This window comes from Hippoglossus stenolepis, chromosome 4 (genome assembly GCF_022539355.2).
Source record: "Hippoglossus stenolepis isolate QCI-W04-F060 chromosome 4, HSTE1.2, whole genome shotgun sequence".
NCBI classification, from domain to species: Eukaryota; Metazoa; Chordata; class Actinopteri; order Pleuronectiformes; family Pleuronectidae; genus Hippoglossus; species Hippoglossus stenolepis.
In genome coordinates, this window is record NC_061486.1 from 9,029,285 (window position 1) to 9,144,485 (window position 115,201).

A 115,201-nucleotide genomic window follows, 5' to 3' on the forward strand; every position below is an offset into this window, starting at 1 on the left:
ATTAAAAATGTCCTCACGGTGACAAGCTGATATTGTGCGGGAGGGACGTGTAGCTGAACCACAGTCAGGCCTGTGTGTAACCTCAGAGTCTGAGTGTGTGTGTGTGTGTGTGTGTGTGTGTGTGTGTGTGTGTGTGTGTGTGTGTGTGTGTGTGTGTGTGTGTGTGTGTGTGTGTGTGTGTGTGTGTGTGTGTGCGTGGGGCTGCCACATGTTTGATGATATGAGTCCTCTGTCGTTTATCGCTTTTCACCATCATTACAGAGATTAGATTTGGACGCGCTCGTGGGATATGAGAATGACCTCGTGTGAGACTGAGATGTGCATCAAAGATTTATTTATTTCAGGAAGAGATAATAGTTTGTGATTCTGCTTCTGTGCAGCACAATAACACATAATCATATCCACTCCCTATGAGTGTAAATATGAACTTTTACATTATGAAATTTTGTAGTGGAAAGTAAATTTCAGTCCTCACACGCTGCTGTGAGTCTGTCCCCTCCTCATTCTGTGTCCCTCCCAACGCTTCAAACTGCTGTGATTCTGGTTATAATCTTAATTGCCAATTTGCTTCACACTAGCATTGCATCTGTTTTACGCTCTCTCCCCGTGACACTGTACATGACAACGGCTTTTGTAGCTCAGCACGACAGAGAGCCTGAAACAAAAACACAACTGTTTTTACTGTCTCCAAAAAAACTGTGTAGGAGCTACAATGTTTTTCCTGTGCAGAAAGATGAGCTGGATTAGGATTCACAGATGAAGAGGAGCATAAGAAGATGTTTAAAATAAATGAGAATTCACTGCTCACTGACATCTCTCTCTGTGTAGTGATATCAGCCTGGAGAGGGAGCTCTGACTCCCCCTCTCATGATGAATTTCTTTTAAAACAAGGTGACGACCAACTGAGACAGACAGAGTGAGAGATAATGGGAACAAATTTTATCTTCACACTTATTAATAGAAATACATGAGATATCTGTCACCTGTAGATGGAGGAAACACTGAACAACATGTGGCCAAATAATAATAAGTCCTGAAAAAGTGTCATGTAGGCATTTCCATTATTGATTATTGATTAATTAAATGAAAAGGTCTAATTGTTGCTTAATTCAGCCATTGGGTGGTAAATCACTTGGTCCTAGAATGTCACAATATAATGAGAAATATCCTGGTTGTTGGTGGTGGAATGTAACAAAGTACATTTTGTCCAATTTGAGGTACTTGTACTTTCCTGGAATACTGTCTTTTCATGTCACTTTATACTTCTAGTCCACCACATATTGTGTTGCAGGTTTAACTGCAGTACCAAACATTATAAACAGGCAGAGCTGTATATTATCTTTGTGAAATATCAAAACCCAGATCTTCCTATTTTCATGCATGGCTGCACATTTTCATTGAATGAAAGATATGCTCAATGTGTTGTGCATCATTTTATGCATATTTCTCTGAAGCCTTTGAGATTTGCTATCTTTAGGAAATCTTGGAAAAAGTATTTTTAGAATAAATTGCAGTGGATTTTGAGTTAAGTTCCGCTTCACAGCAGGAGGTTATTCTGACTAAACGGCTCAGCAATAAGAGAAATGTCAGAGAAATATATAAATCAAGATACAAATTTAAATTAAGCTCAATAGAAGTAAGCTCAAATACTCAAATACAAATCGGTACAATACAAAATGCGCAAGTGTGAAGCATGCCAGTGGAAAACCACAGTGACGATTTAAACTGAATTTAAAACCTGTATCAGTGCTGCTGACACTTGGAGAAATGTGCAGTTATAAGTTCAGACCAGCAGAGATCGCTCCTGAGCCTTTGCTGGAATCAGCTGCTGCTCCTGTGTTCAGTTGGTCTCACTCGATCCATGTGATTCACTCTCATGTCTGAAGCATTGTTGGGGGAGATCAATGCAAACGTCCACATGCTATATTGTTGGGTTTGCTCTGTAACAAGCATTGAAGGGGATAATCATTGAAAATATCTGAAGCTCTGCTTCAGTTGTAGTTTCAGCAGCTGCTGAACATGTTTGATATTTTCATCACAGACTCGTGGAGCAGAGGCACAACTCGAGGGCTGTGATGTAATGTTGTAGAATAGATAAATGGGCTCTCGAGCACAAGTGGCAATTACATGAGAGATCTATTTGTACAGAGCAACCAATGGATGAAGATGTGGAAACTGAAAAATCACTTTTTTTCCTCTTTCATTTCTGCAGAGAGCAGAATCACTGCATGTGTCATGGTCGAGAGGAGCTCATCTTGTCGAAATTCTGTGTGAATGTGAATTTGCTGTCACATAAAATGCAAATTTCCAGTACAACTCACCAAACAAAACCTACTCTGCAAAAACAGCAACCACATTATCATTTTACAGGCACATCAGGCAGCTGACATGTTGACAGATCACCACCACTTGGCGTAAAATGAGTGGATGAGGATATATTCAACCATTTAAAGTTGTAAACATGTGTGCATACGTAAAGAAAATCTGGATTTAATGTGTTTCATATCACCACATGGGCTTAATGCAAGACAAGCATTTAAAAAAAATGTTGGATTATTTTCATAAACCCAATTTCTGCATGAAAATATGTACGTAAAAAAATATATGAGCACTTTTTATCTGGACAGAATCATGAGCTAGAAATTAAATAATGAGAGAGAAGTCATTATATAGCCTAAATGTTTTCAAATCTGAACTTTTACTTACTATCTCATCATGTTTCATATTATCATGACTTATCTTATTTATTTTATTTGTTATAAAGTAGCTCCTATACATTAAACTAGAACAAACAAGGAAATCAAAAGAGAATCCAAACTTTTTGGCTGAAAATAAAAAAACGTTTTACTTCATAATATTGACTATGATGTGATCTCAGTTAATATATGAACACATCTCACATTTATAAGGTATTTATGATATTTTATCTCACACGTATAACTTACTGAGTCACAAGTTGGACATAGCAAATCAAAATTCATACTTCCTATCTCATGATTTTGACTTTCCGTGAGTGCCTCTGTTTCTATCCTGTCAAAAACACTGCTTCCCATATTTAACAAATGTAGAACACAATACACTACAAAAACTCTCTCTTCCGCACTAGTAGACTGTCTTGGGAGCGTGCACCATCATTTGGGAGAGGAGTGCATGTCAAATGTGCAGAGAGGGACTGTGATATTTACTGTAATCCGCCTCACACAGGCTCATTATATCAGTTTATCAGATGCAGCAGGAGTCTGGGCTCCTCCAGGGCTCTTCCAGCTCCGTGCACTGCTCAATACAAACAACTCTTAGACAATGTGACACCACCATTTAAGAGCGTGACAAAAGAGGAGCCGCCATGCTCCCTCTGCTGGCAAAGGTCCCAGACAAAAAAAAAAGAAAAAGAACTGAACCAAATGTTGCAGCAATAGTAGCTGCTTACCTTTGCATTCTGGTGCATTGGGTGTGAGTGACTCGCTGCTATTGGCCCTGTGCTGCTGTGACACTCAGCCTATAAATAAACTCTGGAGTCCTCCTGGCTATCTAAAGGTCCTTTGCACTTGCATACACACACACATGCACACCGTCTCCACAGGGAAACAAAGCCCTGCTCCTGTGACTAATGAAATCTGCTGACAAAGTATCTCAGTGGGTCAACAGCCAAGACCCATGACCGAGTAAAGAGAGATAACAGGAGCTCAATTAGGGACGGCAGACAAATCCTGAGAGGTATTTCAGCTTTTATCAGTGCCACGGGTGCCCTCCATTTTTTTTTTTCTTTTACATTTTTCTTCAGTAATTGTTGCAGCTAAATTGTGAGAACAAAGCAATATGGACTTTGTCATAATGAGATGGAGCCAGACGGTGATCAGAGACACATAAGGTCAGAGCCAGGGGGGCGAGAGGCCAACAGCTGAATTCACATTCTTCACCGCAGTCAGACAGACTGCCACATCCCACCATCTGTACCTCCCTGTTCTGTCAGGGCACACACACACACACACACACACACACACACACACACACACACACACACACACACACACACACACACACACACACACACACACACACACACACACACACACACACACACACACACACACACACACACACACACACACACACTATCTGCAGCAAGTGTCACCTTAGACCATGTTACATCCTAACAATCAGATCACACATGCAAAAAAAGTGCAAAACAAATTTAGGAATAATTTAGCTGCACTTTATTTATTTATAAGAACGAGTTAAATATATTTTGAATTTGATTTTCATTTGAATATAGTTTATAAATCCTGCCTCCTCCATGTTAGTGGATGGGAAATGGCTTGAAAGAAAACCACACGTCAAATAAACTTTTCTCAAAGATGGCTTCTGTCATTACAAAGATAGTGTGAAACAAACACATCAGATCTGTGGAGAGTTGAGGATACTGTAACGTTTCTCAAATCAAAACATGAAATAACACAAATACCATGTTTCCTTCAATTTGTCTACATGCCATCCCACAGTTGGAGGTTTAACTGGCACCTTCCTCTGTGTTCTTAATGGTTTTATGGTTCCCAACTGAGAATTAGCGCCACTCGCTGCTTATCTCAATGAACAGAATTGGCATAATGGTGGCGGATGCAAACGCACGTTAATTCTTACTTTCTGTTTGGTTCAATTTGTGCTAAATTTGGATGGAAACGTCGCTAATGTCAAACTATTCCTTTTAATTTGTTAATCTAATCCCATTAAACCAAAGAGTAGGTCTTTCTCTGCATAATTAGAGACGATACTAGACTCTGATTGACTGACAACATCTGCTCCGGTTAATTGAAATGTTGTGAACCTGCTGAGTTTTCCAGCGGGGACGATGTCTGTCCAAATGAGACAAAGCCGCATGGCTGGAAGGACTTGATTGAATGTTTAATGGCACCGTGTCCACACTGGAGAAAAAGCTGGAGAAAACAGGCAGTCTGATGAAAGATATGAGTTTTATTAGAGGAGGAAAAACCGCACAAAATTGCATCCAACAACTGCAAGAGTAAAAAAGTGTTTGTGTGCAACAGGGACACAAAGAGGGCAACTGAGGCCTGACTCCACCTGGGTACTCAGGCTCCTCTGAGGGTTTTATCTTGAAATACGACCGCCATCCCCATCTTACACCTCACTCTGCTGTTGAGATGCCTCTTTTTTATGCCTGTTTAGCCTTTGTGGCCCACAACAATGTCCACACTTCCACTGGAGCTGAGATTGGAGTCATTGTGGACCCTCTTTGTGTCACGCCTTTGCTACAGACATCTGGACTCCTCTTCTGTTGCCCAATTTCCAGTCCCATTCAAGAAGGACAAAGGAGAGCAGGCGCCCGACCGTCCAAAAGTTGCCCTCCATCACGTCGGACTCTCACAGCCTGACATGGAGACAATGAGGTGGAGGGTGTAGAAGCAACAGCGCCCAGGAACCGGTCTGCTCTGTGTTGGAGGAGGGGAAGGAATGAGCAAGTGAAACCGAGCTCGTACCCCCCAGGGAGCTATGTGTGTCCACAACTCCCCGAGAGAGAGACCCCGGCTGGGCACCAGAGGCTCCAGAGGGGCCTCGGATTGTGGACGAGTGGGAGTGGAACAACAGCTGCTCAATAAATCAGCACAGAATCAGACAGCGGATGATAGACAGCAGGACTGCAACGATCTTTAGTGGCGAGGATGCAGGGTGACCGCTAACATGTTCAGTCAAACGCCCTCCACCCTCATCGGCAGCAGCAGCAGAGGGGATGGCGACAATGATAATGAAACTGAGAGAGAGAGCAATGATTGTGTTCACGTGTTAGTGTTGCTGTGCAGTGAGGTTATTAATAAACAACTGTCATCGTCAGAATTAGAGCGTCAAGTTCATTTGCGCTGCAGAAAATCACACGTTTGTCTCAGAGGGCGTCACATTACATCTCAGAGAAGACGTTATGAAATACTTGAGACATGTGTTGTGCTAAAATCTAAAAAGCTAAACAGAAAAAAGAACCAAGGCAGCGGCTGAGAAGTCATTGGGCAGAAATCGTCGAAGAAGCAGCTGCATGAAAAGGCTCAGAAGTGCTCTGAGAATTCAAAAAGTGTGAGTTATATAAAAAATGATAGAAGTGGTTTGTCTGTAAACCCCCATCACAAGTTGGTAAAACCACTTTATATCCACGTTTGAAAGGAAGAAAAGATATTTCATGTTGGTGTGATTATGTAGTTTCCTTCACTGACACTATTTGTAATTTGCTGACAATCCAAGTTGTCAAACTAACCGTAAATCCCACACAGGTCTAGTTTCAACATCTTACCTCAATAATAGATCCAAAGCATCATTTAAAAAATACAGCACAGATTCAACAGATTAGCGATAATACAATAAATGATAGTGGAATCATTGAAGTTGTGTCTCAATAGATCAAACCAGTCGTCAAAATTGATGAAGTTGTTTTCTACTTGCATGTGTTTTCTTAATTTGCAGTGCGTCGATCTCTCACGTCCACCATTCATATATAAAAGAAGAAGGTAAATACTTAAGATAAAAATAAGTTATGGAAAAGTTATTCCTATAAACTAGAGAACTCTCGTTTTTCTTCAAGAGGCTCCCATCTGCATAACGTCGTATCTTTACTTCAATAATGGTCTTTACCAAATTTGAACTCAACCCTAAACCTTGAAATGAAATATTCCCACTACCGAAAGGCATGAACTTGACTAAAACACTTTATTTATATATAAAAATGCATATAGACATGAAGACGTACAATGATCATAAAGACAGAAATTAAGTGGAATGAAGACCTCTATAAAACCTCTATAATAAACCTGTCTAATTTGAACCCTGCAGCGGAGTCAAAGATCAGCATGTAATATGTGCTGCTTTAAGTTTCCTGGCTGCTCTCGGACACTGAGGACGCTCAGGGCGCAGATGTCGTGCGTGTCTCTTTAAAACACTGACTCCTGGAGGCGGCCGAGCATTTTCCTGCGGATCGCGGGGACGAGGAGTGTGCAGCTCGGCGGAGCCTCGTTCGAACCGACGCTTCATCCTGACACCGTCCGGAGGAGAGGGGTCGTTTTATTTAATAAGAAGCGGATGAATATAGTTCAACCTTGTTTTGTTTTTTTTATCAAGCATCTGAGGAAGAACTGTGTGTGTGTGTGTGTGTGTGTGTGATGAACCATGCGCGGACGGAGAAGTGATGCTGCCGAGTTTTGCTGAAGGTTCCTCCGGGGCGGCGCTGCCTCTCATCCCGCTGCTGGCACGTCTTTTTCTGGGAGTGACATCAAAGTTTCCCCGGGGTGATTTTATTCTCCAGGTTCGGTTCCCGTGTCTTCCAGTCACATCTCGGCTGTGTTGAGCGACTGGAGGTTTCACTCTATAATCTGACACTGAGCGGACACTGCAGACTCTCAGAGGAGCTGACACCAGGACACAGAGGAGATGAACTTTGGACATTTACTACTTGTGACTGTGTCATTCATCCACATCGCTTCAGGTAAAGAAGAGAAATACTCAAGCAGAAATGTCTTTTAAATCTAAATTTAAATCTCTGTCTCTCTCTCTGTCTCTCTCTCTGTCTCTCTCTCTCTCACACACACACACACACACACACACACACACACACACACACACACACACACACACACACACACACACACACACACACACACACACACACACACACACACACAGTCGTGTCTCCATGGCTTCATTGAGGACATTACATTGGTTTCCAGACTTACTCTAACCTTAACCATATTTACTACTGGCCAAACCCTAACCTAACCTTAATCATAACATAAACCTAACCTAACCATAACTTTATCCTAAACCTGACCCTAAAACATGTCTTCATCTTAAAATCTAATACACATCATGAGGACTTGCTTTTTGTCCCCATAAGGACGACAAGTCCCCATAATGTGACTGTGTAAACAGATTTAGGTCCATGAGTAATACCTGGACCACACACACACACACACACACACGCGCACACACACACACACACATGCTGGTTTGGGCAGCTAACCTTGTTGGGACATTGCATTGACTTCCATTCATTAAGGACAGTCTGACCAAAACCTTATTTCTAACCATAACCATGACCAATTCATGACTAACACTAACCTTAATTTAACCACAACTCACATCTTAACCAGGACCTCAGATATTATGTTTTGCCTCAGCACCACCAGGCTTTTGTCCCCATAAGGTCCATGGTCCTGACAATGTGTGTTTATACTGGTCCTAAAGAGGTTACAAAAACGAGTATACACACACGTGCACACATACAAACACACACTCACACTCACACACTTGCACACACACACACACACACACACTGCCCATATGGCGTGACTGTCTCACTGTGCACCCTATTTGACTCGTCTTATCGTGTGTTCCGTAACTCCAGGGGGACGTGAACGGTGTGTTTAGCTGAATTTCAAACACATTTTCCTGACAGCTGTGGCAACTGAACACATCAAATATATATATTTATGTGAGTGTGTGTAAAAGGAAATGCCACACATGCATAAATCTGTAATATTAAAATACCACCGGTGAATGCCAAGAAGATGCACCTTTCCTCTGTGACCTCCTCTCCCTCGGCTCAGAGGTGGTCTCACGTGGAGGCCATTAGGCAGCAGAAGAGGTCAAAGGAGAATCCACTCGAGCAAAGAGTGAAAACATTTGACTCTCACTTTCAGCTCACATATTCTCAGTGACAGGGTTATAGTCCTGAAAGCCACAGGCTCCTGCAAAAGTGTTCATGGGGGTTCACATGTGTGTGTTATTGAAAAATGCTTTCAAAGGCTCATTTTTTGATTACCTCTGAGAAAGGGATTATATATTTTAACCATTGGTCTAATAACAGTTTAAATTTCCAAGCCTTAATCCAAAGCCCACATAAAAGCAGGGCTCAGAAAAAAACAATTCATGAGAGTGCAGATGTGCATTTTTTATGTCTCAGATTAATTGATGCAACTTTTAACACGAAAAAACAGACAATATATATTATTCCTTTGATGCATGCATCGTGATATCTGGTGTGTTTCGGTTTGGAATAATAAATTGAACTAAAATCAGTGGATATGAAATTAAATCAAACCAAGAAATATGCTGTGCACTATCAAAAATAACAATTACAGTCATTATTAGTTTGATAAATTCAGAATTGTACTGATACGAACATTTGAAAACAATATAATAGCTCACATGAATTTATTTACACAAACACATACAAGAAAATACACAATATTTTGTATATGATCCGTTAACGGTTCCCTGAAGGGTCAATGTTTTTGTTTGTAGCATAAATGTGTACGATTATGTCGCAGTGTAATTTACGTCCCTCTAGTGGTTCTATTTATAATTTACCACTGATTGAAAGTTGGTGGCATCAACACGCCACCAGAGGCAGTAAAGAGAAGGACTGTTGGCAAGTAAACATGAAAACAAAAGTCACAATATATTTCTTTAAAAATAGACTTTAAAATGTCCGACAAGAAAGGAATGCAAACATTTTTAGTATACTAGCCTAACCACGTATCTAGCCAAATACATTATCAACACTAGAAGGGCACCTGTAGAACGTATTCCTCCACCAAGGCTAAAGTCCCATCTCATTGCATAAAATAAAATAATAATCCTGGATCTGCTTGTATATCTGGATTCATTCCAAAATGGGTTCTTCCTTGAGTCATGCCCCACCCCAGCACAAAATTTCATGGAAAGCGGATCAGTAGTTTGTGAGTAATTTTGCTGACACACAGGCAATGAAAACATAACCGTGGTTAAATATTTGTCTCTTAAGCTGCTAATTGCTTTGCTGTGTTCACAAACCCGTCACTGCTCTGTCTGGCTGCTAATTTGTGCTGGGAAAGTTGCATGCGGTGGGTTTTTAGGGGACAATAAGAGTCAACTAAACACGTTGAATCTGCCGGCTGGAAAACCAAAACAATGAGCTGAAAGATGTTAAAACGCCTGTTACAGATTAGCTGTTCTGTGGATGGGATGCTCTGTAAGATCGCCAGACTTCTTTCACATAGTAGTGGAAACAGTAATTCACTGTTAATATAAAACATATTGATTATAGCAGCTTTAAAAAGTCGTGACCAGATGCACTGAGCAGAATCTTTTGCGGTTAAAAAATAAACCTATCTCACGTTTGACTCTTCTGAACTGCAATTTCCCGTCAGTCTATTAACTCACACACTGACACCAGTATATCTACAGTAAACTAATAGCAGCTGACACGTGGGTCCAGCAGTTGTTGGTCGAGCTCTATTTTACATCTTCAATGATAAACTATAATTTCACAATAAATCCTGAGCTTTGTGGCGGCCGTGACACCTCTCACCGATCGTTCTGTTTCATTATTATATACTAGTGCCACCTCTCCACGTTAAAGACACTTTTCAACACCCACACCATCTGCCTACTTCTCTTTAGCTGGAGTGAGCATTTCCACTTATTCCCACGTCGATTTTTACTGCGCTTTTCCCGCAGGATGATTTGCATTTTCATAAAAATGCTTGAGAGAAGAGGATTCAAAAAGGCTTCATGACCTCTGTGGGAGTTGTGATAAGACATATGCCCCACTTGTAGATTTTATTCAGTTGTTTATTCATACAAATATGAAGATAAATAAGAAATGTTTTTAGTGTTATAGTGAGATATGTATTTTCCTGTTGTTGTGTATCGCCAATAAGCTCCTCTCTGTTGGTGCTAAGATGTGTGGTGGGAGTTTAAGTCTCTGTTTTCTCAAACCTCTGCGTGATTGTATAGAGGAAAACAACAACAGTCACCTTCACTCTCACACTCACACTCACACACACACACACACACACACAAACAAGGATTCTTAATTAATATGCCATCAGTGTAGAGTCTAATATTCAATGTCTCATTGAAATTTCAGTTATCTTGAGCTGCATTCAGACTCAGCTGTGGAACTAATTGATGCTAAACAACCTTTAGCTGGTGATTCGTGTCCATTCTGTCCTCCTGCTCATTATTTAGTGACAAATACGGCTGAGGGCTGACTAAAGCCTCTCATGATGAAATGACCGGGGATGATGAAGCCACTGCATGGACCTGGTTAGTCGTCTTAATGTGCCATGGGCTTGAGTCATGTCGCCGGATGTTGATGATGTCCCACTTCTGGCACAGTCGCCGATGACATCATTCTGGAGATTAGATGACGGCTGAGGAGGACAGTTGCCAAACAAAGGCACTAAACGCCCAGACCACTGCCAGAAGAAAAATCTAACCTGACGTGTCTTGAGATTCAGTTTGCTGTGGCACGTTATCGTCCTCCCGCAGAGATTACTTGGGAATGTCAGAGGGACTCCTCAAATGTTTTTGGCCTTTTTAAGTATGTAAATGAATTGAAATTGTAAAAGACGCAAGTAAATCTCTGCAGACGAGCTGCCAACCTTCTGCTGCTGACTCACTTGTAGCGTGAGAGCATATGAAAGTTAGTCTCTGAGTTTTCTGTCTGTCAGGTAGTTAGTCACTGAGTTTCACATCAAGCTGTGAGCTCCGACAGGTCCAGGTTCCTGCACGAGTCTGAGAGGCACAGAGATCTGAAGCAAAACAAGACGTCCCTCTGTGGCATTGTTGTTTTCACACATTAGCGTGACAGCGGTACACTTCTGCCCCTGGGGAGAACGCGGGGCTAATATTTGTAAATACTAATTAATGAACGCGACCACTGTTACGTAAGGCAACAGCTACGAGCCAAGAAATGCCAAATATAGCCTGAATCAACAGGGTTTTTAAAGACGGGATTCTGATCATCCCCTCAGCTCCTACCCTGCCCACTCTGTGTGCTCGATGAGGCAGAAATGCTGGAGATGCCACGAGCAAACATGTGGGTGTGTGTCAGGGTTTGCAATTAGGACCGATGCGATAACTTGTCTATCAGAGCCGTGTGCAGCACTAATGGGCTTTCATTTGACTTTGGTCGCTTGCGTTTCTCTGGATGTTCTTTTTTAAAAAAAATGATTTGCTTTGTGAACAAATGGAGAAATTGTCACAGATCAGAAGCAGCCATGACAATTATCACACCAAATCAACCATGCACACGATCAAATCATAATGAGTCCGCTGCTCTAATGCTATTAATACCCCTGGAAAGGAAACTTAGAGTCCCACGCACTCATCACTGACTTTATTGATGGCGTTTCGAGATGAGGTTCTTATAGACATCCAGTCAAAAAGACACAGGCTACACTTCTACGTTTGCATACAAATTACTGCTATAATCAATATTTTATAACAGCGATGCACCAAACAAAATGAAAACAATGTGGCAACATGTCAATTAGAGCTTCAGCTGTCGTGACCACAACTTTACTGTCCTGGTTCACTCACTGCTGTCCTGAGATCTGTCTCAATTGAGGGGGCTGCTTACTGGGATAAGTTAGCCTGAGAAGGATCCAATGCTCAGGAATGGAAGGATGCATTTTTTTCCGCCATGTTTGAAGGAACCTTCGAAATGGGACAGCCTCTGCTTGCCACAGTCTTCAAATGCAGCCTCCAAAGGATGCAGCCCCTGAACTGGGACACAGCTGCAGCATCTCTGGCAGTACACTACGTGCTCAGCACCCCACAGCAGACACACACAGTTAGAGGCTAGCTGGTGAACATAGTGGAGCATTTAGCAGCTTGAGAGTCATATTCAGTGTTTCCCTCAGAAGATGGTGGAAACCAAACTCAGAGCTAAAAGAAAATGAATTCTGGACTTACATTCATCAGGAGGACACATTAATGATGATCATACCTGCTCCTTAACTGGTGGATGTGCAAATAATCAACTTTAAATGTGATATTATGTCAGTGTTTTTTTAAATAGCATAATACTGAGCTTGTTCAATTGTGAACAAAGCTAGAAAATATAAAAATTTTGAAAAGTTCAAATAAGAAAAATAATTCAAGATCATCGAAATACTACAGGAAGACAAATGATAATACATTTTGCACAAAGACTTATGAGGCAGGCTATTGAGGCCGTGTAACGGAAGGATCCATCAAAATTAGAAGGGACTGCGTGAAAAAGAGAAATAAATAAATGTTAACGAGAATAAAATACCCTCCTCTATTCGAAGGGTCAACGTGTATCAAATCTGTCGAGCTTTTAAATCAAATCGACTGTACTTTTCTGAAAAGCACAGCTGCCTCTCACCCTCACACTCAGGAGAGCCTTGAGAGTAAACCACAGAGCGACAACCTTGCATGGAGCGAGCAAACTCATTCACAAAGTCCCCTCCAGATTGTTGAGTCGAGCTGAAGGTCTGTGTGGCTGGTACAAGTTCAGACACATTTATAATGGTTTGAATGATTAGTCTGCTCTGAAATGTCTCCACGACCGGGGTTCAACAGAGATTTGTTTTGTGCTGTAACATTCAATATAACTCTGTTCAATTAATACATGTGTTGAACAGAACAGTTTTTTCTGTTTTAACATCTATGGAAGCTGTGAATTATCTCAGGCAGTAGTTTGTGAAGCATCTCTTTCGATTACTGCTTTTTTTCCCTTGGATTTTCCAAAGGGGTGGTGTAAATGTCAGAGTCGGTTTCTCTGTAAATATTCCAGAACTTTTCCTAGCAGCCCCCCCGAGTAAAATGTCTAGAAAATGTCCAAGTGAGCCCATGTGAGCATAAAAGTGTCCAGAGATTTCACAGTGAGAGAGTGGGCGTGTCGATGGTTTTTAACACAAGACAGACGTGGAACTGGAAGAAAACAATAGCTCAAGGAGGAAAAAGAGTTGACTAACACGTAGAAGATGTGGACAAAATGTCAACTAGGAAAGACGATGAGATTTGAGAGCTTTTGGCGATAAGGGCAAACACTGAAGTTGATGCTTTCTGCAGTGGAGTTTATATGTCATCCCCTGCTTCAGCTCTACCCAGACGCCAAACCCTCGCCCGCACGTTACAATGAACATTTTCCTGTTGTCGTGAACACGTCTGACTCTGACAATCTTCTGCTGGGTTCTTCATATGTAAAAGGCAAAGTCCAAAGACCTAATCTTCCCGGACTTCATGTCTGAAAACGATTTATGTTTATGTAAACTCTTCTACACGAGGAGTCCTCCTCTACTTGTCCATGCCTTGTAAATGTGAAACTCATTTCACAGCAGAATGCCCCAGATTAATACTTTTCACACTCAACATTTCCACATGCACCCTGATATCTCTGAGGAGCCACCGTGGACTGTAATAGGTTGCGTTTATGATCCGACAAAAAAATACATTCACTGAGGCCTGTGATGTTTACTTTTCCACGTCAATAACGCTAAGAGTTTCGTTTTTTTGCGCTGAAAGGTGCTTTCAGTCACTGCACCACAATCTTCCTGTCATGAAGCAAACATTACCTTGAAAATATTCCTTCTCACAAAGACAACGTGTCGCTGTCGTGCTCAAGGTGGTGTAGACTTTTTTTTTTATTGATTGCACACTTGTCACAGGAGCAGATTGCTGCTTGTCACTTCGACCACCTGAAGCTGTTTGCTATTCCTTCTTTTTTTCTCACGTGAATATTTTCCCTGCAATGCATCAGCACGGCTCCGCATTGATTCTGCTGCGTGATCACTGCGGCTGTAATGAGCGCCCAATCAATCTCATTAATAATCCCCAGGGATAAAGAAAAAAAAAATGCTTCTGTTACACTTTTAATCCTCTGCTGTGTCTGCATTGGAATCATTAGATATTATCACTCTTAGTATTTCCCAAGGGGTCAAATCAATCCGCACGTGTTTGTTCGTCGTATGGTGACGGTTAAGCTATTCAAACCAACTCAAAGACACCTTGACAACACAATACATGGGGAAACACACAAGGACAGCTGGACAAGGACAGCTCGATTGCATAAACACTGGAAAGAAAGTGTTACAAAACAGTATTTATATAATACGTAGATTAAAATGACATCTTAATGGTTTTAAATGTTGATGGTGTTACTGGGTGAGAGGTAACCACTGATTTGTTGGTATCAAAAGGAGTTTGGAGACAATAAAAAGGAGCCGATCAGAATAATCTACAACTATAAGAGATAAATGACTATTTTCAACAATACAGGTAGTTTAAATGCAGCTATTTTAATGTATCAGTGATTTTTCAATAATTCTTGAAGAAAGAAATCCTACCACAGATCTATAAATGGTTATATAGTTAGTCAAACTTTCTTTATTCAGGACATTTTATTGAGATTAGGATATTTTTTTCAAGAGAGACCAGGACCTGAATTCATCTAAGTTATCAACTTAAGTGAAATATAAAAACAAAAATCCTTCACTTTTAATCACACATGATTTTTTTCCATTAAAAAAGAATATATCTTTATAAATTCACCAAGGTCTATATTTTCTTTGACACGTCTCATCTTCCAACAGCAGAATTACGTTTCCATTTCAGCCAATATCCAATGATTTCATCCTGATCTTTTTCTTAGAAGATGGTGGAGACCAAAAACAGAGGAAGAGTGAAATAAAGCATTGTCTGGAGAGTATTACAAAGTACAAAGTTATATTTCTTTGTTACATGATCAGAATGTTGACCTGTCATAATGTCACCTTACTTCCTCTTTTCCTCCCGTCATAATCACTACTGCCATTAGAGGGCGATATCACTTGAACTTTAACATTGAGGTAATTTGCTGAAAAGATTGATGCTTTCTACTTTATTCCAGATATTAGCTGATGACAAAACATCACGATTGGTCATAATTGGCTGTTTGCACCAGGACAGTCTTGGATTTTCTGATGTTCAATGTGGTTCTTTATATTAGAGAGCTGCCTCCAAAAAACACACATCTCACATCACATCACATCTCACATCAGCTAAAGAAGATCCAAAAGTTGTTAATCCTTCATCTTTTCTTGGGTTTTATCACCTAGAAGTCAGGATATTTTGGCCTCTGCAGCATCGATTTTGACCATTTCATTTTTTTCATGTACGTCTCACAATTTTCCCACTGCAGTTCTGCTTTCAAGAGCTCGACTCTCTCTCTCAGTATTTGTTTTTGGGATAAAACTCCCGTTACGACTGAAGTGGAAGGGAGCTCAGTGTGTGATGTAACTGTATTACACGGCTTGGGACTTTAAACTGCCAGCGGATCCTTTGCGTGCTTAAAAACCACAGTTCACCATCAGGACATGGACGTCTGCAGAGATACTTCTTCCAAATTAAAACGATTCAGATGTGTCAATATGTAATCTTCACAGATGCCATACAGCTCTGATGAAATATAATCCGAAAGGAAAGCACTTTATAATATCTTAGAGGATCAGCTTATGGGCACATAGCATGAAATGTTTCACCCTATACTTGTTCTTCTTCCTGTAAACAAAGTGTGGTTTTACATCAACTGGAAGTGCTACGGCACATTTTTACCGCCCGATTAGTATTCATCCAGATCCTGCATTAGCGTTTGGTGAGCTGTCCTGGTTCGTGACCCCGGGGTGTTAGCTGAGAGCGCTCGCATCGCTCTTTGGATGTTTACCTCAGGTCTGAGTCGTGATGGCAACTCCGGGCCCGCGGGGATCAAATCAGTTCATGAAAAGACATAAATCTGCTTACGGCGTAAAAGTGAGGGTTTATCCTGATGCCTCAGATTTAAGTATAATGTAACAGCAAGCGTGTGCAACGACATGTGTGTCATTGGGTTAGTCCCGGCTGCTCCTCTCCGCTCATAAAGGAGGACGTTCAAGCAGTCGAGATTATGTGCTGAAAATAATGCCTCAGACAGAGCCGCATTGTAATCAGTCGCACAGTGACCATTTCATTTCCCTGTCTTTCTTTCTTTTTTTTTTAACAGTGAGTGAGAGACCATCTGTTCCTCAGAACCAAACTAAAAGCAGCAGCATTTTTGAATTATTCATTTTTCCAACTGTAACACATTGTTAGAGACATTTGGTCTTGCTCTAAAAGCTTACCTTCGGTCTTGAAGCAGTGGGCCTTTCCCTCACAGCCAAGAGAAAATGGATCCCCAGAGAGAGGGATATGGGAGTTATCTATATCTTGCTGACTTATTCTCACATCCTGGGTCCCTCTCCCCTTTATACGCACACGTCTGCCTGTGTTATTCCCACTTTTCCTCCGACTTCATCATCTCAGCCTCTGCAACGGTTCAGATTGACACACAGATTGGCCATTATCATATCACATGTGTGAATTCATCCTTGGCACATGCGGCGTCTATTTGAAGATACTGTATGCACACTTTACTAGAAAGCAACAGAAACCACTGCTGAAAAATGCATATTAAAAGTTGTTATTGGAATGTGTCCTCCCTGAAATCACAGTAACCTTCAAAGAGTTATTACCCATGATTATGATAATAATAACTTTATTTATATAGCAATATTTAAACAAAGTTACAAAGTGCTTCACAAAATACAGGGTAATGTATTGATATTGTAACGATTCACCGCTATCATCCAAAAGACAATCCACGTCTTTGTCCGGCGTCTCCAACGAAAGATGCTCATGTCCTTCAAACGGTGTCATTGCTTTCTATTTCGGTGTTTTCTATCATGGTGGGTGCTCAGCCTCGTAAGTGACATCTGTCCTCAATCTCCACGTTACAGGGTCCCGGGCACGGTTTGAGGACAGCGGTCCCCGCATAGTGGAGGACCCCTCGGATTTGATTGTCTCCAAGGGGGAGCCCGCCACCCTCAACTGCAAGGCAGAGGGCCGACCCCCTCCCAGCATCGAGTGGTACAAAGATGGCGAGCGGGTGGAGACTGACAAAGACGACCCGCGGTCCCACCGCATGCTCCTGCCCAGTGGCTCCCTCTTCTTCCTGCGCATCGTACACGGACGACGGAGCAAACCAGACGAAGGCATCTACACCTGTGTGGCCCGCAACCCCCTGGGAGATGCCATCAGTCGCAATGCTTCGCTGGAAGTTGCCAGTAAGGCTCTGTTTTATTTGTTATTGTCCTTAAAGTGTGTGTGTGTGTGTTCCTTTGCACAACAGGTTGTGTGTGTGTGTGCAGTATGAAGATGCTTCGCAGTTTGTCACAGATCTCGCTGCAGTCGCCTGGCAGCTTAATGGAGGTCCACTGGACAGTTGGCTGTGCTTGAAAATGATGACATGAAACAACCGAGCTGCAGGAGGCGACCCCGAAAGAGACGGTGCTAGAGATAAATTCAGTAACAAGTGCTGGCCTGTGGATGTGATCCTAATTTTAGGTTATTGTGGCAGGAAATATATTTTCTCCATAGTTGTTTTCTTGTTATTAGCTCTTTAATTGTGGCTTTAAAAGAGTCAACGCTGTGACCATAAACAACATTTGTAGGAACCATGAAGGTAAAAACAAAGTGATAATAACATATTCTTTCTGAAGGAGTCATTTGAAATAGGACACTACTGTGACTTTGCTGTTTTACCTTCGTTAAATCTCTCTACCTAATTTCACATAAGGGCAAAATGATCCCCAAATATTAAACTTTAACTTTGGGTTTCTCTCTTTTTATCACTGTCCAAAATGTTATGTTTCTTTGACTAGTAATATTCTGTGTTTAGCACCATAACATGTCAGACTGTCGGCTTTTATAAAAAAATAATTAGATTAATGTTAATTCATTGAAATAGACTGAAATAGACTGGTATTAGATCAGTTTATACTGGTTATGATATAATGGCCTGAAATTGATGTGAAGGAATCAGGATCAGTAGAGATAACGTTTGTTGCATCTCTAATTGCCTTCACCACTTCTTATGCAGTGATTTCAGAAAAACAGACTTTGACGAGGTGTGAAGGTAAAAGAGTGCGTTCCTCTGACAACTTTTCACAACACTTCAGTCAAAAAGAAAACTCAACAGCTTGTCTTTGTGTCACAGTGGATCTATTGTGCTGCAAACATTTCATTGAGACTGCTTGCTTTTCGGTCAGACTCAATGACAAGTGCTTGAGATGATTTCTGTTTAACTCAAGTGTTTTTAAAAGATGTAGGAGGGTTGTGCTTCTCGGCCTCATCACTGTCTTTAACGTCATTGTTTCAAAAATCTGTCAAATGTTATTTTTTAAACGATGGAGAAATCTATAAAAAACAACCCGGGCTAGTAACGTCTACCTGCTTGACCCTCATGTCTTCATCAGTAATGATGGTTTTCTCTTGTTGATAAGATTTTACACTGAAAACAAAGAAACATCTCAAAGCCAAATTCAATTTTCGTTCATGTCTGGATTAACTATACATGATATAGTGATTCATAGAGCATGCTATAATTCAGTTACACAGTCTTAGTAAATTATATTAGGCCTGCAGCTGTCAATGATTTAATTTCTCCAAGTTGTTGCTCACAAATATATTATTTTGTCCAAAACCCTTAAATAATGTAGTTAATATTCATTTTGTGGTAAATAACAACAGCAAATCTTCCCTTTTGTGAGATTTTGGCTTTTTCTCTCATAAATCTTGGCTTGAATGTTGATACAGAAAACTCAAGGGCCACTTAATAGAGCACACACCTCTGCCAAGGCCCAACAGACCCATTCAAATCACAGTCAAAGAGACAACTTCCCCTAAATACGCCTGATTTGTTTTAAGATCCATGAATTATTACTGTTTATCTCACAATGTTAAATAAAGTACAAGAAAATTCCTGCCACTTTGTCCAGACCATCGTCTGTATGTGAAGATGGACGACATGACAGCTCCCCAGAAGTGAAGCCAAAGCATCTCAATGGCCATCTGCAGGATCAGTCATTAATCCTGCCTCCTCCATGTTAGCAGATGGGACATGCACCAAAATCAAAAGTTAAAATACACGTTTCTGTCATTTTAGGTCGTTCTTATTGCTAATTATTTAATGTTATAAAATAGAGTGAAATGTCATGATTGACAGCTGAGAGTCTGTGATTGGCTCCGTCCCCTGGCTGCTACTGCCAAGACTCTGGCTCCAAACGCACAAGATGGCACTGTTCTCCTCCAGGATATTTCAGCTTAATGTTTGGATAGTGGGAGCGGAGCCCATCGTCCATCTTTATTTACAGTCTACGGTCCAGATCCACCAAGTTCCAAGAAAATTGTTGCACTAGTTTTTGCATAATCCTGCTAACAGACAAACAGACACATAACTTTGGTGAAGGTAAATATTGTTGTTTTACCTTGTTTATTTAACATCATCAGTTACTAGTAACCAAACAGACTGAGACCTCCTCTATGACAGCCAGGTAATCATCACATCAACTGAGAGTCACCGCTTAGCCAAGCCGTGTTTTCTTTGTACAGACATGTGGCAGAGGAATACAGCGGGGGAGCGTGAGCGTCCTCAAATCTTGGCGCGTGCACTGAAGTAAAAAGCTCCCAATAGGAATGAGCCGTGTCTATTATTTTTCCCTCCTCGGTCTGGGACACGTGCCATTGTCTTCCTCCTCTCCTAATTGTGCCAGTGTGTGTATCGGCCTTGGGCTGAACGGCAGCTCTCTTTGACACGAGGAAATGGATTAGTCAGTGGGTTGATTGGGGGAAGGAGCATAACAGATTACCAAGGTCGAACCGTCCTCGTTAAAAAAACAAAACAACACAAAACAGCAATTTGAGCTGGGTCTTATCTGCCACCATACTGAGGCTTCCTCGCTGACAGTGAGTGTAAGTGCTCACGGCTGGCTGACCTCATCTGCAGCTCGCGTTCAAAAATAGGGATGGTCTCCTCAGATATAGCGCATAGTGGGAACCATACGAAGCTGCGGCTCATGCAAATACACCGAGCCGGGTGAAGATATAACGCATATGAAGTCACATCGCCTCTTTTGCATTGTTGATAATGAAATTGAGCTTTTTTTTTTTTTTGCGGAGCTGCAGATAACAGCGCAGTCATATCTGTAAAGGGATGATTCACCTGCAGGCGCAGAGTGACTAACAGTATTAGTAAGTGGCTGTTTTGTTCTAATCTCACTGCCTCTGGCTAGCGAGGGCATATGCTGAAACAGTATGGTGGTGGTCTCAGACTCCCCCCCCCACTCTGTGTGAGGTTGTGCTGACTGTGGGGTAAATCGTGACCCAATTAGCTCTGGCAGGGAGGTGGTGGGGGGGGGAGTGTGCCGTGTTAATGAGGGGGCCAGTTTTAAGCTGGTGGTCTGCGTGCGTGCGTGTGTGTGTGTGTGTGTGTGTGTGTGTGTGTGTGTGTGTGTGTGTGTGTGTGTGTGTGTGTGTGAGGGACAACAGGTGGGAGGAGGAAGAGCTTTTTTATCTCCCACTGAGGAGTAATTAATACCAATGGATCTGTTGGATTGTTAATGCAGCTCTGTGTATGGCGCAGACTCTAACCTGGTTTTAAGCACATTAATTACACATTAATTGTCAGTGAATGATGCATAATGTATTGTGTTGTGCTGCGTGACTAAGGCTTCTCTCTGCAGTGAGCTAACAGGCTGGCGCCGCTCACTCGAGCTGGAATTGCGTCTGCGGAGAAAACAGAGATACACATCTAACCTATGTTGGTTCCATGCATCACATCGCTCTGGCGGCTCTGCACAGTCGAGAGTGATACCAGAGCTGAGACAGGCTGAGTGAATGTCAGACGCTCATTTGAACAGTTGCTGACTGTTTTTCACAAGTATGGGATATTGTTTTGTTCTTCAGCGATGGGTTAACATGCGAGGAAAGGATGTGTGTATGTTCTGCATTCACAGGCTAATATAAAGCTATTTTCTGATACGAGAATTGTGTCCTGACATTTTCTGGAGTTTCCGTTTAACATACGAGGAACGCAGCAGGAGATTATCAGACGTGTTCACAACAACAGGAAAATGTCCAGAACATTCAGGGGGGGGGCGTCTGGGTAGAAAATGCAGGGATGTGACGTTTAAGTTATGCTGCGGAAAGAACAGTGTTTTTGTTTCCAGCACCTCGACACCAACGTTGGCTGTTATCTCCCAAAGATCTTAAATCTTGACAGTTGACATTTTCATCGCCGGTGTGTTTGACACCTCTTTGTCCTCCTGAGATGTTTGTATTCTTTTTGTTTGTTTCAGTTTTGCATCTGTTTTGTGTTGGAAACATCATCAACGTCATCACTTTCCTGCTGCAATCTCACATGGGTTCACAATATTCTGCACATTTTACTTGTGGCGGTGGGGGGGCTGGCAGAAGAGGTCCCCGGAACGTGTCTGGAGCAACCAACTCAGACATTTGAGTTCACACTGTTGCTTGGGGCACAATTTCCTGTCTCTACCTGACTGAGCCGGGGGATCTTCTGAACCAGACTTGAACCCGACACTCTGTTCAAACCCAACCTGAACCTGATGTTTCTCAGATTGCAGACAAAATGAGGACCCAGCCTATGTGTCATTCCGGGAGATTAATACAATTTTTAAAAAACAGTTTATTAACTGTAACAGTAAAATGTTAATGTCTAACCAAACATTTTTGAATGCTCAAAAGCTTTTTCTTTCTGTATCTGCTGTTGCTTCCCTCTGCAGTAACCGATATTCAGGAGCTCGGTTGCCAGCAACAGTTTTTATTCTGTCTTTTCGCTTCTCTTTTTTTTTTTACTTTTAGCTGCCAGTGATCAGCTGACCTGCCAGGCTATTGAAAAACCAGAATAATGAGACAGTGGAAATATAATGAAATTCATTCCTCGCTCCTTCCAAACACAGACTTTTTTTAGGCTTGAAAAAGAAACAAGAGTTGAAGTTGGGGGGGAACAGCAGTAGTGTCTATTTCAAAATCGTGAATGTCTGCCCGTCTCAGTGAGGAGACAGTCACATGGTGGCAGGATTAGAATAAAGTAGGACAAATAAAAAATAAAACTTGCTTAAAAGGCTTTAGAGCCAGATGTTCCTCTTACTCCTGATGAGGGATTATGAAGGAATCAAAGTTCTGGCTGCAGCTTGTTTCTTGGCTGCGATTGCTCTATACGACAGAGAATCTGCAGATATATACGTATCATCCCTGATAAGTACAGTTTATACGTGTAGCTTAGAATATCTGCTGCTGGGTGCATTAAAGTTGTCAGCTCGAATTTCCCTCTGCAGTTCAGCAGAGCTGCGGTTTATAGGAGCCCTGTGAGACGTACTAATAAAGCAGAATGTGTCGTGCAATGTCTGTGTGTAATTGAAACATCATTACATTTCTGTAAAATGGAGAGATTCATGGGCGAGAGCTTCTGAAACAGACCGTTTTCCCTGTTGTCCCTTCTCATCCTCCATCAACATAATCAGACAATGGATTAACGCTGGCTTCTCGGTAGGCAAAGCCTCCATTAGCCATGACAGGGCAGTATCATGGCAATGGGATTAGACCACCTCTAACGGGTTTAGTGCTCTCTGAAATAAAAGAACAATAGGAGCCAGGCACAGGGTCGTCTCAGGCTCTTAAAAAAAACATGCACTGACGCCGTCCTTTCACCTCTGCTCTGTCTGTCCCACAATCACTGTCAACACATGTTTAGTACTAAAACTTTTCTTTTCCTGCTCCGTCTGTCACTCACCCACCAAGTGTCAGTCAACTTTATGGATTTGTGAATGGTCAGCAAACTGTTTAGTTCGTTTTGCTGCAGGCTTTGATTTGCAGTCACTAGAGTTTATACATCCGGCAAGGAAACCAGATTTAAATGAATCTTTATAAACAGATTCTACATGTGAATATACAGAATCTGTAGGCGAGGGTTTGGGGAGATTTGGGGGATTTCCAGTTTGACCAATCACGTTTGAGCAGGCTCATCGACCATAATCCATCGACTTTAATTTACCTTCATTCATATGCAGATAACTGTTGATAGAGATAAGCCCAAATGTTGTCTGGACCTAAAACACCAATACAAAAAGTATCCCTGTTTGTGTTTTGTGTGGAGAAATGTATAACTTGTGTAATAAAAGAAACTAGTCGAACAATAAAAGCATTATTTGCTTGGATTTCCATTTCTGATACACCAGAAATTACTGGCTGTTTCCCACAGAAGGCGATTCGTCATTTATAGCCAATGGGCTACGAGATTGTATATAAATTCCCTGGATCCGGATTTTTGGATCTGCACAAAATTTCAGTATGAAGTATGTTCATCACGGTCCATAAATTATTCACTGAGAAAATCAAAGAAAAAACAAAAACACCCTTTCCTGGATCCGTTCCCTTATCCAGATCCCCACCAAAATGTAGAGGGTTCTTCTCTGACCCACACGCATCCTTCCACCAAGTCTCATAACAACCTGTTTAGTTGTTTATGTGCAATCCTGCTAACTAACAGACAACCAAACAAAAGCAGAAGAAAATATAAGCTCCATAGGTGAAAATGAATAATTAACAATAAACGCGCCGTCAGCAATATACAGGAATCAGCCCTGCACGTGCAATACAAAGCGTGAATGCAGCACATACCATTTCTTGGTGATTAATCTCTATCCTGCCTCTGTTCATTTTTTACAAAAACATTAACAGATGGCCTCTCTGCAGATTCTCTCTACTAAACTCTGTACCATAGAGATAAATGTCACTTAAAACTCAAGTGATGAATATTCTCAAAGAGATTAAATCTCCTAATCTGTGTATCCCTGAAATATTAAAGTTAGGAAAATGAATGTGCGCTCTCGAAATAGTGCCCAGAGAAGTAATGATGAAACCGCTGAAATCATTTAGCCCTGCTTTGCCATTATTTAAGCTCACATGAAGAAGTGCCCTGGGGAGTCGGAGGACTTGTCTCTTGCTCGCCGCCTGAGCCCAGTGTGGATGGAAGCGAGAGCACAGGGCCCAGTTTAGGAGGTTATTAAGATCTAGTCATGTAATGTCCGAGGAGCTAAATTATGGACACTAGCCCCTCGGGAGCAGGTGGGGGGTGGGGAATGTTGGTGGTTGTCCCTGATTCTGTGGCACGATCTTCACCACACACTTTAAAGTCGGAGCAAGGCAGGATCACATTAACTCAAATTCAGCTTCAAAGAAATTTTTGGATCTGGCGTTTGAGGGTAGTGATGTGTTTCAACCCTCAAATGTCCCACTTTCCATGTCCGTGCCGGGGGACTCCGGGTTTAAAGAGCTAAAGGTGTGTGTGTGTGTGTGTGTGTGTGTCTATGTGTGTTTGTATCGGCGGTGTCGGTGATTAGCTCTGTGCCCGTTACGTCTTCACTTCATGGCAGTAAAACAAAGGTCTCTGCGTGGCCGTCCAACCAGGCCTTACAGACGGAGGTCTAAAAATAATGCCGTGCTTTCAATTAGCCCTTCAGCTCTGCAAAACATTTGAAACAACAGCCAAGTGAACAGGGTCGGGGTTATTTGGTGGACAGACCGTTGGGAGCAGTGTGAGTGCCTGTACTGGGTTTTGCTACAGCTCCTGCAAACACACATTTTGTGAGGATACTCGGGGTGTTTTACTTTTCTGCGAGAGATGTCCGAGCTTCATCCAAACCTCTGCTCAGCCCCTGTGATCTGACTTGATCACCTGCTCCGGGATGTATTCCAATGTTTGAATGTGAATAATCCACCGAAATATTACTGTGGGGTAATGAGAAATTGAATAATGTCAAAGAGGTTAGAAGTTCTGAATGAGTCATCACTCTGCAGAGACTTCTCACGTCTCCTCAGCGTAAATGTCAAAGCGTTAAATGATAGGAAAAGACAATTTTCTCCCACGTGGTAAAAAGTGACTTTCACTTAATTTCAATACAGTTCAGAGTTAAGATGGCAGGTAGCGTGATTGATGAAGTCATACCACGGAGCGAGTTAAAGAAAAGGGCGAATTTACAGGTTGACTAATGTCCAATTCAGACCTGAGGGAGAACTGTCTGCCACCTCGCTAAGTTTTGGAATATTCATTGCCCGTTTTACCCAAGACAATTATGGCAGTCAAATGAGGGAGAGGAATGACTCCCCCGTCTTTGAATAGCTGCGATAAAGTCACTTCAAAAGACATTTCATTCAAGCCCAGTGGCTGTGAATATTGATGTTGTACTGAAGACCGGGGCTGCCATGTTGACACAGTCCTGTCAGACGAACTGGTGGATAATTAATGTGACACTTATGTACTCAGATTAATTCGAGCTAAGTGCATATGGAGCTCAACGGCACAAGTAAAAATCCCATTAATTTTCTGAATAGAGATTTTGATTATCAGCCATAATGTTGTAACCATCCAAGGTAGATTTACCACGAACTACGAGGCAGTGAAACAATATTATGTTCTCCAGTAGAAGCCACAAGTCTGATATCTACTGTTTTAAAAAAAAACTTCTATGTTTACCACAACTGCGAAAATCCTGTCATGTGCTACGATCGCCTACGATCCGATCTTTCAGTGTTGAGTGAGTATATTTAGTTATGTAATCAGAGTAAATTTCAGGAAAATGTTTGGACTTCAGTGCATGTCTGAAAGTAGCTTGTGCTAGTTAGCTGTGCATGCTAATGTCTGCACATTTTATCGGTTTTTTTGATAAATGCACAGTTTGAGTATGTTTTGTTTTTTGGAAACAGGCTTAAAAAAATAAAAAACTACCCTCCAAACTTTGGACGTGACAGACATGCCACGGACTTGTGTTTTAGTGATCGTTTAATTGATGATTGAGAGGGATCGATGTTTACCATGGATTTTAGTTTCACAGTCATCTCTCATCTTCGTATCTGTTAAAGAATGATAAAATATTCATGAAAGTGTAAAAGTAGATTGCATTGATTATGCCGCCATAGTTCACTTTGGTTGAGAAATAAAGAGCCTGCAGGCTGTAGCTACAGGATGTGGTCCAACATGACAACTGAAGCGGTCTGTGTGCGAGGCTGTCAGCATCCGACGATGACTCTCCATTGTGCACGAGAAGCCTCCGGTTCACAGTTCACTCGGAGACTTTGTCAATCACAGCAAAAAAAAGATTAGAAGATATCAAAGGTCGCCGTGTCAAACTCCTCATCCTGCCGTCATCCACGGGGGCTGATGGGAGAGCAAACCCCCGGGTTGATGTGAGGATAGGCTCTGGTTGTTCAGTGTTGATTTCATCGTAAGTCAGAGCTGTGTGGATTCTCTTTCAAGCGAGCGTGTGGAAACAGAGGAACAATCCTTTCATTAACACGGGGGCCATTTTTTTCCTCCCTCCCATATGAGCTAAATTATGAATGCGCCGTTATTTGTTCACTCCATGTTGGACTGAGTGATGTGTATTATTCATCTGCTCTGACAGGAGAGACAGCAGAGTAGGACACAGGCCCAGGAAAACATTAAATCAAGAGCCCAGTCTAACAAGGACATTGCCAGGGACTTGAGCGCTCATGCACATGCAAACACAACAATCGACTTTCCCTCAATACGCTTGTTTTCAACTTTCAGCAGGAAGATGCTTCACTCAAGAAAACACATCTGAATGTTTTTCAAGACAAATCTGTGTTTCTTTTGATTATAGCGGTTGCATGTCTGTGCTGCTGCTGCTGCTGCTGCTGCTCGTCGATCCTGTGCGTCTGATTTCCAGACAGACGGGGCTTCTGAAGCTAATTAGATTTCTTTGTGTTTTCATCCTAGTCCTGAGAGATGATTTCCGGCAGGCGCCGAGTGATGTGGTGGTGGCTGCTGGCGAGCCTGCCGTGTTAGAGTGTGTGCCTCCACGTGGTCACCCCGAACCCAGCGTGTCCTGGAAACGCAACAACGCCCGAGTCAGCGCCAAGGATGACCGCATCGCTGTGAGTTAAACAAAAACACTGATCAAGGACTCTCCAGTTTCCATTTTAAAATACTGAGCAAACACAAAGCTATTAAACTGGAAGGGCACTCAGTAGAATGCAAATTCCCGCCAAGGCCCAACAGCCCCTCTATGAAACCACATTTAAATTCACTATACAGCCAGATTTGTTTTGGAACTGCACCAATGAAATCAACTAAAATGCCTTTCACAATGTTGAATCAAGTAAAAAATGATTCCTCCATCCGCCCACTGATCTGGATGCCTACCAAAATGTTAGGGGTTCTTCTCTGATCCACACTGCAGCCCTCCACCACGTCTGATGCTAATCTGTCCAGAAACCCTCCAAACAAACGGGCAGGGGTCAAAACATAACCTCCTTGGCCGAGGCAGTGATGCTGGACCCTCAAGTTTGGCTCAGATTTACAAACTCATGTTGTTTGATTTATGTTAAACTCATGATAACTCACAGTATTTGTGTACAGGCTAGTTCTGGGTAAATCTTTAAATTTTGAGCCATTGCAGCTTTAAGTCAGTGTAAGGATCATTTTGGGATTTGGAAAAATATATTTTATTACAGTAAAGTAGAATTTATGTAGAATTAAAGCAGCAGGTCTGGTTATATTTGTCCTTCTTAATAAATACGATGAAAAGATGAAAGCCTACAATGAAACTGAAATCACGAGTAGATATTGTCTGTGTGTAGCCAAAGCCTGACTTAGCTTATTTTTCTGTGCCGCAGACCTCCATTAAATATACATTAGAGAGCTGCACTGTTAAAGTGGGTGACATGTTCCTTTTTTTAACACGAACACAACCACAGTGGTTTATTTTGAGCTGATCTCACATATCTAGGCTACTGTCCTGCTGCTGTAAATACTCTATAGCATGAATCCTCAGCTGGAAATAGACTCATTTAAGTCGCCTGTTTCTCTGGTGCCCGGCTGTTATTTAGCCTGTTAAAAAAAAAAACGTATTTGTTATCATTAAAAAAAAAACTGTTTTTATATTTCTCTCACTGAGCTCTTTAGACGTGACGGAAAAGCTTTGAGAGACGGAATAAAGCAAGTGTTGTTTTTCTTCTTTTCTTATCTTTTAATTGGGGAATCAGGAGTGTGAGAGGTTGGCCTCTAATTTTGGGTCCATACTTTATTGTTCTGTTCTTCATTATTTCGGGTCTACATGGCTAAACACTTGCTTAAAATTAATAGATTTTTCAGAATATCACTCCAGGACTTCTTTATAAACCCCTCAGCTTGTCTTCTGCAGCGCTGAAAAAAATGGCAGAGATTCAGATTTACAACGACAATGTCTGACTATCTTTCAACAGCTCATAATTAAATGTGGATCTGTTTTTCTATGGAGTGGAAAATATCTCTGTGTCACTTTTGTTCTCTCCTCTCATGTGTAAAATCAGGTCTCTAATGGTTTTTCACAGGCATCTTTTGAAACGTAGGAAACATCTGGTTTTATCATAGCGAATGAGCAGAAGATTCCAATATTGAAGTAAATTACAAGTACACTGATACTGCTATAAATGTATGTATAGTAGTTGTGTTCCAGCACTTTACAAAAGAACACATCAATGACTCATACGGTGCTTTGAAAGATGAAGGATTAATGATTTATAACAGTGCTAGAGGATCCAAATGTGGATACTTTTCTCCTGAAAGGGAACAGGATGATCAAATTGAGTCGTATCTGGCGTCTTCATCTGAAGTCTTATCTCTCGTGCTGTCACTTTGCTGCTTTTCAGATGCGCGGCGGCAAACTGATGATCTCTCACACCAGGAAGAGCGATGCCGGCATGTACGTCTGTGTGGGCACGAATATGGTCGGTGAGAGGGACAGCGATCCTGCGGAGCTGGTGGTGTACGGTGAGTTCCTGATGAATGTCGTGCAGTGAATGTTTTGTGCAGCGGTGTCTTTAAATGAGCATCAGCCTGGACAAACTTTCTCTCCTGCTGCAGAGCGGCCCGTGTTGGTACGAAGGCCGGTGAACCAGGTGGTGATGGAGGACGAGACGGTGGACTTCCTGTGCGAGGTCCACGGAGACCCCCCTCCCACCGTGCGATGGCGCAGAGAGGAGGGAGAGCTGCCCCGCGGGAGGTGAGCGCGTCGGACATGAGCTCAGACAAACAGACCGTAGGACTGGTGATGCACATACAGCAACTCATGAGGCTGCATGAGAAAAATACAGTTTTACCAGAGACAAGTCGTGAGTTGGATAATTCCAACATGTGACCCAGAAAACATATGTGGAGTAGCTGTTCATTAATTCATGTTCTGCTAATATGGATTCATAAATGGAAGAGACCAAAGAGGATTCATTAGTCGGCACAATCCTCCTGTGACCACTTTCATCCTATTTTCCATCTAAACTCAATATAATGTATATTTAGCTCAGCCTATTAAATAATTACATTTTTGTTCTCCAACATTATTCAACTATAAAACTTTACATTGTAAACTCAAATAGAACTAATCACTCATACATTACAGCCAAGAATTTATATAATTAATGTGGTTTACATTTGAAAATAGACAGAAGTTTATTTGAAAGTATAAGTTCACATAAAATTCACATATGAACTTTTAATGACTTAATAATTATTTTATGTTTTGCACAGCTGAGCATTACTCACAACAAATAATCTTCTGTGACTCAAGATATTTAGAAAACAACTCCTGGCATTTGGGTATTTCTCAATACTTTCCATACTTTTGCTGTTAACACCATCACACAGGGATTATGTTAAGCAGCTAACGTTTAGTTGTGACATTTTTGTTTGCAATGAACTTTTCTTGTCTTGTTATCTTTTATTTCTTTTGTCTTGTTTTCTTCTGTAGTGTATGAGTCCATTAAACCAATTTCATTATTGCATAGAAAAAGATTTTGTACCATACACTATGCACTGTGGTTATACTTGGTAATTCAAATGTATATTTTTTTAACAATAGTCTTTCCTAAATCCAGGGAGAAATCTGCCAATAGGCTAAAGTAATTTCAACTGTTTTGAGTAACAGTGGCAGTATCCGGCAGCGAGGACACAGTGTTCTACTCGTTTCAAGATAATGTCACCTGATTGAAAAAGAAAATAATCCTCGCAACAGGCTGATTGACGTGGAGAGAAATGATATTATCTTGAACCACTGGCAGATTTTCCCGACTTTGTGTAGATCAGTGTGGCCATTTATTTTCCTGCTATGCTTCTCTGTTAGATCTTTCATTATCTCCTTTTTTCTCATTCCCCAGGTTTGAAATCCACAACGGCAACAGCCTCCGTTTGTTCCACGTGAAGGAGCAGGACGAGGGCACCTACACCTGCACGTCTGAGAACAGCGTGGGCAAGACGGAGGCCTCGGCCATGCTGCAGGTCCACGGTAGGGAAACAAATCAATGCATATGGAAAACAAGCGTGCACGCACACATGACGACGCTGTCGTTCAAAAGGCCGGTGTTATTTCCTGTCCAGTGCTCTGTGTTTTTATATCAGTGCGTCTTTGTGAGTCGCCGCCCTGCGATGCTGCCAGGAGCTTATACTAACCCGTATGGATTATGCCATTTGACAGATGTTTGGTAGATGTGTGCTTTAACTCACTGCCAGAGAGCAGTCCCTGCATTAATAAGACATGACTCTCTCTCTCTCTCTCTCTCTCTTTCTGTCTCTTTATCTCCCTCCTCTCTCCACCTCGCTCTCTCTGCCCTTTTTTCGTTTCACTACACAACATGTGTGTGCATGTGTGTGTGTGTGTGTCTTGGTTTAAATTGTCTCAGATGACTTCATCCACTAATGCTTTTATCAGTGCAAATGAAATCCAAACTGAGCCGTTATCCATTCACTCTGTTTCTCCTTCTTCCCCTTTTTCTCCTTTCCTCGCTATTACCGGTTTTGTTTTGTAGCTCAGCGTTTCATCCATCTCATTAATTTTCCATCTCTCTCCATCATGTTTCAAACCCTATCATCATTCCAGTTGGCCCGTTCCGTAAGTTCACTCTCCATCTAATTCTCTGTTATTTATATCCTTTTTCTTCCCTGTATGGTATTCATTATGATTTTTGAAACAACGATCACTACCTAATGGTGTAAATAAGTTCCTCCATTAGTGTATATTAGTGTGTCGACATGCCTGTTGCTGCAGTCAAGGCATTAAGTAAGCCTCAGACATTGTGACTTAATGCACACCGGATTAAGGAACTCCTATCACACACACATGACACATCTGCCGAGTGTGTGAGGATGGTGTGACAACATGTAAATCCCTTTCTCGTGTGCAGCTGCAATCATTTAAAATGACTTTTAGTCACGATTCAGTAAAAGTCTTTGTCTTCACTTCTGCATGAGGACGTGGTTTGACCTCAGGTTACATCAGTGACCATTTAAACATTAAACCGGTATTGTGTTATTACACTGGTATTATTGTTATTTCTATTATTTCTACTATTAACCACTTTGATGGATATGTGATATTACATGCTGAGCTATTATATAGTGTTATTGTTAAAGGAGCACTCCGTCAATTCAGTATGCTCTCATTTCCCATAATGCAACTCCATACAGTTTTCTCTCCACTCACGTTAAACAACCACAACTTTCTTCCCTACATCTCACAGCTCCAGAGCTAAAGGAGACATTATGTTGAGAGGGCAGATTGCTATAAGTTATAGCTGTACTATCATTCATGTTTAAAATGAGTGGAGTGCCCCTTTAACTAACAGTACAACTACTCGTAATAATAGTAGTAGTAGTAGTGGTAGTAATGGTAGTAGTGGCAGTAGTGGTAGTAGTAGTAGTAGTTGCTGCTGCATCTCTTGCATTAACTGTACTGTAATAATACCATAACAGTATTTTTGCATCATTGGATATTTTGGGATTTTTATTTAAACAGGAACTTAAACTATGCTAGTTTCAGATCATTGTGTATTTGCCAAATCAGCTGTTGACAGCAGTAAGTTACTGTTCCACCATTATGTGCAGCATATGGTGACATTCTCTTCCTGCTCCTCAAACCAATCCTCGTAGGAGGAGAAAACTCATTTAGTTTACGGAAGGTGACTCAAATGAGACGTCAGGAAGTTTTATGCTCAGAGTGAACTCAAGCAGATGTTAAATTTGCAACACAGGAGCTAAACTAATCGAACACACCGACAGAAACTCCCTGACAGAAAAGAGAGTGAAGAGAAAATGAGCCTGGAATTAGAAGTTAAGACATTTTTTTGGGGGTATATTTGATTTATACATGAATTGTGCCTTTAGTTTTCTGAAGTTGTGTTAAGCTAGTTCAGTGTTGTTAGAAACTAATTTACCTTAATGCAGCAAATTCAAAAAAAGTTATCTTTTATCATGAAACACAGTAATTAAGTTCGCTGTATAATGTTCTCAAATCTCAGTGGACGTGTAACTACAGTGAGTTAAGACGAGAGGATGAAATATGGAGAAAATTTAGAACGTGCAGTTTTCTTAATTGTGTCATAAAACCATTAAAACAACCACAGATTCATGGGATTAGTCACGGACTGACTCTGAACTGGGGGTTCACTACTGCTGCATATAAACGGCAGCCCAGATTTATTTTCTGTTAAATATAAAACAAGTGATAACATCTACAATAACAGTGACTTAGACAAAGACTCCGACACGGAGACTGCAGCTCCCTTCACATTAGAGTGTTGAACAATCTGCTCTGATAGTAATCTGATCAAAAACAGCAGATAACCAGTAGCTCAGACACGAAGTCCACAGAGAATAATAATCCTTCACACTTCAGACAGGTTTTTTATCACATTGTCTCCAGTTGGGAGAGACATTTTAAAACATGGAGCTGGTTATGTTGATATTAAATGATCAGCTGTCAACACAGAAAATATCACATCATTAAAATTATAATACAAATGATACAAGGATAAGTAAAGTATCCAATAGGAGCCACGTGCAAGACACAGGCTCAATCTAGTGCTGAAACACAAGTGTGTGAGAATAACACAACACACAGCACAAACAGATTTGTTTAAAGACATTGCATCATTATGAAGTAAACAAAATTCGCAGAAACATCATCAAAACACTCTGATGTTGATGATAGTGTGAGACATCTTCAGTGTTTGGGAACACGCTCGCAGTGAGAACATTAAGACCGGACACAGATGACTCAGTTCTCTTGTGCATCGAGCCAAATGCGTGTTTGCATGCTCGTGTGAGTGTGTGTCTGTGAGTGTGTGTGTGTGTGTGTGGTGTGAGTGAGTATGAATCCAGGCTGAGGTAGGTCCTCATCTGACGGGAAGCGTGAGCCAATTATTGAGACGGGAGGTAGAAGGCAGTGGTCAATGTAAATCTGCCGAGGATGTGACCTGACCTGAGCTGGAGAGTGCCGGCTCTGCTCAGACCTTTTCCCCAAATAACAGAGTAAAAGTCATTAGAGCGGCGTTGCCTTCTGCCGCCATGATTTGTTTTTACAGAGGAGACAGAGACGATTTGGCTCATTAAAGATGAAAGGTGCGATGAGAGGGTAGAGATAGATCAAAACGCTCCGAAGGTTAAAGAGACGGCCCTTCAATCTCACTTGTTAGGAGCTGACGAACGCTTTATCTATTCAGACCAAGGTCAAAAACAAGTGCTGGATAGTAACTAAAGAAAGTATTGTACTTTAAGTTATAATATGTAATAATTCTTCAATAAAATGTCTAAAAAGCACTTGATCATGTTATATTTTGTTGACTTGTGAACTTACATCATCCAAAATATTTCCAACAATGTTCAAGACATTCTTACGTAGAGAAATCACCAAATTTTATCACGGTAACCGGACTTTTCATTTTAGTCATCAATTCGTCATATCGTAACCCCCAGGGCAAACAGCTAGCCAGCTATTTATTGGTCACTCGTAATGGATCACGATGATTCATTGTCGTTTGCTGCGTAACCTGATTAAAACTTTTATCCATTATCTCATCCGTGAACACAATTTGCACGAAGGCCGGTGAACCAGGTGGAGTCACGAGTCCCACAAGTTTTTTTCCTCTTTGAACATCTCTCATGGTTTAATGTAAGTAACTGTTCAAAGGCCTGAGATTAATCAATTAATTATTTGATAAGTAAAAGATATTATTTGATCTTTGAAAGTTATCATCTCAAGACCCCTTGAGGTTCACCGTGTGGTCTTTTGGAGGGATCCAACCCCCATGTTGGGAACCACTTGGCCATCACTAACACCAGTGCATCAATAATCTATGAGCAGTCTATGTGGCCTATATTTTTCACCGAGAGTCCCTTTTACTTTTGAAATTTGAAGGACATTTTGCTCATTGCACTTGAGTAGGATTTTCAATGCAGGACTTATACTTGTGATGGAGTATGTTGTACATAGTTATACTGGTAATTTCACTTAAGTAAAGGAAATTCCTTCCAAACCCTAAAGGTGTTGATCACACGTTTGAAAGAGTTTTCGTTCTTTGACTTGGTGGTGAGTGACACTTCTTATCCTCTTCCAGTTCCACCTCAGATTGCCTCGAAGCCCCGGGACCAGATTACCACCCAGGGGATGAGCGTCACCTTTCAATGCGGCACCACAGGAAACCCTCCACCTGCCATCTTCTGGCAGAAAGAGGGCAGCCAGGTAAGCGCCTGTAGAGGAGAACAATACATTCTCTAACGGAGAATACTGCAGCAGCAGAGACTTCCATTTCTCTTCAGGAAACACAGCACGAGTCCATATGAATAAATCTGCTTCCTAACAAGCCGTAGATGGGTTTTTTTTATCTGAGCTTACAGGGATTTAAAAAGAACCAAATACTGTATTTTTATCTTATCAATAAGCAGAGTTTTCACACCCTCTTCATTTTAAAAGGTGAGAATGATTCACAGCAACATGAGCAGTTTTTTCTGATTTTATCGTAACGTTTTTTTCCAAGTGGCCCACACTCTTCAACACACATATTTTTACAAGTTAAAATGGACGAGAGATGAACAAGAGAGTGCAGCACATTTGCATTTGGCTCAGCGATATGAGTAGATACAAATTGTTGGAAGGCGTTGCGTTAATGCGTTGGCGAGAAATGTTTCTCCAGCTTGTGCCCGGAGTGTAAGAGAACGGCAGAAGTAGAGGGGGGGTGGCAGGAAGTACACCAGGTGTAGAAACTGCGTCTTTAGGGCAAATCTGCAGACAAAGGGCCTCTTCCATATTGTACCCAACTATAAATACCCTGTTGCGCAACAGCAGCTGGGATCACTGAGTCGGAGGAGCGGCTTCAGATGTTTTTAGGAGCATGCCTGAAAGAAAACAGGAAGTTCAGCCGCAGATTTTGTGAATAAGCCTCGGTCTGCAGGATGGCGGAAGCATTCCTTGGCTGTTTGCGGAGCTTTTTGCTGTATTTGGCGGATTATCTGCAGCCCTATAACCTTGGTCCCTCCACCGACGTCTAAGCCTCTTAGAGGAATGAAATGGATGGCTGAATGGATTGATGTGCATCCCTTCCCCCCAAGTTCACATCCATCTCGCTTACAGAAAAACAGAATGGGAAAGCTGTGTGAGAGTGGGCATCATCCCAAAAAACACCAAAACAACACGTCTCTTCCAGTTTTGACCTGAGTTGTTGCTGTAAGAGCAGAGTGGGTCTGTCAGTCTACGCAGGTCCCAGGTCTGAAACCTCTCAACAACCACTGAGTGAACTGTCACTTTTTTTGTAGAGACAGTAATAGTTGGTGGGAAGGTTGATATTTTCTAGTTTTGAGTGAAATGTCTTGACAACAGCTGGATTGGTCATGAAACTTGGTTCACATTTACGTTTCAGTTGTCCAATACATTTGCAGGTGTAGTTTTTTAGCCAACTCATGTTTTTCTACATTGGTAACATCCAAATTAGTCAAAACCAATTTAAAAAATGTATTAGTTGTTCAGATTATTCAAGTAAATCATATGTTGCTCTCATCTTCTACAATTTCATAGACTGAATAATGAATAAAAAATGTTTTATTATTATTCTTCTAATTAAATATTCCTATTATTTTAGATACCTTTTATACACTTAATTGTTAAACCGAATAATTGAAAAGAATTACCGGATTAATTGTGACCAACCGGTAAATTGGTTGTTGGTCGTATGAATGATCTTTTGTGCTGTGTGTGTTTGTGCGTTTAGATGTTGTTGTTCCCTGGTCAGCCGCCGTCACAGTCCGGTCGTTACTCTGTGTCCATGAGCGGAGACCTGACCGTCACCGACGTCCACCCCGAGGACTCTGGTTTCTACATCTGCCAGGCCATCAGTGTCGCAGGAAGTGTGTTGACCAAGGCGCTGCTGGAGGTGGAAGGAGGTGAGTCTTCACAGTCTCGTTTCAACCCGGGGAAGGTTTAGTCTTTATTCTGTACCATCAACTAATGAGGGGAAAACATGAATTTCTTAGTAGGTGCACAGCATAAGACTAAAAAAAGAACACAATTAGAGACCCCATTTAGGAAGAACAATGAATTTCTTGTATAATGTTCTTTTTCAGCAGCGTCTTAATCCCAGATTTGAGCTTTTTTGTTTTGCTTTTCATGCAACCTACTTTATTCTGCCTACTGAGCATCTGAATATTTTCACCTTTTGCACTCTCCACCATCCAAAATATGTTTATTTTCTTTAGCTAATCAGGAGAGAGATGACACGCCTAACATATGCTTTCACTCCCCTCTAACCGCCAGGCCCTTCAGGTCGTGTACCGCCGATCATTCGCCAAGGTCCGGCCAATCAGACCGTATCTCGGGGTGCCACGGCGCAGCTGCACTGCCGTGTAATCGGAGGACCTTCAGTCAAGATTTCATGGGAGAAAGATGGAGAGAGACTTCAGGGAAATAAACCAAGACTGACCTTGATGGAGAATGGCACTTTGCAAATCGCAGGCATAATGGTGTGTGTGTGTGTGTGTGTGTATGTGGGGAGGGGGATTTGTCATTTATTCAAAGAGGCATTCAAAGAAGATGCTCTGAAAAGTGCTGAAAAAAATCTGATTGTGTGACTGATGGAGAAAAAAACAGTAAAGATTAGTGTAAAAACAGTTACTCTGACCTCCTTTTTACTTTCTCCCCAATCCACATGGCAACATATTTTTTTCACGTTCCCATTATAAATTCCGTTTCGGTTTGTAAAGTTAAGGTGAGTTTCAAAGAGCGATCTCTCCGAGGCAGTGCACATCTCTCCAGCAGAATTTTGTGCTCATACGCGGTGTAATTGTAATGTTAATGAAGGTGCCTGTTTGTAAATGCTAATGTGCTCCACTTTGATGGAAGAGCAGCCAGCAGCCCCTTTGTGCTATAACCCCACCTGGAGGTCAGCGGGTGCAAGCAGGGTGGCGTAAAAGTTGTGTCGTTTTTTCACGTTAATTGACGGGTGATAGATGATAATTAGTTTGTAGGCATATTAATCCAATAACCTTCCCGGACTTTGCTTATTTTCGCCTCCTCTCTCGTCCTCTTTCTCAGCAGTGGTGCACAGCAAAACTTGGAAGCATTAGGATTTGGTCCAGTGCACCACTGCGGCGGGGGAAATCTGCCATGCCAATGTGCTCAATGGAACAGAAGACATGCATTAGTGTGGCATCAAGGGGATGACAAGGATGGGGGGTGGGGGGGACAGGGGAAATGGAGATGACGAGTGAGGGACTAAAAATATTTACCCTGCTGATGCCCTTAACCCGCCATCAATATTTGAGCAGTCGTCGGAGTCATTTAAGGAAATTCACCTGTCCACACACTGCGCTGTCAGTCAGCCAGAGGTCAACACTGCGGAGGATGATCTCATATGGTCTGATGATAGCTCGAGCAGACTGGCTCTTATCCAGGACAAGGCTGTGCACCACGAGTGGCAGTGAAGCACGCAGGCGTATACGGTTCATAATATAAACAGGAGAGTGTGGTGCAGTGTCCTCTGGTTTGTTGAAGGGAAGCTTTAAGAGCTGCACGGGCTGATATGATGATTTCTACTCGTAATTTTAAGAACGGCGGTAAATAGGTAATTTGCTTAAAGCTGCTATACTGAATTTTGTTGTGTCAGGAATATAAATAATGACTGCGTATGCAAAGGTTCACAGTCATAAGGTCAAACTCACAGAGAATTATCACCTGACTCTGCGATTCCTCTCACCTGTATGAAGCATTTCTATAATATAGAGTAATTCATTCCAAGACGTCTTTGCAATTTCCCTACAATTGCTACGTAAATACATATTTCCCAGTGATTAATTCGTTTAATATACTAGTGCAACAGGTCAGCTGAGAATGCAAAATATGAAATTTGTCCTTAGGCACGCAAACACGTCAACTTAGGAAAATGAAGTTTCCAGCAATAAATTAGTTAATAAATGAAATAATTTAGGCTTTGAATTTAGCTTTTTTTGGGGGGGGGGGGGATTCTTGTTTTCCCATTAATTGGTACAAAAAGTCAAATAGTACATCTTCAGTACTTCCACAAGTACTTTAAACTGCACTTAGATATCCTTGGATCATTTATTCTATAATTTTATTTAATATTCCTCCAAATTAATCTTGTGATTATAGCATTTCTGAGGTGTAGTAGACTACTTCAGAAATGTGTTTACATACACTATTAAAACTCAAATCAATATTCTGTAAAAACTTTCTCAAAGACACTCTTGACCTTAAACTTGTTTTCAGTCATCTACACAGCTCCAAAACATCCCTCAAAAATGTTAAACTCCCAAAATGTTGTCTGCAGGACACGGACTCTGGGTCGTACATGTGCGTAGTGTCCAGCGCCACGGGGGAGACGAGCTGGAGTGGGATGTTGACCATCAGAGGTACTGACACTAAAACTCTCCGAACTCTGTCTCTCTCTCTTACACTTCACATTCCATCACCATCACAAAACAAAAATCTATTCCCAGGTTCAACGCTGGTCCATTGTTGCATGGTCCTAACCCTCTAACACTTCTGTTTTCCTGTTTGTGGAACAGAAGATGGAGTTTCTTCAGTGTCCAGAGTTTCTGAGTTCATCCAGCTTCCGGGACCTCCACAGAAGCCTGTGGTGACGGAGGTGACCAAAAACACCGTCACCCTCACCTGGCAGTCCAACCCTCATGAAGGCGGGGCCGCTGTCACCTCCTACGTGATCGAAGCTTTCAGGTATGACAGACGTGCACACAGTGGGCCATTTGTTAGGACGCCTAGGAAACGTTAATCCTCATCGTCATCATGATTTAATTTAAACTGGGAAAATTGTTTGCTGGTTCTAAAGGGCTCTCATTCCTGCGTCATTGTCCTGCATGCACAGTAAGGTTTATTCCTGTGTGGGGGTTTTCAAAATAACTAAGCACGGACGGATTTTGGGAGTGAATCCCCAGATGATTAACTTTTGGAGCTGATCGGTCTGGGGTCGGGGCTGCGGGGGACTACACCCATTAAGTAGAGGACAGTACCAGTGCTGGTTGCGTGAACATGCAAAGCGAAAGTGGAATCTACTGAGTTTATGCCGAATCCTACCTGCCTGCTGAGGACAGTGAAACCATGATATGTTAATACTTCTCACGCTGCTGCTGATGGTCAATGTGACTGCGACAGATGGTCAGTGTGTTTGTGACGGAGAGAGCGAGGGAGAGAGCGCTGTCCTTCTGTTCTTTTCAATGCCATTCAGTTTCAACTTTTATAAATAAATTGTGGATCCCTCACACAAATTCTCTATCTGCACTTGCAGCACTGTCTCTCATAGGGGATGGGGGGGGTGGCCCCTCATCTTCCTGCAAATTGCTCACAACAGACACATCAATATCATGGATCTAATGTGTTGGTACTTCTAAAAACTACTGTGTGAGATGAAAATGAGCACAGACAGCCTCTACTTAACTTCCCACCCTCTCACTGTCTGTATCCACACTCTCTCTGTTTCCATTTGTTAGTATTCAGACTGTTCCCTGATAATGAAGTCTTCTTCATTTAGAGTCATTAGTTTGGAAATGACTCATCTGCGCCTGAGGGACAAACAGCTCTGTTAAGTGACGTCCCGAAGTGAATCCCTAACACTCGCTGCATCAGTATTTAGCCGCGGCGTCCCGAGGAGAGCCGCGGCCGCTCTAACGACCAACCAGAGGCCTCAGCGAGACCGACAGCGAGTGAAAGAGAAGACAATTACTGCAGTGGTCAGCTCGGCAGCTCTGTCCTGTCCTGGGGCAATGGAAGGAGGGGAGCAGCCCGGTTTGGAGAGTTCACTCATTACAGAAGCAGGAGAGAAGGGTACAGAGCAAGTGTAGAGACACAAACACACACACAAAAGTTCTGGCTCTGTGTGGAGAGAAAGCTCAGAGCTGGAGGCTTACATGCACAGCTGATGACGAAGATCCACTCGCTGCTGCACGCTCCACCACCAACAAATTGCTCGCAAATATTTGTTTTCAGGCATCAGCACCGAGAAAGACAGAAAGTTCAGACCGAAATTTCCCCTGTTCTAGTATCCTCTCTTGTATACAGTACATAATAATACTTATGTCTGTTTTGATATAAAAAGGGATGAAATCGTAATGGAGGATTTTATGCTAAATGGGTCACTGTGGCTTCCACTCGGAACCCATTCGAAGCTTTTAAAAAAGCAGGATGAATCCATTTAAATGGCAAAAGTGTTTCTCCGAAGAACACTTGGGGAGGGAGTGTGTGAGAGGGAGAAAACATTGATGATAGAAAAATGCTGTAATTACCTCTTCATTTTCTCCTTCACAGAGTTTAGCAAAATGTTCAGTCGTGCTCTCGGTGTTTGATGGCCCTCGCTCCTGCTCGGCATCAGGCGGTAGTATCCTCGCTGGACTCGTTCGGAAGCAGTCGTTTTAATGTCTGCTGCAGTAAAAAGAGGGAATAAAAATGTGTCATTGTTTATGTCCACAAACTAGGACGGGCCAGGCGTTTGTAGATGCACAACTAACGAGTGGCGTATATTTATTCATTCGTTTAATCGTGACTGCTAAGAGACAGGGTTTTGTTTTGTAATCTTGAATGAAGGAGTTGACTGATATTTTTGGTTCACTTTCCTGCTGATAATTAGATGAACCAACCAACCAATGAGTGAAAACATAACCTCCTCGGTGGAAGTAACGACATATTTTCGTGTGTCCTTGGGTAAAATGTCCCTTTTTTCCTCTGCAGCCAATCAGTGGGCAGCACCTGGCAAACGGTGGCGGACCACGTGAGGCAGGAGAGGCACACGGTGGTCGGACTCTTCCCCAACACAGTTTATCTCTTCATCGTCCGAGCTGTCAACTCCTATGGCCTCAGTGACCCCAGCCCGATCTCTGAGCCTGTCAGGACGCAGGGTGAGTTACAGGGGCAGAAAATGATTTTGTTTTATAATATAAATCAGACAGTGGAGTCTTTATAAGAAGGAAATAACACTTACTGCTTTCCCTGTGTAGTCTAAAAACGTTTTGTGACACTCCTCTACCCTGACCACTTCATCAGAAAGCTTTCTTTAGTTTGTTTTCCCAATGAGCTTAAATTCAGCTGTATCAGCCTTGACTGCACAGTGGATTTCTTTGTTGTTTCAGATGGGAGTCCCACAGAACAGGGCGTGGACCACAGACAGGTGCAGAGAGATTTAGGAGAGGTGTCTGTCTACCTGCAGAAGCCTGTGGTTCTCTCTCCTGCCAGCACCAGGATTCATTGGACTGTGAGTTGAATACTTGGCTGTCGAAGAGTATACTTTTCAAAGTTGGCCCGCAGTGTGTGGAGGACACGCTAATCTCCAAACATTAACTTCAAAAACTCCTCCAAACGTGACTTGACACAAACAGATTAACTTGAGGTGCAAAGTACGGCGAGTTCCCCGACTTTGATTACTGACGTGAATGTGAAATGTGTATGTTCTTTGTGTCTTGCCAACATTTATCAGGTCGCCCGCCAGTCTCGGTACGTTCAGGGTTACCGAATATTTTACCGGACTATCGGCAACTCCTGGTTGGTCCAGGATGTGGAGGCCACCTCTGACAACAGTGCCATCTTAGTGGATCTACAGAGCAGCTCCGAGTATGAGGTCAAGATCCGCCCTTACTTCAATGAGCTGCAGGGTCATGACAGCCTCATGGTTCTGCTGCGTACACCCGAGGAGGGTAAGAAATATTATTTAGTTACTTTACCAATAGCTCACAACTATTATCCTTTGGGAATTAAGAACTCAACCTAACATTTCATGGTTTTTCATGTTCTGTTGTAATTTAATGAAATTAAATCTAAACAGACAAAAAAAGTGGGTAACACCTAAATTTGTGGGTCCATAATCTCCAAATATCTTCCTTTCTAATAATAGTGAAATAAATGAATATTCATTAAGGAATACATTTGACTTTTATAAATTTCTCTGAATTAAGTACCAAATCCCATAATTCATCCTGAAAAAAACGATTTGGAAATTACGAACCTGTAAAGAATTATCCTAACACTGAAATCTACTGATAATGATAATACAAATCAACCTGTTCTTTGTCTGTCTGCAGTGGTAAGTGCTCCTCCACAGGGTGTATCAGTGGTGCAGCTCACCAACAGCTCCAGTATCAGTGTATCCTGGGAGCCTCCGCCTCATAATATTCAGAGTGGCATCATTCGGGAGTACAAGGTGAGATTATAGCTATCGGAGCATAACTACACCTGAGACTACACCAGGCTGTCTGCTTTCTTATCTGGTGTTTATTACTTCCTTTAAAACCAGTGATGCAGCTGAAAAAACATTGTCTATTTAATCCACAATCTTTGTATTTCGACACAGTCGTTACTCAGCGCTGCTCAAATAAGTTGTTTTGCTACTTGATAAACAATGTTTTTTATTAACAGTTCATAATTACTCATTACTCATTATCTGCTGCCAGTGCATGTGCATGTGTACAAAAGAGACTGAATATAACTGAACACTGACTGTCCCCGTCATCTGTGAAAAAAACTCTCGGCTCTGATTATCTGTCTCTTAGCATAAGCACAACACTGATTACTAATCATCAGGCTGCTATGGGAAGAAGAAAACACAGTGAAATGGAACATGCAGTTCTATTGTTTTGATTTATTCTTCCCATCTGTGTCTGCATGTTGAAAGTTACAAGAAAAAACGGCACAAGTCTGATCACGAAAATCCAGATTCTCTTGTATGTGGCGGCTTGTCAGCCGAAGGCGAGGATCACACTTAATCCACTTAAACATTCAATTTGCTGAGAACTGCACACAGTATTTTGTGAAAGCCTTTAGAGGCTTACATGTGAAAAATGTAAGTATTACAGGTATTACCGGATAAATGCAGCTCTCTGTTTTTGATCAAATAAAAAACTTCACAAAAGATTAATTTACAAAGTTTACTCACTGTCACTTGTACCACTGCTGAAAAGAAACTAATATGTACTCAGGAACTGAACTGAACAACTGAGATGTTCGCTTAATGCTCCTCTTTTCTTCTTCTCCCATACACTGTATTTTAAAGTGAAATGTTCTACTTTTTACATGCACCCTTATATTCACAACTATAGTTACTATAAATGGTTTGTATTTATATAGCGCTTTTCTAGTCTTGATGACCACCTATAGTAGCCTTGTTGATACAAAATTCCAAAACAAAACATGTAGTCATTTTATAAAATTTGACGGATTCATTTTTGTTGATTGACTCATCAAATATACAGAGAAGTTAAAGTTAGCTCCACCTTGAAATATGTACTGCAAACATTCTGCATGAGGACTTTAATACTTTACAATTATTTAGCTGTTAATGTTGTACATTTAAAATTAGACTGTAATATTCTCTGACACATTTGCTGCTATAGCTTTATCCTGGTATAACCATTACGTTGAAATAATGAATGTACGAATATACTTTTAATAGTTACTTATGTGTAAATGGCATTACTGAGTGACCCCTACTGTTACAATGTAGTACATATACAAATATATATATATATATATATCTTCTGTTGCGCTGCATGATCCACTCAATAATTGACAGCACGAAACAGATCTTTTAATTTATTTATCAAGAAAACAAACAAATGAGCTGAATCTTTTCAACTTTAAAAACAAGACTTTCAGCTCTGTAAACATATTATTTTTATCTCTGACATCATATGAATATTAATTACGTGGGATTGCTTTGATGTGAGTAAAACGATACAAAATCATTTACAATATACTTTAGAAATCTGAACGTTTGTTCCAATGCAGAGTTTTTGAACATAAATCCAACATGCATAAACATTCATGGGAGAAACACTGTGAGAAGCTGCGATGCCTAAAGGCACGAAACTGTATATTTGCAACATCAGGATTTTAAATCTGGCTCTAAGCTGTCACTGCATTGACATCCCTTTCTCTTTCATCTCTGCTGTATGTTTGCTCCAGACGTGTTCTACCAGACGAAGCTTCAACGTCAAAAAAATGAAAAGCACCCAGTCTATAAGAACAGACCACATCTTATCCCAGGGTGTGCAGGATAATGTCTTTACCTGTCATTAAAACCCTTTATATCTGCTCTCCATTAGGTCTGGTGTCTGGGCAGGGGCGTGGATGAGGAGAACCAGATCAACCGCACAGTGGACGGAGCGGTTCTGTCCATCCTGCTGACGGGCCTGCTGCCCAACGTCCGCTACTCGGTCACGGTGGCTGCTGTCACCAGCCCGGGTGTGGGCGCTCAAAGCCCGCCTGTCAGCCTGCTTCTCAGTGAGTCACTGAAACTGTTACAGCTGCTACACAGATGTGCTCTCACGGACAGTACCTGTGTGTGAATGTGCTGCGTGAACGGGTTTACAACCGAGGTGTCGTCAGCATAATGTTTGTGAGTGTGGAGATGTGTTAACCGAGGATTCAGATGGGATAATAAATAGCATTTGGATTCATCAGCCTCTATATCTCTGCCCTTATCTTTAAGGCATATTATTACATTTTGGGAAATAGGCTTTTTTCTTTTTTGCAAGAGCTACATGGGAGCTCGGTACCACTCCCATGTCTAGCTAAATCTAGCCACCAATTTGCTTAGCTTAGCATAAAGCCTGGAGACAAAGGGGGGACAGTTAGCCTGGCTCTGTCTAAAGGAAACAAAATAAGCCACCTCTAATGCTCTAAAGCTATTATTTGTTGTCCGCACAGAAACCAAAGTATAAAACTATAATTTGTGGTTCTAAGAGGGGGTTATCCACTGGTTTGTGTTGACACGACTCCCAGCTGATGTGTAACTTCTTGTTCAGACAGAGCACTAAGGCAGAGCTCCAGGTAAAAGACTAAATGTACAGTCATGTTTATTATATAATGAACACATAGCTGCATTAAGGTACATAGAGTTGCATAAACTTTTCAACTTTCAAATGCTCCCTTTAATTCTTATCTCATCTAACTCCATCTAAAAGATATGGGATGACATAGAAACACCTAGATGCTTTGTCTCTTTGTATCATTTGGCTGCACTGACTTGTCCATCTTTCTTCCAGCTGTCCCACTGGACAAGACTTCGACGCCTGTGAAGAAAGATGGCAGTCTCACCATATCAGAGCAGATCACAAGCGTAGTGCGCCAGCCGGCCTTCATCGCAGGACTGGGCGTGGCTGCGTGGTTGGCGCTGACGGGCTTCAGTGGTTGGCTGTACTGTCGCCACCGCAGGAGGAAGCAGCTGGGACACTACACCACATCCTTCGCATACACACCAGCAGGTGAGTGGGGGGGGAAGCTTTTACTTTGAATGGAAAGTTGAATTTCTTTTGTTTCTTTTTGAGATTATCAGCTCTGTCATATCAGGACTGCTCCTTAAAGAATGATCTGTAGAAAGAAGTAGTAAAGATTAAAATGATATGACCCAGAAGGATTTTCAGCGACCTTCACATCTTTAAAGAGAGAAGTTAATCTTCAGCTGTTGTAGAGTGAGCCATCAGATTTTATTTTCAACTAGTGACAGAGACAAACTTCGTAATAGACCACTGGGGATTTCTCCTGCAGTGATGAATGTTTTATAAATTTAGTATTTTGCAAAGCAGAGGCGGCACTTTCATCACATATTCGGTTAATTAAAATGAATTTATCCCCATAGGCCAGTTTCCATGGCAGGAGGGAAGGAAAACACTGATATCACACTGAAGCATATGTAACCAGTAAACACTATATACTGTTTATTCTAAAATATGTGCTCTGGCACATAAACACAGCAACTGTTTTCTGACTTTAAGAGACGAATTATTCATGTTCAGAAATACTAGATGTGCAGTCCAAGGCCTTAAGAAACACACGTGAAAGTAGATTCTCCCATAAATATTTCATATATTTGATACCATACTTATGACTGTATTATTTCACATTGTAGTATAGATTTTACTATCACCATAATATAAATGTTATTGATCTCGAGATACAGTAGTAGAAGCACAGAAACGTCTCTGTTTAATCATCTGCATTTTTATTTATTGCAGGCGCGTTGTGTAATATTGATTACAATCTGCACTCTTCTGTGGGATAACCTGTTAATTTGGAAAGGAGCGTTATTCGATACAAGATTTATTTGTCTTCCCGAGAATCCTTTTAAAACAGCGTAGAGAAAAACATTTTCTTATTTCCTGCTGTAAGACACGATTTATGACTAAATTATTTTTCACTTCTTTCCAGTTGGCTTTGCTCACAGTGAAGGTTCTGGAATCATAAACGGAGGGTAAACTGAAGATCATGATTTGATAGAAACAAAATTTACGACTGTGTGGTTTATGTAAAAAAGAAAATATAGATACATCTCATCTCTCTTTCCAGGCCTGGCTTGCTGGGATCAAACATGGGTAACTACCCGTGGCTGTCAGACTCTTGGCCGACTCCGAACCTCACTCACAACAGCAAGGACTCAGTGAACTGCTGCTCTGGCAAACTGGACTCAGATAGATATTATAACAGTAAGAACTTCCCTGGCTGCGTTTTGGGGATTTAGAATAGAATACGTTTGGATTTTAGAATACTTAATAGATGACCATAACTAATGTAACACAGTCCTTTGCTGTTCAGCAGTTGGTATCGCGAACTACCCGAACCAGTCAGAGAAACTCAGCACGGCGTCCAACGACAGTCCCATCTACAGCACCATCAACACAGCTGCTGAGGACGACCTGCTGGCCTATTATGACACCTACTCCAGCACAACCTACAACCAGGGGCCAGACCCATACAGCAGCAACACAGGGCTGTCAAACAGTGGACTCGTGGGTCTGGGTCTGGGTCTGGGGCAGGACCTGGACCAGTGGACCATCCAGTCTGGAGAGTCTGGGTCTGAGTATGCCAAGCTCCAGTACACCAAGAAAAGCAACGGTAAGTGTTTTCTGCCTCTACGATACATTTTAATTTCATAAATCAGGGAAGATGCATATGTAAACCACAGACTAAATAGAGATGGATGACATGACAGCTCCCCAAAGTACTGAATCCCCATCATCTGGATAGGGATTCAAAAAAAATCTTACACGTAAAATACATTTTCCCCAAAGATGGTTTATGCTCTGTTAGGTAGGGTGTTCATTTTTCCAGGAAGTTTGATTTTAAGAAGCTATTTGATGCTTTAAAACACGGTGTGATGTCATGAATGACAGCTAGAAGTATTTTGTGATTGGTCAAGGCTCAGATATCTGGGATATTTTGGCTTCATTTTATTGACTGTGGAAAGAATGGATTCTTTTAAGAATGTCCATTTTTAATGTTTATGATGGGAACTTTACTTGCACATTCTAAATTTACTTCAACAGACTTCTTACAATTAGTTCTTACAATGAACTGACACATTATTCCACTTGCTCCAGCTTCTAACCATGCCTCCTCTTGAGGTTTAGACCAAAAATAAAGTATAGCACCCACTCCCGTTAAGAAACCACATTCGTCAGCAGAGAACATGCATGCAGTACCTTTAAATTGAGCTCGTTCATCATTTAAAAGCCGGTGGTTTCAATCTCATGATGGAGACACTAAAGACAAAGTGATGACACTTGTAAACGGACCCACTCTTCTTTGTCCTCGTAGACAAACTGGCGAAGCAGAAGTCGACTGGATCCTCATCCAAGTCAGCTCCTCTCACCTGGGTGGATGTTTTGTCGCTTCCTCTTCCTCCCAACAAAGACAAGGGTCGCACAAAGACACACAAAGGAGACGGGCACCACAGGTGAGGTTCCACGTGAAGTGCTTTTTGTTCGGGCTAATATTCACTCAGTCAGGTTATTATTAGCACCAAGGCCTCTGACTTCACCTACGTGACAGAGAGAGTTAAGGAAGATGGAGATCAAACCTGCCCTGTAACTCCGCCACAGCTGTCAAACAAAACTCGAGTGAAGTTTGGAGTCTGGTGAGTTTTCAAATTAACAACATTGTGTCTGCAGGCAGTGAGCCGACTGCGCTCGGGGACTATGGAGGGAAGCGTCTCCTCTAACTGGTTATGACAGATTGGATTGTGTACATAACCGGTTGGGTTTGGGGGGGCTGTTCTGAATGTGCCGTGTCTTTTGTAATGACATTAGCCACGATCTGACAGTCTGAATTAGTACTTTCCCGTTTTAATGACACGTCCGTCATTAGATTAGACCCGACACCACTGGAGTGACGAACAGAGATGGTTCTCCTTCTCTGTAACTCCGCACTGGTTTCCTCTTTTCATAGGTTATTTTTTCTATTAAATAATATGGATGGCAGTGGGATTCATCTGTCCACCATGAAATGTTGTATTTTGTTCTGACGTTCGAATTCCCTTGAGGATTCACTACTGACTGTGATCTTCTGACCTTTGTGGGTTAATTGGATGAGTATCCATGGCATTATTTCTTCTCATGCACATTCACGTTCCCCTCAAACTGATTTATAATTTCTTAGGAGAAACCTTTAACTTCTCATACAAAACCATCATCAGGTCAAAATGTAAATTTGTCGGATACTTTGTGATGTGATCAAATACCTGCAAAAAAGCCTGACATTTTGATTTAGCTGTACTTTTGTGTTTATCGCAAATTAGCGATAGCACGTCTTGTGTAGGATTGTGTTAGCATGTTGATGTTAGCAGTTAGCGATGTAAGCTCCAAGCACACTGCTGAAATACAGCCTCACAGAGCTGTTACCATGGCTGCAGACTTCACTTTGAATGATCTCTGGTGTAATGATTTTAACCCAGTTGGGGTATTGCAAATGTTTTAGGTTGCAGGTTTACTGCGTTCAGTGTTTCCCCTCAGAGACACGCGCTCATGCTTTGTCATTCACTGTCAATCCTGCAGCTCTGAGGAGGACGACGACGACGACTGGTGTCCGCCGTTGCCTGCCAGAACTTACCTGATGGACGCTTCCAGGGAGGAAATCTCCAGCCTGCCTTCAAAAACAGACGATCTGTCTTACGCAGCGACATTGATGGCTTTTCCTCAGCGAGACACACACAAGCCCGGGGACAGTCCGCGGCTGCACAGCTTCGACCTCTTGACCCGCCAACACTTGGGCTCCCAGGTGTCCCAGTCCAACCCAGATCTATTTACCAACACCAAGGCCCGGGACGTCAGCGAGATGTACCACACCCACCAATGGGCAGACAATTTCAAGGGGGAAAGCTACAGCAAAGGTAATTGTGAAAACAGTTTTAATCTTCACATCTTTGGAAACGACTTCCCTAAGACAAGCACGTAGTGTCATGTATAATTTAGTTTAAGATGTTACCTAACAGAAAGTATTTGTACAGGAAAATCATGTCGCATTTATTATAAAGTGCAGCTCAGTGTTCCTCGTTTCCCCGAGGATGACATCAGTGTGCTTTCTTGTCAGGACCATCTCCTGCTGCAGCTGCCGAGTCGAGTCCCGGAGCCCAGACGCACAGATCCAGGAGTAAGAAGAAAACGCCCAAGGAAGGACAACTGAAGCGAGAGCTACACGGCCACACAGGTTTGACACAGTGTTTGTAACTAATCTAACTTGTTTTTAGGGTAAAGAAAAGAGTAGTATTATAAGAAGGCAGCTCAGTGCAGTCGTCCACCATTTTGGTTTTGTCTATGTTCACTTTGGACTGAGTCAGGCTTACTGTTCTCCCCTTGTGTCAAGTATAGTCTGTATATAAAGATGGACGACATGACGGCTCTGAAGCCAAAGTGTCTCAATCGCCCCCTAGTTGACGCCTGCGGCCTCCTCCTCTATGTTAGTGGATGGGACATGGACCAAACTAAAAAGTCAAAGATGGTTTCTGTCATTTTATGTAGAGTTTGGTTTTAATTTGTTGCTACAAAAACATTGTTAAACATCGAGCGCGTGTATTGGCAGGCTACCACAGTTTCATCCCCTGATCGCTAGTGTGCAGACTCTGGCTCCAAATGCACAAGATCGCAGTATTCGAATGCTGGATATTTTGGCTTCATGAGTGGAAATGCATTGTCCATTGCAGTCCATTGTTTCTAGTGCTAATGTAAAGCTAGGCTAACCAGCTGCTTGCTCTAGCTTCATATCCAATGCACAGGCTGGAGACTGGTATTGTTTTTCTCATCTAACTCACAGCTGGAAAGCGAATAAGCATGAAAACTTTTATTTTAAAGTGTAGTTTTTCTCTCAGTGAATTGTTAATCACCAATAATCAATCATATGCAGAACTCCCCCCTCCCCCGGCCCCGCCCCCTACAGATGACTCCCTGCAGCTCTTGGCGGAGGTTTTGAGCCGCGGACGAACAGACACGGAAAGAAAAGTTGCCAGCGACTCGCCTACGCTTCAGAGGAGGGGAGAACAGTTCTCACCGCAGAGGAGAGGACCGACACATTGTTTATCGCAGGGTAAGTGCGACGTGAAGTTCAACAACTGTCCACAGCCTAAAACAGAACAAAGAACAATTCATCTCTGAACATCACGCACCATCTTGCTTCAGCAGCTTGATCTAAAAAAGACGTGTATTAATATTATTGTTGTGCTTCACATTAATCCCCTTGAGCTTAGAAAGAACCAACTGCCGCCAGTGTGCGAACTCGAATTATCCCACAGCAGTAGCTCTGCTTTTAGTAGCAGGGGGTCTATTTCCAGCCTGCTCTATCACTTAGGATTTAACCTATATAAATACAGCTGTAACTTCGAATGATTTGTTTGTCATCTGCAGATGAAAATTTAATCCCATATGGACAGTCCGGCTTCCTGCCCAAGGTCCAGATGTCGGGCTACGGGTCCCTCGGCGGAGGAGTGTTGCCGCAACCCTCCGCTGCCGCCTGTAGGAGAGATGAGGTATGTCCAGACAAGACAAACAGTCCAGACAAGACAAGCAGTAGGACCAGACACTTTGTTGATGGGTCACAAATAGTTCAATAATAAACTGAGGGCATTTTCGGCTGCTTGTCGACTTCCATGAGACAGTGAACGACAGAACCCGTCCAATTTCTTTTGGACCAGAGCCAGAAAATAGTTAAATAACATAGTGACTAACGCAGTGATCTTTTTTTTGAGGTAATATTTGTCACTACTGGTAATTTTTGAAATAACAACAGAAATTTGTGTGTAGGGTTTGTGATTTTGAAAGGACACAAGATCACCTGATAATAAGTCAACCAGTCCAACCCCTAAATGACAACCAATGTGGGACCCATGATGAAAAACATTTGCTATATGTATTAATTTAGGAAAGGGTTAATTTTGTCATTGCTCCAAATATATCTGATGCTCGTCTCTTCTGTGTTTCAATGACGCTGTTGTTATTGTCTCTTTATCTCATGTTTTTTTCTTTCCAGAACCTCATGTGAACAGAAGCGGATCTCGTTTTCCTCTCTGATTTCCTGTCTTTGCAAACCGTCAATCTGTTGCCATGGTATCTAACGAAAAGATGAAGACAAAAGGGAAAGCGTCAAGGCTCGTCATCGCCTTTTCACCAACAATTTGTATTCTTTTTTTATTATTTGAATGATTGGATCTTTATTTTTTGTGATTCTCTTCACCCCTTCTCCTTGTATATAGACATCTTTGCAATTTTTAAAAAAACGTGATGAGATATATTACTAAAATAAATCTGGGGGGGAAAGTATTGTATTTTTAGGCAATGGGAAGTAACTGTAACTTTGACATTATTGTACAGCAGATTATTGAATGTATCTTCTGTTTACTCCTGACCATTAAAACCATGATGGTGTGTGTGTGTGTGTTCGGTTAAAGACTGGAAAAGATACGAGGCAGAGGATTCGTTAATAACTCATCATGTTGGTGTGGGTGTGTTTGAGTGTGCGTGTCAGTGCATGTGCGTAGTGTTTGTGTGTGTTACTGTTGTTAATCTGTCATCTCTGTGTGACTGTGCCGTGGTTTCCCTGTAGATCACCAGTGTGTTGTCAAGCTTTTTAAACTGACCAATAAAAGATTTGTTACTAAATCGCTTCAGTTCATGTGTGAATATGACGGGGCAGGGAAAGCCTTCTAAGACATGGCCGAGTCGGAACTGAAATATCCCAGAAATGATTAGTTGACAAACCATTTAGTACAGACATTTAATATCTTAATCAATTATTCAAATGACATTTCGTCTCCTGCCATCATATATGAAATCTATACTAAAGTTTAACTAAACAAGATTTTCTAAACATCATTTTAACACTGGCAGCAGGTGGGTCTTCTCATATTCTCTTAAATGCTACATAACCTAAAATTACGAATTGTATTCTTGTTAAATTATGACCTAATTCTCAAAATCAATTGTGACCCTAATACTCCATTGTAGGATTAGAGGAAAGTCTATGATGAAAACTAAATAACATCAGCAGAGTTATCGAAGTTCTTAAAGCAAAACAGTAAATTATATTGTAAAATAGTGCTCAATGTTTTCTGCAGCAATGTTATAAAGATTATAAAGAACATATCTCAGTTAAATTTCAAAATAAATCCAGGCAATATAACACAAAATACAAGAGTGAAGATGAATTAGGCTAAAGCCAAATCCCTCAGCTGTACTTGGTGCTAAATATCAAATGTTAACATGCTAATACAAATAAAATGTCTCCCCTCTGGTAGCAGGAATACTTAATTTGCAATATGTAAATAACCTTTTAAAAGTCATTTGTCTCAGAACTTATTTTGAAAAACATTAACTCATCTTAAACATACCTTGAAATAATGTTTGCACAAATTCATGGTGAGAGCAACGAAGTGAAGAACAGCTGCGACGAGAAAGTGGGTGTAAGTGTGTTGCATAATTCAGACCAGGACAAGACTGAGAGTTAGAGAAAAAAAAAAAGAGCATGAGCTCAGATTTTTCTATCAGCATCCCTGAGGTCTACATGAACTCAGACTTCATTTCATTGTCGCAGTAAGCAAACTTCTCTGATACAAGCTACTCAACATGATTCAGCGTCTTCTCCAGACTCTCTTAATGCACCTTCACCTCCTCTACCTCATCGGTGCAGATGGGTTATTTAGATGAAGAGCCACAGTGTTTGGGAAGATGGTGGATGATGGTGGAAAGTGAGTTGGACTCCGCCGCTGTCGGCAAATACCCACTGGGGCTCTCCTGGCTCGGAGGATAATGTTAATCTCGTGTAATTGAGATGGTTTCTACAACATTAGGCCTGTAGGGTGGATTAGAGGCTCTCACAAGGCTCAGTTCGACCAGCCACAGTCTGTTATTGAGGCCACTTCAACCGCTGCTGCCAAACTTTAAATCTGCTCTCCTCTTTCTCGCTGTTGTTACGTTTCCTCCCCGAGAAAAACTAAACCTGGTACACAGGGGCCGCTGTTGGGGAAACTAGCAAAACACTTAAGGTCCAATGTGTAAGATTCAGGTGATCTATCGGCGGAGAGTGAATAGGAAATAATCCCAGTGATGTGAATATTGTTCCCAACCATCACCCACTACACATATCAAAAAAAGTTAACAGAAAATAGAAGAAAACCCAAAAGATAGTGGGAGTCACAGAGAAATGGGGGTGTGAGTGAAAATGGGCACATGACAAATTCTTAGAAGAAGCAAAACCAACAACACAAACTCAGAGAGACAACTGAAGGTGTCGACCCTCTGACAGCAAACAACCAAACTGAACGAGGAAACCAAACCTCCTTATAAACCCTCCCAGTCTCAGCTGATCGCCTCCAGCTGGGCGAGGTCCCTGGTGCATCCCATTGCTCCCGATGAGCTGGGGAACATGTGACCCTGGTTCTGATCTCCATATGATCTCCATGGTCATAACACTGTCAGCTGACATCTCAGTGATTCACCGTCACCCTCTTCCTCCACAGTCACAATGTTAAAATTAAATCTAATCTATAATTAATGTGGAAAATATGGATAAGGTGTCTTTTTTTTCACAGTAACATCCAGTCTCACTGTCAACATCCAATTCAAACACATCATTAACTCAGATTCAAGGAGAACAGAGAGAAACTCTCCGGTTTCAGGAGATAAATGTGAAGACTGTCTTCTGATGTCAAACTCTGCACGAACCTCATTCAGCACAGCGAGAGTCAAACACCCGAGTCGAGTAACAATAAGCAAAACACAGATCTGAGTGGAGGGAGGCCTCGAAATCTGCATAACAGGATGAAGAATGTGAAACATGTAATCTTCTAGAACAGTGAGTACACTCACGTCAGGGGGCACAGCTTCTTGTGCAGAGGCAAAGGGATACACGGAAAGATGGTTGAGCAGCTAAACAATTTTTTAAAAAGATGAAATTATGGACAAGGATTTATATTACGGGTCGGTTAATTACAATATATTTCCAAACAATATCCCAAGAGGTTTCCTGGAAAGAACCATATCATTGTGGGCTGATTACAAGCAAAATAGAGAGAGAGAGAGAGAGCTCAGTTGAAGCACTTCCAGTTATTTCTATAGGAACATTGTAGACTCCAATTCAGAGGATTATAGCAGGAGAGCTAAAAATGCAAAATGGGAAATATGACAAAAAACATCAGAACAACGGAAGAACAGATAAGACATGAATTGGTGATAAATATTTACTGGGACAAATTCATCTAAAAGGAAACAATAAACTTTATTTAGGCTTCATGTCTGGATAGAAGGAGGAAGTGGAAATGTGTTGTCCATCTTTATTTAGGCTTTTTCATTTGTTAACATCCCTGTTTTAGTTTTTTTTCACGTGTTGTTGTTCTTCCTGATGTTCCAGTTTTTGCTCCCTGTGGTTTGCTGGGTTGCTTCTCCTGTGTTTTTGGAGTTTTGGATCTTTTATTCAGTCTCCCTGCCCCCTGCCAACTGAACCACAGACCTGCTCTTTGTTTATTAAAATCATCGTCTTCTCTACCTGACTTGCAGTTGGTCTGTTTCTTGGTTGTGCCCAAAACCCACAGCATGACAGCAGTGCCCACACTGGAGGCCTCTCCATCTGATTCTGGCACAGCTTTAAAGCACCTTAATTCCCAGGTCATGTGAACCTCACTGAGATACAGGAGAGATGGGAGGGGAACGAAGAGCAGGGACGCATAAAGATGTTACGCCTGATATAAAACACTATATAAACAACACAGGGATAAATAGGAGAGAGAAAATAATAAAAAGACATAGAAAAGTAGTGTCTGGCTGAGCAGATAAATCAAATAATTAAAAAAATAGTAAATAAAAAAATGCTAATATTCTGTCTCTTCTGTGGCAACAAACCTTTACTCTGAGAGAAAATCCAAACTGTTCAATTCTCTCTTTGCTTCAAGAAAAAAAAGGCACCACCTAGTGGTCACAACGGGCGTGATGACTGATGATCTGACCACATGAACTTCATTGTTAGGTTTTCATTGAATGCTCTTAAACTCACCTGTGTGAAATTCAGTGTGAATTAGCAGGAGATGATTATAGTTATGAGACTGAGTAGAGTTACCTCACAAAGGGCACTTAGGCGGTTTGAGTCTTAACTTTGAAACCATTGTCAGGTGCATAGAAAGATGTCGTAATTTTTTTTTAAAAAGGGTGTTGAAATGATGAGAATATTTCAGAGTGATAACATTAACAACTCTCGACTCGACTCTCTAAGCCTCCAGTCGACAAATCAAACCCTCCAGCCAAAAATATTTGGCCTCTGAGGAAAGCAGATGTTCAATTTTATAATTTATATAATTATATCTAAACATCCACACACGTCAGTCATTTATTGCAACATGATGTATTATTACAAGCTGCCGTGAGCCTTTTGCTCCCAGACTCAGTCCCAAAACAAACTTTTTCACAACTATATTTATTCTTAAATGAACTCAAATAAACAAACAATACATATTTAAGAAACACAGGCTTCTACCACTGAGTCTGCACCTGCTAATGAACCAGGTTGGGGAAAAATGGCCAATGGCTGCGTCTAATTGCTGCAGATAACATTGACAGTGACATTGAGCCGACATGTACAGCACGAGGACCATGAACCCAAAACATCTATGTTGTTATATAAAATTAAACCTGTGTTTTGCAGCATCTCCTTTTTAAAATCAACACAACAGAGATGTTAAAAGTCTCTTATGAACTCTGGTGTAAAACTGCAGGGCATCTGATATTGTATTTTCACTGTTACACACATGTTTTGTCTGATTCTATAAAGACATTTACATGTTTACATGTACTCCAACCCTGTACAGTTCAAAGTACACTGCAGAAAGTTTGTCCAGATGTTGTCTGGGGTTTCTGTTGAGAAGATGCTAAAAGACGTCTCTTTTATTGCAACTTCTTCGCCCAAACTGTGCAAACCCAGAGCTCCAGCTCAGCCTCCTCTGCTCAGCCAGGTTCACCGTCTGCATCGGGTTATATTCTATACATTTAAGTCATTCCTCTCGCTTTGCCAATAAAATGACGAGGACTTAAAAATATGAGACTAAATGCAACATGTGTCTTTCAACTAGTTATTATAAGGGTTGTAAAACATTTACATTGCAGATTCTTCATCATTTATGCCACAGGCCTGTAGAAAAGTGAAATGTTGGTTTTATTTAATGCAGATGAGCCCATTGCACGGTTTGAATGACAGCAATGTGTATAGACTGGACCAGAGAACTGTGTGTAACGTCAGAAAGGAGCTGATATTTACTGAAAACAATGTTTCTTCACCATCAGCATAACATGCAGAGGGATTTACACGAAACACATAATCTGGAAACACAATTCAAAATGCCATATTTAACATTTAAAATAATCTCTAACAACACTGTGGGTGAGTCAATTTCAGGCTGCGAGTTTGCTGTGTGGGGTTGTGCAGCATTTTGAATTAAAAGCCCCGTGTCATCAGTATTACCGAGATGTGCACAGCGCTTTAACGGTTTTGTATTTTCAGCAAATTCCCCAAAACACAAAACTCATCCCCTGTGATTGGTCGTGGCTCCACACGGCCCATTGTCCCACCAGCCCGTTTGTTCACTCGGTTTCCTACGCACAAACAAAACTTTCCTGCCACCCCGGGCAATATTGGGCTCCTCGGTGTTTTGACAACCCGAAATATTGGAATCTCTGACGTTTTCTGAAGCAAAAAAACAGATTAAGGTATGTAATCAACACAAAAAACAATATGTAAAATGTTATGAATGGAATCTAATGTTTTTTTAAAAGAAAATGTGAATATTTTCTGTTTGGTATTTTCACTATTGTCACATTGTTTTCAACTTAAACAGCTTTAAAATAAGGTTGGAAAACCACATTTCTTCATAAAATATTCCAGACATGTACTTTTTCTGGATCTAGTTGGAAAAATCTTCCTGAATAGAATTTCTAATATCTTAAACATATTCTTCATCCTTTTAGTGGTATATTTAGAAACTTGATTATCTCGGCTGTAATTTAACTTTATAAATATCTGTGGGTTTAATAACGTTTGAATCATGTATTTTTAGGACCCACCTGTCGACTGGCAGCTAATGAGTAATGTTTCTATAACCAGACCCTCCAGCAGGACATGTGTGGCCTCCTGCTGAATGATGTTGTTTTATTCATATCCAGCCCTGTGCTGTGAAACAAGTACCTGAGGCAGCAGGGCCTTGACCCGGACTGTTTTCTCTCTCTTTGTGTCAGTCAGTGTTTTTTTTTTTTTGGTCAGGATGTACAGCTTCATGGGAGGTGGGCTGTTCTGCGCCGGAGTTGGGAACATACTCCTCATCGTCTCCACGGCAACCGACTACTGGATGCAGTACCGTCACTCCAGCAATTACATGCACCAGGGCCTGTGGCGGTACTGTGTGCCGGGGAAATGCATGACACACACAGACAGCATTGGTGAGGCTCGTTTGTGTCTCTGCATGGGAACCGGCAGGCACATCCTCATTTATATTTATCAGCCCATTGACAAGCAGTCCGTGACCTCGACACCAGCCCTGATCAGCTGGGGTTCCTCCCTCTGGGGACTTTTTTTTTCTGGGGTTTCGCGTGTGGACTGAAGTGCAAAGAAGTTGTAAATTTATTTCACTGTCAAGAAAATGTCACCAGGAAATCTTACAAAAACCCAGATGCTGCTCTTTTTGTAGAAAGGCTGCATTCAAATTAACATTTTTTTACACAGAAACTAGGACTTTAAAGCCATGGCAAGTTTATCTACATAGTTGTATATTATTCTATATATATATATATATATATATAAATATAAATATATAATATTTATATTACACTTCAGTTGTGTAGTTTGCATGCATATAATTCAAAGTGCTTTACATATAATATAAAAGGCAACAAAATAATTATTTGCAATTAAAAGAATAATACAATAATAGAAACATTTGAAAAGAAATGAACACTATTTACAAAGAGAATTAAAAAAAAGAAACAAAAAACTGAAAGTAACAGTGCAGGATAAGACATTCTAAATTCTTTAATTTAATAAAAAGCTGTGGCAAATGATATTGATTTAAAAGAATTACTGACCTATTTCGACCAATCATGTCGTTTTATTCAGTTTTCATAGCATCAAATAACTAATTAAAATCAACCTTATCAGAAAAACAATTAGCACTTTAACATTTTATCAGTGTGATAAGAATTGTAATTTCACATATCAATAAATCAGATTCATTTGAATATTTAATAATTGGTGTACAGTAGGTTTTCAAACAGTAATGACACAGTTCAGTAGACATGCAGTTCTCTGGTCTATCCTCACTTTATTCATATTATTCAAGTTGAATTCTCAGTCATCCGCCCTTTGTTTAAAAGCAACAAAGGGGCACTAACCCACAGCCAAACACTAGATGGCAAACTAGTGCAGTCTCCTACATGAGGACAAACATGAAGACCTGTGAGAACAGTACATGAAAAAAAATCCCACATTCTGAATTCTCATGTGAGTCGTGGTCGTCTCCTCGTCTCCTCTCCCCTGCAGCGTACTGGGACGCCACCCGGGCCTTCATGATTCTCTCCCTGCTGGCTTGCTTCATCGGCATCGTGATCGGGGTCATGGCCTTCATCCACTACTCCTCCTTCGACGGGTTTGACAAGACATTTGCAGCCGGCATCCTCTTCTTCATCTCCTGTAAGTCACTCACCTGAAAACCCCATGCAAACCTACAGTTTACAGGGGCGGATCCAGGGGTGGGGTCGGTAAGCTGGAATTCAAATGGCCCCTGAAGTGCCCCTGTCCTGCCAGTACGAAAATTAAGAAAAATTCAAAAATCCTCCACTGATCAAACCTCATTTCTTTGACTGAACTCTTGCAGGCTTCTTTGTGTTGCTGGCCATGGCAGTCTACACTGGAGTGACGGTGAACTACTATGGTAAACGCTATGGCAGCTGGCGGTTCTCCTGGTCCTATATAATGGGCTGGGTGGCAGTGGTGCTCACGTTCTTCTCAGGTATCGTCATTGTACCATATCAACAACAACAGAGAATATCACACTTCTGGATTTGACTGTTCATGTTTTGCGGTTGCGCTCATTTTCTTAAATATCTCATTGCTTCTTTGCAGGTATCTTCTACATGTGTGCCTACAGGATGCATGAATGCCCAAGAAACTCTAACTCACGCTGACCTGCCAAAGTCTTCAACAGTCACACACACACACACACACACACACACACACACACACACACACACACACACACACACACACACACACACACACACACACACACACACACACACACACACACACACACAAAAGGCCGAGAGGAACCAATATCCCAATGAACTTTGCAACCACTTCCTGTTGAGCTAAATATTCATGATAAAGCAAAAATAAATACCATCAGTGCTTTTGTTGTCTACTTTGTTTCTCTGCATTAAAACAACTTAAAATGAAAATAAGTGGTAAAGGTGTATCATGATATCTGTGACCCAAGTGCATTTGTCAGCTATAGCTTAGAGTGTTATGGTAAAGTACTCTCATAGTGATTTTACTGTCATATCGACCACTCCTGACATGACAAACTATGCATGAAAATCATTTGTCCAAAACCTTTTAAAGCTTGATGGAAGTAGCAATAAATGAATGTTAACATAGTTAAGACCTAACATTTAAACCTAGTGCATCTTAAACATCTTATAGAATATGTGTGTATATATATATAGATGTATAAAATTAAGATGGCTACATTTTTAGACCTCATGGAAACCCTGTGAAACCACAAAAGCAGAATAACTTTTAAAACTAACTGCTGTGAGGTTATGAAAAAACAATGAACAAATTCAAATCGCATAACAGTTTTATTTAGTTTCTTTTCAAGTATTGTGCAATTTAAAGCGTTCCAGCCTCATAACAAGCTCTTTAAGAAAAAAACAACACTGTAGTGATACGATCATAAACTGGTTTAACTAAATGCAGCATAGATGCCTGGATATACTGTCAACCAAAGCAATAACCACAGAGGAAGTGCTGCCCTAAGCCTGGAAATGAAGTCAGATCAGGATGATCTCACCAGAGTTAATGTTTCTGAGAATTAACACTTTATGTGACAGTTGAGGAAAGCAGGAGGACCCAAGTGCAGGAGCAGGTTAATGGAAAGTGTCCTTTGATTACAGCAAAGGTTCTTAGAGGAAACAGGGTTAAAAAAACATGAACACAGTGAACTGGGAAAGACGACCAACTGACAAAGAGAAGCACAGAGACGTGTATTTACACAAGGGAGGCAGGATGACTGAACACAGGTGAAACACGTGAGGAACAGGTGCAGACGACAACAAGGGCTGGAAAACAGGACAAACGCAGGAAATAAAGCTGGAGACACAAGGAGCATAATTTCAAAATAAAACAGGAAGCAGAAAACAACTGAACACAAACCTTAACACAAGGAAACCCAGGTAAAAGTCAATAAACCAAAGAGTCCATAAAACAGAACCAAAATAGTCTTTCAGTCTTAGAAAGTTCGGAGCCACAATGGCAGAATTATGACAGAACAGGAAGCGCAACGGGCGTCGGCCATTTACCTCAACCAGCTTTATGAATAAAATGTTGCTTACATGTTTTAATAATTCCAAAATACTGGACACATACCATAGCAATCTGAGAGGGGTAATATTTCTAAAACTAAGATTTTGAATATAAATACAATTAAGTAATACAAAACTACTTAACGAGGTAGCCTCTACTTTACACTGTAAAAGAAGGATTGGAGAAATTTTGCAGTTGGCAATAGTGGAGTGGTGGCAGATTAAACAGCACCTATAAGTGAGGGGTTAAAACCCAGTGAGTAATTTTAGAAGTACACCGATATGTACATGTAGGTTAATACCTCTAAAATACACAATCTGTCGAGCTACACCAAATCTTAATGTGGGAATAGATACGGAGATCAGGGTGTTTTAATAAAAACACAATTGGGTCACAGATCATCCAGTTTTATAACAAAAATGGGATTGATTTACCATCGACAGCAGCGTACATACAGGAGTGGTGTCCTGGTGTGACATTAAAGAAAGTGGGATCCTCCTATGATACCTTCACAGCGTGTTATTATACAGCTCAGGTGTTGCATGTGTCTGAGAGAGTGACTCAGTGTTCACCATGGTCTAATTACAGTCAATGGGTGTTGAAAATGAAGCCATTGTCAAGTTAAACAAAAACAAACCAACACCTTCCGGTTGATTTTGACCCTGTAAAGCTGCAACTGAGGAAAAGGAAGGAAACAGTAGGATCACCTGGATCTAAAAAGTATCATAAAATGTACACATGAACATGCTAATATATAACAAAAGAAAAGTGTAGAAGTATAAATATAGAAAGTAACACTGGCAGCAAAAGCATGGCATACATAACAGAAAACAGACTGATATTTATTGTTAACATATTGTGGAGTGAAAACATACATTTCCCACATCACACATTCGTTTGGGGCTTGTCTGCAAATAGACGATCAAATGCAAATGATAAAATGAATTGTATTATGTAGTGACAGCACTTAACATCATCCTTTTAAATAAATTATCAAGAATTACAAAATGCTTTATTATCAGCTTTTGAATTCTTGCGTTATTACATGTCTGCAGAAATCAAATGTCGACAACCCCAGTAACTGTTTATTCAGCCCATTAGTTTACAATGGGAAGAAAAAACGTGACTGAAAATGTCTCCATGAAAACACTGGCTGTGACCATGTGTTATGTAATTTAGCCTTTTAATGAACTGTGTTTGTCACTCTAATATTCCCTCGAGTCAATTTAGTGGATGCATCACTGCACTGTATAGTTTCACATCCCTATAGAAAAGACACTTGTTTTATCCCCTGGGACTTACATGACCACCATTCTTGTTTCTGTGTAAGCATCCATACGCTCACTGAGTGTGTGAAGCCTGTTACTCCTCACGTTTCTGTGAAGGAGTCACATTTATGGACACATGAGGGGGGACATGTACAGACACGTATGACATTGTGTCAAGATCTAAGACGCCTGTTAAACTGAACATTACAAAGACAGAAAGACACATAACAATCAGTATTTTCTTCATGATAGTTAAAAAACAACATAAAGGAAAGTATGAGTCAAGAGTTTATTCTTACTATGAGTTTGGATGTGGAGGTTGATCACTGGCCTTTAGGAATCCATCCGTTCATCCATCCGTCTGTCCGTCCGTCCTTCCATCCATCCGTCCATCCTGCTTGCCGTTTAGTTCTTCAGTTTATTGTTGAGCCTTCTCTCTCTGTGTCCACAAGCCTTTTGGAGAAGAACATTTATAACCACTTACAAATGATGGTACAGACATTTATTATCATATGCAGTTTGAGTAGATTTTGCATGCAAAGCTTAAATAGTATACATGTTTCTTTTTTTCACATGAAGAAATAATATAAACAAGCATTAATGATAATAATTCATTGTAGGGATAATTAGACATTTTGGAAAATAGCTGTACAGCAGGCGATTAAGCTAAGCTAAAGTTAGTTTAGCACAAAGACTGGAAACAAAGGGGATACAGTTATCCTGACTCTGTCTTTAACACTAAAAGCTCACTAGTTAATGTTTGCTTAACCAGGATATTTTACAGCATCATAAGGATAAACTATGACACTGTTTCTGAGTGACCTAAACATACATTTAAAAGTTTCTGTTCTAAAATGTGCTGTTACATAATCTGGAGACACTGATACTGATATATCTGCGATAAGCCAGGACCTAAAATCTGTGCGTCACAGCAAAGCTCAAAATACACGCCACTGGTTTACTTGGCAACGCTTTCTTTCTGAGGTAACACGGGGACACCCATGCACGTCACTTTAAGCACCTAATGAAAATATTTAATCCTCTACACATCGGCCTATATTATCGGCCGATAAGACGATGAGGTACAAACTGTGATTCAGTTCGTCACTAAACTTCATCTCTGCCAAAATCATACATTTTCACATTCAGTTGAGTCATTGGGAGTTTGATTCTTCTAAGATCCTCAGAAAACACCAATTCTATCCACTCCCTTTTAAGACAGGAGATTTGCGGTCCCTGGCCTAAATGTGTTAGCACTTCCCCAGGGGGACCATAGTTATTGCTTCTGGGTCCAAGTAAAAAAAAAGAAAGTGCCTTCAGTAACACTGATGGCATTGCTTGCAGACAAATGCTTATTTAGAAAAGAAAGGAGAGATTAAAACTGGCATTTGACATCAGATACGTCTAAAGTAATCCAACAGGAGCCTTTTTCAGTCTGTATCCTCACGGTGTATTGTGATGATGTTCTTCAGGGACCGGAGTCGCTCTGGAGTCTCTTTCGTGTCATGATGCTTCACAAAAGACTTTGGATTTCTCTCAGATCTAGGTGTGTCTTTTATTTGCAAACTGTACTGAAATGTTCTGTTTGCAGTTTTTCAGCCTGGGGCCAAAAACAAAAACTGATCCATTACGAAACTCGCTCTCTGAGGAAGAATAATGAGACTTTTATCACATCAAGAGATCTCAAAAGAAAACACTTGAGATCAGATCGCTGATCCTGTTCTTTCATAGGACCATGAAATGTTGTTTCTTGAATCATTGTTTTTTGGTACACATTGTAGTTGCTACACAACAGTCTGCTTGTCCATACCCAGGACAGTAATCAAATGTTTTTCCATTGAATAACATTATCCTCAGCCATTAACATTGCATGGTGTGATGTGTGACATAACAGTGTGATGGTACTGTTACACCCTGTTACATACAAAACAGCAGGAAACAAAGAGTGTTTTGAAAGAAACTTCTAAAAAAATCAGTTCCATCAATACGGGGCGGGGTGGAGCCACTTGACGTGTTGAACTGCGTGAAGTTTATTGTACATGACTTGTTATAAAAATGTACTTGAAATATTAAGATGGTGAAGGCCCAGCTTATGTTACATGTTAAACTATTGTCTGAGATGCTCCCTTTCACGCCCCTTTGGGGCGAGGGTGTTGGGTGACGGTGGGGGGCCAACAGTATAAATGAAGGGTTCTGAGGTCCAACAAAGAAGAGCAAAAAATGGAGACTTACAGGTGAGTCTCTAAAATAACTTTATAAACTCTTTTTGACTGTAGTTTTATTCATTTTGTGATGTTTTTAGATTTTAGATGATATATTTTATTGGGTTTTCTTTCTTTTCAGTGGAGACTAATTTCCTGTAATTTTAATGTTAGTCACAGGTTCTTTACATCAAAAGACATCAGATATAATGTGAGGGTCTTTATCTTATCGACATTTTTTTCTTACCTTCTCCATCACAAATAGAGAATGCTTTAATTCCCTTTGCAAATCTGTGGAACTGAATTTGAGGATCAGTTTTTCCATGTTATGTCATTTTTTTCGAGGCTGAAGCTGTAGCATGTCTTTTGTTTTATTCTCAAGTGACTGTTTACTGTGTGTTTCATAATAAGGTGGAACTCTGTAATTTTCTTGAGGAAAGTTTTCTTTGAAAGTACTTTCCCTTGAAAGTAGACAGTGAAAATGTCAGAGCTCATTGTTTTGCTGGTTTCTCACAGGTCCACACTCGGAACAACGACGCTGGTCTCTCTTCTGAGCTTTCTTGTCCTAATTCTGAGGACAGAGGCTCAGATACCTGACGTTTGTGTCTTAAGTGATACCAACAGACCTCCAGGTTTGTGACATTGTCTTTAACATGTTCTTCTCTGTTATTTTCCCACTTCCACTGCAGTTTGCTTTATAGCCTCCCTTTACTTTATCTCCTGTAGAAAACTCGGACATAACTGTAGTGTGTGGCACCGAGTACATGGACCTGAGCATCTACATCTGTCCAGTTTACCAAGCTCTTTACAACCAGTCTCTGATGGTCCTCAACAATGAGTTCAACAAACCTGAGTGCTTTGGGACTGCGAACATGAGCGCTGTCCCGCCGGTCTTACAATTCAAAATCCCCTTGAATGAAAGTGCCATCTCTGCCTGCAATAGTATCTTTAAGGTATTATTTACAATAGCTTTACCTATTGTTTTAAAAGTGCTTGTCAATTGAACAACCCTGTTACCTAGATATTATATTCATGTGCAACTAATGTGCATCAAAGTTTTCTGTTGACGTAATGTTATTGTTTGCATATGTTATAGAATCTTGTTAGATTTACTGGAAGCTATGAAGACTTTCCAGTACTTAAGGATATCATAATAGTGCAGAATCTGTAGTGCAACCAGGTCAAAATCTGCTTTTGGTATTAAAACCAACCTTGAATTCCTGCATTATAATTTAAAAAAAATTTAAATACTAGAACGACTCAGTAGGCACAGAACTCCACCAAGGCCCAACAGTCCCCTTAAATTCAATTAAGCTGCACCTAATTGCACACACTCTTAGATATCATTTCCCTAAATATTCATTTGCCTGGGAGTTCAGTTAAAATGCCAAAAAACCACCCTATCTTGCAATGTTAAAGAAAATGACCAAGATGTAAAGGGTTCCTCTCTGAGCCGTACTGCATCCTTTCACCAAGGTGGAATATGTGGAAATTTGTTCAGTAGCTTTTTGCATAATCTTGCTTACAAACAGACCAACCAACAACTAGAGGTGTAAACATCTTGGCAGGACAGAAAAACCTGATTTTAACAGTTTTCACTAAAATCTTTGATTGTTTGTCATCAGGTGACCACTGAGGTTGGAACTGGAGAGTTTTCCGACTTCTCAAATGTCCAGTTCATCAACATTTCAGGCGTGATTAATTCTATAGACCCGTCTGCCGCCATGATCACCTACAGGCCGCAGATCATGTACATGTTCTCCTGTCGTTACCCGATGCAGTATGTCCTGAACAACACTGAAGTGGCTGTGTGAGTATGCTTCGTGGTACCAAAGGTTACAGCTGCACTGAACCACATCCAAGTTTCTAATGCAGCACATGAATTCTGCTTCTTTCATCACAGATCAGGAGTCAAACTCGCCATGAGAGGGAACAATGGCAGCTTCATCAGCTCTCTGAATTTAAAGCTCTACAGTGTAAGACCTCCTTTGGCTTTTAGAAGTGGACAGATACCTTTAAAACTAAAACCATTTCATATCATATTGTATTTTGTTTGTACTTTTCTGTGGAACAGACTGAGCAGTACGTGGAACCTCTGGTAATCCCAGCAAAAGGACTCAGCCTCAAGACCAAGATTTACGTCGCAGTTACAGCCACCAATTTAACAGACAGGTATTTAGGTTTGTTGGCAGCTTGCAGTAAACCACACGTTATATTAACAAGAAAGAAACACTTAGAATCCACATGTCTGTCCTCGAAGGTTCAACGTGCTGCTGGACAGATGCTACGCAACAACAAACCCCTATCCCGCTGTAGACAGCTTTTATGATCTGTTTGTAGGGTGAGTCTCCTGTATTCAAGCAGAGTACATAATACCTTCCACTAAACTTCCCTGTGTGCGGTAACACGACCCGCCTCTCTTTCACTCCAGGTGCACACGTGACGCACAAACTAAGTTGAGCCTCAACGGGGTGGACCAGAAAGCGTACTTCTCCTTTGAGGCCTTCCGATTTGTGATGCACAAAAACCAGACAGTTTCCACTTTCTACCTGCACTGCGTCACCAGACTCTGCGAGGTGTCCTCGTGCAGCTCCTTCCTGCCTGTGAGCAAACTTGTTTTTTTTTAAGAAATCACAAATTAAATTGCCCTGAGCCTCATTCTGTCTTTGTTCATTTCCAACAGAACTGTGACGGCGCAAACAGGAGAAAGAGAGAGATCCAGGATGTGTCCGACGCCGCCACCGTCTCCTCGCCCGCCATACTTGTGGGCCAACTGGGCAGTGGTACGTCTACAACAAACATCCTTTGCTATCACAATAAGTCTTTGATTGTATAAAGACAGAATTATCTCAAAATATGCAAGCTGATTGATTGACTCATCAAATCTAATTTATTTTTTAAAGCGTATGAAAATGAATGGCAACTAATGGGGTTCAAGCGTGGCTAATATAAAATTACAACAGATAAAACTAACCCGGGCTTTCATCTCCACATTTACTTGCAAAACAATGTCTTTATACTTTTATACCAGTAGTTTGAGATTTTGGGGAAATGTACTTTTCAATACGTCTCTAATATCTGTACGTTAACTACGAAGCGAGAGCGACAAGGTGATTAGCTTAGCTTAGCATAAACCACCACAATGAAATTGGTCACATTTGCGTTTATTAAACAAGAAGTTGTACAACATGTTAACTCATGAGCTTTTTGGACCTTTTGACAGAGCCAGGCTAGCTGTATCCCTCTGTTTCCAGTCTTTATGCTAGGCTAAGCTAACCAGCTACGGGCTGTAGCTTTACATGCAACTGACAGATATTGACCTCAATTAATATTTTGATCCTTTGAGTTAATGTTTATCAAAAATAAAAGATGAACCCTGTCAATTACTAACATAGTTTGGATCAAATTTTCAGAGGAGCCTCGTCCAGCGTCCTACGCTTCTCAAAGTAAGAACATTTACTCTTTTGCTGCCACTTTCATTAATCGCATCAAGCATGCAACTTACTGTTGAATTCTTCATTTGTGCTGGTCTTTCCAGTCTATTGCTGCAGTCTCTTTTAGATTAGAAATCCTGTTGAAAACGCACCACACAAGCCCAAATCATCTCTTCACAGATGCTCTTGTGCTGCACGTTTTGAATCACAAGCAGAACCTTTCTTTCTCAAACATTCGGCCTTTCCATCACTTTGAAAGAGGTTCATCTCATCCCTGCAAACTTACACCTGGCTCACTTCTCACCAGTGGTTTGCATCATAGTCTCTGTATTTCTGCTCTTTCTTCTTCAAATGGTGGATTGTGGGACCTGTTCGATGTCTGATCTCGTTTTCTTATTTCCATCGAAAGTGTCTTCAGAGTACATCGAAAACAGAGCAACTGGCCTTGCCGTGCCAATAGTTTTCACGGGGACTGTGCTGTGTTTGTCGCTGTTTGTGAGTTTCTCTCTGAATACACCGGGATGGCCTGGGTCACTCTGTCTCTGATGGACTACTTTCTTGGTACATGCTCCTACTGTAACTAGCTACATTAACTACTGTCCTCATGAAGCATATTAGTGTTTGATATCTTAATGCTTTCCTTCCACCCTCCTCCAGCAGGTTTGCAGTCCGACAACTACAGCAGCCCTGTGGTGGCTGTGATCGTCTGCATCGTCATCCTAACCATCTTCGTCGCCGCCATGGCCGCCTACGTCGTGTTGCACAACAGAAGAAAACCACTTATCCAGTAACATCCTCTGACTTATCTCCTAAACTGCCAGTGTAGCACTTCATCATCTGCAAGTAAAACAGGTCACTGAGACGATAGCTTCATGTTACACAACCATACGACGACGTAGCTTTTCCATTTCACACACATCTTAACACGGGGGTCAGAAGTTAGAGGCATGCAACTTTATAATCATTATGAATCACATAGTTTATTCATGCTGGAGATGAGGGCACACAATCTGTATTCTGTATTAATATTAAATATTAGTTTTAATCCTGTTTTCATGTGGAAGTATTTAATGAATGACAGTTCTCATGTACTCAGTTATATACAGTTTACTTATAACGTGTTTTTAATTGAGAATGAAGACAGTACTCACACTTATAACAGGCTGAAGTGAACAGTTTGGAGATGTAAGTGAACAATCGGCTAATATCAGTCAATTTGGATAATCCCAGTCTGTAAAGTAGCTGGTGAGATATTTCACCAACTAACCTGACCGACTATTTCACCAACAAACTGACATTTACACAGCTCGGCTGAAATGTTATAATATCTTAACAATATTTGGGCTGTCATTAAATTTGTGTAAGACACAGACTATAAATCAGCAACTGTTTGTATCTCTCTCTCTCCTTCATTTGCTGTCCTCTCTACATTATCACTATTTAATAAAGGCATAAAATGTCCCCCACAAGTCTATTCCCTTTAGCCTCGGCTTTATTTTTGTTTTTGCTAATTAACAAGTGTTTTCATGCTAACATGCTAAACTAATACGGTAAACATGGGCGTCATACATGTCAAAGATCCAAATGTCAGAATGGTGGCATTAGCATTTAGTTTGAAGAGCCACTGTGTCTGAGTATGATCTCACAGAGGCGTATTCACATCATCACAGATAAACAGCTTTGAACACAGCCAGCAGGGGAGCTCCACAACTTCCAATTTGTTGAGCTTTGACCACAGACTGTAAATAAAAGGCTTTGACCAAGCTGTGTTGACCACTGGAGGATGGAAAAAATGATGATAAAGTGTAGTTTCTGAATTTAAAGAGGTGTGCGATGACCCACATCAGGACCAAGCAAAAATATATTTACTTTTAGCAAAGTACTAGCCTGCAGAGTATCAGAAACATACTCGTGGGGAGCTTCAGGATTGTAGCTAAGGTGTCACCATTTAGTTGAGCATTGGAAGCTCAGATGTGGTAAATACTGTGTACAGCTAAAGACCCTTTTTCCCCTCAAAATAAAGTCAGAAGAGACAATTCAAACTCAAGCCTTTCTCAGTCTGTTAATAATGATCTATGAGAATCATCAGAAACATCTGTCTTTTCAGTGAAGCAAAGCCACAAACCAGATTTTTTACATAAGCATACAATTCATGACTCTAATAAGAATTTCATTACAACACTGTCTGATTTGCATCACCTTAACTTCAGTATGTATTTAAATGATTTACATATTTCTCATCTCATAATGCAAAGCTGGGATGTGACGTCCGACACTTTCTGTTCACAAACAACTCAGCAGGCATCTACTTTTCCAAACATTTGTTCATTTGTTCATTTTTGTGACTTGGGAGTTCTTTATAAAAAAGAGAAATTAGGAAAACTGACACAAAATGAAGACTAACTGATCATTTCTCACCATCATTTATCACAACACTAATATGCCTGAATGAAAATACTTAAAATCATTAATACAAATGAAAATTGAAATGACATTTTTTGGAACAATGTCACATTTAACAAGTATTTCTTCAATGAATTTATATTTTAAGTAATTCACTTATTGTCCTTATATGTTGCTTCTTATGCAGTTTGAAGGATATGTGAAGAAAATGAGGTAATGTAACTATGTTTGCCTTTTGACGACTAAATCTCATTGTATCTCCTAAATATTTATTATTACTTTAAATGCTGTGTTGTATATATATATATATATATTTTTTTTTTAGAGTGATATCCTTATACTGATGAGACAAAACACTTGGAATCCACCTGTGTGTCCTCGTAGGTTAAACTCGCTGCTGGTTATGATGTTATGCAAGAACAAGTCACTTCATAAACACCTATTATGATCTTTTTAAAGTGTCAGTCTCACCTATTTAACCACAGTATATAATACCTTCCTCTTCCTCTGACACTTAACTCCAAACAGGCTTCTTGTACTTTGATGTGTGCAGTAACACGACCCGTCTCTCTGTCACTTCACTGTGCATGAGACGAACAAACTCAGGTGGAGCTCATCGGAGCGTCTCAGAGGAAAACTTCATAATAATGGCCTCCGGACTTGAGGAGAACAAAAATCTGAGTTTCCGCTTTGTTACCAGACTCAGTGACGTATCTTTGTTTTACCGACTGTGACTCGTAACTGTCACACTCTCTAAAACATCAGTTCATCAGTAACCTGTCAAACTCAGTTAATTCTGTGGCCCAAGTTTAAGGATGTTTCACTCAGGGTCTTTGAGATGTTTGGCCTCATGGTGGTGCTAGAGGGAAAGTCAGGGCGTCATCAAAGTCACGTTTCATAATGATAAAGTAGGATTCACCAATCTCTGTGCACAATCGTGTGCCAGTCCATCCAAATAAATGTTGATATGATTGATGATTGTAAAATATTTGAGCTCATCAGAATTTGCAGATCAGTAAAAAAGACTTTGTGAAAGTCGTCCTGTATTGAATTTCTTTAATGGTTCATACATTTAAGTGCAATAACTCATCGTGCGTCAGATATGCTGTCAAATTCAAATCACATTTAGAACAACACTGTCAAAATGTGTGTTAGTGTGAGAAATAAGAAGATGAAGACTTAAAGGTCCAGTGCAACAAAAATACATGACCCAGTGGTTTAGTATTAATGAACAAAGGACATATGAAAATTAAGGAGATTTACAGCTTAAAAGACCAATATTACGCAGAGCTGGGATTAAAACAATAAGAAATATCAGAGGAAATAAATACTGAGTTCTGAAATGTAAAGACTGATTTGATTTAAATGTATGAAAACTGAACTGAAATGAGCTGAATATTTGAGATCCTCATTAATGTGGATTTTGAGGGTTATTCCTTGAGAAGTTTCAATAAATAATATTTTTTTATTGTTTGCCATCACATTTCTTAACTTACTTTATATTTCTTATCTTACAAAAAGCAAACTGCGACCACTCAGAGTCTTAATATTGACTTTAAAGATATTAGTTTTTTGTAATTTGTCACCTTTGTTAGATATAAGTCAGTTTTTAAACGTTTTAATGGGTTTGAACACAGATCAGAAAGCATTTGGAACGGCAGAGCTGGTGGTGGCACCACAGGTTACATTATAACCACGTGGTTGATTCCCAAATTGTCACTCCAGTCATTATTTCATCAGATTTTTTCTGGCTGCATTTAAATCCGTGCACTGGAACTTTACACCAACTCATTTACTGGGTTTTGTATCTTTGTCAGATACACTGTCTTTGCGCTGTAGCTTATTTGAAAGCCGAGTTCACCATTCGCAGCGGGAGTACATCCTCCACCCATTCATCAGGGGACGCCATCATGCGCTCCCACATGGCCACCTCATAGGGGGTTGAGTCCATCCAATCCACCGCTGCTCCATAACTTTTCCCTACAGAGACAAATGAAAGAACATGTATGTTTAGAGACAACATGTTTTTATTACAGGGTGTTTCATATAGATTTTGGCCCCTAACTATTTTCATATTCTTTATTTTAGTTGATGTATATAATACGATGTGATGCTTGAGAACTGGATAGACCTTTCCCACCGATACCTGAGCCGACTCCGAGCCTCATTCCCCCGAGCAGGTGGCTTGCCAGCCTGTCTCGGTCCCAAACGGTGAGCTCCACGCAGGCATCTGATAGGTCGGTCTCACTGATGCCGTCGTACACCATCGTGTGGTTAAACACCGGATCCACGGTCCTCCGCAGCACGCGCGTCTTCTGCCGACTCTTCCTGCTCGTGTCTGGCAGCATGAAGCTTGAGATGACGGGGAAAAGGAAATATGATGATTGACACAGCAGGAAACTAGAAATCATATTCTTACTCGTGAAGAATGTGAACTTACCACTTAACGTATGGGTCAATGGTCGCCCTGATCAGAGGCAGGTTCTTGCATTCTTTCACCCAAATGTGAACCTCTCCAGTGCTGGGACCGTCTTTAGTTACACCTTTAAAGAAGAAATGACACTAAATGTTTATGAACTTGCCATCGTTCTGTCCTGAGAAGCTAAAACAATGTTTGCCTGCTCAAGAACAACTATTTTACGGAATAAATAGTTAATTCACAGACATTTGTGATTTATGGGAAAATCTCAGTCAAAAATTCGTGACAATATTCTGGTCATTTAATAACTGAATTCTGACTTCTTCTGTTTATTAGTGAAGGACATAAGAGATAATGATATTGTTGATAGAACATCTCTTATGTCCTTCACTAATAGAGTTTTAAAAACACCACCAAATCAATTCACTCATCAAAACAGTGATCACAAAAAAAAAAATTTCAGATGTGAACTTTGACTTTTACATATGAAGAAGAATGAGACATTTCTAGTCTTTTTGTTATTTTCAGTTTTTCATCCGTTGTTAGAAACATCATCAACAGACCCACTGGTTTTTCTGGATTTTTCAGTCATTTTTACTAGGGGGACTGACAGGAAAATCACCGTAGAACGTCTGGAGCAACTGATTCGGATAGAGAATGTCCGGAGGTCAGTGCACGTCTGAAAGTCGCATGAGACTGTGTACAGACCTTCACTGTGGGTGACCTGTGGCAGGAACCGTATGGCTAGTCTCATCTCTCCTTTCCCATTTGCTGGTGGTACAGTGGGTGTAGTCTGCAACGTTAAATAAATAGCGTATTAAAAATTCCATCAGCTGCTTAAGTCCTCTGTCCACAGGTTATAAAACAAATACAGGGCATGTGATCCAGTGGAGTCAGCTCAACAGACAAACCACATTCTAAAATAAACTGCTGTTATTTGATCATAAAACAAGTACAGTGGAAAGCGGGACCTGTGTGTGTGTGTGTGTGTGTGTGTGTGTGTGTGTGTGTGTGTGTGTGTGTGTGTGTGTGTGTGTGTGTGTGTGTGTGTGTGTGTGTGTGTGTGTGTGTGTGTGTGTGTGTGTGTGTGTGTGTGTGTGTGTGTGTGTGTGTGTTTCTTCTTACCCTGGCTTTCAGGACTAAGTCGTTCATCTGGGTGTGGTCAAAGTCCCACTTGGAGAAGTCGATGTCGACCTCGCCGAGGAAGCTGTTTCTGCCAAACGTGTCGTTATGCCAAACGGAGAGAATGAGCGTCTGAGTCCTGAGGTACTCCATGCGAACACGATACTGTGAGGACAGAGAAGAGGGAGAAGCTTTTTGTTTGCTGACTGTCGTCCGTGCCAAGTATTAAAAATGACAGCGTGAGAAAGTCTCAGTGTCTGTTTAGTACAAGTGGCATCGAATCCGCTCTAATTCTTACTCTGAGGATCTCGTTGAACGTCGGATTTAACGTCTTCTTTTTCACAGATGTTTTCCTCTTTCCCAGATTTGATTTGTCAGGTACCAGGTAGCTTTTGACGTACCTTAAAGACAAAAACAAAACAGCTATAACACACCAGAGATCTACAGTATAATTAAGAGTTAGAAGCCAAAATTATATTTTTATTTTTCAAGTGCCAAAAACTGGTAAACTAAAATAAATTACTAATTATTTCTAACATCCTTTCAATAGCCTGTACACTTTTCACAACATAATTTCAGTTATATAGTAGATATATCAATATGACAGAAAGAATCATTATCTGAATTTAAAGTAAACCTCCTTTCTGTTTTGTAATTTATCAGCAAGTACATCCAAATACAAACAAATAATGCAATGATGATTATGATGTGTGGCTCAGTTTTGATACAACATCATCAATTGGATTGGATTGTAGCAGTGGCTCCTTTATTGATTATCTCTTCAAAACATATTGTCCTGTGAGTTCCTCTTCATTCGTCTGAAAAAATAGATACCAAGCATTTATAAAGGTAAACATTTTTATGTGGTGTATAAAGGCAAAATCAAAAGATGGCCAAAATAGCCCAGAGTTCAAATAAAAACTAGAATGGCACTAAGTAGAGTTCCTACGGATTTATGGATCTGAACCAAATTGCACATACTCATAAATATCAGAGAAATCATTGAAATTGTTGAAAAATGCCTCATCTCACAATGTTAAAGAAAATACTACATGCGCCAAAATGTAATGGGTTCTTTCCTGACCGATACTGCATCCTTCCACCAAGTTTTGTGGTAATCCGTCCAGTACATTTTGCGTAATCTTGCTATCTAACAGAAAGACAAAACAAACGAAGACTGTGGTGGAGTAATGAGTGTGCAGCTTCCCCTCCTGTATTTGAATTCTGTCCCTGTGTTTTCCTTCAGGTCGTCGGTTTAAAGAAAATGAACTCTACATAAAATATGAAAACGTTTATTGGAGAACTTGCTCTCAATGATTTTGAGCTACATTACTCACGGATCCGAGCGCCCCCTCTTCGGGTCGACGGCAGCCAGGTCTCGGCACTTGGCCACGAAGATGTGAAACTCTCGGAGCTTCTGAACGTAGTTGATGGAAAACTGGATATTTCCCTGAACCTCCACATTCCCGAAGTCTGCGTTGTACATGGTCATAACGCTGCCACTCAGCTGGAGCACACACAATCAAGCAACCCGACATTTTAGTTTGTTATCTACAATAAGTGGAATCACTGCAGAAATACTTTTTATCTAACAATTTGTGAAAATTGAAATCTGGCTCTTGGAGCTTTTATACACATTACAGTCTGTTTATAGTCTATTATTGTTATATTAACTGGCTGTGCTTTGTGTTTGTCTACGTGCTAGCTGTTAATTTGTTGTCTGCTTGTTTGTTTTCTATTTGTCTGTTCTCTTTTTAACATCAACCTGCCAAGAACTGCAGAAGAAAATTACCCTGAAACTTGGCTAACTCTGGTATATTTATATGAACCATTGTGCTCATATCAATTAATGTACACTGTCCCTTTTTTTAAATAAAATGAAAAATGAAAATTAAATGAAAAGGCATTCAAGAAAAGATTTGTTTTAGCCATAGACTGTATAATGATGGAGGACATGACAGCTCCCCAAAAGTGAAGCCAAAACATATGCATTGCCCCCTGGTGGCTGGCTGCAGTGCAGGTCATAAATCTGTGTCCCCAAAGTTAGTGGATGGGACATGGACGACACTGTTAAATAATGTTTCTACCAAAGTTTGTCCAAGTGTTCATGTTTCTGCTAAGTTTGTTTTTAAATAGTTATGATGATGCTGTAAAAAAAACGGGTTGAAATGTCATGATTGACAACTGAGACTGACTTGTTATTGGCTGAGCACCTGTATGGGCGGGACCTTAATACAGCGGCTCCACTCCTTGACCTGTGCAAACTCTGGCCCCAAATGTTATCCATCTTTATTTATAGTCTATGTCTTTAACTGGGGTGTTTTCAAACTGAATTTCTTTGGTTTTGAGAAAGAGAAAAGAACAAACTGGCTGGTTTTGCAAATGTACATCTTGATTTACTCCAGGACTGTTCTGAATAGACTTAGTGCCGATACCATAACATAGAGACACACGTTTTGTCTCCTAACAAAAATTAGTAGCAGGTTGATGTCAGTGACAATTAATGATGAGAAGACAACAAGCAGAGCAGGATAAGAGAGGAGTGTCTTCACGTGAAGCTTGCTAAAGGGTTAGTGACGCATGCTGCCGGGTGTGAACATACAGTCGACATAGACGTCATGCCAGAGGAGCCAGTGAGGTTAGTCATCGAGCTGCCCTTCATTAGTCTTCCTCGCTGGTAGCTGTCCTCACAGGTGGAGTCAGCGTCCCTGTCAGCGCCCTGCAACACACACAGCAGGCACAGAAAGCTGCGTGCACGGGGAGGCAGAGCGGGCTTTGACCTACAGGACTGAAAGGTGAACGTTTGGTTTTACCTCCTTCTGTAAGAACGAAGGAACCGATTTGCTCATCTTCTTCAGGTGGTCGGGATCCGCGTATAAGGATGAGGACGGTGACGGGATGGTTGAAACTGAAGAGAGAGAAATATAAAGTATCTTAACTAGACTGCCGGGAGCAAACATCTCAGGCATGAAATCATTTAGGGCCATTTTTCACCATCGCTGATGCGTCTGAGGTCAACAGTTGAATCTTGCCCTGTGAGAAACACGTAAATCTATGTCACTCGAGAGTCATCAGCGCATTTGGGGAAATTATCGATTCGGAAGACAAGCTCACGTGGAGATAAACATGTCGTCATGTCCTCTATACTTTTAGCCAGATTCTTCGGCCGTGCTTCTGCTCGCCTCAACGCTTTCCGGACAGGGTCTTGGGTTTCATCGTCATTTTCACCTGCGGGAAGAAACAGGCTGGATTTACTGGGTTTGTTTGCTACAATTAGCTGATGTAAAAACCAATGATAGACAGTGTTTTTGGCCGAGGGCAAGATTATACATTGTTTTACTGACGTGTCTACGTTTGCCAACATGAAATGAATAGTGGCTGGACAGTAGAGGGCACTAGACCCCCTTCGATCTGGATCAAAAGAATCTTTGCTCATAGACTTATTAAGATTTTTACATGTACATTTGATCAAATTTAACACAAGCAATAGGAGGTTGTTCCCTACACACCACCACCCAACAGGTGGCAGCAGAGGGATGCATCAGAAGAATTGAGACATATGGTTGCAGAGTAAGCAGCCTGTTTATGAAGATGGATGACATGTCTTCTCCCCAAAAGTCAAGCCAAAGCATCTCCATCGCCCCCTGGTGGCTGGCTGCAGTATAGTTCATAAACCCTGCCTCCTCCATGTTAGTGAATGAGACATACAGTTACCCAAACTAAAAACTCAAAATGTGCATCAAAGATTTCTCCAAGATGGTTGAGGCAGTTGTGTGTATGTTGAATTCTTCATGTTTCAGATAAATTTGTTTTTAATTAGTTATGGTCATGACACATCTTCAGCTGGATATATAAATCATGCCAGATATCATAGGTACATTTTGGATTTTAAAAAAAATGAAAAAAGCAACAGCCACCACGGCATAAAATGCTGCACAAAATAAATACTCAGTAAAATACTTCAACGACTTTGAAGGAAAGCTGTTGTGAAACTGCTGACGTTTTGGTGAAATGTTTATATTTCTCTGTGGTGTAGAAAATTCAGAGCCCAGCCCAGAAATCAAACACAGGCAGTTGACTGCAGGCACACGCACTGTTTACAGAAATCTACTCCTGCCAACACAGACACTGACGCAGACGTGATATGAAGGATACAGCTGGATACGAACCAATGTGATAAGGATGTTTCTGTGACTATGCATTTAGAGGATTATGTAAATCCCAAAACAGTCTCTGAATGTTCTGTAGTGTTTGACGTCATCTTGTTTTCACATTTACTCCTGATTTACTCCTGATTTGCTTTTACTTCATTTTAGGGTAATCAGATTTATTGTCGTTCATTCAAATATCTTAAAAATAACCAAATGAAATAGTTTTGGACACAAGACACAAGGTTTCTCTTTCAAATTTTTTTTTTTAATGTCTTGTATTTAAGGTCAAAAATGAACTTTATGATAAACACATTGAGCAGAGGTACTTTCCTACTTTGTGACTGAACTGATGATATATTATATATTAGCTGGTTAATGTAGCATGTTGACTTAAAATTATTATTATTCATTTTACACTGTAAAAAAATAAGTTGGTGCTCACGGTTTGAACTGTTCCTGGAGGTGGACCAGGTTTCGGACGTGCTGCTCATAGACGACTCTGGGCCAGTATCCGAGCTGCTGTAGTTTGCCCAAAGGGGGCGCTGACTCGTCTTGCTGCCCTTCCTGCCGTAGCGCTCCTCTGAACTCACCGGGGTGCTGGCTCTCACTGGACCGCTCAGGTCAAAGTCATACCTAGATTTTCCCTCTGAGCCCTCGCTCTTCACAGCCGGGGCGAGCGAGGTGTGGACGCTGGTCTTGTCCGTCATGCCCAGGTAGTGCCGGTAGTCTCTGGGAACAAACGCCCGTGCACGTGGAGTCATAGTGTCGATTCCCTCTGAAAATCTCCTCGGCATGGCCCCTTTTTCAGTGTTCTGCCTTTGCTTCCTGCTCTGGGAGTGGACGGGGCTTACATCCATTTTCACCTGGACGTGGTCTTTTTGGTCAGGAGCACTCAGCGTGAACATGCTGGTGGCGCGACGCATAGAATTTCCACGACCGCTGGACTTGCTAAAGGTGTCTTTCCTGCTCTTTGGAGACCGAGGCTCTTTTCCTGTGCTGCTTTGTGGTTTCGAGGATTTCTCCTCCCGACCAGAGTCCTTGGAGCCTCTTTTGGACTCAGCTGTCGTATAATTGGACAGGTTGTTTTTGCTGTCGATCAGAGCTCTTGCCCCCGACCCCATCTGTCTATCATGTGGCGACTTGGATCGGTCCTGCGGAGATGACTTCATGGCAGCCGGTCTCGTTTTCTCGACAGCTGCAGACAAACGGCAAATCTCGGCATCGCTGCTCTTAAACTCCTGAGATGGAAACTGGGCGCTTACTGGCTCTTTCCTTTTGGGGCTTTTGGGTTTGTCGCAGGTTATCGATCCTTTCGTATCTGACGCGGGATCACCCCAGAAATCGCGGAGATTGTTGAACTGCGATCGGCTCACGCTGAGGCTCGGCGACAACTTATCTATCCTTTGATTCAAAGAAGGCAGAGTCAAATTCTGTCTATCTTCGTCATCGCTGCCTGAATTACTTCCAACTAACCTCAGATCAAACTCCGACTTTGTAAATCTTTTATTTAGTTGATTTGCACCACGAGTGGGTTTACCTTCCCCAGGAGATTTAGACATGCCGGTGTAGAAAATGGGCTTGTTCCTCTCCTGCTCCCAGAAAGATTTGAGCTGCTTGATCCTCTCTGCTGTACTTTCCTGATGTGATAAACCTTGTCTTTGTGAATGAGGACTGTTAGTTTTGTCTTTATTGGACACATCCTCTTTTCTTTTTGGAGAGATGTTCGATTGCATGTTCTTATCTTCACTGTCCCTCCTTTTCACTTCTTCACTCGAGCCTCTTCCAAGTTGTGCTTTATGATCATTGCCACCTTGCTTGTAGTCAGGTTTCGACAGCACTTTCTGCAGAGGGGTTTCTCTTGAATGGAAAAAACTGTCGGGCTGTGAATTTAGTTTGAATGGAGAGATGCTCTCAGACTCTGAACTCAGTCTGGAGTCTGTCCTTGGCTGCGGACTGAGTCGGGTTAAAATCTCAGTGTCTGAGCCTCCTCTGTCAGCTGCTTGGGGGCTGGATAGCAACTTAAAATAATCAGAGTTATATGTTGGGTCATTATTATTCCTTTGAGATAAAGTACGGTCCTGCTGGTTATTATTCAAGTGAACATTGTCTGCGACATCTTTCTGCTCTCTCTCGTCCCCATGCTTAGAGGCGTACTTATCATAAATCCCCCTCCCGTTGTATATTCCAGGAGCAGATGGCGTGTCGGACGCCGTGTGGGGTTTGTTCACGTTCTCCTCCTCTTTCTCAGCCGAGAGATAAACAAGTTTTTGTCCTTCGTCGCTTGGCGTGATTGAAAGTATTTTCGGGCCCATGTTGCTTTTCTCCCAGAATGACTTCAGATGAGAGATTTTTAGTGGTTGGCTTTCATCGTCATTATGTTTCACTTCCTGTGACCGCATTCTTTCCCCGGTGTCCCTCTGCTCCTCCTCTTGTGTTTCACTCAACTCCGTCTTGCCTGCTCTGTCGGTGGCTCGAAACTCCTTGGCCTCATTAATCTGCCTTTGTAAGTGACCTCTCTGCGTTTCAAGAGCGTCCTTCATTCTCTCTGTTGTATCTTCACTTCTTAATTTGCTGATTTCTACATGTTTGTCTGAGCTCTTTGTGGTTTCTGTGCGGTCGTCTGTACTCAGCAAATCACTGCTGTCGACGCTGCGGCTGAACCAGTCCAGCACCTTCGCAATGGAGTCCTCATCACTGGTGGGACTGGTCGCCTGAGTGGATAACTTGAACGCGTGTTTCTGACTGGATTTCTTCATTGTTTGCTTATCAGTTTTATCGATGAAGTTGAGATCATACGATATAGGAGGCTCTGCATCTGGAAAAGGAAGGTGTGGAAAGAAAATTGAGTGTCTGATTATAATCAGAAAGTTCTGTCGGTCAAACACAATCAGTTTGGTGACTCATTTTATCAAAAAAACACAAGTAGCAGCTCATAGACACCCTGGCACACCATCGTAATCTTGGCTGCATCTGTCTACACCCAATGAATCTTACACCTTCAGCTCTGGATCTACTTTGGATGCAGTGAATACAGCTCTACCCTAATAAAAGTGTATTATATGACTCAGTGTTTCCACTACTGTTACCTTATGAGCACCTCAATACATTACTGCTCATGGGTGCGTCACAGTGTCATGGTTGCCCTTGTTTCCATCGGCCATCTTCTCGGTTCCAATACGCAGGATTTTGTGTTAAAATTAGTTTATTAAAGTTTTAGCACTTTTGGAGAATAAGACCTGGTCATTTCCACTCAGATATTCGTGCACAATATGACAATACACACTTGAGGGTTAGGGTCCCAACATAAGTCTTGCTGATTTTTCTTAGGGTGATTTTATTCCAGATAATTAAAGGAATAACAAAACAAAAATGCACTAAATTATTATTATTTATCATATACATTCCTATATAATTTTCCTTCCCTACTATAGTTCATAAAATCGTATTCTTTTACTGAACTTACCCACAATACTTCGGGTGAAACTCAGCTCCTCCGGCCTCGTTCCCTCGCTGCTGTTGATTTCTCTGTCCGAGCCCTGGATGCTGCTGGTGTGCAGGACGACAGTATTCCCCCCTGCGAGTTCTCTACGGGTCTGATGGTCTCCGTCATCGCTCCTCTGCCGGGTTTCTCTCTCAGGGGCCACGTCACCTCTGATGAATGTGGTCAGTCTGAAATCACACAGGCACTTTTAATGAGTTTTGATTAAAGATTTGGGTACAAGGTGAAGGATTCATCCACGGACCTGTCTCTGGTTATAGATGGTGGGCGTCTGTCTCTCTCTAGGCTGGAATTAGAGGAAACCTGCGAAACGTCACACAGTGGCTGCTGGGAAGTCTCGTCTGCAGAGCTGGATGGCTGAGACACCTGGTTAAACACTGGAACTGCACTCCCCTGGGGCATTTCCTCTTGACTCTTCGGATACGACTGGTTCGAGCTCCCGCTGGACCCGCGCTGGAGGCTTCGTCTTGGAGCAGGAACGATCCCCGAAGACCCTCCCTGAGCGTCCATACCAGGGGCAGTGCTCTCTAACTGGCTGCTGGAATGTCTCGAGAGAAACGTCCTCTTCTTTGGCACCGGTTTGAAACCTGCAGAGGAGCTCTCTGATATGATGGAGCCCCCTGAAGTCTGACTGGCCTCGTCCCCAGGGCGACTCTTCCGAGGAGATATGAGCTCTGAGGGAAACACAGTAGAAAGATAACAGAGGCATTGTGCCATTATAGATTAATTTTTTGTATATTCCAAATGTCGCAGCCTCACAAATGTGTTCATCTGTTATAAAATTCAATTCCAACCTGTCTCAGATGAGTCCTGGTCCCGACTGCTCGACATGTCATTATTACTTTCAGGTGGCTCAACCACGATAAGAGACGTACAGTTGAAAGGGTTGTGCCTTGGCTGGAAGGAAAATTAATATAGTCATCGTTTTACATTACAATGGCTGAAATATCTGACTGAATCATGGAAAAGGAAAAATGAACTGAGAAAATCTGCTTAGTAACACAAACACCTACTGTTCTCGGGGAGCGGAGGGCTGAATTCAGATTCTCCTTTTCAGCATCACTGGAGGAAAAGATGAAATGTTTGGAGGATAAAAGTACATTTAAAAGAAAAACAGACACGAGTGATCACCAGGTGAGGTCACACAGATAAAGATCCTTTTAATGGTATGTGTCTGCTGCTCTGATGTACACGCGCATGCATGACTGAAGCCTGCTCGCCCGGAAATAACAGCATCAATCCAATCAACTCAAAGGGCAAGAGAGAAAACTAAAGTCACAATACCTTATGTTTAGTGGCTGAATAACAAGATTAAAAACATATATTTCGGGGTTGCATTTAAAAAAAACATTTGATGCATTAAAAACAAAGGAATTTCACGGTGGAATCTCTTGTTATCAGACTGCAAACAGTTTATGCAACGACATTCTTGGGTCTTTTGTGTGTTTAGGATTTACAGCCCTCCACACAAAGTACAGGAGCTCGGCCAAAGCAAATATTGACCATACTGTTAAAAAGGGTATTAACTGTTCCAGCTATGGCACCAAGTCACTGAACACAGATACATCCATTGTGTGTTGTTTGCCAAGTTTTAGTCTCAGTAGAGAGAGAACATCCTCCTCTGGGTAAGTCAAGTTACTCTCTAACTATAATTACCGATAAACTACAATTTTATGCCTCCTCTTACCAGTACAGTTTCAGTCTAAATACATGTTGTCAGGTCACAGTGACCTTGAACTCTGACCTCTGGAATCTAATCAGTTCACCTTTGAGTCCAGGGGGATGGAATTTGAAGACATTCCCTAAACGCAGACTTGAGATTTCATGTTCAAGAGGCCAGAAACGTGTTTTTTGATCCTTGATCCTTGACCACACAAATCTAATCAGTGAATCTGTGAGTCTACGTGAACGTTTGTACCAAATTTGAAAGAATCATCTCGAGGCGTTCTTAAGATAACGTGTTCACAAGGCAAAAAGGGTTTTGTGTGGTCCCAGCGACCTTGATCCTTTATTTATCTTTGAGTCCAACTGAAAAATACCTCAAGGTGTTCCTGGGATGTTGGATTCATAGGTCAAGGTTACAGTGACCTTGACCTCTGAACACCAAATTCAGTTCATCCAACTAAACATTTGGACCTAATTTGAATACATTTCCTTACGTGTTCACAAGAATGCAACAGATGGACAACCTAAAAACATAATGTCTCAGGTCACAATATAAAACATCATAAATATCATTAAAAGTATCATCAAAAAAACAATTCAATCAAAAAAACAACCAGAGGATAATAACATCCTGATACTTAGGACTCGACACTGACATCAGTAGTCACTTCTCACTCAGAGTAATTAAGCCTCTGTGGAATTAAACTGTCGATTTGTTTTCCCTTCATGTGTCAGTGTGTATCCTGCACACACACAACCTTAGCTGCAGCTGCCGGGCTATAAAACAGACATATTCCCAGTGAGCACCACCTATGTTTACACAGGCTGAGTCACAAGACACTGCACACTGCACACACACTGGAAGACCGAGGAGGAAGAGAGCGAGGGAGCTGCTCCTGTATCTTAAACTGAATTATTCAACGTGCTGAGAGCCGGTGCTTTGTAGGGGAAGTTTTAAGGTCGACGGACAGGAAATGGATAAAGTCTGTGTGAGACTGTGGGATTTTAAAAGCTCAGTCAGGGAACAACTTGTGATTCAAGTGCTCACTAACGCTGCTTTCTGAAGTCCGGACGTTTTCCTGAACATTTTCCAGAAGGTTTGTATGCACCTGGACAATCTCCTGCTACGTTCGGCAATTTCGGGACATTTTCCGGAGTTCATGTCTGCAAAAGTTTTTTTACAGATTCAAAAGCATAAAACCACATTTAAGAGTTAATTAAATGTGGTTAGATATGTGTCGGTCCAATGGAGAAAATGTGACTCGCCACCTCATGAAGTCTCCAAACCTGACATTTCTGTGAACAAAGCCTGAAATGTGGCTAAGCATGAACATGCAAATGGGAAAATGAGGAGCTTATAATCAGACAGTGAATCTACGAATGTACGAGACAGAAATGATTATGTACTTTATCGCCTTTGGCTGCAACGCCTCCAAACACCTGCTGGGTTTAGGCGGCGCGATGGAGCTTCGACTGCTGGGTGGTTTGGATTTTTCAAATCTGAGAGACCCGTCTGCAACAGAAAGAACGATGAAATATGAAATGTTTGTTTTTTTTCACCTGTTATCCAGCACTGGGTTGTTTTTATGATCCCACTGCTGAAAACATTCTGCTGCAAAAGGGTAAAATGTAGAAGCGTGGATGAAACCAGCATTCAAATGTAGTATTTTCACAAACTTCTTTTATTCTCTGCTGTAAGGCCACTGTCTGGGCATCAGTTCAGTCTCAGAGAAGGTCAAATTTAAGCTTTGTTCTTTTTCAACAGGCAACATTTTATCCCTCTGAGCGCAAACCAAACATCCGTGGGATCAAGAAAATATTACCTGCTGCAGGAGAACAGGTAGAAAACAACGCTTGTTACTGAACCGCGAGCGCTGAGGTCACACACGGAGATTATTTCCTTGATCAGAAAATAAACACACCTCTCCTCGGTTTCATGGAGGCCAGGATGATTTCCGAGCCATGGATCTTGTCCATGTGTCTGCGGCTCTTGGCCTCGTAGAACCACTCTCCGGTCAAGTACTTCATCTTCCCTTCTGACTGCGACCCGCTGCTCAGTATTTTCTCCAGCTTCCTGTTGGAAAAACACAAAGGAAACACAAGTAATTTATTGTTCTTTCATGCACCAGGTTTATCCCAGCTAAGTGTCACTTCATTCCGAATGAAAGATGTAAAAAAACACAAACGGTCATTGTTCCTCTGTCCCCGCAAACACAAGGACGCGCTCTATTGTCAGGGAACAACTACAAGACAGCGCTTTAAACTGCACTGAATGGAGAACCTGACACCGTTTCAAATCAGACTGAGTGGCACTAATCTCCGAATATCAGGTGAAATTTAAATCCAGGGTCGAACAAAGAGGAGACGAGCTTCCACTAGGGTGTTTTGAAGTTCACACCACAAGGACAAATTGGTTTCTCCTCAACTGGAGATACTTTAAAATTTAGGTTTGAAAGTAGAATTGTGGCCTGGTGGTTGTACACCTCCCCCCCTACTAGAGCAGTTTCAGTCTATGTAGGTTTTCTTTCCAGACACAGTGACTTTTGACCTTTGAGCTCTGAAGTCTAATAAGTCCATTTTTGAATTCATGTGACCACTGCTTAAAATTTGAAGAAATTGTGTGACCTTGACCTTTGACCACCCTGATCTAATCAATTAATCTGAGAGTCCAACTGAACATTGGTATTTTTCCCTCAAGGTCTTCTTTAGATATCGCGTTCACGAGAATGAGACGTACAGACGGACAATTCCCTAAAGGCAGACTTGAGGTACCATCTTCAAGAGGCCAAAAACATGTTGTGTGAGGCCACTGTGACCTTCACCTTTGACCTTTGACCACTTATCACTTAATCCGCGAGTCCAAGTGAACCTTTTTTGACCAAATTTGAAGACCATCACTCAGACATGAACGAGACAGACGGACAAGCCGACAATATTCAGTCTCACTCTGTTCAATGATTGTTGATATTATTGTCCCGATTCTCTCTTCTTCTCTTGAGCTTGTTGAAGAAACACACAATGTTCATTACCGCATTTAAAAATGATTCTGCAATATAGTTGTCTCCTGCTCCACCACTTTATCAGCTTCATGAAACACTTGCACATGATCCATCTAAAGGAAGGAATTCGGAAAACATTTCCATCAAGTTCAAATTGAATCAGAGAGGAAAACAAAAAAACCCTGTGAGATGATCACTGCAGCTCATCTTCCCTCTCGACGTTGCACCACAATGGTCATGTGGAAAAAGGGCAGCACATTATTACAGGCTGCTGGATTTAATCCTTTTACAGTAGAGCAGCCGGGACACAGCGAGCATTCAGCCTCCCGCTGATAAAAAAGTCTGCTCAGCCAATTCTATTAAAGTCACAATGAAAAGCACATTGTTTCAGGACATTCTTGACTCTTGCAAGTGAAATTTAAAACATCTTCAAAGAGGACTTTTTGTCTAGTTTTCTGTTCGTTTAAATGCTTCGTGAAGGGGAACGAAGACGTGAAGCTCGTGGGAGAGAAGTCAGAAAAGATCTGTTTGTTTGTTTCTGTGCCCTGAACATACAGCGTGAGGAATGTCTGACTCCTCCCTAAAGTTCAATGAAAAGCTCAGGAGCAGCTTCAAGGATGCGGCGCCCACAAGTCTTTCCCCCCCAGATTTGCTATTTCACAAGTGGGCAACTTGAGGCTCGCATTCATTTTGTCCAGGTCCCAAAAAAAGGCCATTAGCGCCGCATTATTGCCTGAAGTGGCCCACATCCGTTTGCTATCTGGGTAAAGGTCAGGACTGAACCTATTATATTTTGGTGCAGATCCGGATCAGGGGGCAGATCCAGGAAGTTCATTTGCTTTAACATTGAGAAACAGGGAGTTTTCCCTGATTTTCGCTGATTTCTCAGAGAAGTGAATGCAAGCGTGGTTTCATTAGAGGCCGTATGTCCTCTCTGTGCCTTTCTCTCTTCTCAGGTGAGGTGTCTCGCCATCACGCCTCTCAGCGTTTCTATTCCTGTCTGTCACAGCAGCATGATCCTCCTCTCAGTGTGTGGACTTCAACTTGGCTTAAATCTAATTGCACAGCTCACACTGAGGCTTCCCAGCGACTGGAGGCAAACTGTGTATCCTGCAATGCTGTTATCCCGTTAGTCCATTAGAGCCCGACAAGCGTAATTTTCAGCTGCATGTTTACTGTCCAACAAAGGCCTCCTCTCACAGGACGAGCAATGGAAAGACTTCAGAGCTCTTATTGAATCACTAGAATGACATTAGCTGAATAACATAACATTAGCTTTAATGTTGGCAATAACATTTCAACTCATGTAAAGTAACGATTGATGAGTTTTCAGAATGTGATTGTGAACTGCAGGAGACGTGTATTTTTCCACCTGATTCTTTCCTCCTCGGCCTGCTTCAGGTCGGCGTCCCGCCTCAGCACCGTCATTATCTTCCCCTGCTCCTCCTCCGTCAGGTGGCTGAGGTCGATCATGGCTCCGCCTCCTGCTTCGTTCACCGGCCGGATGTGGAAACGCTCGGCAGCAGGAATCATCCACCAGATGTTTTTGTGGCTACTGTTAAACAAACACATCAGGCAAATTCACTAAACAACAGGTATGTTGCTATTGGAGACCAGTCCCTCACAAAGGGACTCTTAACATATGTTTTCTTTTATCCTTTTCTTTGGCCATTACTTTTAAATGATGTTGTACTATTTTGTATCATATAATTCGCTGTCTTTGATTTTAAATGACATTTGATGGTCTGTATGATTTTGTTTGAAGTCTTTGATATTTCGTATTCTTGTTTTTCCTTTGTCCTCTTTGTGAATCACTACATAACGGCTGTATTGAAATGTGCTATACAAATAAAATTGTATTCAAGATGGTGTCTCCAGTGGGACACAAGTTTTTCACACAATGTTAAAATATCAATATAATTTTCTATCTTTCAAAAAATACACATTTTGCTCACAAGTTACCACATTTTACATCTTTGTTCTCGATAAAAGGACAAGAATAAGTTAACTGGTCTTTTTGAAAAACTCTGGAAGAACTCCATCCTTTAAAAACACGCAGAGCATCTGAAAATAAACTGTTGATTGGTCGGTGGTTTCCCAAAATATGTGACCAACAAACACAACATGCAACTCTTACACAACCACTGAACAACTGCCTCCATACAACATGCTTCTGATTACGGACAATGCACGCAGCAGCAGCCCTCAGCTCCATTTACACCAGAAACACTTAAAAACAGCTCCGATCGTCCCATTAATGGTTGTGAAGCGATAAGTGAATTATACAGTCGCTTCTGTATCTGTGTGAGAGTGGATTCAATCAGTAAAACCACCTAAACAAAACCTTTGAGCTACAAACTGAATACATCCATTCTAAGTTGATTTGAACTTCTACTGCAATATATTTCAGAGGGACATTAATTTTAATGTATTCAATTATTTCAAAACACAGCATGACCCTCAGTAGAGTTCAAGGTCCAACAGTCCACTTATGAAACCACCTTTTAGTTCACTAGATGCAGCTTTTTACTTGGATCTGCACCAAACTGCTCAAACCCTATATCTCACAATGTTAAAGAGAATTAAAGAAACAATCCTGGATCCGCACTAGAATTGAATGTGTCCTTCCTTGTCCAACAACACATCCTTCCACCAAGTTTCATAGTAATCCGTCCAGAAGCTTTTGTGTAAGTTTGCTAACTAACAAACAAACAAACGCCAGTGAACTATAACCTCCCTGGTGGGGAAAAATACAATAATACAATGCAGTTCTTAATCAAACCTATTTAGCTCGTGTCAGTTTACAATGTAAACAGATTAGTCTTTGGTCAGGTGCTCAAGAGACAGTTGCGCTTTTAACTTCTCACATGATTTCACTGAAATGACTAAATCTAAAAATATATAGTTTGACTTTTCACATGGGAAGAAACAGTAACAGTTAATCTTTCTTGTGTCCTGAGTCCAGGATCTAGTTCTTCACCATAAACTATGAAAATGTGTCTTGTTTGCTCCATTTGCATGTTTATTCAGGAAACTGGTTATACTGACACAACAGATGAGAACTCTTCATGACAGACGGCTGCACAGACCAACTGTCAGGCTGAGCATTCATTATTATCACCATGAATATTATTATTATTCAAGATGCAGCACTTTACTTTTAACATTAAAATGAAGACATGTGAGGTCCCTGTGCAGCTGAAGACTCTGAAGTGAAGAGAAGTGAGGACTGGAAATGTTCCCTCGACTCCGAGTTGTTTTTCTCTCTTCAGCAAACTTAATTAAAACGGATTCATTAGAATTTGGCTTTAAAGGAAACACACTGAACTGGTTCATGTTTCCAAATTAAATGATAAGAAGTTAGAAAATCGCTCTGGATACAACAGCTTGTCAAAAATGAAGGTTAATGAGTGATATATGACAGAAAACAAATCTTATTACCTGATTGATTAACTTTGTGAGCAAACTCTGAAATAAATCCTGACTGGTTTCCACTCCTGACAATAGTTCCTCAGCAGCCTCGGAGAAAACTGTCTTCAGGTTTAGTTGACTTATGTTTTTGACACTTGTTTAATTCAAGTCTTGCTGCAGTGATAAATAAATAAAGATCAAATAAAGAGTTTGTTTTTACCTCCTCTACAGATCCGCTGCTCCTGCTGCTGCCGCTGGTGGAGACTCCAGACAGGAGAGGAGGAAGAGGAGAGGAGAGGAGGAAGAGGAGGGCGGGCCTCAGGGAGGAACCGACATGTGCATCAAACACACGTCGCCAAAATGTGCCTGTGTCGATGGTCTGTGATGTAATAACAGAGAGCGTCCAGCAGGTGTCCGTAGTTTCCACATGTTGATATCAGTGTTTGAACAAAGGGTGTGAACCTCAGGTTACTATTAACAACCACCAGGGGCGGATCAGGACAAAATACACCCAGGGGCAAAAGAAGGTAAAAGGTTTTACTTGATTTATTCTTGTTTTTATTTTGCTCATTTATCTGGGTCTTCCAGATTATCATTCCAACTTCCAACACTGTATGTATGAATCTGAGCCACTGTTCAGTGTTTGTTATTTTGTCCCTTTTTTACTTATCCTTTAATGTAACCGGCTTTTATTTGTTATAAATGTGAAAAAAAACAATAAACACATTGTTTAAAAAAAAAGCATAGTCTGGGATTGGAAAACAAATAGTCAGAAAACATAATTCAATTTATTTGTTTTTGTGGCCGTTAAAAGGAACCCACAAGGAACACTCTTTGGATTAAATTAATTGTAACTGTATCAAATATGTGATATAACTAAGATTTAATATCAAACGACATAAGATCTGCAGATGAGTTCTGTCTTGACATTTCACCGCCTGCATTACTTCAGATATTATTGTTTGAAAATGCTAAATTCCTGCTCAATTTGTATATAATCAAATTACTATTGAACCTCGTGCTATTTGAGGTAAAAAAGTTCCCTGTTCAGGATCCATTAGCGAGAGCTGAAACCAAACTGCACCTGATACAATGGCAAAATAACTTTAGTTGACATTCCCACGAGCTCAATCAGGCATCAGCAAGTCCAAACCTTCATGAGCTTCAATACTAATCTCAGCTCACAATTTCACTACTACAATCAACTACACATTTTCACCTTTACGAAAAACCATAAACACGACAGTTTGTGGAAGCTGCTCTTTATTTGTAAAAGAAAGAAAAGACTTCAGTCATTGTCTGCTACACGTTCTAATTACATAAAGAAAATATCTGCGGAGACAAACGCAGAGAATATCCTGAATCAAACTTAGGTAGAGTCAAATTGGATTGAATTGCTTTCATATTTCATACATCTTTCACTTTAGCACTCAAAGAACAGTCAGGTTTTTTTTATATACATAGAGCGCCGATCAACAGCGCTCCTCCACTCCACAGCCGCTCTTCTGGATCTTTTTTATACAATTAATTTACATCAAATCCGTGACCCCCTTTCCCCCCCAGTTAGCGTGGCGACAAGCTCTCCAGCAAGCAGACACACTCAGTCCATCATTCCCTGCCCTCTCCCCATCTCCTGCTGAGGAACTGTAGTGTGGAAAGATGTGTGCAACATGAAGACAACTCGTTCACATTCAGAGTAAAGGCAGCCTTGAATACGGTCAGTGAGTCAACGGCATGCCAAGCTTAAAGCAAATGGAGCCCACCGCCCAGTGCGACGCTTCAGATTCGTGGATGAAGTGTTTCAGGAAACTGATCCATTGCAAAAAACCCTAGGCACAGAACCGACTATATCACATTTACTGACTCATACTCTAACCCCTGCACTTTAAGTACAATGGAGATTGTGAAATCTTTCATCTAGTAAATGAAAAAGAAAAAACTTAAAACACAAAACTCAGAATATTTAGTGCTCTATGATTCCGCTTAATAGGTGTAATTTATATAATAGCTATTTTATTTTTAACTCTACCTCTCGATGATAGTCAGAGATCCTTGTTTAATGCTGAAGCACTCCCACAGGTGTTCAATGTACTGTAGATTTTACATTATTATCATTATTTTCCCCAATCTTAAACCAATAATCATAAATAAATACAAACAACACACAAGGAATGTCTACTGTAAACACGGTAAAAAAGACAAGAACTTAACAGGTGTAAACGTCATTAGCATCACTACTTAGTGACAGTTAAATAACTGTAGGGGATGGATGACTGATGATCGGATCAAGAAAGGGAAGGAGCGCTCTCCCTTCACTTCCGCCGCCTCCCCCGCTGAACATCGAGCCTTTACATCCAACCACAGTGTTTCCAAATACATAACATCAAAGTTTCTCAGCACCCATTCACTATCTTTACAGATTACACTGTAAAATTGATAAAGAATCCTCTTAAGGGGGGTTAGACAGCAGCATCACTCGACGTCTCGGACAAGTTACAGATTAATGGGTGTGAGCTATCGCCAAACGTCATTTGGACATGGTTACCATGGTTTCTGACAAGTCGTTGCACCATTGTGTTCTTGACATGTCTGTATTTGGGTGTGTGTGTGTGTATGTGGATTTTTCTTTGAAGAGTTAGACTGCAACGAGGACAAAGCTTTGCTGCTAATTGCTTCATCTTCCGAGAGACACTTTTCTTCAAAATTACATGAACTGCATCTGCAAAGAGGAGCAACAGACAAATGTTAGCAAAAGTTTACATTAAAAAATATATTAAAATATATAAGTTGACTGTGCATGTAACTCCTCCTCAGAACAACATTGTCCAATTTAACTTTTGGTTTGGATTCAGCACCTGTAGTCCGTAATTACGCTTAAAAAAATATCTGAAATTTGTTTCTTCTTGTAACTGCACAAATTGCCTTAGAATCATTATGTTTTTTAAATTGTCTTCTGTCTCAAATGATTTTACCTACATGCAGTGATCCACAAACAGAAACTGTTAGTTGTGAGTTTGGCCTATACTGAGCTCGGGCTACAGGATGTTTGGAAACGGATATCCCAAACATAAGTAGAATCTTCACAGATATTTTTTTTAAAACACTCCCAGACTACAAAATTAGGAAATAATGGCACATCACACACTACAGGATCTTAATAGGATTATTGGTCCAGAGGCAGCGATGCACCACCTCACGTCTCTCACGTGACCTCATGAGGAAGCAGATGTAAACAAATGGAGAATGTCATGCAGCGATAACTTCTCTAATGTTAATAAGCAAAAGCAGAAGGTTAAATGAATCTGGATGAGAAAATAGTCTGAGAGACGTGGTCATCATGGGTTATCTATTGACCAGGAGAGATTTTAACTGCCACCTATGTCACTGTCAACAATAGTCTTAGAATGTTAACTGTTGCTTGGCAGCACTGTCAGTGGCTCCCGTCTCTGTTGGCTTAGAAAGTACCAACGTAACCTCACACTAATCAGATAATCTGGAGAGAACAACGGTACCGACCCAGGTTCCAGAACAGATCTCTCCTCTGAGTCTTGGGGGAAAGACTCAGGGTTAAATCCGCCCAAAACTCCTGTTGTCTGAGCCCAGCTTCACTGCATCACTTTTAGTAAAGCTACTACACTTGTCATTTCAGCTAGTAAAATTAGGTCAGAAGTAAATATTACAAGACTACAGTTGTTTTCCCATTAAAAAATTTGTATGAACTTCATTGGCAAATCTGCCGCCGTCACTACTTACTTCTAAAAACAGTAACTTAGGGAGACGGAGCTTAGTGAACGGCCAATTTAGTTAAATTCAACAATGGCCACAAGCTTTAGAGAAAACATGGTTGAGCAACATGTGATGACAGTGGAAGAACAAGGGCTCAGAATGAGGCTGGCTATGATAACGATGATACTTCTGTCAAAACGAGCAAGAAATCCAAGCAACAAATGCCAAGATTATGCATAATAAGCAATACACAGAGCATCTAATCATAACACGAAGACATCAGCATGTAAAAAACAAAGGGGCAGTAGCACTGGCCATGCAATGCATGCAGGTGCAGCCGCAAGCAACGAGCATGCTGTACCTAAAGAGATGCTCTACAAGAAATCCTTGAGAGAGAGGTGTGCAAACGGGTCCTGTCCAGGGGCTCGGAGAGGACTCTGGCTGGAAGGACTAGAGGCTGCGGAGGGCTATTTCAGGAAGAAATACAGGAAGTAGGGGGACCAGAGGAGAAGTCAGAGAGTTAGTACAGAGACTGCAGGGGGATGAGATTAGTTTGGAAAAGCTGTGATGTATGAAAGACGGGTTAATAAAAAGTAGTTAGGGGAAAACCAGGGAGTCAGAACGAGGAAGATGATTCACAGTTTGGTTCCTTTCAGCTCCAGAGAGTGAAGGGTCCATAGTTCAAACTGTCATCATCTGCTGCAGTATTCACACTGACTAACTATGGAACACGCCACAGCACAATGGACACACCTATTTACTCAACCTGATAATTGCGCAAATAGATACTGACTTCACTGGGCATTGGCTCTGTGCAGTAGTCAGTCTGCCGTGCACCCACCTGAGCACTGGACACAGAGCCAAAGGGGTTGGGTGGCCTCATCACAGGCTGGCTGTACATCATGGTGGGTGGATTCATCATGCCCATAGAGCCCATTTGCGGAGGCTGCAGTGACACAGAGAAGTTTCTTCAGTGATTCAGTTAGAGTTCAGTTGTTAAATGTGTGGGTTCAAAAACACATGACAGAGTAAAATTCAGGTTCATTTTCTACTTGTTACTTTCAATACTTTACTTTGAATTTAGTACATTTTGTCTATTATTTTGTGAGATGTTTGAGTACTTCCTCCACCACAGTTGTTCAGGACATCTCATTCATGTTGACATTTCATGACCACATGATAAACTTGATCTACTGATGAGGCTCATGTGTTCATGTGTAATCACAAGCTCCAGAACTGCTGCTGAAAAACTATGAGGTCTCTTAAACTTTAGCAGCATATGTAATTATCTAATCATGGATGGAGAATCAAGACAACAGTGCTAAATAAAAATCAATGGAAAACCTTAGTTTTTTATTTTAGTTCCTAAATAAAAATGTCTGCCTAAAACATTTTCAAAACATTCTTACGGCGAGTGTGCTTAAGATGAAAACGACTTAGAATTCTCCAGTGTTCATTATATTTATAAAACTTGAGCGTATTCATAATTCTAAAAGTGCATTTAAATAATTATCTTAATGATAAGAAGCAGGTAAGAACATAAAGCCTGGCTGCATAAGTTAAATATCATGAGGTCCCAAGACAACAATTTGCCGTTTGTCCCCTACAGACCCGAAACCCCAGATACATGGACAACATATAAGATCATTCTTGACATTGAAAATATTGTTTGGGAAAACAATCCCATTATGCTTTCAACTGTATTGCAAGAAATGATTCGAAATAATAACAGCTTCTCCATAAGAACTGCACAGACAGTCGATCCACTGATGAAGACAGGTAAAAAACTTAGACCAGAGTTTGGATTGTTCTGCCATAACTCAAGTGAATCACAGTAAACATGTGCTTTTGGGGCCCATGTGGGGTCCGGAGCCCCTGACTGGTTGCCCACTTCACATGTGTGGTAATCCAGCCACATATGACCTGTGTCAGTATCAAGTGCTTAATAAAAATCAGATCTTTTTTTTTTTTACTTCAAAATAGAGGAGGAGTGGACAGAAGCCACCATGCTACTAAATCTATACAAACTGTATTTCAGCTGAAATACTGACCATGCCATATCCCATCATGCCTGTGGGTGTGGTGGCAGGGAAGGCCATGATTGACTGTGGCTAAGGAGACACAACAAATAGATTCAGAAGTAATAACACAAATGACCACAAAAAACAACAAATGTGTGCAAAACAGCATGAAATTACAACAAGAAACAAGAACAGCTCTCCAGTGAAAGAACTGTGTGTATCACCATGGAGACGGGGTTCCAGGTCGTGGATGGTGCCGCCTTCGGCTGCCAGTTGTTGCCGCCGGTCATCCTCTTCTCCCCTGGCTGGCTCCAGTGGATGTCACTGCAAATTAACACAGATGATGTTAGCACCAGCGTGTGAGTGGCCTGAAAACACAGAGATGCTGCTTCAGTTTCTGAACACCGAGCGTCGATCCACCACTTACTTCTTCATCGAGCCGTTTCCAATGCCGAGGTCTGAAAAGAAAATTCAAACAGGAGGTGTTGAATGTCGTTTTTCTTCCCTTAATGAACTCATGTTAATTAGTGCAGCTTAAAGCAAAGCAGCAAACTCACTGCCGACAAGGTTAGCCAGGGAGGAGTCAAGGTCGTCTGACACCAGCTTCTCTGGCTGCTGACTGCATGGCTGGTTGGAACCGGCCACGGTCGGTTTCAGGATGCCCCCGGTAATATCTGACAAGACAATTAGAGCCACGATGAATCATCAACTGACAGAACACTAATTGTGAACCATTTTTTTTAACTGAAAAATCGTGTTGGTCCTTTTTGTCAAACATGAGTAATGTTTGCTGATTCTCAGATTTGCAGTTATTTTTTCCTAGTACACGATAGTAAGCCGAGTATCTTTGGCCTTTGGACGAAGAAAGAAATAAATAAATAGCTTCAGCTGTCTAAACAATAAAATGTGTATTAGTGCTCTGCAAAAAACTCTGCCAACAAAACACAATGGTTTTGGTCTAAATTTGCTCACAAACCAACCAACCAACAAATGTACAAGGGTGAAAACATAACATCCTTGGCAGAGGTATAATATAGAGGTATATACCTTCTGGTGCAGGTATTCAATGTTTACTTATTATATAAATCCTCACCATCAGAATTGACACTGTTGCTGCCTGAGGCTTTGGCTCCAAAAACTGACTCAAAGTCCACTTGGAGTCCCCCTGCTGGCTGCTGTGGAGGTGCCTGTGGCGTTGAATATCCTTCATAAGAGAAGAGGAAAAAGGACGGATGCAGGTAAAGAATCACAAAATGTGAAATTAATGGAAAGCAATCACTGCTAAGTCGTTTCTGCACTGGCCTGTGTTAGGACAGAGTCCATGTAGCAAGCACTGGATGCTTCTGCCGAATGCCACAAGCGTCTTTACAGGAGTATTGATCTACAGCTGAATGTGCTTCAGTACTCTACCTCTGAATAGACCTGCTACAGTAGAGGGCTCAGAGGGGAAGGGAGCCTGGTGTGGGAGGTGCTGGGCAATGGACACTGGACCACAGAAGGAGTCTGACACGCCACAGGAAGCAGGAAGAGGAAGACAACGAAGAGAAAGAGAGGAAGAAAGAGAGCAAAAGGAGAAGGTATTTCAAGGCCAGGCCAGAGAGACAGGTTGGAAATGACAGGTAGGAAGAAGCCAACTAAAATATAACACTTTTGTAGCTGTTAAATAGTAAGTGTTTAACACAGTTGAAGAGTTGTAAAATGATAAAATAGTGCTTGTAGTTATACTTATAGTTATCCTGAGTCAGGGTTAGAAGGAATACTTTAGGAACATTTGGGAACATAACATTTTGGGACATACGCTTATTTGCTTACTTGCCAAAAAAGAATATTGATACCACTGTGCTGTCTGTGAAATAAACATGAAGCTAGGTGAAGTGAAAATAATGGGAAAACAGTCCTGTGTTAAAATGCATGAGCTGCACTGGTGGAGGAGTGAGATCCTTAAGATCCATAAATTTGAAGGCTTGTCGTCAAAAACACAGTAACTCTGTGTTGAGGTAAACAGCCATTTGTGCACTGGGAATCATTTAATTGGAAGGAGGACTTTGCTGTCGGACAGGATAGCATCACGTTGATGTCTGGCAACGACTGAGCCAGGAACAACGTTTTTTAGATGTTTCTGTCATTTTAGGTAGTTCTAAGCACACTGATGTTTGTTTAAGTATTTTATTTTACAGTACATTTGGTTTTAATTAGTTATTTGATGCTATAAAAACAGGGTAGAATGTCATCATTGACAGCTGAGACTATCGGGTGTATCAGTAGGACCTCGCTACCGCTACCAACTCCCCCAATCACAGCTGCACAAACTCTGGATACAAATGTTTGCAGTAATTGTATCCAGGATATTGCTGCTCCATTTCAGGATGGTGGGAGGAAGAAGAGACTCATCGTCTTTATTTGTACTCTGATCCTGTGCACAACCCACTGTTCTACTGCAGCATGTTATTTTTATACTTCTACGTTAGTTTTTAAAACATAGGGCTATAATTACCGAGCTTTAGAGGTGCTGGTAGGAAAATATTTCTTTTACCTTTGGACAGAGCCAGACAAACCATTTCCACGTTTCCAGTTTTATGCTAAGATATCTGCGGGCTGCATATTTAAAAGACATCAGAGTGGTATCAATTAATCAAAGCTTACAGTATTTCCCAAAAAATGTCAAACTGTTCCATTAATCTTAGTTTACGTCAACATTTCTATCATCAAAAATAATGCCCGTGGGGGATATTTTTCATTGGACCCTATGTTTGCCAGGGTTCGGTAAACATAGGCTGCGATGGTGAGCCATCATAGTACCTGAGACGGAGGGTTCTATCCGCACTGTGCGTTTGTAATTGGCTGAAACGGTTGAGTTTGTGTCAGTAAAGGGATTGTAACGATCTGGAGAATCAAAGATAGTGTTGGTAAAAGGAAAAACAGGTTTCATGTTAAAAGTGCTATTTGTCTTTACAATACAACACCAAACTGTTCATTGAAAGAGAGGATGAAGAATCACTGTAAAGCAGCATGGGCTTATAGTCTCTTCAGTGGGGCATGGAGGAGAGGAGATACGGTTTGTTTTTACTATAAAAAGGTAAAAAAAGGATAATTTGTGCAAAGACAGATAATCAACATACAAACTACAGCAGCACAGAAACATGCAAACTAAACATGAGCATACGCGACTACAGAGAAATGAACGAGAGTGACGAGACATTAGGGAGAGAAACAAAAATGAGTCGTTACCACCAAACATTTCATGACCAGATGTCATAGAGGAAAAGCTAACACCGTCTGAAGACACGACAGGTAAGTGAGTGGCATCGACAACGAGTTTTGAGAGGAAAGGGTTGAGGTTTGGCATGGAATCATCTCCAGCTTCAGCAGAGGTGAAAGGATCTAGGCAGGCGGAGTAAAGAGAAAAAGAAAAGAAGAAGAAGACAGAAGAGAGTGGAGAGGAAGAGGTGGGCGTCAGAGTCAGACAACAACAACAAGAGTAGGAGAGCATGCAGAGCAGAAAACACAGGAGCTGAAGAAGAAGCTGCTGCTCACCTGCCCATGCTGTGGCCACCGGAAGCCCTGTTGAACCGGACTGCATGGAGGGCTGGAAGGTCGACTGCATGTCAAACAGGTCACTCTCCATCTTCACGGCACTGCAGGCAGAAAAAGTATAAAAAAGGTCAAAAATATATGTTTTAGCAATTTTACAAAATACTCCTGTCCAAGCTTGAAAAAGGTAATCGTTAAGAGTTATGGTCAAAATTAAGGCTTTTCTTTTCAGTAGACATGTAGTGTATTTAATCAGATTTACAGAAGTTGTCATTACAAACTTCATTCCAGTTCTCTTTATTTATTTATGTTCAGCTCAAGCTGAAATCCTTAAATTGCTTGTTCTGAATGATTGTCAGTCCAAAACCCAGTTAAGTATCATGCAAGACTAAAAAAAACAATCTCTACTCACATTTGAGAAGGTCTAACAAGTTATTAAATTAATTGCCTATTAAGTTTAAAGCGACTAACTAACTAGGTCCTACCGACATAGAAAATACAGTGTGGAAAAACATGATTTTTCTAATCTTAAAGCTGCTTAAATGGAAATAGATTAAAAGAAGTGGACATTAGGTATTTTGTAAAAGTAAGACGTACCCATTTGAGCAGCTGGGTGTAGAGAAGAGGTCGATGGCTGGTGCTGTGCTGATTGTGCCCCCAGTGGTGGAGATAGGCGACGTATCAGTGGTGGCAAAGGACGGCCTCTTGGAGAGCTCTTTAAGCCTTTGTTCCTAAGTAAGGAAGTAAAGATTAAATATACAGGCAACACGTTTCTTTAATCTAAATTAAACATTTTAAATGTTTTTCTTTTTTTAAATTGCACGCTGACCTTCAGAGCTTTGAGTCGAGCCTGTTCCTCTTCAAGAGCTGCCTGCTTCTCCCGCTCGTCCACTTTAGTGAATGACATCCCCGTGCTGGCCAGCGATGACACTGCATTTGACAGAGTGCTGGCCCTGCAGGGCAAAAACAAATTCACACTCGATGCAGCACAGGCAAAGCTCTTACTGATCTAATAACACTTCATATCATACAGCAATATAGACGGAAACAAAAGACAGAGCCTGAGACTCGGGGAAGAAGATGAGAGGGATTCAGAAATAGTGATGGGCAGATTAACGAACCTGCTGGCTGCGGTGGAGTCTTTGACTTTCTTGCCCTCTAAAGAGGCCAAGTGCTGCTCCAGTGCTTCGAGGAGGCTACTGGGAGCCTGTGGTGACAGAAAACATAATCAGCGAGTTCCTGAGACTCAGAAAACGCAGTCTTTATGGACATCAAGACCAAGATGGACAGTGGTGGGCAACCAAGATACAGCAGAAAACACTGCTGCCAAAATCCCTGGTGTCAAATTCATGTCTCTCGTCCGGTTGTTTAGTTTTGCTCCACAAAAGGTGAACTAGCAGCTTTGTGCTTTAGTTTCCCACCACTGATCAATGACTGCATTCCAGCTGGGAAGCTACTTCGGATGAGAGCGACATCTGTGTGGGATGACGTACTGCACCACATCACTTTCAACAACCTGGCTGTTGTTGAATTAGTCATGTCTAAAACACAAAAGGGCAGCCATTTCACATTAGATGAGCTACACTGGATCTTACACATAGACTGAATATAAAAGTGGTTGCCATGACAGCTGCCCAAAGGTGAAGCCAAAACATCTGGATCACCCCTCGTAGCTCCTCCCCCTCCCCAGTCTCAAAGATGGTTTAGGTGATTCTCATTATGGCTCAGTCCTGGTATTAACACCTGTCTTGAGTTATCCAAACATAAGTGGTCAGCGCTAAGTAAAAGTCCGAACTCACCCAAATGCAATATCTAATCACTCAGAACACAATCGTAGCCATGTTCTTTTTACTGTGTGAACGTAAAGTGCTGACATCCTATGACCTGCTACATATCCCTGAATCCAACATATTTTGACGTTTCTCAGTGTCCATACAAAGAACACTGATCATCACATAATGATCAATGATTTTTTGGTTATTTGGTACAGTCTTTCTTTAAAGAACAGCTGCACAAGATTCATTATTTTAGTCCCTCCTGACTCCACTCGTTCTCCTTCTCTCACAAACACATTGCCATTGGACACATCTGTCAACTCAGACTTGGTTAAAACAACATAATTTGGTCTTCACGAACACAAGTGATTATGATTATGATAATTTGCATATAGAGCGATGAAGTGAGATCCAATCACAGGAGACACATCAGCATTTTAATACCAGGTCTGAGCAGGACCTCTGGCTTCGAATGAAATCGAAAAAGCAAGATGTCGGCACCCATGTTTGAGATGTTTTGGCTTCATTTTTGTACAAAGGGAGGAAGTAGGGTCCATCTTTATGAACAGTCTACGATTACACACCTCAATAACATGACCAACGATAATATGAACAGGATTTTACCACAGCGAGCGTTTTGTCCTTCAACTGTTTTTTCACCACGATGTTAGGAGACAGGTTCAAAGCAGAGGCATGCAAAAAGACAACACTGAGCCAAGTCACGGATATAGAAGAAGAGTGAAATGATAGTACTTACACAAACTGTGAACTAAAGTGGAAAGATAAAGGGAAAATACAGAATATAAAGGTGGTGATAGTTAGGGAGGGGGATGCATTTTATCTGCAGCTCTCAGGGGGTAAAACACTAATGTAAAATTGGTCCCTACAGACCAGCACAACAGTATGTGCAGCTGTATGTGACATCTAACTGTCACTGTGCAGATTTGTTGCAGTTTTAAACACTAAATGTGGACTTTACACCTTTATTTACTGTAGAAAGAAGGAGAAGAAGAAGAAGGTAAGGCTAAGAAGAAAAGGAGGAGTAGCAGAAGAAGAAGAAACAGGAGAAGACGACCACCTCCTCTGGCAAACATGCACTCGAGAAGGAAATCATGCAACATGTCTAAATTTTAAAAACATATCTGTGTCGGATGTCATATAAACTAGCTGGACAAAGACAACGCAGATGAAAAGAAAAGGAGTTATAGCTGGAAGTAAGAAAGAGAGAAAGGACATACTTCCTATTGAGGGCAAAGTTCCTGTATCTGCAGATCTCTTTGCTTACCTGTGAAAGGTCTGGAATGTCACCGCGGTCAATGCCCACCTGCTGTTAGAAAGAAAAACAAACAAAGTTAAGTTTTTGTCTTTGCTGTGTTTAGACACAGAAATCACTGAAATATCTCATTGGCAACAGCATCTGTAAAACTAGAATTACTGCACAGCTACTACACAGTTGTACGCATTCTGCCAACCGGTGCAGTTTCAGTCTATACTAGAAATTCGCAAAGGCCGACTTGACATATCATGTTCAAGAAGCTAAAAACATGATTTGTGAGGCTGCTGTGACCTTGCACCTTGACCACCCAAATCTAATCAGTTAATCCATGAGTCTAAGTGAACATTTGTGCCAAATATAAAATGATTCTCTCGAGGGGTTCTTAGAATAACGCAGTGACGAGGCAAAAACCTTGACCATAGCTTACCAAATTATAATCAGATCATTATTGCGCCAGAGGAAATTCCCTCTGATATATCATATTCACAGGAATATGAGGCCAGCATGACCTTAATCTTTTACCTTAAGCCACTAAAATCTAATCAGTTCATCTTTTGGTTCATGTAAACCAGTGTTCATTTTGGCAGCTATTTTTGATTTAGTCTTAGTCTTTAGACGAAAAGGCATATTAGTTTTAGTCACATTTAGTCATTTTTATCCTTCTTAGTTTTAGTCGACGAAAACTAATTACATTTTAGTCTAGTTTTAGTCACATTTAATAGCCACATTAAACTCCTTTTCTTCCCTTCTCAGGCCCAGGGACCCCCTGTGTTGTGTCTACAACTGCATAATAGTCTAGCTTGCAGTACTTAGGTTGTCCATTAGATATCCCTCCTAGCATAGGTCTATAGGATGTGACGTATGTAGGAGGAAGGGATGAGTTATCTAACACATTAACGGAACGAGTGAGAGTTGCAAGGCCAAAAGAAAGTCCTTACTAAACAAACAGACAATCCCAGCCGAAGCTCAAAAGGCATCATATGATGTGGCATATTTAATTGCACAGGCAAAAAAGCCACACACAATCGGCGAAACGTTAATTAAACCCGCTGCTTTAGATAAATCAGCCCGTGAGCTGGAATCAGACATTTTACAAAACTAAAAGAAGAACCAAACTGTATTAGTGAACCAATGAAGAACCAAAACTGTATTGGTGTGTGTCGGGACAGGACTGGAGCGATGCTAGGAAAAGAAAGGACTGAAAGCGAGTCTTACAAGTGGCGCCGCACGTAAATTTCACACTCTGTATTATTCACAGATAATCTCTTGCAAGCAAAACACTTGAACCAGAGCTTAAACATATTCTTGACATTGCAATAAAAATGGTCCACTACATAAAAACACATCCACTCAATATCAGACTTGCTCTTGCGGGAGATGTGCTGAGCCGCCTGCATGAGCTGTGGGACTCTGCTCCATGCATATTGCCCACCTATAGTGAGTTTAAGAAATTAAAGTAATGTTTAGGCTAAAATAAATAACCCTAAAGTTTTTGCACATGGCAGCAATAAGGTGTCTGCTGCTCGTTTTGCATACAGACGCGCACAGACATCACCTGCGCACTTTTTTATACTTACAGCATGTGCTCACTCAGCCCTGCTGTTTATACAGGGAGTTTCCCTGTATTCTGGTTATATTCTATTTCTTAAATTGCTATAAAATAATATCATGGCTGTAAGGCTGTTGTTCTTTTGTGTTGTATTAATGCCCGTGTTTGCATAGGCCTAATAGTGCGTGTGCGTGGCTGTGCGCAACATTATATACCACATCCAGGGTAGGTGGGGGTCGCCAGTCTCTGGCACCGTTATTTTGGGGGTCGCGGGCTGAAAAGTTTGGGAACCCCTGAGTTAGTCAACCACCAACATTTTCGTCTCGTCTCGTCAACGAAAGTTAAAATAGATTTAGTCATAGTTTTTATTTTCAAAGATCCGTTTTCGTCACGTCTTAGTCTCGTCTTAGTCATGAGAAAAAGGTCGTTAACAAATATTTTTCGTCATAGTTTTCGTCAACGAAATTAACACTGATGTAAACATTTGTACCAAATTTAAAGATATTCCTTCAAGGCGCTTGTCACATATGTTCAAAAGAATAGAACAGATGGAAAGACAACACCCACAACATAATAATTAAATAAAAACTAGAAATATTAAGTGGAAATTACCTCTGCTACTTTGAGGAACTCTGATATCCGGGTCATTCGGGTGAGAAACTTCTTGTAAATGTCCAAACCTTCTTTACACTGAGTCTTCTTCATGTCAAAGTATTTCTCTGTTTGGCGACAAAGATTTTATTTGATTTCAAATGGACAGAGAAACATATCGGGACAAAATTAGCCAGAGGAGACAGAGACGGTTAAAACACACAGTGATCATTGAAGGTCTTACCAAGCAGGTTGATAATGCCTTCATTGTAAGCAGCAAAGAGCCTGATGGAGTCTTTAAAGAGGAGCATGAAGGCTGCATTGATGACTCCATTAGTCAGCTCGTTGGCGTTAACCTGAGGGAAAGCAATCAGTCAAGATATTTATCTAAATGTTGACATAGAAAAATAAAAAGCCTGTTTGTGAGCTCAGATAATGAGATTGTTTGCAGCAGCCTCAGTAAAAATACAGAGGCTTCTTATCAAACTCACATTGAAATCGAGGAGGGCGTCCATCTGGTTCTGAATTATGGGGATAGTCTTGAGCAGCTTCTCTGTATTCATGGTCCTCATTACACCGTCCACTCTGTGTGGACACATGGAGATTCAGAGGAGAAAGAGGCAAACAGTGCAGCTCTTAATGGAGGAAAACAAACTGATTGTAGCACTGCAACTACAGATGTTTATTACAGAATAATCTAACACTTATTACCCAATCGACTGGTTTATTTTTAAAATGGGAAAATATGCTTTATAATTTCCCACGCCCCAAGGTCACATGTCTTGTTTCATGTGACCCGTCGTCCAAAACCCAAAGATATTGCCCTTACTCACAAATGTACAATCTACAAACTGTTAAGTCCTTACCCGCGTTTTACTTTTGTGAAGTCAAAGGCAACCTGTCTGTATGAAACAGCTTTCTCGTTCAGGTATCGACTGTACCTCCTGATAAACGTGGACATGTCATAGCCTGGGAACAAAAATGCAGATGGAGCTTTTACGATTTGAAAGAATAATCTCTTTATAAAATGGTCAAATTTGAAATCAGCACTGAAAACAACAACAGACAGAATCAAAATTGTTACCTTGTAACCCACTTTTGTCCAAAAAATTACTGAGGTTGAAAAGTGTATTCCTTGAAGCCAAGTACTGGACGAAACGCTGCATGAGGGAGACATTTGTTACTTAAAATAAGACCAATGCATTAATTATTGATATTTTAAAGTCACATACTCTGCTGTTGCATTATTCAACTTTTCTTGTCATTTCTGATTGTTTGTAATACGTCTAGCTGCTTTGTTAACGGTGTGTCAGAGTGTCTGAAGCCTCACCTCATTGCCATAGACCATGAGGTGGTGTGTGGTGATAAGTGACTTGAATACGACCACCCAGCTGGTGTTGGTGGTCCGCTCAAACAGCGAGTCGGCCAGTTGTGGAATGTTCACGTTCATCTCGTTGGTGCAGTGGATCAAGTCTGAAACAAAAAAAGGCCAATTCATGAGATCATGAGGTTGAAATCATAAAGAAAATTAATAAAGACAGTAGCATAATAATAATCAAATTAATATTGTGCTGCCGTGATCAAATATATAACGGACGTTGATGTGTTTTATGATATCTGATGATATGTATGTCACATATTTGTCTGTATGCTTTGTGTTGGACTGAGCTGGTGTCTGACTGACTAACAGAGCTTGCTGATATGTCTGATGAATCTTCTATTCATAACATTTTAAAATTTCAGAGACTTCTTTTCATTATCAGACATGGATAACGTAACATACTGTGAATTCACAGTCACTCAAACAGGCTTCATGTTGACCTGCTGAGCGGATAAACACCTGCCGCTGCTGCTACTATTGTTCGGTTTTAAGAGAAAAACAGTCTCTGATATGAATCATGCCTAAGTGCTCGGCAGCAGGTCACATACATGGAGTTTATTGTTTGTTATTCACCGACTACTTCTCATTACTGTGTTTTTCAAAGCAGGGTTCCATAAAAACAAAACTGGATGCTGAATGGAAAATCATTCCCCAAATGATCCTCATACCTCCAAGAAAAGTTGGAAACCTTAAGTGTAATGCAACACATGACAAAATCAGTTCAGTGGACAACTTAAAACTTCACTAATTCGGAGCTGAAATCATTCTGTTTCGATAACATTGTACAACAGACATTTTGAAGTTTTATCTCCCTTAAATAGTAGCCAGTATACAAAGAGGGACGACATCACAGCTTTCTAAAGGTGAAGCCAAATCACTACTGCGCAGACTTCGGTTTAATATGACGTCAAAAGCACAAAAATAGGCACCTGTATCCGGGATAATTTAGCTTAATTTGCTCAACAGGAGGAAGTGGAGACAGGTCATCCATTTATATCTACAGTCAATGCCTAAAAAAAGTGGTCAACGGTAGTTGGAGCCCTGGCTCTGGAAGGCGTGATGGCAATCTTTTCTGTTTGCGATATTTTATCGTCTGAACAAAAAGTCAGCTACAAATTAATCAAACTTATCAATTGAAATCAACATGAACTGATCCTGGTCATTGTAATTAATAATGTTCAACAAAACATCCTTGGAACAGCCAGACATCAGGTGCAGAGCAAGAAGATGCTGCCCACACATGTTCTGGCCCACTCCCTCAGCTCATACGTTCATCCATGTGCTGGTCGAATGATGTTCGTCAAAGCGGTCGAGCACATCAGCCCCCTAATGACCCTGCCATTCACAGCAGTGATCAGACATACGGGGTAATTGGGCGTCCCTTTCTGTCCTATATTTGACTTTTCAAAAGGCGGGGGGGCTCTAAGTAGGACAGGATAACCTTCCAGAGCAGCGGCAGCACGAGTGGCTGAACTTCCAAGGGAAGACGACGATGGAGGGGAGAGGACAAAAGCATGGGGGAGGAGGAAGAGGAGGTATAAGCTGGGGTGGGGCAGGGGGGTTGTTAAATCATGTAACAGCCACAATAAACATAAGATAGTGTTGACGATGGACTGACAGTTAACTCCAGAGCATGTCAACTCTTGTGCGTGTACATGACTCATGTGTGCACTTCTGTTTAAAAACTCTATTTCCTCATGTGACTCAATGCAGGAAATCCTTAAGTATATTTCTCAGTTAAGAATTTGCTCTGAAAATGTTCTTTTGGTTGTTTTGTCACTGTGATTAATTACGACATACAAAACTAAATTTGGAGACAACAATGTGACAACATGTTGTAGTTTGATCATATTGTCATTCACGTTTCTGCTTGACCACTACAGTATTTTCTAGATGCGTTTTGTTTTAAATTAAATGTATGAGTTTGTTTTACTTCTCCATCATTCTGTGTCTTACAATTTTAATATGTTTATTTTAGTCTTACCAATTGTTTGAAAGACACTTAAGACGTATACTTAACTTACTTAGTAACTAGTAGTAAGTAATAATATTGTTGGCTCAACTTTGATAGTTCCTTCTTTAACTAAGAAGTTTCCCCATTTTAAAGTATTTTTAGATCGATTTGTTGTGTAACTGCTTGTACTCAAACGGACGAACACTTGACATTGGGTTCTTCTGTTAAATGTAATAAAAAGGTTTTATATATATACATATTTCTCAAAGTAAGGCAACAAGACAATGAAAACATGAAAGATCGTTGCAGTCCTGATTCTTTTTGTGAAATGGAGGCACCTGACCTTTCCCTCTGCCTTCCTGTATTCACAGTATCGTCCTCTCTATTATAAATACATACAAATACAGCAAGATAATACTACGGAATAGTATAAAAATAACCACTTCTGTTGTGTCAGAATGGGTCATGGAGAAAAACACTAAAAGATTCAATCTAAACTTAGAAAGCAAACTTGCTGCCTCCTCCTGCCCGTCACTCCAGCCAGGAAGCCTCCCTGATGCTGCAACATGAAACCTGAGGACGCCGCACGTGTCACCCTCTGTGAGCTGGGAGGCCGAGACACCTCCGTCTCGAGGATGAGACCAACTGGGGGTGTCACTCTGCCGTGGTGGCTTCCACTCATCTCACCTCAGCAGAGCCACCGGAGCAGCACAACAGGTGCGGAGCCTGCAACTTCAACATCACCACAAGCAGCCAAAAAAAAACAAAAAAACATCACAGTGTTCGTTATAATCCCTCACACGGACCATTAAAACGAGCCCGAGGGCAGAGTAAACCCCTCTTTTCCTGGAACTGTTACTCGACTCATGCAGATGATGCAGAACCTTCATAAAACCCGCTTTCATTACTGCCATCATGCATTTCCAAGTGCGGATCGATATGAAGAAAATCCACCACTGCATCTCTAAGTAGAGCCAGACACTGACTTTCTCTCAGTATGAGTGCATCAGATGGGGATTTAAGCCCTCGTGCTTACGTCAGTGTATGGATGGAGCTGTTTCATACCCTCATACCCATAATCCTCCCTCTTTGTGGCCCTTGCTGTGTTCTCTGGAGCACCATGACCCCTCCAGGTGAAACAGCAGCAGGTATCACATTACCATCCCCAGTGTGAGGGGCAGGGGAGCTGGGCTGAAAACAGACACTTGCCCCGGCTGCAGGTGCACCACCAAGATGGGGACTGGATTGAAAGCATCCCAGTGAATGTTGATGGATCAGGGCCTAGTGGTATAAATGTCCTTATAAAAGGGTTTTCATTGCATGTGTGTGATGGTTTTCTGTCATGTATGTAGTCAAGCTGGAAGTCAGAGAGTGACTATGAGGGGGAAAAGACAGACAAGAGGGTGGACTGGACAAAACCAGACAGCTAGACAAGCTAGTTTGGCTCCAACTGAGGACAAAACAATACAAAATAACAACTATAACCATTAATAAAGATATATGGTGCGTTAAACCTTCCTGGGTACGTGTAGCTGTGTCAACAAGGCCTGTCCTGGATGTTAAAAACAATATAATCTCCCTGACATGAGCAGCCACTAGCATGTAGCCTGTCCCGAGGCTTTGCGGCCTGGTAGCTTCCACCATCGCCATAACTCAGCCTGTTGTGTGTTTCAATGAAGGAGAAGGAGGAACCTGCCGTGATTTCACCCCCAGCAACCCCCGTGCGCCCGTGTGGAGGATACTCACAGTCCAAGTGCTTCTTTTTCGGCCCCATTATCTCGTGTGTGGTGGCCTTGCAGACCGTTTTGGACACGGCGGATCCCGTTACACTGTGCTGGGCTGCGGTGATCCGGTCCGTAATGCTCTGCCCCGACATCTTCGCTCGTCTCTCGCTCGGTGCCAACAAAAGACTTTTTTAAAAAATAGAAACGTGAAGCCGCGTCTCCCCCGCCTCTATCTTTCAAACGTGACCCTCAGAGAGAAACCAGAAAACGGGAGAAGCCTCCTCCTCCTCCTCCACCTCCACCTCCGCAGCAGCAGCAGCAGCAGTAGTAGCCTGGCCGGACCACCACCTTCTCCCCCCCGTTAGGATCAGAACTAGCCTGCGTGTCTGTCAGCGGAGGAATAAAAGAGCCGGAAACTAACAGCAGTCACAAAAAAAGCCTTGGTTTCTCTCTTCCTCCTGGCGCCGCTGGTTCCGGTGTGGTTCATTCAGATTTCGGGGCTGCAGCGGCCGCTCGGTCCACTCGCTGACTCATCCGACCCGGCCCCGCGTCTCGCTCTCATCCCGATGTGGCAACACCGGATCCCTGCGTCTCCCCTCCCCGCCTGCCGTCCTCCGCCGCTCCGCCAGTCGCTGCCGCTGCCGCCGCTGCACCTCCTCCGCCTCCAGCCGCCGCCAAAGCGCTTATGGAAGATAGAAGAGCACCACCGAGCAGGGGAAATGGCGGGTCTCTGTTTTTATTTTACACGCAACAAACCCAGCAGACCCCGAGGCAGATGCACTTCCTGTAGCCGCTGCGGTGCAGGTGCTCACGGGCTGACCGCAGCTGGAGGGTTTCTAACCTGCACCAGTTACCGCTGGAGGATGAAGACCAACAGGCCTGACACCCACAGAGAGGAAAAGTCTCTGTGTCCCACTGTCAAACAACCAGAGGTGGTACAAGTACACACATTCTTTACTCAAGTACTGATTCAAGGTCTTTACTCAAGTAAAAGTATAAAAGTACAGGTTATGAAATGTACTCAAAGTATAACAGTAAAAAAGTTTTCTTCCGGCTGTATCTGTGCAAAGCAAACTGAGTCTCATGTCACATTAATGTAGTTCGAAGACTATTTAACTTAAATGTTCAGGGTGTAAGATTTAGGTGAAAGGGATCTTTTGGCAGAAACTGAATATAAAATAATCCTAGTTTAAATCACTTAGATTTAAAAACAAGAACTGTGTATTGGAGTATTCCTAATATATATCTTTTGTCTGCTTCTTCTCAATACGTCTTTTAAAGGTTCAGTGTGTAGAATTTAGTGACATCTAGTGGTGAAGTTGCATGTTACAGCTGAATACCCTTCACCTCACTCTTCCCTTCCAAACATAAAAGAGAACCTGTGGTGGCCTTCAGTTAATAATATTAATAATAGAGACCCAAGGACGCTTTACATGTGTCCATGGGGACAAAAGAGAAAAGAAAAGAAAGTGCTTCACACAAAATAGGATAGAAATAAACATCACTAATGGCAGGTGGAGCGTTAACTGAGGTTGGGGGCTGCGACACAGAAGGCTCTGTCTCCAAAGGTTCACAGTTTGATGTTGGGGAGGGAGAGGTCAGGTAGATATGGTGGGGCTAGGGCGTGGAGGGATCTATAGGTGAGACGGAGGAGTTTGCAGTGGATGCGGGCCTTGATCAGGAGCCAGAGGAGGTGAATGAGGGTCAGGGTGATGTGCTGCCTGGGCTTAGTGCGGGTAAGAACCCTGCCGGCAGAGCTCTGCACATACTGAAGTCTGTTCAGGACCTTGTCTGGTACACCGGACAGAACTCCATTACAGTAATCCAGGCGGGAGGTGATCAAGGCATGAATGAGGGTTTCTGCCATGGAGTCGGGGAGTGAAGTCCATTTTTGAGATGGAAGAAGGCGGCTTTGGTGACGGATTTGTTGTGGGATTGGAAAGAGAGGGTGGAGCATGTAGATGGTGAAAAGAAGGGGGCCCAGCACTGAGCCTTGAGTGCTTGGTTGTCATAAAAACTCAAAAGGTGTTTACTTTGTCCAGTTTGGGCTACTGTGAAAACCATGGCCGCCTCCGTAAAGAGGACCCACTCCCGATGTAAATATAATGTATTTAAATATAAAGGGCACATTTTATGGTAAAGTTAACAACAATTTGTATAATTTAGATGAAACACATGAGAGAAAACATCACTAGGATTTTTTTTATATTAAATCCCTTTCAGATAATTTCTTTCCCCTGAACCTTTAAGCTTTGTTATGTATGTTTAGCTTAATATACACTGATACAGAACAAGGAATCATCTTTTCTTTGTTATTGTCCTTTGAGGTTGAAATCTGTCTTGATGTTGGGAAGGCGGCGCTCGATGATTCCCCTCAAAGGCATTTAAACAAAAGTAATGCCCCTGTTCTGTAAATGTAAGGAGTAGAAAGTACAGATATTTGTGTTAAACTGTAGGGAGTAAAAAAAAAAGTTTAAATCAGAAAAATAAATACTCCAGTAAAGTACAGATACCTGAAAAAGTACTCTAACAAAGTATATGTACTTCATTACTTCCCACCTCTGGATACAAGGTTTTATAGATATTAAAGGAGAAAATCTAAAAATTCATAAACTTGATTTTGTAGAGGTTGAAACGCTTTCATGACTCTGACAGCCAGAACTTTTCATTCTCTGAGGTTGAATGTCAATAATTAAACAACATTTTTATCTAAATAAAACTAGAAGGTTCTGTGGAGACTTCTCAGACTCTATGTTAACAGTCTCAGTCATGGACAACAACCACAGGGGGGCAGCACAATGCCACGATTATCTCCAAACCTGAAGTCGACCACCACAGTCGTCTCAGGAGAATTTACCATCAGACCACATTATGATAATCTGTGTTATAAAGAAGCTGAAGTTTTTATTTACTTCTCTGAACATCTTCTACTAATCAGAAGTGGAATCTGAAGAATGACCCCAGATTGTTTCCTCACAGTTTTTCACAACAACATAGATCAGAGGCTTTATCTCACTACTGATTCACACCAAACTTCTTTCTTTCCCTCAGTATTAAGTGGAACCTTATTTGCCCGAATCTGTGGTTTTCAAGCAGCGACACATCAGATCTCAGGTCTGATTCTTGAGTCTTATAACCCCCAATAAAAAGTAATGTGTTTTTTATCAGTGTGTACACTCAAAAAATCTGCCTCATTCTGTATCTAATCTTGGATTCTTCAGTACAGTAACAGGAACGAAAATAACTGTGAGTTCCTCTGAGTCACATCCTTGACAAGGTCACGGGATGGGAAGACAGTGCTCCTCACATGCTGTTCTCTTAATGCAGGGTTGGGTTTCATACATAAACAATATGCGGGCCTGTTGTTTTCTCTTCCCACCTGGGAATTTTTCACAGGCTTTCAAACCCAACAACAGGCACAGGCACAGGTCTCTGCAGATATACACACACAAAAACACAACTAGTTCATTTATTTTCAATTTCAGAATAAATCACCTTGAGATATTTTAATAACCTGCATGAGTAGTGCATTATAATGAAGTTCTCATATATTCTACATTCTTTATTTTCAAGTTTATGTGCATCCTTTTTTAGTCTTTATTACAAACATATGTGGCAAAAAATTAACATAATTAAAACATCATATCATTTTTTTCCCACACACATTGTCAATTTGCTCTGTGGTATAAAAAAAGAGGGTTCTGACTTTTGACAACTTCACTCAGTGAGGATCAAATCGCAGCAGGAGCCTTTGATGAGAGCTTCACTTTCCCGCCTGTGTTAAAACTGGAGCGTCGGATTACAGCCGCACTCTCACAGGTTTTGTGATGCAGCCCTGATTGTGTGATTGAGTTGTGTTTGTTGAGTCTGGATGCTTCAGGTCGATCAGATAGAGTCGGCTGTATCAGGTCAGATCTGAGTGCGGCGGTTGCTCCTGTGCCATTTTGAGTCTCTGAGCACGACCACCAGCGGGAAACCTTCACAAAGCTCCGGAGAGATGCACAGAGAGTTACTCGTGGTGTCATAAGAACAAAGACGTGTTTTCCTGCAACATAAAGAACCTTAAAGTGCATTTTCTATTATTTTAATGCCAAATCAACATGGTTAGTAAAATAAAAATTATTAGAAAGAAAATCAACAGTGTATTTCCAGCCTTATCTTGAAGAAAGTCATGTGACTGAAACACAAGCACATGAGTAAAGCACATGTTTATATAGGTCATTTGCTGGGTGGGATTTGCAAAACAACCAGGATGGTAATGGTTTCAGCATATGTATTCATTTCATGTGTATATGGCCATCTGATCCTGTTTGTGCCGGGTGGTAGTTGTCTGCCTGTGAGAGCTTCATATTTGATTTCAGCTCTACCTCATCATGCGGGGGCAGGTGAGCGCAGAGTGGATAGCAAACACCTGCAGCCGGCTGTGTTTCTCAGGGCTCTGCGGGGCCACCGGGTGCTTGCACGGCCCGGAGCCCGGATCCGAGACTGACACATGAGGCCAACGGTCAGGATGAGTGTGAAGCACAGGAGATGAGTTAGAGGATGGCAACTGTGTCATGGTTGAGGAGGGAACTACAATCCAGCATATCATGTTCCTATGTTCTCATACAGAGATACCTTATGTTGTCTGGATGTATAAAATGATTTGGATGTTTTTTTCTGAAAGACAGAATCCAGCTAAAAACATTATATGTTGATGTACATTGGTTTAAAATGTGTTTAATAAAGTTAGAGGTTAAGTTAAGCTACAAATGTCACCACTGTAATAATGATGATTGCAAAATAAACTTTTTCAGACAATCCTCCTCATTGCCACAAACTAGGTCTGCACATTTGATGAAGGCAACAATACAGCGATGACAATAAAGCATTGTCATTACACCAAATAAGAAAATATGTTTTACATGTTATATGGGAGTATGTATTCATTTTATTTGCCAAAAAGTAATTTGCAAACAATGAAATGTACGATATGTTTTCACGCATGTCGTGGGTCAGTTAACACGGGTTAGTTTTAATCCACATGAGACCTCTGAGGAACAAACAGAAATCTAAATGTTCTTATCTGGGATTTGTGAGGAGTATAGTGCTGTGAGGAAAAAAGTGTTGACACCAATCACAGACGTGAAGCATGAAATTGATTCTTCTCTAAACAATTTGATGAATCACAAACGTGTTGGAAACGATCAGGTCATCGCGAGGCCTCGGTCTTATCGAAGGACTCTGTTGTCAAACAATCTGAGTTATTTTAGTTTCC

The 115,201-nt window shown here is 41.3% G+C and overlaps 5 protein-coding genes across 33 annotated transcripts; 3 read left to right on the forward strand and 2 right to left on the reverse strand.

The window, feature by feature from the left end:
- The first annotated feature begins 6,938 nt into the window (after positions 1–6,938).
- LOC118106604 (roundabout homolog 2) lies at positions 6,939–52,891 on the forward strand. Of its 6 annotated transcripts, none has more exons than XM_035155289.2 (27): positions 6,939–7,477; positions 17,577–17,903; positions 27,437–27,594; positions 29,350–29,470; positions 29,564–29,702; positions 30,850–30,977; positions 31,569–31,580; positions 35,083–35,207; positions 36,730–36,901; positions 37,272–37,477; positions 39,301–39,382; positions 39,539–39,707; positions 41,712–41,878; positions 42,110–42,231; positions 42,454–42,670; positions 43,055–43,173; positions 45,074–45,251; positions 46,016–46,234; positions 47,178–47,220; positions 47,316–47,452; positions 47,547–47,861; positions 48,564–48,702; positions 49,799–50,133; positions 50,334–50,450; positions 51,144–51,323; positions 51,641–51,762; positions 52,263–52,891. In XM_035155289.2, the coding sequence occupies exons 1-27, from the start codon at positions 7,423–7,425 to the stop codon at positions 52,272–52,274; spliced, it is 4,116 nt and encodes a 1,371-aa protein (XP_035011180.1). In that variant the 5' UTR covers positions 6,939–7,422; the 3' UTR covers positions 52,275–52,891. The 6 variants fall into 6 exon arrangements, with proteins under 6 accessions (XP_035011180.1, XP_035011185.1, XP_035011182.1 ...); XM_035155294.2 differs by having other exon boundaries at positions 51,177–51,323; XM_035155291.2 differs by having other exon boundaries at positions 47,562–47,861.
- A 5,441-nt stretch (positions 52,892–58,332) lies between these two features.
- Positions 58,333–60,445, forward strand: LOC118106374 (lens fiber membrane intrinsic protein). The gene is made up of 4 exons (XM_035154856.2): positions 58,333–58,705; positions 59,802–59,951; positions 60,136–60,270; positions 60,384–60,445. The coding sequence occupies exons 1-4, from the start codon at positions 58,531–58,533 to the stop codon at positions 60,443–60,445; spliced, it is 522 nt and encodes a 173-aa protein (XP_035010747.1). The 5' UTR covers positions 58,333–58,530.
- Positions 60,446–64,189: 3,744 nt separating this feature from the next.
- On the forward strand, positions 64,190–70,302 carry LOC118106758 (zona pellucida-like domain-containing protein 1). The gene is made up of 12 exons (XM_035155528.2): positions 64,190–64,194; positions 65,302–65,346; positions 65,830–65,945; positions 66,040–66,266; positions 66,939–67,123; positions 67,217–67,289; positions 67,388–67,485; positions 67,574–67,654; positions 67,745–67,916; positions 67,997–68,096; positions 68,727–68,759; positions 69,405–70,302. Exons 1-12 carry the CDS (start codon positions 64,190–64,192, stop codon positions 69,536–69,538), a joined length of 1,269 nt encoding a protein of 422 aa, XP_035011419.2. The 3' UTR covers positions 69,539–70,302.
- A 1,889-nt stretch (positions 70,303–72,191) lies between these two features.
- On the reverse strand, positions 72,192–90,762 carry LOC118106436 (synaptotagmin-like protein 2). 6 transcript variants are annotated; one of them, XM_035154987.2, is made up of 20 exons: positions 90,637–90,762; positions 88,378–88,560; positions 85,929–86,080; positions 85,414–85,519; positions 83,355–83,403; positions 83,136–83,238; positions 82,586–83,015; positions 82,306–82,511; positions 79,285–81,657; positions 77,806–77,919; positions 77,686–77,724; positions 77,505–77,599; positions 77,294–77,410; positions 76,029–76,198; positions 74,990–75,092; positions 74,695–74,856; positions 74,278–74,362; positions 73,591–73,693; positions 73,297–73,502; positions 72,192–73,130 (listed from the first exon to the last, which is right to left on the reverse strand). In XM_035154987.2, the coding sequence occupies exons 2-20, from the start codon at positions 88,536–88,538 to the stop codon at positions 72,991–72,993; spliced, it is 4,914 nt and encodes a 1,637-aa protein (XP_035010878.2). In that variant the 5' UTR covers positions 88,539–88,560; positions 90,637–90,762; the 3' UTR covers positions 72,192–72,990. The 6 variants fall into 6 exon arrangements, with proteins under 6 accessions (XP_035010878.2, XP_035010877.2, XP_035010876.2 ...); XM_035154986.2 differs by having other exon boundaries at positions 73,291–73,502; XM_035154985.2 differs by having other exon boundaries at positions 73,282–73,502.
- A 900-nt stretch (positions 90,763–91,662) lies between these two features.
- picalmb (phosphatidylinositol binding clathrin assembly protein b) lies at positions 91,663–110,738 on the reverse strand. Of its 19 annotated transcripts, none has more exons than XM_035154323.2 (24): positions 109,967–110,731; positions 106,216–106,358; positions 105,970–106,045; positions 105,752–105,854; positions 105,377–105,470; positions 105,130–105,241; positions 104,907–105,013; positions 102,755–102,796; positions 102,227–102,238; positions 100,816–100,901; positions 100,524–100,647; positions 100,292–100,425; positions 99,698–99,798; positions 99,392–99,544; positions 98,963–99,046; positions 97,574–97,666; positions 97,257–97,367; positions 96,721–96,837; positions 96,591–96,621; positions 96,388–96,487; positions 96,194–96,253; positions 94,984–95,088; positions 94,504–94,609; positions 91,663–93,135 (listed from the first exon to the last, which is right to left on the reverse strand). In XM_035154323.2, exons 1-23 carry the CDS (start codon positions 110,094–110,096, stop codon positions 94,517–94,519), a joined length of 2,211 nt encoding a protein of 736 aa, XP_035010214.1. In that variant the 5' UTR covers positions 110,097–110,731; the 3' UTR covers positions 91,663–93,135; positions 94,504–94,516. The 19 variants fall into 19 exon arrangements, with proteins under 19 accessions (XP_035010214.1, XP_035010212.1, XP_035010215.1 ...); XM_035154321.1 differs by having other exon boundaries at positions 94,936–95,088; XM_035154324.1 differs by lacking the exon at positions 96,194–96,253 and having other exon boundaries at positions 94,936–95,088; positions 109,967–110,738.
- Between the last annotated feature and the right edge of the window lie 4,463 nt (positions 110,739–115,201).

Excerpts from the sequence above, each read along its gene's own strand:
- LOC118106758 (XM_035155528.2), top strand. Across the intron at positions 68,097-68,726 it reads TGTGGGCCAACTGGGCAGTG|AGGAGCCTCGTCCAGCGTCC; the intron begins GTACGTCTACAA and ends TCAAATTTTCAG. Across the intron at positions 68,760-69,404 it reads AGCGTCCTACGCTTCTCAAA|CAGGTTTGCAGTCCGACAAC; the intron begins GTAAGAACATTT and ends ACCCTCCTCCAG.
- picalmb (XM_035154321.1), bottom strand. The coding sequence starts at position 110,096 with ATGTCGGGGCAGAGCATTACGGACCGGATCACCGCAGCCCAGCACAGT. Across the intron at positions 99,799-100,291 it reads ACACCCAGCTGCTCAAATGG|TGCCGTGAAGATGGAGAGTG; the intron begins GTACGTCTTACT and ends TTCTGCCTGCAG. Across the intron at positions 96,254-96,387 it reads CCTGGAACCCCGTCTCCATG|CCACAGTCAATCATGGCCTT; the intron begins GTGATACACACA and ends GTGTCTCCTTAG.
- LOC118106374 (XM_035154856.2), top strand. The coding sequence starts at position 58,531 with ATGTACAGCTTCATGGGAGGTGGGCTGTTCTGCGCCGGAGTTGGGAAC. Across the intron at positions 58,706-59,801 it reads GACACACACAGACAGCATTG|CGTACTGGGACGCCACCCGG; the intron begins GTGAGGCTCGTT and ends TCTCCCCTGCAG. Across the intron at positions 60,271-60,383 it reads GGTGCTCACGTTCTTCTCAG|GTATCTTCTACATGTGTGCC; the intron begins GTATCGTCATTG and ends GCTTCTTTGCAG.
- LOC118106604 (XM_035155289.2), top strand. The coding sequence starts at position 7,423 with ATGAACTTTGGACATTTACTACTTGTGACTGTGTCATTCATCCACATC. Across the intron at positions 46,235-47,177 it reads CTTCGCATACACACCAGCAG|TTGGCTTTGCTCACAGTGAA; the intron begins GTGAGTGGGGGG and ends ACTTCTTTCCAG. Across the intron at positions 50,451-51,143 it reads AGAGCTACACGGCCACACAG|AACTCCCCCCTCCCCCGGCC; the intron begins GTTTGACACAGT and ends AATCATATGCAG.
- LOC118106436 (XM_035154985.2), bottom strand. The coding sequence starts at position 88,538 with ATGATTCCTGCTGCCGAGCGTTTCCACATCCGGCCGGTGAACGAAGCA. Across the intron at positions 77,920-79,284 it reads CTCCAGGAACAGTTCAAACC|GTGAAAATGACGATGAAACC; the intron begins GTGAGCACCAAC and ends TTCTTCCCGCAG. Across the intron at positions 73,131-73,281 it reads CTCAGGTATCGGTGGGAAAG|GGAAAAGTTATGGAGCAGCG; the intron begins GTCTATCCAGTT and ends TTGTCTCTGTAG.